Consider the following 116056-nt stretch of genomic DNA (forward strand, 5'->3'; position numbering starts at 1 on the left):
TGATCATCAGACAAGCACCAGCAGCTCCAACTGTTTCATTGACCACCATCGATAGACAAGGGCCGCCATCGTTACACCCCTGTGTCTGTTGGAACCTTTTCAAGGTGCTTGGCTGAAGGACATTTGAGCACCTCAATCCTGCCTTTGCTGTGGAGCGGCACACCGGCCCCTGCTGGTGTGATGGTCTGGGGGGCCATCGCATACAACAGTCGGTCACCCCTAGTGGTGGTACGAGGGACAAAGACCGCTCAGCGATATGTTCAGGACATCCTGCAGCCACATGTGCTCTTCTCATGGTGGCTTCCAGCAGGATAATGCTCGGCCGCACACACATGGGGGTCACAGGAAGCCCCCACAACATTGTCACACTACCGTGGCTTCCGAGTCATCAGATTTATTACCAATAGAACATGTATGGGACCATCTGGGACGCCAACTTCAACAACCTATGGCTTTGCACAATTTAGAGGCTGAGTTATAACAAATGCTGCAGGATACCTTACAGAACCTGTATGCCTCCATGCCCGCCCATATCATATCTTGTATTTAAGCTAGAGCTGATACAACAGGGTACTAGAGCCTCTATGCCCGCCCATATCATATCTTGTATTTAAGCTAGAGCTGATACAACAGGGTACTAGAGCCTCCATGCCCCCCATATCACATCTTGTATCCAAACTAGAAGTGGTAGAATGGGGTACTAGAGCCTCCATGCCCACCTGTATCACATCTTGTATCCGCGCTAAAGGCAGTACAATAGGGTACTAGAGCCTCCATGCCCCCCATATCACATCTTGTACCCAAGCTAGAGGTGGTACAGCAGGATACTAGAGCCTCCATGCCCGCCCCTATCACATCTGGTATCCAAGCTAAAGGTGACCCAACAGAGTCCTAGAGCCTCCCTTCAGTTCAGTTCTCCACAGTAAATGATGCTTTTGCTCTGATACTGTAATCTCTTATATCAACGTTACAATCACACAGTTTCATTCCTCTTATGATGGGTTCACAAAGGACGGATTTGCTGTGGAAATGCAGTGCGGAATTTTGCTGCGGCAAATCCGCTAATCCCGAGGTTAGCCAGCCGTGTGGACGAGATCCGTCAAAAATCTCACCTACACGGGACAGCCAATCCGTTGCGGCAAAGAAGGCATTAGCCGGCGCTGCGGCACGGATTAACCTGCCTATGCGTTTTTTTTTTTTTTTTCTTTTTTCCGTTGTGGCCGTGCTCCTTTATATGGAGGAGCCATCCGCAATGGAAAAGCATGCGGCCAAGCCACTCCAAACCTGCGGCTAAGTGCCGTGGGTTTTGAAGCTGTGCTTTCCCGGTAAAAATCTTGCGGTTTTTGGCTGAGGCAAAACCGCAAAATTTCCGCCACGAATACGTCCTGTGGGACACCAGTCCTAGCGGTGGGATGGTTTTTGACAACGTGTATTGGGATGTAGTGGAACTGAATTTTTGTCATGGATCCTATTAAGATAACCTTAAATATCAGCATGATTAAAGGCCCATTTAGGCACAACGATTATCGCTCAAAAGATAATTGTTGTGTCATTTACAGCGCAAGATGATCGCTCAAACGTTGAGCGATCACCTTGCATTCCTAAGGATGCAGAGAACAAGTGGGGGTCCGCTTGTTCTCTGCAGCCAGCTGTTCCCCCCTGTCATACAGCAGAGCGCTCCCAGCGGAGGATGCAGAAGACAAGCGGGATGTCCCCACTTGCCTTCTGCATCCAGCTGCCCCCAGCTACCAGCGCCCGACTATTATACAGCCGAGTGGTCTGAGTGGAGGATGCAGAAGACAAGCGGGATGTCCTCGCTTGCCTTCTGCATCCAGCTGCCCCCAGCTACCAGCGCCCGACTATTATACAGCCGAGCGCTCCCAGCGAAGGATGCAGAAGACATGCGGGATGTCCTCGCTTGCCTTCTGCATCCAGCTGTTCCCCGCTGGGAGCGCCCGGCTGTTATGCAGCCAAACGCTAAATGACAAATTCAGCCCTGCTACATCACTATACAACTCTCCATTGTATCCACTGTTTTATCCAGTAAGTAAGAAGAGAAGAATGTGATGCAGAGTTATAGACTGCGGGCATGGAAGAGTTAATGACTATGCAGCGGAGAGGAAGCACTTAGACTTGTGAATAAGGAAACTCTATTATGGCGAGATGTGTGGTGCTATGGCTGCGCCGTCGATAATGGCTCCATTAAAGATGCAGAAGACTGATGTCATGTGATGCATTAGTTTTGAAAAGAGAATCAATATTGCGAATATGAAAATCTAGATCCCTGAGTGTTTTACGGAGGCATCGCTTGGCGCGGGTCTTCAGTCTGCGATGAGGAATTGTATATAGAATGATGCATATAGACATCTGACTGATGCTTCCAAGTGAAGTTACTTATGGATCTTCATTTTTCTTATTGTTCATCTTAAGATTCCTGGTTCATAAACAGAATGCAAGAACAACAGTGATGTCTGACACTTACACAAGATGGATAGTAGGGATGACCAAGCAATCCGCTCATATCTCACAGCACAGATAGAGGGCGCTGCCTCAGATAATTAGATCTGTCCTCTATCATGTCAGTGTCATCTGATACTTTGTTGATTGTCAATTTCTGTGATAAACCTTCGATCCCCACCCTTCACATTATGAAGTCCTATACCCGTACAGCTTGTAAGCTCTTGTGCCATATTCTGTTTCTTGTCCTCATATAGTAAAGTTGTAGACTGTAAGCTCCTGTGCCTAGTCTCTGCCACTTCCATATCATATATGAGTAGAGGGAAGCAATCAATGAAGTCCTGTCCATCCATCTCTCTGCACTCCATTGCCTATCCATTACATGAAGGGTTGTGGGCAGCACTGGGAGGTCTCTTGTTTCCCTTGCTGTCCCTTGTTTTCTTGTCCCTCCTGTAACTCTCTCCACTTGTCCTACAGTTCCTTTGCCCTCCTATCCTCATGGCCCCAGTCCTGCTGCTCCGTTGTCATCGGTCCTCCTTTTCTCTTGTTCTTTCCTCTTGTCCTCCATCCTTCTGTTCTCCTGCCTTTTTTCCACCTTTCTGTCCTTCTGGCCTCCTGCATTCCCTTTCCCCTGCCCTTCTGTCCCTGTCCTCCCCTCTCACTGTCCTTCTGTCATCCTTTTTCCCCCTTTCCTCCTGTCTGTCTCACTAGCTGCTTTTTCCCGTCTTCCTGTCCTTTTTCTCCCTTGTCCCCCTACCCTCCTTTTTACATCTCTGTCTCTTTTTTTTGTTGTTTTTCCTTGTTCTTCTGCCCTTCTGTCCCCCTGTCCTCCTATTCACTTCCCTCGACTCTGTGCCTATCCTTCTGTCCTTCTGCCCCCTGCCCTTCTTTTCCTTTTGTCCTCTTATCAACCTTTCCCCTGTCCTTCTGTCCTCAACTTTCCCCTGTCCTTCTGTCCTCAACTTTCCCCTGTCCTCAACTTTCCCCTGTCCTCAACTTTCCCCTGTCCTCAACTTTCCCCTGTCCTCAACTTTCCCCTGTCCTCAACTTTCCCCTGTCCTCCTATTCACCTTTCCCCTGTCCTCCTATTCACCTTTCCCCTGTCCTCCTATTCACCTTTCCCCTGTCCTCCTATTCACCTTTCCCCTGTCCCCCTATTCACCTTTCCCCTGTCCCCCTATTCACCTTTCCCCTGTCCCCCTATTCACCTTTCCCCTGTCCCCCTATTCACCTTTCCCCTGTCCCCCTATTCACCTTTCCCCTGTCCCCCTATTCACCTTTCCCCTGTCCCCCTATTCACCTTTCCCCTGTCCCCCTATTCACCTTTCCCCTGTCCCCCTATTCACCTTTCCCCTGTCCCCCTATTCACCTTTCCCCAACCCTTCTATCCCCCTGTCCTCCTATTCACTTTCCCCCCGCCCTTCTATTCACCTTTCCCCTGTCTTTCTGTCGTCCTATTCCCCTGTCCTCCTATTCACCTTTCCTCTGTACTATCCCTCCCCTGTTCTTCTGCCCCCTCTCATCTTTCCCGTCTTTATATACACCTTTCCTCTGTCTTTCTGTCCTTCTTTCCCCTGTCCTATTCACCTTTCCTCTGTCCTTTTTTGCCCTCTTTTCCCTGTCCTATTCACCTTTCCTCTGTCCTTTTTTGCCCTCTTTTCCCTGTCCTCCTATTCACTTTTTCCCTGCCCTCCTATTCACCTGCCCCTCTGTCCCCTGTGTCCCCTTGTCCTCCTATTCACCTGCCCCTCTGTCCCCTGTGTCCCCTTGTCCTCCTATTCACCTGCCCCTCTGTCCCCTGTGTCCCCTTGTCCTCCTATTCACCTGCCCCTCTGTCCCCTTGTCCTCCTATTTACCTGCCCCTCTGTCCCCTGTGTCCCCTTGTCCTCCTATTTACCTGCCCCTCTGTCCCCTGTGTCCCCTTGTCCTCCTATTCACCTGCCCCTCTGTCCCCTGTGTCCCCTGGTCCTCCTATTCACCTGCCCCTCTGTCCCCTGTGTCCCCTGGTCCTCCTATTCACCTGCCCCTCTGTCCCCTGTGTCCCCTGGTCCTCCTATTCACCTGCCCCTCTGTCCCCTGTGTCCCCTGGTCCTCCTATTCACCTGCCCCTCTGTCCCCTGTGTCCCCTTGTCCTTCTATTCACCTGCCCCTCTTTCCCCTGTGTCCCCTTGTCCTCCTATTTACCTGCCCCTCTGTCCCCTGTGTCCCCTTGTCCTCCTATTCACCTGCCCCTCTGTCCCCTTGTCCTCCACTTTTGCTCCTTGTTTAGCTCTCATTTGACTCCATTCCAAGAACTCATGCAGGGAGTTTTCTGGCGGAGAACACCAATGACAATAAATTTATTTTCCAGCAGGGGGACTGAAATCTGAGCCCTGCAAGAAGTTTCCTTGGGCAATCACACAGAAGTCTCTGCAGGTAACTGAGCTCAGAGCCAGAACAGAAGCCTCTGCTGTCCATCTACTGCACCAAGGGCCACTGGTGGAGAGGAGTCCGTGCAGGACCTCAGGTAAGTCGGCCGGCGTGATATGTTTCTATATGTGACCTCTGAGGTGCCAGCTTGAGCTGCTATTTGTATGTAGAAGGGTGTGTACAGTGCCAGGGCTCTGATGGTAGCAGTGCCGCTTCCCCTTTAAGAGACAGATGGATCAGTACTTCAGAGCATCGCACCATATGAGGGTCTGGACGATTGTTTAGGAAAGTCAGAGGTTCACCCTTACACAGTCATTGTACTTGGGGTTGGAGCAAACTGGTAAAACTGGTGTAGCCGTCACTTTAATAATGTCATTCTCTATACCATATCCAGTATACAGCGAGCCGTGCAGCCTAGCCTGTATATACTGACTCACTGGTATATACCTTTTTGTGCACACCCCCTGATCGTGCGTTGTATGAAGCTCCTGTGTCTTCTGCATATACACTGCACTTCTGTGGTATATACACTAAATACTGCACCTCTCTGGCATGCAATGTACATTCTGCACGCCACTGGTATATACACTATATACTACACCTCTCTGGTATGCAACGTATACACTGCACCTATACTGGTATATACACTATATACTACACCTCGCTGGTATGCAATGTATGCACTGCACCTATACTGGTATACACACTACATTCTACACCTGTCTAGTATATACACTAAATACTGCACCTCTCTGGTATGCAATGTATATATCTACATTCTGCACGTCACTGGCATGCAATGTACATTCTGCATGTCACTGGTATATACACTATATAGTACACCTCTCTGGTATGCAACGTATACACTGCACCTATACTGGTATATACACTATATACTACACCTCTCTGGTATGCACCGTATACACCTGCACCTATACTGGTATATACACTATATACTACACCTCTCTGGTATGCACCGTATACACCTGCACCTATACTGGTATACACACTACATTCTACACCTCTCTGGTATACACACTACATACTATTCCTCTCTGGTATATATGTACATTCTGCACGTCGCAGGTATATACACTATATACTACACCTCTCTGGTATGCAACGTATACACCTGCACCTATACTGGTATACACACTACATTCTACACCTCTCTGGTATACACACTACATACTATTCCTCTCTGGTATATATCTACATTCTGCACGTCGCAGGTATATACACTATATAGTACACCTCTCTGGTATATACCTACATTCTGTACCTCTGGTCTGGAGAAGTTAAGGGTATGATGAGTTTTACAATCTTGGAAGGACAGATCTATAATGTACCCGCTCAGCAATAAAGTCTCCTCGGCCGTACGATGGAAGCTGCAGCTGACCACTGACATTAGACAGAGGATAATCAGGTGAACCCAGCAAATGTCTGCTGAGAAACTGATTGAACAGGTTGGTCATTTTCAGTCAGGAACGTCAATGGGCCAGGACCTCTTGGGGGTGCGCTTACTAGTACGGTCTGAGTGGGACTGACACGCCGACCTCTGCTCATCTACGAGAAAAATAATATTGTTGGAGGTGTCCGGTCTATAACCAGCGGAGGGAACAGAGCAGCCGTCCACGAAGAACCCACGGTAAGATCTACGTATAGCTCCCCCCCCCCCCCCAATAAAGCCTCTGCTTGATAGTTTCTGACACCTATTGTGCAGTCTTTTATTCCTGTTCTCTGTGCGCAGTCTCTCCCTCATGTACAGTCTGTGTGTGCGCGGTCTCTCCCTCGTGTACAGTCTGTGTGTGCGCGCCGTCTCTCCCTCGTGTACAGTCTGTGTGTGCGTGGTCTCTCCCTCGTGTACAGTCTGTGTGTGCGCCGTCTCTCCCTCGTGTACAGTCTGTGTGTGCGCGGTCTCTCCCTCGTGTACAGTCTGTGTGTGCGCGGTCTCTCCCTCGTGTACAGTCTCTGTGTGTGCGCGGTCTCTCCCTCGTGTACAGTCTCTGTGTGTGCGCCGTCTCTCCCTCGTGTACAGTCTCTGTGTGTGCGCCGTCTCTCCCTCGTGTACAGTCTCTGTGTGCGCGGTCTCTCCCTCGTGTACAGTCTGTGTGTGCGCCGTCTCTCCCTCGTGTACAGTCTGTGTGTGCGCCGTCTCTCCCTCGTGTACAGTCTGTGTGTGCGCCGTCTCTCCCTCGTGTACAGTCTGTGTGTGCGCCGTCTCTCCCTCGTGTACAGTCTCTGTGTGTGCGCGGTCTCTCCCTCGTGTACAGTCTCTGTGTGCGCCGTCTCTCCCTCGTGTACAGTCTGTGTGTGCGCCGTCTCTCCCTCGTGTACAGTCTCTGTGTGTGCGCCGTCTCTCCCTCGTGTACAGTCTCTGTGTGTGCGCGCCGTCTCTCCCTCGTGTACAGTCTCTGTGTGTGCGCGCCGTCTCTCCCTCGTGTACAGTCTCTGTGCGCGCCGTCTCTCCCTCGTGTACAGTCTCTGTGTGCGCCGTCTCTCCCTCGTGTACAGTCTCTGTGTGCGCCGTCTCTCCCTCGTGTACAGTCTCTGTGTGCGCCGTCTCTCCCTCGTGTACAGTCTCTGTGTGCGCCGTCTCTCCCTCGTGTACAGTCTGTGTGCGCCGTCTCTCCCTCGTGTACAGTCTCTGTGTGCGCCGTCTCTCCCTCGTGTACAGTCTCTGTGTGCGCCGTCTCTCCCTCGTGTACAGTCTGTGTGTGCGCCGTCTCTCCCTCGTGTACAGTCTCTGTGTGCGCGGTCTCTCCCTCGTGTACAGTCTGTGTGTGCGCCGTCTCTCCCTCGTGTACAGTCTGTGTGTGCGCGGTCTCTCCCTCGTGTACAGTCTCTGTGTGCGCGGTCTCTCCCTCGTGTACAGTCTCTGTGTGCGCGGTCTCTCCCTCGTGTACAGTCTCTGTGTGCGCGGTCTCTCCCTCGTGTACAGTCTGTGTGTGTGCGGTCTCTCCCTCGTGTACAGTCTCTGTGCGCGCGGTCTCTCCCTCGTGTACAGTCTCTGTGCGCGCGGTCTCTTTCCTGCGCAGTCACTGTGGGCAGTGTCTTGCTCCTGTACACTAGCTAGGTGCATTCTCTTGCTCTGGGACAGTTTCTCCCTCATGTACGTTTGATAGCTGCAGTCTTTTTCCTGTGCAGTCTCTGTATGCAGTCTCTTTCTTTTCTAAGCTGATCTTCTGCTTCACACTTTTCCAGCCTTCAGTCTCTGGCACATGAAGTAGCTCTCTGTCTACTATGATCAGCCATGTTCTTTCATGGAGCCTTTTTTTCTGTCTTTCCCTTCCCTCTGTCTGCTCTTCCTGGCAGACTTTAAGGCTGAATGCTGAGAGTGATAGTCCAATTCTTCGCCTACTTGGGTTTCCAACGAACCTTCCGATAAACAGAAGTCTGTGTGTTTGCAAAAACGTAGAACAGCTGCTTCACATCTGCGGTAAGATTCTGTTTCCCAACTCCGGGGAGCAGGAAAGGGGAATCCCCTGGCTGAACGGGTCAGCGACGGACCCCATTGCCATTCCGTTTCCACTCAGCCACTTGGCTTTTTACAGGAAGAAAAAGCGCTGCACGCAGCTCCATTTCTTCCAATATCTTGTGCTGGATCTGCGACACAACTTCCAGCCTGTCCGGGTTTGAATTGCGTTCCCTGCGGCGATATTCCGGCCGTGGGGAACACCGTAAAAGCTCTCCACAGCGTTGCTATGGTGAGCACTCCCCCCCCCCCCCCCCCCCCCCCCCCTTACCGTCCACGAGCGGAGAATGATTGCGAATTTACCGCGATTCTCCACGGTCAGCCCATCTGTCAGATAGGCAGACAGCGGAGATCCGGCTGCGGCTTCTGGGCGGCGGTATCCTGTGGCGGATCCCCATTACGGGATACTGCGACGCCCGTGGACAGACAGCCTAACTGTTGACTTCACAGAATGTTTTGTGACTACAAACCAAATACGTAGTAACAATAATAACATCCATCTCATGTTTACAAAACACCCAGAAATCCTAAATTGTAGCATAAGATGGGTGTATTCAGGGGCACCCCTGTCATGCGGTGACCTGAGACTGCCAACTTTGGCACAGTCTGCAGGACCTCAGAATGGCAACGCTAGAGTTGTCAGCCGGTCATTATTAATTTTTTGCTGATCATATTATTGGGAAGAGGTCAGGGGTCACATACTTAGCAGCCCGGCTGGAGCTGGCAGGGACACTATTACTACTGGGGACATTATGGGGGTGACATATGCTACTGGGGCCACTAATCTGCTGCTGTTACTACTGGGGCCATTATTGAGGTCACTATTATTACTGGGGTAACTATGGGAGTCCCTATTAATACTGGGACCACTACTAGGGGTACTAGTGGGGACACCATTTCTACTGCGGCCACTACGGGAGTCACTATTACTACTGAGGCTACTAGGGGAGTCACTATAAATACAGGGACCACTAACAGGGTGCTATTACTACTGTGGCCACTAACGGGGCACTATTACTATTGGGACTACAATGGGGGTCACTATTCCTACTGGGGCACTTAATATTGAGGCCACTACTGGGGGCACTATTACTACTGGTGCTATTAAGGGGGTCACTGTTACTATTGTAGCTGCTATGGAGGCACTATTACTCAGTCACTTGGTATTGGCATTTTCAATTTCTGGAAAAGTGTTTTTTTAGGGTTTTTTTTGCGGAGGGGGAAGCTCCATTTAAACATTTTGCCTCAGGCAGCATAAAGGCTGGGGGCACCCCTGGGGTGTATTGTAGATGTATTTGTGATGTCTGCAGGTCCCCCCCACAACCCCACATTACCAAACGCGGCAATCAAGGGTCACAACAAAAAGAAAAAGGGACAAGGACTAGACTATACAAAAAAAACAAACTAGAATTTCACACTGAAATTACATTTTTACAAAAATATTTACTTTGTGCTCAATTTTGTGTCAGCTTGTTCCTTTTTGGCCACAACCAGTATTCCACATTTATAGGATATTTTAGTTTCTGTCACATCACGAATTCTGTATCCTCCATGTATTTTGTGGTCTGCTCTATGCTTCCTCTACATCCCGCACAAGATGCCTGAGTCAGACAAGAGTTATCTGGACAATGTAGCTATGTTGTGACATGTGCTACAATGTGACACTTATGTTAAACAGGTGTCTCTACTTTCCCGGTGACGTGTAGCGGTGACTTATAAGAACACCGTACAGGAGAGTTACTGGAGGAGCACGAAGAGAGCAAATAATCTACTCTAAAAATACTTCCCTTCTGAGATGTGGAAGATGTTTGTCTGTCATCACAGTCAGACCTCCTCCTCGGTGTCTTATTCTTAGTCTTCATATTTCACAGCCTGACCCATCATCTAGAGTCGACTCTGATCAAAACATCACAGCGATAAGAGCTGAGCTCACATCAAGAGGAGAAAGAGGAAGGAGAGCATCAGACAAGCATTTCAAGGACTCCGTGGACCAGGACTGACCTCACATGCTGTGGACCAGGACTTAGGTCCCTCAGGACTGAGTTTGCCTACTGTGGACTAGAATTTACACCCCTCAGAACTGAGCTCATCTACTGGGGACCAGGACTTAGGCCCCAGGATTGAGTTGATCCACTGTGGAAAAAGATTTAAGCACCATATAGCCAGCTTCACATACTTTGGACTGGATTCACCCACTGTGGAGGACAACTTAGACCTCACAATTCCAAGCTCGCCTATAGTATACAAGGCTAGTTTCCACATGACTGTAAAACTGGAGGTCTTATAGGACTGGGCTCACCTACTGTAGAATCGAAAGGTCCAATAGGACTTTGCTAATATATTGTATAGGGGTTTGGGTTCCAAAGCTTTGGGCTCACCAACCATACAATAAAATATACTCTTTTTAGAACTGAGCGTACTCCCAAATCTTTGGCTTGCCTGAAGGCATTCTGAATTTAGTTGCTGGGATCATTGGGTGAAGTGTAATATCAAGTGACGTAAGTCTGCCCTGGACATAATCATCTGTGATAAGTGGCCTGTTTGAAGTACCCATGGCGGTCCCTGGAGCAGTAGGTAAGTACACTATATACTAGAATGTGTGTGTATATCATTTTATGACTTTGTATAACCCCGCCCACCCCCCAAAAACATTGCCCCCCCCCCCATGTGGGTGTTATACATGTTGATATTGACTCCTGTATCTGACTGTTTAGCCTTCATGAGTATTTGATACTAATAGCAGCTCAAAAAATGTTTCTGCTTCCTCATTTGCTTCCGGAAACTGATATTTTGACACTTGAATAGTTTCCTGGGTAAGTTGTGTTCCCGTTTGGTAACTCTTCCCCTTCAGATCTGTTGTAAACAGCAAGTCATGGCGTGTAGTAATATTCTGTGGTTTCGTAATTAATATGGGCAGCTGCTTGGGTGACAGAGTGCCTGGGTCACTGCCAACGTCGCCCACTGTGGATCTGAGTATTAGATGTCGTTTATCACGTTCTAATGAAGTAGTTATATGGTGTGAATTCCAAAGTGGCAGCCAATATTTTTTAAGGGGTGGGTCGATGGTCGTTGTCACATGACTAAATGTTTACTTACAAGTATTCGCAGCCACATTCAAACTGCGGTCACCTGACACCAACAGAAGAGGAGAACGGAGGAGATGTCAGAACTTTTATCCAAGACGTTGGGATTTGGTCCCATACCCCCAACCCCCCCCCCCCCCCCCCCCATCCTCCTCCGCAATTACAATCGGGCTTGGGTGTCACGGTATCTCCTACACTAATTATACTGCACATTTAGATTTCAGCACATCGGTATCTATTTCACAAGCACAGCCGACCCATGGAGAGTGCTGACTGTGTACACTGGAGGCAGACATTTTTAAGGGTGTGACCATTATTTATGAGAGGTGTGGTCACTTGTTTAAATGGAACACCTTGGTGATGTCACCAGCTCCCAGTGAACTGGGTGAGTGCTGATCATTGCTGAGGCATCCTTTTGATGTTAATGAGTCGCTCATGGAGACGGCGCTGCGCCGTCTGGATGGGCGGTGCTAAAAATCCATGGAGTTCATGAATTTGCAAAAGCCAAGTTGCCATTGTTTACTTTTTACGTAGTACAGTGAATGGCCAATTTATTGGAGACCCCCATGAAGTAGCACATTGAATCCACTTCATCGTAGCAGTCATGCATATATATCAGAAGATCCAGCGATGCGCCAAGAAAGCCTTCCCCGCACCATTACTCCACAGGAAGGGGTCAGCGATTCATGCTGCTTGCACCAAATTCTGACCTCCCATTGGCACGGGGCAACAGAAATCTTGCTCCATCTGACCAGGGGATGTTTTTCCGCTGCTCAGTGATACAAGTTTTGCGCTCTTTTGCCCCCTGGAGTCTCGTCTTTGTTTTTTTTTTAGACACAATGGTGCTGGAACCAGTCGTCTCCTGATATAGCCATCCATGCCAAGAGCGGCGGGGTGTGCGTTCAACGCCTTAGCCCTGCAGCATTGTACTCTGCTGCTCCTGACTGGGCAAAGCCTGACATCCTCCTCTGACCCCTATCAGGGATGAATTTTGCTGGATGGTTTTACTTGTTCACGCCATTCTCGGTATACCCTCCACACTGTTACATGAGAAAACCCTGGTTTGCAGTGGAATCCTGACCCTGGCTAGTCTAGCACTGATGACCGGACCTCGTTGGAAGTCGCTCCGATCGCTGGATTTTCCCATCTAACGTGGATTCACACTGAAACTGATCCACGGGAAACTTGTCACGTGATTTTATGCTGCACTCCGGGGTCACGAGGAGCATTACCATCCAGGGAAGCGCCAATTTTGAGAGGACTGGGGGCTTCAATAAAGGGGTCAGTCAGTGTTTAACTGCTCACCAATTACTCCAAGAGATGCAGTGTCTCTTTCTCCAAGTTTCCTTTACCACCGAGGTTCCCCAGTGCCATTTATTTCACTTTTTGGCCCATTTTAGGTTTCTCTATCTGCAGTGGATATAAAGTCTACACATCTCTGTAGAAATATCAAGTTTTTGTCATATTAAAAAATCTGGCAAAGATGAATCATTTCACATTTATTTCCCCCTTCGATGTGACCCGTTATCTGCACAAAACCAACTGATATCTTTAGGGCCTGCTGCACACGAACGCTCGCTGTCAGACATGCGCAGTACTGATTCTTTTTTTTTTTTTCAGTTCCTGATTTTCCGCAATGTTTATTACATAAGGACGCATGAGTCGGACGGCTTTGATTGACTTCAATGGAAGCCGTCCGCATGGAATCCACAAAAGAATAGAGCATGCTATGATTGAGTCAGAGAGCAGTGCTCACTGAACCAATCAGAACCATCGCTTCCTAGAGGCGGGATTTATGAACCCCACGACCAGGAAGTGATGTTCTCTTGGTGGCCCAAGAAGTGCAGGACGCACAGCGGAGCTGTGCAACTTCCGAGTCCAGCGGGAGGGACCCAGGCCGTGCCTGCTAGGTAATGTATTCATTTTTTTTATGTAGTCTAGCTAGGGTTTATATTTTAAGCCTCCCTGAAAATAGCCAAAAATCAGGGTAGGGCTTATTTTCGAGTAAACAGTGTATCTACACACTGGGTGCAGAGGATGCTGTCTCTCCTGGTCCCTGGATGCAGAAGTCCTAATACCGCAGCCTTATCACACTTTCACAAGTTGACGTTATGTGATAATATCAGCCAGGAATGTATTTTAAGGATCCATTAAAATGAAAGTCGCCTCATGCCGCTCCCGGCCCTTTAAAGAGCTACAAGAGAAATAATGCAAATTATTGATGACACTAAATAAACATGACCTGATGCAACATCCTGATAGGAGCAGCAGAATACAGGTTACACTCCGATTATACAGGATCAATTACATGTTGTATCAGCTTTCTATTTGCATACATGTACATATCAGATTTCCATATATTACATGGATGCGCTTCATAAGTAAGGATTCCAGGATGAGTCAGCGAATGTGATATAGTAGATATTGTATCTCTATCATGAATGTGCAATTCTACAGGAACAGGACATTATTTATACCATTACACAAAGGTATTTAATGTCAGGGATGGGGGCATTATTATAGTGGTTATATTCTTGTACAGAGGAGGCAGTATTATAGTAGTTATATTCTTGTCCATAGGGGGCAGTATTATAGTAGTTCTATTCTTGTACATAGGGGCAGTATTATAGTAGTTATATTCTTGTACATAGGGGGCAGTATTATAGTAGTTATATTCTTGTACATAGGTAGCAGTATTATAGTAAATATATTCTTGTACATAGAGGGCAGTATTATAGTAGTTATATCCTTGTACATAGAGGGCAGTATTATAGTAAATATATTCTTGTACATAGCGGGCAGTATTATAGTAGCTATATTCTTGTCCATAGGGGGCAGTATTATAGTAGTTATATTCTTGTACATAGGGGACAGTATTATAGTAGTTATAGTCTTGTACATAGGGGGCAGTATTATAGTAGTTATATTCTTGTACATAGGGGGCAGTATTATAGTAGTTATATTCTTGTACATAGGAGGCAGTATTATAGTAGTTATATTCTTGTACATAGGAGGCAGTATTACAGTAGTTATATTCTTGTACATAGGGGGCAGTATTATAATAGTTATATTCTTGTACATAGGGGGCAGTATTATAGCAGTTATATTCTTGTACATAGGAGCAGTATTATAGTAGCTATATTCTTGTCCATAGGGGGCAGTATTATAGTAGTTATATTCTTGTACATAGGGGACAGTATTATAGTAGTTATAGTCTTGTACATAGGGGGCAGTATTATAGTAGTTATATTCTTGTACATAGGGGGCAGTATTATAGTAGTTATATTCTTGTACATAGGAGGCAGTATTATAGTAGTTATATTCTTGTACATAGGAGGCAGTATTACAGTAGTTATATTCTTGTACATAGGGGGCAGTATTATAATAGTTATATTCTTGTACATAGGGGGCAGTATTATAGTAGTTATATTCTTGTACATAGGGGGGCAGTATTATAGTAGTTATATTCTTGTATATAGGAGGCAGTGTTATAGTAGTTATATTCTTGTACATAGGGGGCAGTATTATAGTAGTTATATTCTTGTACATAGGGGGCAGTATTATAGTAGTTATATTCTTGTACATAGGGGCAGTATTATAGTAGTTATATTCTGGTACATAGGAGCAGTATTATAGTAGTTATATTCTTGTATATAGGGGGCAGTATTATAGTAATTATATTCTTGTACATAGGGGGCAGTATTATAGTAGTTATATTCTTGTACATAGTGGGCAGTATTATAGTAGTTATATTCTTGTACATAGGAGCAGTATTATAGTAGTTATATTCTTGTACATAGGGGGCAGTATTATAGCAGTTATATTCTTGTACATAGGGGGCAGTATTATAGCAGTTATATTCTTGTACATAGGGGGCAGTATTATAGCAGTTATATTCTTGTACATAGGGGGCAGTATTATAGTAGTTATATTCTTGTCCATAGGGGGCAGTATTATAGTAGCTATATTCTTGTCCATAGGGGGCAGTATTATAGTAGTTATATTCTTGTCCATAGGGGGCAGTATTATAGTAGCTATATTCTTGTCCATAGGGGGCAGTATTATAGTAGTTATATTCTTGTACATAGGGGGCAGTATTATAGTAGTTATATTCTTGTACATAGGGGGCAGTATTATAGCAGTTATATTCTTGTACATAGGAGGCAGTATTATAGTAGCTATATTCTTGTACATAGGGGGCTGTATTATAGTAGTTATATTCTTGTACATAGTAGTTATATTCTTGTACATAGGGGGGCAGTATTATAGTAGTTATATTCTTGTACGTAGGGGGGCAGTATTATAGTAGTTATATTCTTGGACATAGAGGCAGTATTATAGTAGTTATATTCTTGGACATAGGGGCAGTATTATAGTAGTTATATACTTGTACATAGGAGCAGTATTATAGTAGTTATATTCTTGTACATAGGGGGCAGTATTATAGTAGTTATATTCTTGTACATAGGAGGCAGTATTATAGTAGTTATATTCTTGTACATCGGGGGCAGTATTATAGTAGTCATATTCTTGTACATAGGAGGCAGTATTATAGTAGTTATATTCGTGGACATAGAGGCAGTATTATAGTAGTTATATTCTTGGACATAGAGGCAGTATTATAGCAGTTATATTCTTGTACATAGGGGGCGGTATTATAGCAGTTATACTCTTGTACACAGGGGGCGGTATTATAGCAGTTATACTCTTGTACACGGGGCGGTATTATAGCAGTTATACTCTTGTACACGGGGCGGTATTATAGCAGTTATACTCTTGTACACAGGGGGCGGTATTAAAGCAGTTATACTCTTGTATACAGGGGGCGGTATTATAGCAGTTATAATCTTGTACACAGGGGGCGGTATTATAGCAGTTATACTCTTGTACATAGGGGGCGGTATTATAGCAGCTATACTCTTGGACATAGGGGGCGGTATTATAGCAGCTATACTCTTGGACATAGGGGGCGGTATTATAGCAGCTATACTCTTGGACATAGGGGGCGGTATTATAGCAGCTATACTCTTGGACATAGGGGGCGGTATTATAGCAGCTATACTCTTGGACATAGGGGGCGGTATTATAGCAGCTATACTCTTGGACATAGGGGGCGGTATTATAGCAGCTATACTCTTGTACATAGGGGGTGGTATTATAGCAGCTATACTCTTGTACATAGGGGGTGGTATTATAGCAGCTATACTCTTGTACATAGGGGCGGTATTATAGCAGCTATACTCTTGTACATAGGGGGCGGTATTATAGCAGCTATACTCTTGTACATAGGGGGTGGTATTATAGCAGCTATACTCTTGTACATAGGGGCGGTATTATAGCAGCTATACTCTTGTACATAGGGGGCGGTAGTATAGCAGCTATACTCTTGTACATAGGGGGCGGTAGTATAGCAGCTATACTCTTGTACATAGGGGGCGGTATTATAGCAGCTATACTCTTGGACATAGGGGGCGGTATTATAGCAGCTATACTCTTTCAGTTTCTTACTGGTAGTACAAATGTGATTTCATATAATATATATTTGATCTCGGGTCACATTGATGTTATTTCACTCTTTAGGAGAGATGCCGCGGCACTTCCCTCGCCTGAATATTTCGGAGGTGGATGAACAAGTACGACTTCTTGCTGAGAAGGTTTTCGCCAAAGTTCTTCGAGAAGAGGACAGTAAAGATGCCTTGTCCTTGTTCACCGTACCGGAGGATTGTCCTATTGGACAGAAAGAGGCCAAAGAGCGGGAATTGGAGAAGGAACTCGCAGAGCAGAAATCTGCTGAGACTGTGAAAAGGTTTGTCTGACACATTCTTGAGGTCCATCTAAGTCTTTGTATTCTAGCGTCTTGGGAAAAGGAACCTGAGCTTTCCTTTTTGACTATTTATAAAGGAAGTTCTAAAATGTTTTTTTTTTTCATCTCTAAGCTTCTTCGAAAGCACAATCTTGTTTTGCTGGCTGTAGGTGCCGCAGACTGACATTAGTTTTAGTTGTTACCTTTGATAAGTAGATCCATTTCTACATCTTGGATTCTGCGCTCCGATGCACCTCCACCGCTCTGGTCAGCAGCTCACAGGCGGTGGCTCAGCTCGGACAGCCCTACCGAACGCATATTTGGTATTTTAGCCGCACTTCAGTAGCAGTGAGCGATTCCAGCGACCTGATTGATTGTTGGGTACACACCCCCCTTTGTAGATGTGCACGAGTGCTACTTCACGAGACCAGTGGTGGGTTTGGGTTCGGGGTTTGGGTTCGGGGTTTGGGTTCGGGGTTTGGGTTCGGGGTTTGGGTTAGTTGCCGACCCTCCTACGGCCCTGCTGCTGCTTAACGGGCCGCCCACTCGTGCACATCTTCAAAGGGGGGGGTGTATGCAACAACCAATCAGGTTGCTGGAATCGCTCACCGCTACTGAAGTGCGGCTAAAATTCCAAATATGCCTACTGAACACCTTAGTCACCCTCGAAGGTAGGAAGCTCTGTGCTAAAGAGGTGGAAGGGGGAAACCCCATCATAGAGCAGAGATCTCCATAGCCATGATGGGGAGTAGTTAGATTTTGAGCTCCTTCACACCGGCGGAAGCCGTTTCGGTCCATGAAGTACACATTGTTTTCACAAACTGAAAATCTGCATATCCACTACATTTTTCACATATGGGGGAAAAAAAGCAAAAAAAAGTCCCATAGATTTCTCCCGCCTCTGGGCAAAAACATATGAGCGTTCAGTGAATAAATCGTGCGGGCAAGACTGTGCTGCTGCTATCTTCCTGCCTCTTTTTTCAGTCTCCTGCGTTCCGGCACAGCTATGTAGTTGCCCCTACGGCCAGGTGTGTTTGCCCTTCGTGCATAAATATGCAGTGAATATGCCCGTATCGTGTATCTTCATTGCTTTTTTACTCAATCCTATTCACTCTAATGGGCAATTTTGGTCCATAATACAGACCGGAATAGGACATGCTGCGATTATTTTCACACACGTGAAAAAGGTATACAGTAATAGAGCGCAAACGAACCCATGTGAATGAGCCCCTATAAATGGTCTTTAAAGGCAACCATACTGCTGATGCGGCACAGTGAATATGCGTTTGATGCCCCTATATTAGAGCATGGGGACGGGGGCCTTTACCGCCCCCTTTACCTTTCTCGTCATTAGAAAGAGTGATCTTTAATTCTCAGGGCTCTTACCACTGGCGATAGCTTTACTAGCGATGTGAGAGTGAGTGAAGACTCCTGATTATGAAACCCATCGTTTTGAATGGTTTGACTCTTATTTGTGACGTCTTCACTCAAGCCTCGCTGCGATACAAAAAAGCTGCCATATCGTCCCTTTGGTTTCAATTGGACCGGGTTCAGTGGGTAAGAGCCCTCAATGAAGACAAAGTTCCTTTCTCACGGGACAGACGCAGCCAATAATCTGGATCCGGCCAAGTGTAAGTGCATTTTGATGCAGAATTGCAGGGAGGCTCAGTCTGTTGGTAGCCTGCGGATATTGGTGTGGGATTTACTGCGTCTCGTGGTGCGTTGTGTCAGTTATTCCATCCTCTGTGATAAGTCCCTAAGAATAACAAGATCCGTCTCCAGCATTGCTCCTGCTTGTTGATGGTTTCCAGTTTTTTCCTACATGATACAATGATAGATGAAATGTAACATTTGTTGACTATGTAGCCCATGATAATCGTAGGTGGGTTTCACACTGATGACCTTCGCTGTCAGACTTAGTCTGCCCTAAACACGTCCTTGATTAAGGCAGTTATCTACACCGCGGGCCAAAATTAGAGGTGGCGAAGATGACCGCTCTGGGGGGGGGGTTATGTGAGACGGCCCAGGAAGCGCTTACGATACTGATGTAATATTAGTGCAGTTACTGAGTGTTATTGTAACCAGTTATAGTCGGGCTGCATATACACGGACAATATCAGACTTACAAAACCGCGATATTTACTACATGTGTAAGCGGATTGCAAGGAAAATGCATGTAATAATTACATAAAGTCCTCTATCTCTACATGAAATGCTGTACAGATGGCTCCTCACATCTCTCCTCCACTTATCCATCATAAAATGATGATTAATGTCCTCTTCTCCCCGCCCCCGTTTTGTGTATACAGCTCCTATGCAGAACCTATGTGTCTCTGTGGTTACAAAGTACAACGTTTTTTTGGCTTCCTAGGAAATGTGATGGAATTGCTTGTGACCGCTTTGGTTCTTTTACTTTCACTGTATCCCTCGTAGCACCATCCAGGGTGAGATGCAGGGAGGTTAATCCACAAGGTAAATCTCCTGTAATGGGATTATGTGCGGAGTCAGCCATGTCCGGAGCCGGACCCTCATGCTCCCTCCGCTCGCACCGCACATAAAGGCATGCTAGGTCTCTATACTCTATGTCACCTGTCCAGGACGAGGCAGGAGCACTGGGCCAGGTACCAACTTTTACCTTTACCCCAATCCGCCAGCCAGATGTCTGCTCCCTCCATTATAGCGGCGTAGTTATATGCTGTCCATGTAATAAGTGATAAGAATTCTGATTTTGGGGAAATTCCTGCATAATTATTGCTTCTACCCCGTGTGAGATGGTGAGAGCCGCACAGAGCCGCCCCGATCCATAATGATGCTAATGTTAGTTGGGCTGTAACCATAATAACACTAATAATGATACAATAATAATAGTACTAAACACACGAGTGAATTATTTTACTCCTCTGACTCTTGCTGTCGGCGGTGATGGAATAATATAATAATGCGATGCTACACGTATGTTTATTATGGAGTATAATTTGTAGTTTTTACTATTACTGATATATAGCAGCATGATCTACACTCACCGGCCCCTTTATTAGAGACCCCAAACTTTTATTATATCCCCTGCCCCTTTATTAGATCCCCCAGCCCTTTCACCATTAGAGCTGCCCTATATGGACAATAGAGCCATGACCGCGGAGAGCAACATAAAATCACGACGACTAACACTGGACTATAAAGGGGTTGTACCAAGATTGCAAGTAATCCCCTATTCAAAGGGCGTAGCTATCTGATTGGTGGGGGTCTCACCACTAAGACCCTCGTCGATCTGCAGAATGGGGACTTGCCCCATTCAACCTATCAGTGCAGGGTTGCTTATACCGCCGCAGTGATGAAGGGAGCACTGGCCGAGCATGCACGTCAGGGCTCCATTAATTTCAATGGGGCTTATGGAAATGCCTGAAGGGGTGCTGCTCAGGTATTTCCAGAGTCCCATTGAAGGTTAATGGCGTGCTGGTGCACTTGCATGATCAGCAGGGAACACAGGACCCCTGCTCTGGAGATCGGTGGAGGTCTTACCGCTGACACTCTGCTGATCAGCAAGTTATGCCCTATCCTGTGGATATCGTGTAGATGGGAAATAACTTGTAATCTTGGGACAAACCCTTTAAATATCAGTTTTGGAGATTGAGTATCATGCAGCATTGGGAAGAGTTCCAGACAGTGGGTGCAGCATGAGAGAAAACTTACAGCATGAGAAAAAACTTACAGGTGCTTTGGTATGGAAGACATACACTGACCGACACCTTTTTTAGAACCTTCCACCCCTCTATTAGAGCCCCCGACCCTCTCATGATTGGCGCTTCCCTGTATGGACATTCTCCCCGTGACCCCGGAGTGCAGAATGAAATCACGTGACAAGTTTTCTGTGGATCAGTTTTAGTGTGAATCCACATTAGATGGGGAAAATCCAGCGATCGGAGCGACTTCCAACGAGGCCGGTCATCGGTGCTGGACTAGCCAGGTCGGGATTTCACTGCCAGCTGTGTGGGGTTTCTCATATACCAGTGTGGAGAGGATGCAGAGAATGGCGTGATCAAGGAAAACCTCCAGCGACACAACGAGCTCTTTCTTGGCACCGATGGATCTCATTGTCCTAGTCCATTGTATGCGTGTCTTAAAGTTGGGGATACAATTGATTTTAAAAGAATAAGGACCGGATCTATTCCTCCCGATTGGTCCCGTAGGCTCGGTGGGACCTGGCACGTGCCCAGGTTTGCTGGGTGCTGACCCCGTCCCAGAATAACCCAGTGGTGACAGAAAATGGGTAGAAGGAGACACGAACACCAAAATCCTCTGTCCTGGGTGGTAAAACGGAGCCTCATAATGAGGGGCCCATTCTGAACACCAATATTGTTTTTGTACCCCACTGGGTCGGGTTGGTGCCTGGCCACGGTTTTTGTTACCGTGTATGCAATACAGGCAAAGCAAAGCCAAGGCACCAGCTAGCAGACCAGAACGTTACACGCAGCGACTCGGCTCCATTCACCGCTACAGGCATGTAGACAAAAACCGACGTCCAGCGAGATGTCAGAAGAATAAAAGCTCTGATGCTTTACTTGCAAAAAAAAGTTAAAGACCCCGAACCACAAATCTCACCAAGTGATGACTAGTGACGCGTTTCGGGTGATATGTCCTCAGTCGTAGCCCAATACAATACAGGCAGTCTTCATATTTACATAGTCCGATATGATGGGGGACCGAGTAATTTGCATGACAAGATAACAGTATCCCATTTACATACAGATAATGGTGGCTCTTATAGCTGTATGCAAATCCCAGGAGTGGGAGCTGCCGGACAGATAACGGGAGGGTTAATGGTAAACCCGAGGAATCAACCGGTGACAACAGAAAAATGCAAATTTGCTAACTTGATCTCAATGGAAATATTATTATATACAATTATGTCCTCTTCTATATCGGCCAAGGAGATTCATGTCAGCGAATCCTGACAATCAAGTGGCCATCATGGTGGCAGGGACGGGACTGCGGATCACCAGGAAAAAAATTAAGCTGTTACTTCCTCTTCCGTGCCAAGTGGAACCAGAGGTGAACTCTGTCCAATTCCTCAAACTCTGCTGAGATCATCACAATGACCCCAGATGAGTGTCAGAGTACCATCCCTGTGAGGGTAGCAGGGGGCGCTGGTCATGGTGCCCTCCTCTGTTTATTGTAGCCTTGTCTGCCGCCGTATACAATTGACAGTTAACTCTTAATAATCCGATTTGGAGACTAAATGCCAAGTAGCATTGGGAAGAGAATTCCAGAGAATGGGTGCAGCACGAGAGAAAACGTACAAGTCCTGCGTTAATAGACGCACACTGACTGGCCCCTATATTGGAGCCCCGGGCCTTTATTGCTTGTCACTTCCCTGTATGGTAATGATCCCCGTGACCCCGGAGCATAAAATCACGTGACAAGTTTTCCGTGGATCAGTTTCAGTGTGAATCCACATTAGATGAGAAAATCCAGCGATCGGAGCGACTTCAGACGAGGCCAGTCATCGGGGCTGGACTAGCTAGGGCCGGGATGTCACTGTCAACCGTGTGTGTGGGGGGGCGGGTTACTGTATAACAGTATTATACAGAGAACGGCGTGATTGAAGAAAAACATCCAGCAAAAGGAAATCCTCTGGACGATAACAACTCCTCACCAAAAGGGGTCAAAGGAGGATGTTGGGATTCGTTCTGACCAACAGACTCTACACAGTTTAATACAATGCTGGAGCTCCAGCTAATGTATTTTAATGCAAAACTTGCCGTTCCTTAGCAGAGATGGACTAGACCAGTTCCTGCGCCATTGAGTCTAAGAGAAACAGAAAGACGAGACTCCAGCGGGCAAAAGAGCGCAAAACTTGTATCACTGAGCAGCGGAAAAACCTCCCCTGGTCAGATGGATCCAGATTTCTGTTGCTGATGGGATGTCAGAATTTGGTGCAAGCAGCATGAATCGCTGACCCCTTCCTGTCAGCTGGCCAGAACATGTCAGACCACCGTGTAATCTGCGGCAACTACAAGAAGCTTCCTGTCCGTAGGGGCCGGTATTCCTGCAGAACGATTTCATCACCTGGTGGAATCTACACCACGAACTGCTCCAAAACTACTAGATGGGGCTAATAAAGGGGCGGTCAGTGTATTGCCAGGCACTATTATGCGAAGCTTCAGATCTGTTTGGTACATTGGCATGATCTACCCGGGAACTGTTGTAATTACTTGGCCTTTCTCTGTGCTTCCTCTTTGTGGTCAGCGTCTCATACAGTCTTGGCACTTTCTGAGGACAGTGACAGTGACTGTTTTCTGTCACTCTTGAGGACACATGCCCGGCCGCTGCCATCTGATAGTTCCCATGGTACCTGCAGGCCGCGGGTTGGCACTTGTGAGCTGCACGGGGACAAGCACAGGTTCTGGCAGCTATTAGATTAGATTGTTGGAAAACCTTCCATAACTTGAGTCTTGCAATGAGCCGGGAATGTGAGGCATGCAGTGAATTATTACACAGTCAGCCACACTCTATAATCAGCACATCTAGATGTGACCGGATATTATAGCCTTATTACAAAGCAGATATATGAACCCAGAGCACTGGAAACGTCAACTGCAACATTTACACTGGAATCATGTATGAAAATACAGTTCAATGGAGAGTTATTCCGCAATATTCTACCACTAATGAACCACTAATGGGCCTTCTGTGACCCTACAAACTAATAGTGTCCCGACTTATTAATGGTGCACTCTGTGGCCCACTTACTAACAGTGCCCCCTCTGTGGTCCCACTTATAGTGCCTATTCTATGATCCCACTTATTTATAGTGTTCCCTTCATGACCTAACTCGATTATAGAACCCCCTTTGTGGTGTCACTTAGTTATAGTGTTCCCCTTTGTGGTGTCACTTAGTTAGTGTTCCCCTCTGTGGACCCACTGAGTTATAGTGCCCTCTACATCGCTCTATCTAGTGGCCACACTATGAAATTTCCCAACTCTATGCTCCGAATCAAAACAGTGCCCCCTCCATGCTCAACTTGGTTATAGCGCACCCTCTTTGGCCCCATTGTATAATACTGCGTCCTTCAAGGCCCCACTATATAATAGTTCCCCTATTTATAGTGCCTCCTCTGTGGCCCCACTGAAGAGTGCCCATCCCAGCGCTGATCCCCGTTCTAGTAACTGTTGGACAGCAGCAGTAATCCTCTTCCTCACTCGCAGACCATAACCTCCGCTGACTCCGGACACCCTGTATATAGCAGAACCCTGGGGAGGAGTAACGTTAGGCTCTGTACAGAGCGTGCCGCGTGAGTGGGGAAGATGATTGCTGCTGCCGCCGGAGACTGGAGGGGGGACTGAAGGGAAGGAGACACCTGTTCCTCTTAGGACGATGGGACAACCTCCAAATCTGGAACTGTCCCTTGGAGTATGGAATGATTGGGAGGCATTTAGGGAAGGTGTAGAAGTAAATTTGGCTATATATATAATGATTTGTGCCTCCCCTGCATTATCTACATACAGATCACACTAATGTCTGCTATGCACTAGATCACAATGACCAGTGATCCACCAGTGAGTCATCTGGGATCCCCTGCCTGACAGTGATTCTCTTTTTGGTTTTCATTCAATCCCTGTGTCGTGCAGGTATCAGTTTTGCCAAAAGTCAGTCTATAAAAGACTTGGACATCACAAAAGGGTCTGCCATTAGATTTTGATAAAGGTAGAGCGGATCCAGTATTGCAGAGGAGCCCTGCTTGACTTAATATCAGCGCAGATACGAGTTGTCTTCGGGGACAAATCCACATTTACTTGGGCACTTTGCCAGTGCTTAAACTAAATGAGGATTCAGCGCTGAAGACAACTCGTATGTGTGCTGAGATTGAGTGCAGCGGCCGTGTTCATATCTGGAGACCTCGGGGTGAGCGCCTCAATCCTGCCCTTGCTGTGGAGCGGCACACTGCCCCCTGCTGGTGTGATGGTCTGGTGGGCCATCACATACAACAGTCGGTCCCCCCTAGTGGTGGTACGAGGGACAATGACAGCTCAGCGATATGTTCAGGACATCCTGCAGCCACTTGTGTTCCTCTCATGGCGGCTTCCAGCTGGATAATGCTCGGCCGCACACACAAGGGGGTCACAGGAGCCCCACAACATTGTCACACTTCGTGGCTGCCCGTTCACCAGATTTATCACCAATAGAACATGGATGGGACCATCTGGGATGCCAACTTTAATAGCCTACAAGTTTTCATGATCTAGAGTTACAGCAAATGTGGAACCATATGCGGCAGGATACCATACAGAACCTGTATGCCTCCATGCCCGCCAGTATCACATCTTGTATCTAAGCTACAAGCGGCCCAACAGGGTACTAGAGCCTCCATTCTCCCCACCCCGTATGACATTTTGTATCCAAGCTAGAGTCAGTACATCAGGGTACTAGAGCCTCCATGCCCACCCGTATCAGATCTTGTATCCAAGCTAGAGGCGGTACAACAGAGTACTAGAGCCTCCATGCCCGTCCGTATCACATCTTGTATCCAAGCTAGAGGCGGTACAACAGGGTACTAGAGTCTCCATGCCCACCTGTATCACATCTTGTATCCAAGCTAGAGGCGGTACAACAGGGTACTAGAGCCTCCATGCCTGCCTGTATCAGATCTTGTATCCAAGCTAGAGGCAGTACAACAGGGTACTAGAGCCTCCATGTCCGCCCGTATCACATCTTGTATCCAAGCTAGAGGTGGTACAACAGGGTACTAGTGCCTCTATGCCCGCCCGTATCACATCTTTTATCCAAGCTAGAGGCGGTACAACAGGGTACTAGAGCCTCCCTAGAAGGGATCAGTTCTCCACAATAAATGGTCCTTTTCCTCTGATATTGTAATCTCTTATAACCACGTTACAATCACAGAGAACGTTTCATTCCATTCCGACAACTTCTAGGGGAGGGATGGTTTCTAACAATGAATGGGATACAATATATAGAGTAATACGATTAATATCCCCAAACCCATGTAACCATTACAGGATAACTCAACTATTTGTCAAGATTTGGAAATGTTAAATTATTTTCTCATGCATTGTCATTGATTATACGGAGTCACCACAGAGATCCTGCTTATCACTACTGTAGGGAAGAATCTGATGGGACACATCGTAAGAAACAGATAAATGCTCCTTAATTTTCTTTGATGTAGGAAGAAAAGTTTCAAGATTATTCGATCACAGTCTTTGTCTCTTCAAATGCCTCCTAATGACTGGAAGTCTTCGTCCTCCATAACGCCAGATCCATCTCCCATATCTCCAGCACAACCAGCCCTTCCTATTATACGTGGTCCGACACAGGTGGTTCAAGTACCGTACGATGTCCCTGAATTCCAGAGAGTCACCATAAGTGGAGATTACTGTGCGGGGGTAAGACCATTGCTCATATCTTGTATCTCGTTGCATGTTGGTGACGTTTTTGCTGATTCAAGAGTAAAAGTGGCTAACATAGTTTATCTAGCTGTTGACTGAGCACTAATTTGGTGGCCACTATACCAATATGATCATTGGCTGATCTTGTTGAAATTGTTGGGTTTGGAAGACATTTATGTCATAGGTATCACCGGCTTTAGTTGAAAAGCTGATTGAATAAAGAGCTAGTTGAATGAGAAAGTGGTTGAGAGCTGTTGGATAAAGAACTCATTGGGAGAAGAGTTGGTTTGATGAAGATCTAGTATCGCGAAGGGTTGGTTGGTGGGTTGGTTCATTGGTGGGCTAAAGAATTGGTTGAGTCAAGAGCTGGTTGGTTAGATAAATAGCTGGTTGAATGCAGAATTAGGGTTATTTTACACAGGATGACTGTGGAAGTGGTTTGGTAAAGAACTTAGAGAAGTATTGGTTTGATGAAGAACTCATGTGGGGAAGAGTTGGGTGTTAGATTGGTTGATTGATTACCTAAAAAATTGGTTGAGTGAACATTTGGTTGGTTGGATAAATAACTGTTTGAGTGCAAAGTTAAGGTACCTTTTTACACGGGGATAGTCACCCGAATAATTGCTCAAATGAGCAATTATGGTTGGCTGTTGGCCCGTGTACAGGGCACTGTGCGAGAAGACGATCAGTAGTCACTACTCATTCTGTTTTGGTGAGCTTAACCGGAATGACTACTGAGACTTCTTGCTCAGTGTAAACGGGTGTCCTCAAACTCTGACTACCTGTATATAGTGAATGGAGGTGGGCGGCCGTAAAAGATATCTTACCCGCTCTTCTTCGATTCTCTGACAGACTATACTTGGTTTCTTGATTGGATACAATATAAGTTAGCAAGAGTGAGTTTTACCACATATCCAAAATTTTATTTGTACAACACTTTACCTGGATACAAAATGGCGGCATCTCCACGCCATAAAACTACCTGTACGTGAACTGAAGTAATATTAGAGTAGCTTTCCTTCTAGAGAGTGGTACATCAGTTTCTGTGTATTTTACCATTGAAATTGGAAATTTGTATTCCGTATGTATCAACCTTAATCAGACCTTCCTTAAAACCTTCCCGCCATCCTCAGGTCACGGTGGATGATTATGAACAAGCTGCCATCGGACTTGCCAAAGCTCTCCTAATAAGAGAGAAGTACTGCCGGCTGGCGTATCACCGATTTCCCAAAACCACCGCTCAGTACTTGTGCAGCATGAATGATGAGAATTGGAGAATGGAGGACGAGGTGCTTCCAGGTACAAGGAAATTCCCTTTTTAGCAATATTTTGATCAGTATGTAATTGCCCCATAAACAGACTAACCATGTGAAGAATCACAGCCACAGCAGATCGTCGGCTGTATGTCGATGTTCATCGCAAAATCAAATAATAGTTCACAACTATTTAAACAAAAGTCACAATTAGAGAAGAACAACAGCTCTGTGGATGCAATGGCCAAGGTGGCCAGAAGTATGGAAACCACTGAGCAAGCTGCATTCTGTTGCTTCCATAACCTCTATAGAAGTGAATGGGCGTTAAAGAAATGGTCACACAGAGCGGTAAGCTGTTGTGTAACTTGACTACCAAATGGAGGAGCCAATAACACCTGTGAGGGCACCGATGAGACACCCACTCACACTGCCTCCTGATAATGAGGGGGGTGGATGCTTGGTGTAAACTCCCACACCTACTGGATACAGGGTGCCAGACCATTCTTATATATGTAGTTCACCATGCAGACCAGCAACCTATTAATGACGCCATGATAATTCGGCGGGTTGCCCTGCATTTAGATGTTCGTAGAAAGTATGCCACAGAATGTATCCCATGTCATTAGGGCCAAAGGAGCCGCATTAAGTATTAACAGATGGAAATAAATACTACTTGTGATTCTTGCTCAGGGGTCCAATTACTTTTGTGTATACCAAGAGTCCTTTTTGCTGACCCAAAATGGGGTATGGCTTCCTAAAAACATGAAATATAGGCATAAGTCATCATCTTGGGGGGTGGGGGGGACAAACTTATATGCAACAATACAATGTAATAAAAATTTACAATGTATCTCACAAACATTTGTATTGCAATATATGATCAAACAAGAAATCTTCGTTTTTGATGCAGATCCTACATTTTCTTCCTATTTTACAGTCTTCAACGCACCCCCTGGAGACGAGGATCCTTACAATTTAGAAAACGTTCCCTCAAACCTTAATTATGTCGTAAAGATGAGAGGCGGGATCCCATACATCTACAACAGCAAGGAAATGCTTGAAGCCAATGAGCCAAGAAGTTTACCATATCCCGACCTGGAGACCTACACCCTTGACCTCAGCCACATCTTGGCTCTTATCGCTGATGGACCAATGTAAGTCACCACCCTTATGTCTTGTAGATGTCTATGGTGGGATGTTCCCCATTGCTGATTAATGTATAATCCAACTGATCCATCCGATATTGAGATCCAAACATTGAGGAAAGGGTGGGGGCATAGCAAAGATTAAGATAGGACATCAATGATGGGTCACATCAGCGTAGCATCTACCTAAAGACTGAAGACTCTTCTTTTTGTTTGTGTTGTGGCATTGGAAATGAGGATTGATAAAACATGGGCAGAGCTTCCACAGGATCCCCTGTCCATGGATGTCAGTGGAGCTGATTACTTCCATCTCCACCATGCCCTGGAGCCTCCACCACCTAGCACCCTGAAAGGTCGGTGATCCTATTCAGCCAAGAAGAGGTGGCTACTTCACCCATCTGTAGCTGCAATAAAGGGTCGGGTGGGGTCTGGGTCTCAGAGGTGGGGAGGGTCTCCCAAAAAAACTCTTTGCCTGAAGGCCACCACCAACCTTAATTTTTGCTGACGACATGTGTTGACTGACTGAGCAGCTGACATGATGTGACACCCATATTTACATGCACTTGTATGTCCAGAAAGGGAACATAAAAAAAAGTTTGGAGAAACTTTTCATGTAACTTGGCAGCAACCAAAATTGACAGAAGGAGGGTAGAGTCAGGAGCCTGAGAGTCATCACCTGAATTTATGACACATTGTGTAGCAAGCAACTTTCTTCCCAGATGAAAGGTTTCATGAACAGGTTTGTCTGGTTTTGTCTGGAAATGTTTGGATCTGCCCAGGATTTAGTATAATGGAGAGGTTAGTAAATAGGCGATGACAAGTCCCTGATACATGCCACAAGATGTAAGAAAACAATGGCCAGCATGACAGATTGTCACACATGATACGTCCTCCACTGCGGGCTACAAGGACAATCCAGGGATGTCTATTGTAGGCAAATTAGCTTTGTTACCCATAGGACAAGTGCTAATTGCATAGTAACAATGACAGATGCATAGAACCGGTCCTAAAATGTGGTATACAGTATATACCCTCCAATCCATTTGCCGTGCCAGCCTTAGCTTAGATGGCACCTTGTGTCCTTTATTAGCTCACACACCCCTTCCCCGTGATAAGAAAAAATATATATATTTATTGCACGGATGGGCAGTTAGCTTGTATTTGGCTTGTGGAGAAAGGGGCAATATAGGAGCATGCCCTCACCAGAAGAGCTCAGGAAACAAATATGGAACATGAAACAAACTTATAAATAACAGTACCAGAACCAAATACAGCACCAAAACAAAGCCCATAACATAAATACAGTACCATAGCCAAGCGAATAGCATCAATACAGCATCAACCAACCTTAGTACATAAATGCAATAAGGGAACCAAGCTCATAACCTATACCATAAATACAGCACCAGAACCAAACTCGGTACATAAAGACCGTACCAGGCCAAAACATATAACATAAATACAGAACCAGAACCAATCTCAGTACATAGATATAATACCAAAACTAAGTGCATGGCATAAATACAGCACCAGAACAGCTCATAACATAAATAAAGCACCAAAACCAAGTGCATAACATGAATACAACAAAGGTCGGTGCATAAATTCAGTACCAGAACCAATCCCATGATATAAATACAGCAGCAGCACAAAACTCAAAGCATAAATACAGTACCAGAACAGGTCATAACATAAATAAAGCCTCCAAACCAAGTGCATAACACGAATACAGAACCAGAACGAAGGTCGAGATATAAATTCAGTACCAGAACCAAACTCGTAATATAAATACAGCGGCAGCACCAAACTCAAAGCATAAATACAGCACCAGAACCAAGCTCAGTATATAAATATCACATGACCCAGACCAGTCACTTGTCATTATTGCAGCACACAGTGTTAATTGGCTGCATTTTCATCCCCAGAAGTCAATGTGGTAAGAGCTATAGATGTAGCCTGAGAGCCCAAGTGGATGCAGCTGTGATCTGACCACTTCGTTCTGTCTGTGCGCTGGCGATCCACCAGATCTGCGCTATAAATATAAGAATATTTATCTTTATTTTCTTTATCGATGTTTCCCACAGAAAAACTTACTGTCACCGCCGGCTCAACTTCCTGGGATCCAAGTTCAACCTCCATGAGATGCTGAATGAGATGTCAGAGCTGAAAGAGCTAAAGAGTGTCCCCCACCGCGACTTTTATAACGTCAGGAAGGTATACATATGTAAACGTCTGTGCTGCGTTCTTGCCTTGGCAACCATTAAAACCAGTGGACCCCATATAATGTATGGCCACCAGACACCCTCCAGAATAACGGCTGCCCCCTGCCTTGACTGAAAATCCTCTTGCCTTCCTTTATTACTTCCATGAGCCCTAACTGTCCATGCAGGGGCGTAGCTACAGGCTCATGGGCCCAAGTGCACAAATTTAGCTTGGGGCCCCCCTGAACCCCCCTCAGCTACTTGGTTGGTACCATGGTGGTAAAAAAGCTCCCAATCCCTCTTTTTAGTAATAGAGCCAACTATGTAGAAATAAAGCCCACCTACGCAGTAATAGAGCCCCCCCCCATGCCCCTGTATAGTAATAAAAAAAAAACTGTGCCGTAATAGAGCCCCCTTTGTAGAAATAGAGCCCACCTGTGTAGCAGTAGGGCCGACTACCTGAAGTTGTCATAAAGTAAATAAAAAGGTAGTTTCAGCTCCTCTCACAGATCTCATCCATGAGGGCCGCTGAAACTACTCACCCCCATCCTCCGCGATGGCCCGCGACAATCTGGTCTGTAAAGGAAAAATGGCGATGCTTGCACAGAAGACCAGATCATCGCAGGACATACGAAATCTCCGGGCTCCTGGCTACTGAAGGTAGCCGAAAAGCAGGAGATGTCACCAGAGACCGCGGTAACCAGTCCCCGGGAATGCGAACGCCGCTATCCAATGGATAACGGTGATTATGGAAAATTTTAAAAAGTTAAATAAAGTTAGTTTCACCGTCCCTCATGGATCAGATCTATGAGGGGAGGTGAAAATACTCACATCCGTCCACCATGATGTCCCGGGGCGATCTGGTCCTTCCAGGACCTTACGTCCTCTTCTGCATCGTCTGTGCACAGAAGGGATCGCGCCCCGGGAGATTTAAAATCCCTCTTCTCCCAGCTAGCATGAGTAGCCGGGAGCAGAGAGATATCACCGGGGACCAATGGATGACAGTGATCATATGAAGTAAAAAGTGTACAAGAAGCAAAAAAAGTTTTAAGTTTCATCTCCCCTTATGGATCATATCCTTGAGGGAGGTTGAAATTATGTACTTAAGACCCCTGGATTTATCCACAGACCTTACCCTGGCTTCTGCGCACAATGCTGTTGCCAAAATAGCGGACACATGCGCAAAAGCCACGGATTGCCCAGGTAATTTAAAATCTCCTTGCTCCCAAATGTAGCCGAGATCCTGGAGATTTCACAGGCGGCTGCGGTACGCAGTCCCTGGTCACGTGATCGCCGCTATCCAATGGATAATGGTTATCAAGTAAAAGTTTAAAAAAAGTTGAAGTTTAACCTCCCGTCACGGATCCATGAGGGGAGGTGAAATTACTTACCTAAAGCCTCCGGCAATGTCCCCTGTTGGAATCTTTCCTTTCCCCAACTTCGGCGCATGTGCCCGTTGGCAAAATGGCGAACCCAAGCGCAGAAGCTGGGGAGGGCCCGGGAAATTTAAAATCTCCTTGCTCCTAGCTACTAAAGGTAGCCAAGAGCGTGGAGCAGTGACCGAGGGCCGCGGTGAGCGGTTTCCTGTCACATGATCACCGTTATCCAACGGATAATGGCGATCAGGTAAGTTAAAACAGTTGAACTTCAATGCACCTTTTGGTTTGGGCCCCCTTGTGCATACAGACATAAGATTAGGGCCACAATGGGTATGTTTTTGAACACGGGACAAACAGGAGAATCCATTTTGGGGTGAAAGTCTTCATTTATATGTATGCTGTACAAAACAAACCAGTTTTTAAAATTGGCACAATTGCCAAAAAAATGAAAATTGTAATTTTTTTTCCTTCTGCTGAGCTCAGATTCATACAAAAACTGTGGCGTAAACATATGCACTACACCCCTAGATTAATTGTTAAGAGGTCTAGTTTTCAAAATGGGGTCATTTGTGGGGGTTCTCTATCGTTTTGGCTGCTCAATGGCTCTACAAGTGGGCGATGGGGCCTAAAATGCCTTCAAACAAAATGTCTGTTCTGAAAGCCACCGGCTGCTCCTTTCGGTTTGGGCCCCATTGTACATACAGACATAATATTAGGGCCACAATGGGTATGTTTCTGAACACGGGACAAACAAGAGTATCCATTTTGGGGTGTAAATCCTCATTTTTATGTGCACTATAGAAAAAAAGCAGCTTAAAATGACTTATTTGCAAAAATATGAAATTTGTTTTCTCCTCTAAATTGCATTAACTCCTGAAAAAAAACTGTGGGGTAAAAATACTCCTGCCCCCCCCCCCTCAGTGAATACATTAAGGGGTGTAGTTTTTAAAATGCGGTCGTTTATGGGGGTTTCTATCATTCGGACACCTATGAGCATTTGTCTTCTACCAAGCCAAGATTGCAAAGTGTTCCTCAAAATGTTGATAAGTAATGTTAAATTTGTACGTCATCTAAATGGTTAAAAAAAAACAAAGTTTTTCAAATGTGCTTCCAGAATAAAGTAAACAGATAGAAATATACACCTTAGCAAAAAATGTGTATAGTATGTTTGCACATATTTAAGATATTACAGTTAAACATGTGAAAAATTAACATTTTTTCCAAAAGTTTCCCAATTTTGGCACTTCTAAAAAATATACACAAATTCTATTGGTCTATTTTTACCACCAAAATGAAGTAAAATATGAAATGAAGTAGAATATGTGGTGTAGAAACGATGTCCGGATCACCTAGATAGAATAACTCCGTAAAGGTTTTGCCTATGTTAAAGTGACACATGTCAGATTTCCAAAATTTGGCTCCGTCACGAAGGAGCAAACAGGCAGACCGAAGAGGGGCCACAAGAATTGGCATATATGGGGGACAGCCACATAAAACTAGAGTGCCAGGTAATATTACTCCCCAGTCCCAGGACAAAATACTGGAGTCCCTTTAATATTGTCTCAGACACAGAAGCTACACTTGGGTTTGTACAGACAGTGGGGCTCATTTACAAACCTTTTTACTCCAGTTTCTGCTGTTCAAAAAAGGTCACATTTTTTTGCGCAAGAGGTTATTTGCACAAAAATGAGTGACTTCTCTTCATTCTGCACCAGCCTGCCAACTTTTTTGAAAAGTGGGTGGGGTTTCTCGGGAGCAGACATGGCCCTTACGGCAGGGGTCCCCAACTCCAGTCCTCAGGGACCACCAACAGGTCATGTTTTCAGGATCTCCTATAGAGAAAACACCTTGTAATTATTGTCGGGCATGCGGACAATGCCACATCACCTGTGCAATACTGAGGAAATCCTAAAAACATGACCTGTTGGCGGTCCCTGAGGACTGGAGTTGGGGAACACTACCTTACGGGACCGACAGATATAAATAATGTACACCAGAAACTGGCATGTTATACCAGAAATTCTAGGCAGATCGGATCTGGCGTACAGTTTTGAGAAGGCACACAGAGGTGTTGGGGATGAGTGTAATACATTAGGGGGTGCGCACCTCTTCATGTATTAATTGCACAATGCGCTGAGGAACATTGTACTACACCCAACTTTGGAAATGCCAGTCTTAGTAGACTTCCACCTTTTGTCTTATGTCCAGATGAGGTCGTCATAAGATCCACATCAACACAAGTATCATACACTGACTTGTGTATCACAAGTATTGGGTGGTCTAGTCCTTCTTGATAGGTCTGTGAGCTAGGTTAGGCAGATTGGTCTGGCCCTTCATCTTTATGAGATGACAACATGATCTCTCAAGCAGATTGGGTGGGGAGAACATTCTCAGTTGAGATGACAAAGTAAGAAATCATACATCGGTTAGTATGGACGTTGATGGACCTTCCTACTTTGCATGGCCTGACCACAGACACTCTGGACATTGATTGTGGCACCATCTTCACTTGAGTAATTTGGTTCTGGTGTGATGGACACTCATAGGATAGAGTGGACAACTGACAATAACGCTTTCTGTGTTTTTAGGTGGACACCCATATTCATGCCGCTGCCTGTATGAATCAGAAGCATTTGCTCCGCTTCATTAAACACACTTACCGCACAGAACCCGACAGGGTGGTGGCTGAGAAGAATGGGAAGAAGACGACACTCAAGGAACTATTCGAAAGTCTTTACATGGATCCGTATGACCTCACTGTAGACTCCCTGGATGTCCATGCGGTAATATATAGTCTGGAATGAACTGATGAAGCTCTGTAGTTCTACAACTGGGGCTATAATAACTGGAATGTAAAGTTCTAATAACTCAATGATGGGGGTGAGAAGTAGAGGAATAGGGTTCTTTAATTGGCCAATAGAGGATAACATTTGGATTGTTTCTGCATTGATACATTGTATCAATCATACAGTCTATCAATCATACATTTTAAGTTAATTACAGAAAGGTCTTCTGATCAATCCAAAAGAAACAAAAATCACAAACAGATGACAGATGTGTCCTCTCAGAGCTTTGACATGTGCATCTCTAAGATATGATAGGTCAGAGTTTTGACTTTTCAGAACTGCCCATGGTTCCTGTAGCACATAACTCAGATAAGTCCAAGATCTGTCAGAGCTCTGAGATAATAAGCCCAAGATCAGTCCAAGAAGTGTCAGAACTCTGAGATAAGTCTAGAATTGGTCTTAACACTGAGATAATAGGTCAGATCCTTACAGCTGTATCAACATTTCATATACCAAAGCCATGATTTCATAAGTGTGAGGACTAGCAGACCATCAATCATCTGTTAAGGGTCCATGTCCTAGAGCTCTGAGATAAGACTTAGATCTTCCAGGAATCGGAGAAAATAAGTAAAACTTAAGACTTTTTTGAAGGTTAACTATTGTATCTTAGAGCTCTGAGATAATAAGTCTGAGATCTGTTTGTGCTCAGAACACTTTCGTAGTGGTCCATATCACGAAGTTATTAAACATTAACTATGAGACCGGTCAGAGCTCTGAGATACTAGTTGTGACTTTTGTTGGAAAACTGAGCTTATAAATCTGAGACCCATCTAAGATCTGGGATAATAGCTCTCATATAAAGCTAAGATAATTAGGCTGCCTGTCCACGGCCGAGGCGGAATATCGCTAGCGATATTCCACCGCGGGGGAGCAGGGGGGAGAATAGACAGGTCTCTGCGGTGAGCCTATCTGATAGATGGACTGACAACGGAAAATCGTAGCATGCCGCAATTTGAATCCCGTGAGCGGAGAATCTCTCATTCTCCGCTCTTGTATGTCGGGTTGCGTTTTCCATAGTTAAGTCTATGGAAAGCATTCACTGCGTTTCCCACGGCCGGCTTATCACCGCGGGGAGCGCAGTGAAAATTCGCCCGTGGACAGGAGCCCTTAACCCTTTCCAATCCACTGTCTGACCTGTGAAGACATTATGATTTAAGGCTGTACAACTCCAATGTTGGAAGACATCCGTTAGGGTTCTCTTACTGTATATTGCCAGCCTCTCTGCTGCTGGAGCCTATCCAACGTGTCACCTCATGCAGTACTGGCTTTAGCCAGCAGATAGTGCCATTGTATAATGGCAGAAAAAGAGTAAGCCCCCTAGGAAAACCAGGATATAAATTGGACTTGAAAGGGTTAATGGTCCATATTGCAGAGTTATGAAATTACAAGTGAGAACTATCAGAGCTCTGACATCATAGTTCTGCGTTTTGCTGTAAAGCCGAGATAATGGCTCAGAGCCCTCTGTTAACAATCCATCTCCAAGTTATATTTTCCCACGGAAGCCTCACTCCATAAACAACTTACACTAAAGTCAATCTAATAAAAGCCTGTGGTATTTCAAACTATCCCCCCACTATAATAAGATTATTATTCGAGCACACTGAACTTTTTTAAGGACATCCTGATGTTCTCCGAGCTCGGACAGTTTCTCCAGTAACTTCCTAGTTCATGTTCGGAAAGTTGGCTGATAACCCATATAGACGGCCATTACAGCCCCATAGAGGGGTGGTCAACCAACATTCTGGATGGTAAAGTGATAACTAAGCAGAGTGACTCCAGAAGAGTTGGTTGACAACCCTGTTGGGAGCTATAGCGGCAGCCATATTGGTTGTCACCCAGCTTTAGCAGACACGCGGAGATGCTGTGTAATAATGGATTAATGTCGCACTGCAGGGACGACAAACCTTTCACCGATTCGATAAGTTCAACGCCAAGTATAACCCTGTGGGAGCGAGCGAGCTCCGAGACCTCTACCTGAAGACGGAAAACTACATAGATGGCGAGTACTTTGCCCGGATTATTAAGGTACGAACTCCATGATTACTACCATCTTGGAAGAAACCACCTCGAATGTAACTTAAAAAGCCCAAATTGAAAGGATTCTCTGTTTGTTTTTTGTTTTTTTGTGCCTCTTCAATAATGCGCCCCCTATCTGTCTGTTCAGGAAGTGGCTAGAGAGCTGGAGGACAGCAAGTACCAGTATACAGAGCCTCGCTTATCCATCTACGGCCGCTCCGCCAATGAGTGGGACATTCTGGCCAAGTGGTTCATCAAGCACAAGGTCTACTCCCCCAACATGCGCTGGATGATCCAGGTTCCCCGAATCTTGTAAGTCACTAATAGATCAACACAAAAGCCTTCCTGGTGACTAGTAGGGTCTCATTAATTAAAGGGGAACGCCACCATTCAACAATGTTTTAGAAGATTTTATTTGCACCTTATATTGCAGTTACACCCAGAGCTGCATTTACACTTCTGCACTGCATCTTGGGACTTGATCATGATTCCATGATTCTCCAACTGGCAGACGCTTTACTTAAGCTTTGGCTGTGACTAGAGTCTAATAATACATGATGTAACCCCAGATCAGTACAAGACAATAGTGCTGAGCGAACGGAAATAGTCAAACCCTCCAACGAGTCAAACTTAGCTAAAAGTTCAGTTCGGCACAAACCAGAACCTCTGGAAGGTAGTCACGGCCGAACCTCCTCCGCCTTCTTAATCTTCTTCTAGATATCTTCATTTCCTCTACTTCTTATGAATCTTTCTTTGCTTCTTCTTTTCCTTTCTCCGTCTTCTTCTTGATCTTTCTTTCCTCATCTTCTTCCTCCTGTTTCTCCTCTTAGGGCTCCTTCACACTGGCGAGGGTGATACCGGGCTTGTGATTCACGGCCCAATATTGCACTTGACATCCATGTGAAACCCATGGGTGCGAGGCGTTTTTACGTGGAGACAGCCTCCCATCACTGCGGGGATGAAGGGAATCGTGACGCGGATGTCACAGCTGCAGCAGAGTATCGCAGAGTTCTCCATTGCTTTCAATGGGGCTGATGCTGCTGCCGCCGGCCCCATTGAAAACACTGGGTGATATTGTAGCAAGTCAGGACAGGCTGCAATTTTTTTTTACTTTTTACTTACAAAGCAGTGCCATGCAGGAAAGCATCACTAATGGGAATGAACCCATTCAGAAGACCGGGCTTCATTTTTGTGCGTCTCGCAATGCACAGATCTTGCCCGATTTTCTTGCCAGTGTGAAGGCACCCTCCTTCTTCTGTTACTCCTTCATCCTCCTGCTGTTTGTTTTTCAGTGTTATACACCCGTTTTTGGGGTATTGGTGAAATTCTGGTTCAGTTCAAACTGATTTTAGATCGAACCAAACTTTTTGACCAAATTTGGCGAACCGGCAGAAGCAAACTTTTGAAAAGTTCTCTCATCACTACAATAGAAGTAAAGTTTCTCCTTTGACCTAATTACAGGAAATCGTCTATTCACACTATTTTTCACGCAGTTAGCCATAATTTTTTTTGCGCAGCTATTAGAGTGCAAAAACGGCGCCCATGTGACAAGCCTTTTAGGTTGAGTTCCCCTTCATCCCATAGATTTAAGCAGTGGTTGCTGATCTGGAGTCATTACTTGCACTGCAGCCTTTCCCGTTATGGGCTGGGCTTAATTGCGGAGGAAATACACATTATGCTTCCTGCGGTCGGGAAACGAGATGCAACCTCAATAAAAACAAGTCTCTTTGGGCCATTAACACAGAGATATAAGCAGATGCGGTGCCCATTATCACCGGTGACGCCATGAGACCTCTGCTGCTCATTTATAGCCGTTTTCCTTCTTTTTCTCTTAAAGCAAAGCTTTAGTAATAATGATGATGATGATGATTGTAATGTCTCTACTGCCCACTGCTGGTAGAGATTGTGTACTGCAATTACAGTGCTGATTCGGTAAGAGATTTAACCGCGGCTGTAGTAAAGGGTCATTCAGTGTATATGTGGGCTATATTATATGCAGGGTCTTTGGAAATCTCAATGCAACTCTTCGTGGATGATTAATTTATTATATGGCGGGGGGGGGGGGGGCAGTGTTGTACAGTAATGGTGATGATGGAGAATCAATTACCGCTTCTTTTCTTCCAGCGACATTTTCAAATCCAAGAAGATCCTTCCGGATTTCAGCAAAATGTTAGAAAATATTTTCTTGCCTCTCTTTGAGGCGACAATTAACCCTTCGGATCACAAGGAACTCTATCTCTTCCTGAACTACGTAAGTAATAGACGGAGAGGCCTCCCTGTGACTGTAGATACCGCTCCCTCCCGGTAACATTCGGTGTTGATGTCCTCGATGATCTGAACATTTGTGATTCCAGGTTACAGGATTCGACAGTGTTGACGATGAGTCCAAACACAACGACCACATGTTCTCCAACAAGAGTCCGACCCCCGACAAGTGGCTGCACGAGCAGAACCCCCCGTATAGTTACTACCTGTATTATATGTATGCCAACATCATGCTGCTCAACAACCTGCGCAAGTAAGTGACCCCCACCTCTGGAGTGGTACTTCTATGGGTCCCACCACTACAGGCCGGGTACTGATGTAGTCTTAGGCCACCATCATAAGGATCTAGGATGGGCAGGGAAATGCACATCTCTGATGGTGACAGTTCGGGTCAGTAAACTCCACAGGCGGGTTGGGACACTTTTCCGTATTACGAAGAGAAGACCCCAAAATGTATTCAGACTAGACACTGAAATTAGGACCCTCCAAACTCATCCAGACTTCAGCGTAAACTCCAAAACTAATCCAGATGCCATAAGAACCCTAAACTCAGCCAGACCACAGATGAGGCACCAAAACTCATCCAGAGCCCATATGAGAACCCTAAAGTCATCACAACCCCAAATCAGACTCCTAAAATTGCTCAGATCCCAGAGCAGATTCCTAAAACATTAACCCCTTAATGGATAGTGTTTCGGGCCTAAATTAACAGTTTTTAGTGATTTTATGTCTGATGTGGTTTAATGGCCCTATTTTTTGGACTTCCAAAGTTATTTTTGCTACGTTTTTTCCATAACGTGTGTGTGTGTGTTACATTTTTAGTTTTTTTTACCTATTCTTAGATGTACTCTTTTAACATCTATGCCCCCTCCCCCATGATATCATATAAAACCTACAGGGAATATTCACAATGTCCTTTTTTAAAATTCCACTGGTTTCCACTGTAGCTGCAGCATCCGTATGAGCCCACGTTACAGGGGAGAACGCCTCCATACGGTGACAATAGTCAAGATGGGTCTGGTAAGACCCAGCAGCTCTGCCATACTGGACGGTGCTGGCAATTGTGATTATCTGGTCCAATTTGAAACGGCACTGCTGCTTCCTCTATTCTCTACATGGTGCTCACTTAGCGCTATGTAGGCTGGAAAAGAATCGTCAAAAGTGATTATGAAACGCCTCGGTCTTCTCCTCGGGGTCTCCGGCTGTCTCTGACAGCTGAGGACTCGACCTGTTCCTGCTAGATTGCTGGAGCAGGAGCCTTAATTAAACCCCCTCTGTACATTTACAATGGCACAGAATTAAATTCGAGGTCCAAGCGGCAAACATGTTCTGTACAGCACTTGGTCTGAAGAGACACTGCATTGGTTCATGGTCCTCCAGTTGAGTGGCCCAGCTATATACTATTCTAAAGAGGTACAGTATCACATATGTGGAGCCCCCTGTGTGGATGTAAAGAAATAATACCCCCCAGCGTTACCTCTCGGACCTGCGCCTCCCCCTCTTGCAGTCTGTAGTATATAACAGAGCCTCCTGTGACCACCCAGTACAGGTACCTGCATGCACTCAGCTAGTGGTCCCCATAGTGGTCACCTGGATGGGAAGTCAAGTGTCTCCTAGTCAACCAGAACAATCCCACCCTGCAAAATGTACTAAATGGGGGGCCGCAAGACGAGGCAGCGGCCTTAATAAATCCTGCCTGGTAATAGTGGTTGTAATGTGGTTACAGTCGCTGCAGCGGAGGAGCCCTGGTGCCAGAGGGGTCCATAAGGAGATATCCGGGTCATGAATGGCCTGGAGCTTCAGATCACGCCTCTGAGTTGTAGACTTATTAGCATATTTCTAGAGAATCCCTTTAAATATCATCTGATTGGATCCTGTAGACCGGACCGCCTGCAGCTTCTGAAGTGCAGAAGTATGTGACCCCCTGTAAGCCATGAGCAGGGACCCCCAATGATCTCTCCATTTACTTCATTTCTGGGGCCCTATTGCTTTAGAGCTTAGTGGGGCCCCGGCTGCTGAGGCGCCGCCTGCAGGGCTGCTTGAGGTTGCTGGTTTGGAAGGATGCAATGATTAATGTTTTCGGTTTCTTGTGTTGCAGGGAGCGCGGGATGAGCACCTTCCTGTTCCGGCCCCACTGCGGCGAAGCGGGCTCCATCACTCATCTGGTGTCGGCTTTTATAACTGCGGATAACATTTCTCACGGATTAAATCTCAAGAAGGTAAAAAGCAAAAAACACTTGAGTGGAATGCTGGGAGTTGTAGTGCAGCTGAGGCTTTAAGAGGACTCTTGTCTGACCTGAACAGATACGATACACAGATCTCTTGCCCGCTCACATGGGTGTAATATGCAGTGAATAGAACCCATTGATTCCAGTGGGTTCGTTCACATGTGTATATTTTTTCATGCAATGTTTGATCGCGGCTCGTCCTAGATTGTCGCATCTTACGAGCCGCACTCGGCCATTGCAGTGAACGAACCAGCTTCAGGAACCCTGTGTACCCATTGTGTACCTGCGCAGTAGATGAGTGGGTTTTGCGTCCTTTTTTGTGTCCACAAATACGCGTGTATATGCGCGCACAACAACCCGCCGGCGAGAGATCCAGGCAAGTGCAATCTTGGTCATGTAAATATTCTGCGTGTTTATGCGCCCAAAGCCCGCATACGCCGTGTGAACGAGCCCTAACATTGTATTATGGTATGTCCACAAGTAGTGGAAACTCTGCAGAAAAAACGCCACATCCAGACGCAGCTTTAGGATTTATTCAGGTGACTGAAATCCACGGCAGAAATCCGACATTCAGGCCGCTTTTACACGGGCTGCAAAACGCATCTATGTGAAGCCCGCGGTTGTAAATGGGTTCTTCCACATTAGTGATTTTTTTTGTAGCCTGCGCCATTGCTAGAATACAAAACCGTGGCCTTCTCTCTACAGCCGCGATGTGATTATTTTTTTTCCCTATGGACCTTCCTTTCTGTTGCATCGCATGAAAGCGCAGTTTTTGTGCGGTGTGCGCTGCTACTTTAACAGTAGGAAATCCTACTGTAAAAGCCCTTAAATAAACCCTAGGTGCACAGAAAAAAAAAATAATACATCCCCAAGCGCCAAGAGGCGCTGTCTGCTCCGGTGCGCGCTTCCTCTTCAGCTCCGCCACTTGTCTTCAGTCTTCTGCCAGACCTTCCTGGATTGGAGGTTCCAATTCCCCGCCTCCAGGAAGCGCTGGCTGTGCAATATACAATGGCTGTGATTGGCTGAGCCACAGCGCTCAAGAACCAATCAGAGGCAGAGCTTCCTGGAGGCGGGGATTTTCAAACTCCTGACCAGAACTTAAAACAAATGCTGGGGAGCTTCAGGGAGAATGTGGGGAGCTGACAGCACATCTTAGTAAATAGGTGAAAACGTGAACAAACCTCACCTAAGTGGAATCCCCCTTTAGCTCTGATCCAGGGGTGTAACTATAGGGGGATGCAGTTGCACCAGGAACCTTAGGGGGCCCATAAGGCCTCTCCTCTTCATTTAGGGAGTCCAGTACTATCAGAAGCTTCAAGCTGCGCCTCTGCTCTGATCCTACCCTTATTGCTCACCTCTGGCCCCTGTGTATCTGCACTGCCGCCATCACCCGTATCCTCCTTTCTCCCGCAGAGCCCCGTCCTCCAGTATCTTTACTACTTGGCGCAGATCCCCATCGCCATGTCTCCGCTCAGTAATAACAGCCTGTTCCTGGAGTACTCGAAGAACCCTCTGCGGGAGTTCCTCCACAAGGGCCTGGTGGTGTCCCTGTCCACGGATGACCCCATGCAGTTCCACTACACCAAGGTGGGTGCAAAGAAAGCGGGGGTGCTACCAACACACCCCAATAACTAACCATTCTTCCCTGGTGTCTCTCCCACCTGTAGTCAGTGCTGCCCTGTATATCCAACCACGCCGGTGATACTGTATATGGAGGTCTTCTGCATCATATTAGTGTGACATTCCCCCATGTGAAATCAGCCTAATGAGTTCATTATGTGTTCAATGGCTTAAATACGTTCGCATGAATCTGGCCTTTGTCTCTCGGTTCATGACCTCAAATAAGATCCGCACTCTCCTCTCCTGAAATACTCTGCGCTAATTGCGCCACCTCCTTCCGCCCTCGCACTCCTGCCGCATGACGCATTTCTTTGCTCTCTTCTAGGAAGCCCTCATGGAGGAATACGCCATCGCCGCGCAGGTCTGGAAACTGAGCACGTGTGACCTCTGCGAGATCGCCAGGAACAGCGTCCTGCAGAGCGGCCTCTCCGACAAGGTCAGGACAGAAGGGTTTCATGTGGCGTGTCCCCCAGTCACACAATGGCGGTCGTGTCACAAGAAGGAGAGGCTGGGGCTTCCCTCCTTACTGGGGTCAGGAGTAGGGGGCCAGCTGTCAGGGTGATGGTTTGGGCGTAGTGGGCGGAGCTTAGTTCTCTTGGCGGTATTGTCTTACACCAATTGTCTTCTCTCATCTTCTAGGAGAAGAAGCATTTTCTCGGCTGCAATTACTTGAAGGAAGGTCCGGAAGGAAACGACATCAGCAGAACTAACGTGGCGCAGATCCGGATGGCGTACCGCTACGAAACGCTGTGCAACGAGCTGAGCTTCCTGGCAGACGCCATGAATTCCGCTGCGATTCCCCTGGCTCAGTCGCAATGAGGAGACTGCAGGGGGGCAGATACTTATATGGTGCCTACACGTCATTGTCCATGATGATGGTTGCGTCACGTTTTCCTCCAGGACTTGCTGTTCGGCTTCGCTCTCGTATAACCAGTCACCGTGGGACGTTAATCGCTTTGTTTATGGCGCCACCAGGCGGATTGGTCATGTGACCTTCTCCTATAGGGGTGACGCCACCCAGAGCCCTTCTTATGCCAACCCTGCTTGTATATAAGGAGACATTGAGGGACCTGATGAGTCGCGTTACCCCAAAGTGGCGCCGCCACCGCGTAACGTAAAAAATGCTGAAAAGACTGAAATGTATAACTGTGAATGCGTAAGGAACGGATGATATTGGGGGTCTTGCTCACTGTTATCAGCCATGTTGGGGAGAGGCTGACAGTAGGGCAGGTGAATACACTCTAGTGGTCCCTGTAATCTGCCATTTGGGTCTGTAGGATAGGTACATACTAGCTCTTGCTCTCTGTTGTCAGCTATTTAGACTGAGAGGGGGTGACAGAAAATTTGCATGTGGACCCTCCGCAAGGAAAACATACAATAGCAGCTAAGTGCGTGCCATTATAAAATTCTCGCCAACATGCAGCCACCCTGTCCCATGTACACACAGTCTAAGGGGAGTTCCACGTGAGCGATTGCTGCGAGTGGTAAAATCGCAATCGCCCGTGTGCACCGAGCCTGAGGGTCCGCGCACACGGCAGACGCCACGCGGAATCACCTGGTAAAACCGCCACACAACTCCACCTCTTTTCGTGGTACTATTGGCGTATCGTACCCACGCGGCTGCTGCCAACTGCCAGAAGCTTTAGAGACCGCAGGCAATGCTGCAAGTAGCCGGGAGTCAGTCAGAAACCAGGGCCGTACAGCTGCTGCAGAACCTCTTCCAGAGGAGAGAGGTATTGGCTGAGGAGAGTCATCCGATCATACTCCAATACAGAACACATAAAAGCGTCACTAAGAGGACCAAGAAATCCACAACCGCGGTTCATCGGCGCGGCGCTTCTACCGCAAACCGTTTCCTTCAGCTATTTCTTACCACTATATCTGAATCAGGAAAAGTTGGGCAACAGACAATATGGCTGCTCTGATGATGATGATGTGGGGGGGGGGGGGGGGTACTTTCCTTGGCTCCTGAATGGCATATCAGCCTTGGCTACAGTGCTACATTCATATCATGTGTAACATGGCCACGTTGCCATTCAGGAGTGTAGGAGAGTTGGATTACAGCCCCTGCGGGTGATATAAAGTCACTGCCACCATGTATCCGCTATAAGCTGCACGTACCGTATATCACCACAGCGCCCTCCGGCTGGAGCTTGGCCATTGGATGTTGGACCGCCCTCTCTGCGCTTGACACATGAATGTAACGTAACGCGCGGCCCGGTTTACACGTCTTGTTGTCACTTTCATGTTTTGCGTTCTTTTGACAAGAAAAAAGTTTTTTCTAAGTTTTAAATGGAATAAAATAAAGTTAAATCCTGTAAACTTGTGATTTTCTCACAAAATGTTTAGAAATCGCAGGGGGGGGGGGGGGGGATTACTTCAATAGGAAATGTAAAAAAAAATATCACATTGCACGTAATCGCATCTGCAGGCCGGGTGATGTGGTTTTTAGTGGCTGCCATAGATAAAAATGCGCAATTTCACCAGGATGCAAATTTTTTTTTTCTTATCTGTAAGAGAAAAATCACAGATTGAAAATAATGGGTTGTATTCCGATGCAAAAGACGTGATATCAGCCGTGTGAATACGGCCTCAGGGCGGCCATCGCTCCATGTAAACATGGCCGCCAAGCAATAATTCCCTGACTGGTCGCTAGGCATTCTGTTCTTTCTGTAGTCGCTGGTTGATCGGCCGTCGTCTGCTGTAAAGTCCGCAGCGTTCGGATGGGAATGACTTGCAAACTAATTAGCATGGAGACCCCCAGTGTGACTGTAAAAGAGGGAGACCGGCTGGCGTTCCTCCGCTCAGACCACGCTTGCTCAGTGTGAAGGCCCTCTTGGTTACATCCGGTTCTGGGAACGCTGCGCAATCCATTCTATCGCCTCCCATTCCATCTTCAGGCGTGCCCTGGCATCGACCATTCTCTTCCATGGGGCCGGCGGTAGCATTGCCCCACATGCCCGGTGCACGCGAATGCGATGTGAGGTCTCCCCATAGAAGACACGCCGCGCTCCGACTTCCCTGAAGTGACACGGTGGTTTTGATATAAACCGCCTCACATCCACAGAGAAATGGCCTGTTGGCGAGCGCGATATTGGGCCGTGATTCGCAGATGGATATCGCACTCATCCGTGTGAAGATAGCCAACAGGATGGAAATTAAAATAATCCGCTTAAAGGGAACCGGTCCCCGTCTATGAGCCCCAGAATAATGAACTAAGCGTTCTACCGCTGACAGGGCGCGGGCCGAAGAGCCCGAAAGGGTATATTTTATACTGTCGCACCTACCTGTACTCGCTCCGTCAGTCGGTGCGCAGACCATGTTATCAGGCTGTGTGCGCTCCCACTGATCCCTAGGAGTGCAGAGACGGTCCGCACTGACGGGGCTGACAATGCGGGCACCAGGAGGCGGGCAAGTATAAAAACCACCACCCCACGCAGCAGCCCTGTGAGCGCCATTACTTGGATTATGGTACTCCTAGCCGGTGGCACGGTTCCGTTAAATGAGCTCTTATGGGCTTGTTTTTTCTTTTAGAGAAGTCTAATCACAAAAAAAAAAGTCTAAACCCCCCCCTGGCGGGTTTTGGAGCGGCTTGGCCACATGCTTTTCCGTTGCGGACAGCGCTCCCATAGAGAGCAACGCGGCCACAGAAAAAAATGACAAACTGCGGCCGCAACAGATTGGGCGTCCTGTGTGGACGAGATTTTTGACAAATCCCGTCCACATGGCTGGCTAATCCCGGGATTCCGGACAGAATTTCCGCAGCAAATCTGCCCTGTGTGTACCCGGCCTTAAAGTCCCAAGTGAAAGCAACCCCCTGGTTTCAAGACAGAACTCCAGGCTGGCAGGGGAGCAGACTACTCCGTATCTGCCGGCTGTTCGGTCCACCGGTTCTGGCCCAGTTTTTGTCTGTAAAACAGGCGCTGCAATTTCCTATCTCGCTACTATACGCTGCTCTCCGATTGGCCAGCACTGATAATATGAGCAGCACTGGCCAATCAGAGCGCAGGTATGGTGCATTAGTAGTCTTAACACTATCAATGTACTGTGGGGATTAGGTGGTCTGAACCTAATAGGTAGACGGCCAAAAACAGGACCAGAAGCCGGGCGATCAGACGGACAACAGAGAACAGCCAGAGCAGCGATATCCCACAAGCCCTCGGACAGAAATAGGTCTGAAACTGGAGTGTCTCGAAGGTCTCCAAGCTGGATATTTTTCAAATAATGCATCTATTATAATATTACATACCAACTAAATTTAGAGATGAGCGAGTATACTGGCTAAGGCACATTACTCAAGCCAGTAGTGCCTTAGCCGAGTATTTCCCCGCTCGTCTCTAAAGATTCAGGGGCCGGCGGGGGAGAGCGGGGAGGAACGGAGGGGAGATCGCTCTCTCCCTCTCTCCCCCCGCCGCAACTCACCTGTCACCTGCTCCGGCCCTCGAATCTTTAGACACGAGCGGGGAGGTACTCGGCTGAGGCACTACTCGCTCATCTCTAACTAAATTATATAGAAAAACACACAACCTTAAAAAGGAAAATAAAAATCCACGTAAATCTCTAAAATGAGAATATAAATATATCAAATCTACAAACATTCCGGACAACACATTTGTTTCAAAATAGTTTTTATTACTTTCGGACAATTATAAATCCGCACGGCGTTTCTTTAAATCTCCTAAATCACAAAGTCTTCCTTTATGTAAGTACATTCCCCTCTCCGTGTAGCGAGCTCAGCGCAGCCCTAAGACTCGCACAGATGATCACCGTGAAGCTCATTCGTGTGAATGGCGTGATGATGAGTTAATGTGAAATATAAAAAGACGGCCATTTTGTGGGTGTGGCCAAATTAAAATCACAAGGAAGTGACGTGGATAATGCGCGGTCATATGAACTTTGGATTGGCCCCTCCATTAGGGGCCTCCTCTATACAACAGCTCATCTGGCCACCTTGTGGACATTTCTGCAAGCTAATGGTGACAGTCAGCATGCCCAATAGAATTGACTTCCTACTCAATTTGTACTTTAAAAAAAACAGCCAATCTGAACAAGCAGAGCTGCAATGTAAAGCATGGGGGAGGAAAAGAACAGCAGTCTCAGCATCTGAGGTGACAGAAGGAAAATTTCAGACTATCATAGACAATGCTGAAGACAGCTGTGCCCTTATGGTGCAGACCTAAAAAGGGATCAATATGGATGAGCAGCGCTGAAGTATAAAGCATGGTGGAGGAAAGAAACAGTCTGAGCCGCTGATGAGACAAAACTTAGCTGCATTGTTAATCGTAGTCTGAAAGTAAGCTGGAGTCACTGATTATGGCTGAGCAACAACTTCATGTGCAATCTCGGGCAAGTCTTAAAGGGGCAGCGCTGCTGTCTCTCTCTGCTACACAAGGTGCCTGGGAAGGAGGCACCGCCACGCCAAAATGTGCTAGTAGTCAAACACCCCAAGGAAACGTCTTGTAAACACTGCTGAGCGACACGACGCAATCCCTGCCGCTGCTCTCTATAGTAGTCGACAAGGCTGTATATGTAGCATATAATCTAGCGTGACGGGGAATATTACAGAAGGTTGCAGGAAACAATTAGTGTATTGTACATTATACGCTAAACCTAAAGATCTGCAACCTGGAGCGCTCAGCCTGCTGTGGAACTACAGCTCCCAGCTGCCTACATCCGTGATGGCTTGTTAGGAGTTGTAGTTCACAGCAGCTGGCAGAGTCTCCGGCTGCAGTTCATAAACCTAAACTATACAGAATGCATTGAAGATTGTTATGCAGTATGATATATAAACCCAGAGGGCCGTTGGCGCCATTGTCCGACGGTTCACAACTGCCTCAGAAAGGGGGAGGAGTCACTGATGGAGACACAAGCTGATATACTGTACAGCACACCCTTGTTACTACTGACGTGGTTGAGTAGAGTTATGAGATGTTGGGGGGTTTTCACAATTTTAGGCAGTTACCTGGTCAGCCACTAGGTGGCAATGAGGCTGGCCTTTATGTCGCCATCTAGTGGCTGGAGATAAAACGGTGTCTGATCTCTTCGTGGATTGTGTAAAGACAGCATCTAGATGCTCTGATCCAAGCCTCTAAATCAAAAGTAACCTGGAGGGTCCGGTGATAGGACTTTCCAGCTGAAGAGACCTTCTGAAAAGTCATAAGGCACCATCACCAAGACCCTCTTGGCACTGATGTTCAAAAGGTTCACCTCAGCAGGGACAACCCTACTTGAAATGCAGCTCAAGGTCCCGCTCCTAGCGCCTTAGGGGTAGGCCATGGCCGGCCAGACGTTTCCTACATGGCGAATTGGAACGACACCTAAGGAGAGACTCTGTTCTGGCCGATGAAGGGGGGTCCCTGAGCAGGAGACCCCGTCTAGGTCTTCCCCTGCCTTTAACCTTCAAACGAGTGACTTTCCAGCATGATTTCTGTCCGATTCCAAGATGGACAGCCGTCGCACGGGAAGAGAAGATATTCATTTGAATGGGTTAATTCACTCATGCAATTTTTCACTTGGACTGATAGTTTCAATGAGAACATAAAAAAAAAAACACGGATCGCAATCACATGTCATGCAATTTTTAAGAGGCATGTTACTATGGCAACTACACGGGGGGGGAAAAAAAACACACGGAAACCGGTCACTGACCGAGATCCCACTTAATGTGTGAATAAAGCTTTAAGGCGAACCAGTCACCACCTACAAGCACCATAACTAACTTACGGCGCTCATATAGCAGGTACCGAGGAGTCCGGGGATGTAGTTCTTATACCCGCCACCTGCTGACCAATGGAAATGGACGCACGGACAGTGCAGTGAAGTTATCTCTGCAGGCTGGTCTCTATGGGAGTATGCACAGAGAGGGGTCTGCAGCACTGTCTGTGCGCAGGCGGGAGCTGAGCAAGTATAAGACAATACATCCCCAGACTCCTCGGGACCGATCCTACGAGTGCCATAGCTTCATTTATAGTGCCTACAGGTGGTGACACATTTTCGCTCTCCATGGCCGCCGAGTGGCTGCGCCTAACTGCTGTGATGCTTTTGATGTGTTCAGCTCTGAGCAAATCAGATGTCTCTGTGCTTCTGACTCCATGCTGTGTGTGTCGATGGAGATCAGGGAGAGCCTGCAGATTTAGCACCCCCCCCACTTCCGTTTTTCTATGTAAGATGTCCTGAATGAAGAGCTCCGATTGCTTATAGAAGTATGATGCTAATTGGATTTTGACCACTAGATGGCGATGCAGTCATTCCCAATTGTAAGCCCAGACAGTCTAAGGCTCATCACCAGCAGGCAAAGGTGTGAACAACGTGTTATGGCTAATGCCCTCGGCCCTATGCAAAAGCTCTGCAAGTCTCCCAACAGCATTTTACACATTTTGCAACCATACGCATCCCATAAAGGTGTATAGGGCTCACGCGGCGTGGTATGACGAGAAAGAGAGCATGCTGCCATCTTTTTCTCCTGCGCATTGATACGCAGTGTCTACACACCGGTGTGCATGGATCAATGGCTTTCGTTGTCTCTAATCGCTTACCATGCATCCGTGCAACACACAAGTGATACATAGTGACACTCATCCTCATATCGTGCTCAGGAACGTGCGGTGTCCCGGCGGATGCAAGGTGTTTTTGTGTCAAGAACGCCTCCCATCACTTCTGGAAGGTAGCGATCAATGGGGAAACCTTGCATCGCACTCACGTGCCGTGTGAGGTTTTTTACACCCCCATTAAAAAACAATGGGCAAGGTGTAAGCCCAAACATAGGACATGCCACGATTTTTTTTCTAGCACTGCAATGCAGAGGGGAAAAAAAAAAAACGGTTCATAATTGTACGGCTCGCAACGCACAAATCTCGCTCTATTTTCGCGGCCGTGTGAAAGCAGCCCGAAGAGGTTGTGTCAGGCGCAAAACCTCTGCTTGTATGCTCTATTAAAGCATCTGAATGTCATGAAGTGGGGTACCCCGCCCAGGTCACCCCCTCTACCACCCAGAAGGGAGAGCTGCTCAGTAAGACTGGATCCTGGTTTGGTGGAACTTCTGGCATCCTGTAATGGTTCCTCAGTAGTGGCCATTGCTTCCCTCAGCAAAATCAGCTTCCATTCAGGAACACAGCTGATGGCACATTATATAGAAGCCAATCCTAAGAGTCATGGTGCCTACAGCTCTAATGATGAGTGGGGGTCTCAACCCGAGTCCCCACTAACCCTCATAGGACAAGACTCAATGGCCATGTATATATGTGATTGCTACAGGAAGCTAGAAAACTGATACAGTTACAACAGAAACAACATCATTTCTCTCCACAGCTCCGATGCGGGACAGGTCCGACACTGCAGTGCAGGAGTGCATCTGCACCCCATCGTCAGACACATCGGGTGCAGATACACTCCTGCACTGATCCCCATCAAGAATCCCCGAGGAGAAGGCAGAAAGGGTTTTTAACCCTTTCTGCCTTCTCCTTTACACATTACATAGCGCTCAATTAGCGCTATGTAATGCAGAGAGATTCTGGACGGCGATCAGGTGACCGCCGGTGTTACCTGACCCCCAGCGGTCACATGAACGCCGAGCCGAGAGGCAGAAGGGAGAATGCAGAAGTATTACTTCCGCATTCCCCCCACGGTGTAGTGACCACCGGCACCCTCCTGAACTCTATCAGTTCAGAAGGGTGAAGGGAAAATGTTTTTTTTCTCATCCATTCTCCCCAGCTCCAAATAAATTGGAGCTGGGGAGAATGGATGAGAAAAAAATAAATGGATTGGAAAGGGTTAAAGGGGCAATAACCTTTTAGACAACTTCTGCTCATCGAAGTAGCTTGTGTTAGTCTTATTATTTCTGTAATATACTCACATTACAAATTTTGTTGCTTTACTACTGTAAATCGTGTTTGAAGTGTGTGACATTAGGGGTCTTCTTTCCAGCTTCCACGAAATCCACTCTCTGTTATGTACAAAGACATAGAGGTGTTTCCATAGCAACAAGGGGAGGGGCTTCCCTGCACTCATAGGCTGCAGACTTACATATCTGCAGACACTGTGGTAACAATATCCACAGTCTCTGCCTTCCCTGCTGTCACAATGTATGTCCTTATGAGTATCTGCACACATACTGTATACACACATACACACACACTTTATAGTGGGTTTACTAACCATTTGTCCGTAATGTTTTTGAGTACCTGATCACCCTAGGAAAGCAGAGGGGTGGGCATTCAGATACTGCTTGCCTGTTCATCGAACCAGACAGTAAAATGAAGCATGGGAAGTAAGGCCAAGGAAGTCAGGGCAGGGAACTACTGGCAGAATACTAGGCTTGCTACACACACCCTCGCTGATAGTGGATAGCAAACAACAGAGCAACAGAAAAATGGGGAAGACCAACAGAAAAATCAGAATTTAGACATGAAACAAGGTGCAAACAGCAACAAATGAGGGTAAGGAGAAACCGGGGTATTTAAAAGAAAAAAAAAATGACACAAACTTATTGAAAACTCAGGTACGATTTAGGTAAAACGTTTCTTTTAGAATGTAACAAATAATAAAAGTGCCGTCATCCCCATTATTACAGCATCAGCAATCCCCAGAGATCAGCAGAAGGCGAAGATATTTACAATATTCACAAAGTGCAAAAGAAACATTTCCTTGAGCTATTAAATGCAGATTAGAAAACTCTGGAAGGTACAACACGGAATAACTTAAAACGCGCAACGCTGCGGTCACAGCACATCGTATCTGTACCGACTGTGAACACAACATGGCCAACTAGAATGGCTGGTCAGCAGCGTCTCACCCCTTTACGGCAGGTTCACACGTAGCAGCTCTTCCACCGCAGTAGTTCATGGCCACAACTGGACATCAGATCAGAGGGGGCGAGATTTCTTAAAAACGTATACAACGCAGCCAAAAACCCAGCGGGTCACATCTGGAGCCGCGTTTATAGATTTGCTGTGGTTTTCCACAATTCCCTAGAAGGTCGGCTAAACACGGATGTCTTACGACTGCATCTCTGAGTTTGTACTGCAGACAAGCGTCCCTGACCAACCGCAGGCTTAGTGACCTAAACTCTGAACACGATAGAACCCACAATGAGATTCTGAGTTCCTGAATTCACGTCACTGGACACAAAGGTGGGCCGGGATGTGGAGCCATAGTACACTCATGTGAAACCAGCCTTACAAGGGTTGTCCAGAGTTAGAAAAACCTGGCTGCTTTCATCCAAACACAGCACCACCCTTGTCCATGGCTTGTGTCTGGTATTGCAGTTTAGCTTCAATTCACTTCAATGGAACACAGCTGCAATAACACACAGAACCCCATAGACAAGGATGGCGCTGTTTTTTGTAAAAAGCCACACATGGTTTTTTTAGCCCTGGAAACCTTTTTAATAGAAAACCTACTACCATACAATAAAACCCTAAAAAACTTGCTGTGCCACTACTGCTATGTGTGAACACAACACACGGCACTTCTGATCTCCATTGTACAGTTCATAAACAGAATAAGTCTACATACATGTATCACATTACGGATCCTGCGTTACATCCTGTATTATACTCCAGAGCTGCACTCACTATTCTGCTGGTGGAAAATAGGGGTCACGGAGAGCGCCAACACACTATGTAAATGTACCACAAAGGTGCTCGTGTGGTAACTCACCTGGTGCAAGGCATATCACCCTCAGGTGATTATGCCTGCACCTGACATCCTGGTGTGCTTATAAAGGTTACTTTATCCAGGGTATACCAAAGACAGATAAACAGGAAAATCCAGAATTTCTGGAGAGCTGCGGGTCACAATGTAACTCCGTTCCTCCTAGGAGGTCGGATGAATTCAAAGAAACTACAGAAAAAAGCTGTGGACCTGCGCTGCTTAAAATGCCAAATCAATTGTGCATGTCTCAATAATCAATGTTTCCAAAAGAGACAAACAAAACACTTTTTATTTTATACGAGTAAAAGAAATGAGGTAACAACCTCCTCAGTTTGATATATAAAAAAATATACTTGCGGGATCCTAATACATGCGACGCGTTTCGGCGCAATATACGCCTTTATCAAGCTTGATAAAGGCGTATATTGCGCCGAAACGCGTCGCATGTATTAGGATCCCGCAAGTATATTTTTTTATATATCAAACTGAGGAGGTTGTTACCTCATTTCTTTTACTCGTATAAAATAAAAAGTGTTTTGTTTATTCTGCTGGTGGAGTCACTGTGTACATACATTACTGATCCTGTACTGATCCTGAGTTACATCCTGTATTATACTCCAGAGCTGCACTCACTATTCTGCTGGTGGAGTCACTGTGTACATACATTACTTGCCCTGTACTGATCCTGAGTTACATCCTGTATTATACTCCAGAGCTGCACTCACTATTCTGCTGGTGGAGTCACTGTGTACATACATTACTTATCCTGTATTGATCCTGAGTTACATCCTGTATTATATCCCAGAGCTGCACTCACTATTCTGCTGGTGGAGTCACTGTGTACATACATTACTTATCCTGTACTGCTCCTGAGTTACATCTTGTATTATACTCCAGAGCTGCACTCACTATTCTGCTGCTGGAGTCACTGTGTACATACATTACTTATCCTGTATTGATCCTGAGTTACATCCTGTATTATATCCCAGAGCTGCACTCACTATTCTGCTGGTGGAGTCACTGTGTACATACATTACTTATCCTGTACTGACCCTGAGTTACATCCTGTATTATACTCCAGAGCTGCACTCACTATTCTGCTGCTGGTGGAGTCACTGTATACATACATTACTTATCCTGTATTGATCCTGAGTTACATCCTGTATTATATCCCAGAGCTGCACTCACTATTCTGCTGGTGGAGTCACTGTATACAAACATTACTGATCCTGAGTTACATCCTGTATTTTGTATCTGTTTTCTCTCAGAAAGTAGATGCAACATCAACGGATCTTCCCTGTGTTATTGGGGGGGATAAAAGAATGCAGGCTATCCATAAGCAGAGAGATGGTGAGGGAACACTTAGCTAACTTAAATTAATTCAAGTCTCAAGGTCCAGATGAATTACATCCTAGGATACTAAAGGAAGCAGTGGAGGTAATTGCTGAACCACTTGTCATAGTCTTTAAAAATTCCCAGAGAACAGGAGAAGTCCCAGAAGATTGGAAAAGGGCAAATGTTGTCCCTATCTTCAAAAAAGGGATGAAGGTGGATCCAGGAAACTACAGGCCTGTGAGCCTGACTTCTATACTGGGAAAGATCTTTGAACAAACTATTAAACTGCATGTATGCAAGTACTTGGATAAAAATGGAGTAATTAACCAGAGCCAGCAATGGTTTGTAACAAACAAGTCATGCCAGACGAATCTAATTTCCTTCTATGATAGTATCACTGACTGGGTTAATCAGGGAAATGCGGTGGATATAGTATATCCTGACCTTAGTAAAGCATTTGACAAAGTATCTCATACCATACTTATTGATAAAAATGACCAAATCTGGGATTGACAAGGCAACTGTTAGGTGGATTCACAACTGGCTGAGTGATCGTACTCAAAGAGTGGTCATAAATGGCTGCACATCCAAGTGGAAGAATGTATCAAGTGGGGAACCACAAGGCTCTGTACTAGGCCCAGTGGTGGTCAACATTGTTATAAATGATCTGGAGGAGGAAACTGATCAAATTTGCAGACGACACAAAGCTAGGAGGGATAGCGAACACTACGGAAGAGAGAGAGTATTCAAAAAGATCTAGAAAAGCTTGCACAGTGGTCGGCGACTAACAGAATGGTATTTAACAGGGAGAAATGCAAAGTCCTACATCTGGGCAAGAAAAATGAAGAAAGCACATACAGAATGGGAGGAATAGGGCTAAGCAGCAGCACATGTGAAAAAGACTTGGGTATACTAATAGATCATAGACTGAACATGAGTCAACAGTGTGATGCAGCAGCCAAAAAGGCAAACACAATTCTGGGATGTGTTAAGAGAAGCATAGAGTCTAGATCACAAGAGGTCATTATCCTCCTCTACTCTTCGTTAGTCAGACCTCATCTGGAATACTGGGTCCAGTTCTGGGCACCCCACTTTAAAAAAGATATAGACAAACTGGAGCAAGTTCAGAGAAGAGTTACCAAGATGGTGAGCGGTCTGCAAATCATGTCCTGTGAGGAACGGGTAAAGGATCTGGGAATGTTCAGCTTGCAGAGGAGAAGGCTGAGAGGAGACTTAATAGCTGTCTACAAATATCTGAAGGGCTGTCACAGTGCAGAGGGATCAGCCCTATTCTCATCTGCACAAGGAAAGACTAGAAGCAATGGGATGAAAGTGAAAGGGGGGAGACACAGATTAGATATTAGACAATGAGGGGGATCAATGAGTGGAACAGGTTACCACAGGAGGTGGGGAGTTCTACTTCAATGGAAGTGTTCAAACAAAGGCTGGACAAATATCTGTCTGGGATGATTTAGTGAATCCTGCACTGAGCAGGGGGTTGGACCCGATGACCCTGGAGGTCCCTTCCAACTCTACCTTTCTAGGATTCCTATATTATACTCCAGAGCTGCACTCACTATTCCGCTGGTGGAGTCACTGTGTACATACATTACTTTTTCTATACTGATCGGGAGTTACATTCTGCATTAAGGCCCTTTTACACGTAACAACTGTCAGAGAAACGAAGTCCGACACTCATCCCCATGTCTATTCGCTGCCATGCAGTTACACAGGAGCCAGTATCACTCACAGTGTGGCCAGCAGGGGGCCCGGGCGGCTGGAGGAGAGTTCTTTACCTGCTCTCTCCCCTTTCCCTTCCTCTCCATTCACTGTAAGTAGTGGCCAATCAGTACTGAAGAGCTGCTGTTTACATTGCATGACGGTCGTTCGGATTTTAAGCATGCTTAAAACTGGATGATTCCTGTCCAGTCATTCATTTTCTGCATGCTTTTACTTGGGGCGATTATCCTTCAAAACCCATGGGACGACAATACTCGTCCCGTGTAAAAAGGCCTTTATACTCCAGAGCTGTGCTCGCTATTCTGCTGGTGAACTCATTGTGTACTTACATTACTTATCCTATAATGATCCTGAGTTACATTCCATATTATACTCCAGAGCTGCACTCACTATTCTGCTGGTATAAATACCTAGTGACTCCACCAGCAGAATAGTGAGTACAGCTCTGCAGTATAATACAGGATGTAACTCAGGATCAGTACAGGATAAGTACTGTATGTACACAGTGACTCCAGCAGCAGAATAGTGAGTACAGCTCTGCAGTATAATACAGGATGTAACTCAGGATCAGTACAGGATAAGTAATGTATGTACACAGTGACTCCACCAGCAAAATAGTGAGTGCAGCTCTGCAGTATAATGCAAGATGTAACTCAGGATCAGTACAGGATAAGTAATGTATGTACACAGTGACTCCACCAGCAGAATAGTGAGTGCAGCTCTGGGGTATAATACAGGATGTAACTCAGGGTCAGTACAGGATAAGTAATGTATGTACACAGTGACTCCACCAGCAGAATAGTGAGTGCAGCTCTGGAGTATAATACAGGATGTAACTCAGGAGCAGTACAGGATAAGTCATGTATGTACACAGTGACTCCACCAGCAGAATAGTGAGTGCAGCTCTGGGGTATAATACAGGATGTAACTCAGGATCAGTACAGGATAAGTAATGTATGTACACAGTGACTCCACCAGCAGAATAGTGAGTGCAGCTCTGGAGTATAATACAGAATGTAACTCAGGATCAGTACAGGATAAGTAATGTATGTACACAGTGACTCCACCAGCAGAATAGTGAGTGCAGCTCTGGGGTATAATACAGGATGTAACTCAGGATCAGTATAGGATAAGTAATGTATGTACACAGTGACTCCACCAGCAGAATAGTGAGTGCAGCTCTGGGGTATAATACAGGATGTAACTCAGGATCAGTACAGGATAAGTAATGTATGTACACAGTGACTTCACCAGCAGAATAGTGAGTGCAGCTCTGGGGTATAATACAGGATGTAACTCAGGATCAGTACAGGATAAGTAATGTATGTACACAGTGACTCCACCAGCAGAATAGTGAGTGCAGCTCTGCAGTATAATGCAAGATGTAACTCAGGATCAGTACAGGATAAGTAATGTATGTACACAGTGACTCCACCAGCAGAATAGTGAGTGCAGCTCTGGGGTATAATACAGGATGTAACTCAGGGTCAGTACAGGATAAGTAATGTATGTACACAGTGACTCCACCAGCAGAATAGTGAGTGCAGCTCTGGAGTATAATACAGGATGTAACTCAGGAGCAGTACAGGATAAGTAATGTATGTACACAGTGACTCCACCAGCAGAATAGTGAGTGCAGCTCTGGAGAGTAATACAGGATGTAACTCAGTATCAGTACAGGATAAGTAATGTATGTACACAGTGACTCCACCAGCAGAATAGTGAGTGCAGCTCTGGAGTATAACACAGGATGTAACTCAGGATCAGTAGAGAATAAGTAATATATACACAAGGACTACAGTGTTTATAGATATGTCTCTACATAGAAACCTGTAAATGGTGATCAGAGGTGGAAATACAATCTAGCTGTACAATCATACGCTGGCAGCCATAAAGCACAAAAACAATGTTAAATACATAACAACGAAGACGCAGACAATGTCATCAGTAGTGGGATCAGAAGAAGGCATCGTGGGGCTGTCCAACCTCATCAGCCAAATTCAGTATATAGCTTGCCACATCTTCCTCTGTGGGGGCATCTGAAACCACCCAAGAGTCATTTACGCCCGTCACCTGTAAGCGGCAGATGGGGCAGTTACGGTTCCGGTCGCTCCTGTTAACAGAAAATTTTCCAGTTACACATCTTATGACATATTCAAAGTCTGTGTATGTAGATACAAGGTGTCAATGATGCAAGGAAACGGCCCACTCAACATATGTAAAATGTTACGTTAAAAAAAAGTAAACGGGGCGTTCTCCTTTAAGGCAGCAACTGCTGAAAATACAGAAATCTCCTGTACAGCCATTGTTTACCATCTCAACAACTCTGCTTCCAGGACATGGAAGGTGATAAGGGACATATGACTGCAGGGCGCCAACGGTCACCTCCTCTTACCATTTGTCAATACACTTCTGGCAAAAATTGTGAGCACAGGGCAGGATCAGATCAGCTCGCTCGTCCATACAGATACAGCACTCTTCCTCATCCGTCAGCTGCTTCACCCTAGAAATAGGGAAGCAGAAAAAGCATCAGCGCTGGAGACAAATGATTCATTGCAGCAAAATGCACACACAGCTGAAAGACAAGCCTATAACTACTATAATACTGCTCCCCTATGTACAAAAATATAACTGCAATAATACTGCCGCCTCTGTACAAGAATATAACTACTATAATACTGCCCCCTATGTACAAGAATATAACTACTATAATACTGCCCCCTATGTACAAGAATATAACTACTATAATACTGCCCCCTATGTACAAGAATATAACTACTATAATACTGCCCCCTATGTACAAGAATATAACTACTATAATACTGCCCCCTATGTACAAGAATATAACTACTATAATACGGCCTCCTCTGTACAAGAATATAACTACTATAATACTGCCCCCTATGTACAAGAATATAACTACTATAATACTGCCTCCTATGTACAAAAATATAACTGCTATAATACTGCCCCTATGTATAATAATATAACTACTGTAATACTGCCTCCTATGTACAAGAATATAACTACTATAATACTGCCCCCCCCTATGTGCAAGAATATAACTACTATAACACTGCCCCCTATGTACAAGAATATAACTACTATAATACTACCACTATGTACAATAATATAACTACTATAATACTGCCTCCTATGTACAAGAATATAACTACTATAATACTGCCTCCTATGTACAAGAATATAACTACTATAATACTGCCCCCTATGTACAAGAATATAACTACTACAATACTACCATCTATGTACAAGAATATAACTACTGTAATACTGCCTCCTCTGTACAAGAATATAACTACTATAATACTGCCTCCTATGTACAAGAATATAACTACTGTAATACTGCCTCCTATGTACAAGAATATAACTACTATAATACTGCCCCTATGTACAAGAATATAACTACTATAATACTGCCCCTATGTACAAGAATATAACTACTATAATACTGCCCCCTATGTACAAGAATATAACTACTATAATACTACCCCCTATGTACAATAATATAACTACTGTAATACTGCCTCCTCTGTACAAGAATATAACTACTATAATACGGCCTCCTCTGTATAAGAATATAACTACTATAATACTGCCCCCTATGTACAAGAATATAACTACTATAATACTACCCCTATGTACAATAATATAACTACTGTAATACTGCCTCCTATGTACAAGAATATAACTACTGTAATACTGCTCCCTATGTACAAGAATATAACTACTATAATACTGCCCCCCTATGTACAAGAATATAACTACTATAATACTGCCCCCTATGTACAAGAATATAACTACTATAATACTGCCCCTATATACAAGAATATAACTACTATAATACTGCTCCTATGTACAAGAATATAACTACTATAATACTGCCTCCTATGTACAAGAATATAACTACTATAATACTGCCCCCTATGTACAAGAATATACCTACTATAATATTGCCCCCTATGTACAAGAATATAACTGCTATAATACTTTCCCCTATGTACAAGAATATAACTACTATAATACTGCCCCCTATGTACAAGAATATAACTACTATAATACTGCCCCCTATGTACAAGAATATAACTACTATAATACTGCCCCCTATGTACAAGAATATAACTACTATAATACTGCCCCTATATACAAGAATATAACTACTATAATACTGCTCCTATGTACAAGAATATAACTACTATAATACTGCCCCCTATGTACAAGAATATACCTACTATAAAATTGCCCCCTATGTACAAGAATATAACTACTATAATACTGCCCCCTATGTACAAGAATATAAGTACTATAATACTGCAGCTACGCACAAGAATATAACTACTATAATACTGCCCCCTATGCACAAGAATATAACTACTATAATACTGCCCCCTTATGTACAAGAATATAACTACTATAATACTGCTCCCTTATGTACAAGAATATAACTACTATAATACTGCCCCCTTATGTACAAGAATATAACTACTATAATACTGCCCCCTTATGTACAAGAATATAACTACTATAATACTGCCGCCTATGCACAAGAATATAACTACTATAATACTGCCGCCTATGCACAAGAATATAACTACTATAATACTGCCCCCTATGTACAAGAATATAACTACTATAATACTGCCCTCTATGTACAAGAATATAACTACTATAATACTGCCCCCTATGTACAAGAATATAACTACTATAATACTGCCCCCTATGTACAAGAATATAACTACTATAATACTGCCCCCTATGTACAAGAATATGACTACTATAATACTGCTCCCATGTACAAGAATTATAACTACTATAATACTGCCCCCTATGTACAAGAATATAACTACTATAATACTGCCCTCTATGTACAAGAATATAACTACTATAATACTGCCCCCTATGTACAAGAATATAACTACTATAATACTGCCCCCTATGTACAAGAATATAACTACTATAATACTGCCCCCTATGTACAAGAATATAACTACTATAATACTGCCCCCTATGTACAAGAATATAACTACTATAATACTGCCCCCTATGTACAAGAATATAACTACTATAATACTGCCCCCTATGTACAAGAATATGACTACTATAATACTGCCCCCTATGTACAAGAATATAACTACTATAATACTGCCCCCTATGTACAAGAATTATAACTACTATAATACTGCCCCCTATGTACAAGAATATAAGTACTATAATACTGCAGCTAAGCACAAGAATATAACTACTATAATACTGCCCGCTATGCACAAGAATATAACTACTATAATACTGCCCCCTTATGTACAAGAATATAACTACTATAATACTGCCCCCTTATGTACAAGAATATAACTACTATAATACTGCCGCCTATGCACAAGAATATAACTACTATAATACTGCCCCCTTATGTACAAGAATATAACTACTATAATACTGCCCCCCTATGTACAAGAATAGAACTACTATAATACTGCCCCTTATGTACAAGAATAGAACTACTATAATACTGCCCCCTATGTACAAGAATATAACTACTATAATACTGCCCCCTATGTACAAGAATATAACTACTGTAATACTGCCTCCTATGTACAAGAATATAACTACTATAATACTGCTCCCTATGTACAAGAATATAACTACTATAATACTGCCCACTATATACAAGAATATAACTACTATAATACTGCCTCCTATGTACAAGAATATAACTACTATAATACTGCTCCTATGTACAAAAATATAACTACTATAATACTGCTCCTATGTACAAGAATATAACTACTATAATACTGCCCCCTATGTACAAGAATATAACTACTATAATACTGCCCCCTATGTACAAGAATATAACTACTATAATACTGCCTATGTACAAGAATATAACTACTATAATACTGCCCCTATGTACAAGAATACAACTACTATAATACTGCCCCCTATGTACAAGAATATAACTACTATAATACTGCCCCCTATGTACAAGAATATAACTACTATAATACTGCCCCCTATGTACAAGAATATCACTACTATAATACTGCCCCCTATGTACAAGAATATAACTACTATAATACTGCCCCTATGTACAAGAATATAACTACTATAATACTGCTCCTATGTACAAAAATATAACTACTATAATACTGCTCCTATGTACAAGAATATAACTACTATAATACTGCTCCCATGTACAAGAATATAACTACTATAATACTGCTCCCTATGTACAAGAATATAACTACTATAATACTGCCCACTATATACAAGAATATAACTACTATAATACTGCCCCCTATGTACAAGAATATAACTACTATAATACTGCCTCCTATGTACAAGAATATAACTACTATAATACTGCTCCTATGTACAAAAATATAACTACTATAATACTGCTCCTATGTACAAGAATATAACTACTATAATACTGCCCCCTATGTACAAGAATATAACTACTATAATACTGCCCCCTATGTACAAGAATATAACTACTATAATACTGCCCCCTATGTACAAGAATATAACTACTATAATACTGCCCCTATGTACAAGAATACAACTACTATAATACTGCCCCCTATGTACAAGAATATAACTACTATAACACTGCCCCCTATGTACAAGAATATAACTACTATAATACTGCCCCCTATGTACAAGAATATAACTACTATAATACTGCCCCCTATGTACAAGAATATAACTACTATAATACTGCCCCCTATGTACAAGAATATAACTACTATAATACTGCCCCCTATGTACAAGAATATAACTACTATAATACTGCCCCCTATGTACAAGAATATAACTACTAGAATACTGCCCCCTATGTACAAGAATATAACTACTATAATACTGCCCCCTATGTACAAGAATATAACTACTATAATACTGCCTCCTATGTACAAGAATATAACTACTATAATACTGCCCCTATGTACAAGAATACAACTACTATAATACTGCCCCCTATGTACAAGAATATAACTACTATAATACTGCCCCCTATGTACAAGAATATAACTACTATAATACTGCCCCCTATGTACAAGAATATAACTACTATAATACTGCCCCCCTATGTACAAGAATATAACTACTATAATACTGCCCCCTATGTACAAGAATATAACTACTATAATACTGCCCCCTATGTACAAGAATATAACTACTATAATACTGCCGCCTATGCACAAGAATATAACTACTATAATACTGCCGCCTATGCACAAGAATATAACTACTATAATACTGCCCCCTATGTACAAGAATATAACTACTATAATACTGCCCTCTATGTACAAGAATATAACTACTATAATACTGCCCCCTATGTACAAGAATATAACTACTATAATACTGCCCCCTATGTACAAGAATATAACTACTATAATACTGCCCCCTATGTACAAGAATATGACTACTATAATACTGCTCCCATGTACAAGAATTATAACTACTATAATACTGCCCCCTATGTACAAGAATATAACTACTATAATACTGCCCTCTATGTACAAGAATATAACTACTATAATACTGCCCCCTATGTACAAGAATATAACTACTATAATACTGCCCCCTATGTACAAGAATATAACTACTATAATACTGCCCCCTATGTACAAGAATATAACTACTATAATACTGCCCCCTATGTACAAGAATATAACTACTATAATACTGCCCCCTATGTACAAGAATATAACTACTATAATACTGCCCCCTATGTACAAGAATATGACTACTATAATACTGCCCCCTATGTACAAGAATATAACTACTATAATACTGCCCCCTATGTACAAGAATTATAACTACTATAATACTGCCCCCTATGTACAAGAATATAAGTACTATAATACTGCAGCTAAGCACAAGAATATAACTACTATAATACTGCTCCTATGTACAAAAATATAACTACTATAATACTGCTCCTATGTACAAGAATATAACTACTATAATACTGCCCCCTATGTACAAGAATATAACTACTATAATACTGCCCCCTATGTACAAGAATATAACTACTATAATACTGCCTATGTACAAGAATATAACTACTATAATACTGCCCCCCTATGTACAAGAATATAACTACTATAATACTGCTCCTATGTACAAGAATATAACTACTATAATACTGCCTCTAATGTACAAGAATATAACTACTATAATACTGCCCCCTACGTACAAGAATATAACTACTATAATACTGCCCCCCTATGTACAAGAATATAACTACTATAATACTGGTCCTATGTACAAGAATATAACTACTATAATACTGCCCCCTATGTACAAGTATATAACTACTATAAAACTGCTCCTATGTACAAGTATATAACTACTATAATACTGCTCCTACGTACAAGAATATAACTACTATAATACTGCCCCCTACGTACAAGAATATAACTACTATAATACTGCCCCCTATGTACAAGAATATAACTACTATAATACTGCTCCCTATGTACAAGAATATATCTACTATAATACTGCTTCAATGTACAAGAATATAACTACTATAATACTGCTTCAATGTACAAGAATACATCTACTATAATACTGCCCTCTATGTACAACAATATAAGTACTATAATACTGCTCCCTATGTACAAGAATATAACTACTATAATACTGCCCCCCTATGTACAAGAATATAACTACTACAATACTACCTCCTATGTACAAGAATATAACCACTATAATACTGCCCCTATGTACAAGAATATAACCACTATAATACTGCCCCCTATGTACAAGAATATAACTACTATAATACTGCCCCCTATGTACAAGAATATAACTACTATAATACTGCCCACTATGTACAAGAATATAACTACTATAATACTGCCTCCTATGTACAAGAATATAACTACTATAATACTGCCCTCTATGTACAAGAATATAACTACTATAATACTGCCCCCTATGTACAAGAATATAACTACTATAATACTGCCCCCCTATGTACAAGAATATAACTACTATAATACTGCTCCTATGTACAAGAATATAACTACTATAATACTGCTCCCTATGTACAAGAATATAACTACTATTATACTGCCCCCTATGTACAAGAATATAACTACTATAATACTGCCTCCTATGTACAAGAATATAACTACTATAATACTGCCCCCTATGTACAAGAATATAACTACTATAATACTGCCTCCTATGTACAAGAATATAACTACTATAATACTGCCTCCTATGTACAAGAATAAAACTACTATAACACAGCCCCTATGTACAAGAATATACCTACTATAATACTGCCCCCTATGTACAAGAATATAACTACTATAATACTGCCCCCTATGTACAAGAATATAACTACTATAATACTGCCCACTATGTACAAGAATATAACTACTATAATACTGCCCCCTATGTACAAGAATATAACTACTATAATACTGCCCCCTATGTACAAGAATATAACTACTATAATACTGCCCACTATGTACAAGAATATAACTACTATAATACTGCCCTCTGTGTACAAGAATATAACTGCTATAATACTGCTCCCCTTTGTACAAGAATATAACTACTATAATACTGCTCCCCTATGTACAAGAATATAACTACTATAATACTGCTCCTATGTACAAGAATATAACTACTATAATACTGCCCCCCTATGTACAAGAATATAACTACTATAATACTGCCCCCCTATGTACAAGAATATAACTACTATAATACTGCTCCCCTATGTACAAGAATATAACGACTATAATACTGCCCCCTATGTACAAGAATATAACTACTATAATACTGCCCCCTATGTACAAGAATATAACTACTACAATACTACCTCCTATGTACAAGAATATAACCACTATAATACTGCCCCTATGTACAAGAATATAACCACTATAATACTGCCCACTATGTACAAGAATATAACTACTATAATACTGCCCACTATGTACAAGAATATAACTACTATAATACTGCCTCCTATGTACAAGAATATAACTACTATAATACTGCCCTCTATGTACAAGAATATAACTACTATAATACTGCCCCCTATGTACAAGAATATAACTACTATAATACTGCCCCCCTATGTACAAGAATATAACTACTATAATACTGCTCCTATGTACAAGAATATAACTACTATAATACTGCTCCCTATGTACAAGAATATAACTACTATTATACTGCCCCCTATGTACAAGAATATAACTACTATAATACTGCCTCCTATGTACAAGAATATAACTACTATAACACTGTCCCCTATGTACAAGAATATAACTACTATAATACTGCCCACTATGTACAAGAATATAACTACTATAATACTGCCCTCTGTGTACAAGAATATAACTGCTATAATACTGCTCCCCTTTGTACAAGAATATAACTACTATAATACTGCCCCCTATGTACAAGAATATAACTACTATAATACTGCTCCTATGTACAAGAATATAACTACTATAATACTGCCCCCCTATGTACAAGAATATAACTACTATAATACTGCCCCCCTATGTACAAGAACATAACTACTATAATACTGCCTACTATGTACAAGAATATAACTACTATAATACTGCCCGCTATGTACAAGAATATAACTGCTATAATACTGCCTCCTATGTACAAGAATATAACTGCTATAATACTGCCTCCTATGTACAAGAATATAACTACTATAATACTGCCCCCCTATGTACAAGAATATAACTACTATAATACTGCCCCCTATGTACAAGAATATAGCTACTATAATACTGCCCTCTGTGTACAAGAATATAACTACTATAATACTGCCCCCTATGTACAAGAATATAACTACTATAATACTGCCTCCTATGTACAAGAATATAACTACTATAATACTGCCCCCCTATGTACAAGAATATAACTACTATAATACTGCCTCCTATGTACAAGAATATAACTACTATAATACTGCCCCCTATGTACAAGAATATAACTACTATAATACTGCCCCCTATGTACAAGAATATAACTACTATAATACTGCCCCCTATGTACAAGAATATAACTACTATAATACTGCCCCCTATGTACAAGAATATAACTACTATAATACTGCCCCCTATGTACAAGAATATAACTACTATAATACTGCCTCCTATGTACAAGAATATAACTACTATAATACTGCCCCTATGTACAAGAATACAACTACTATAATACTGCCCCCTATGTACAAGAATATAACTACTATAATACTGCCCCCTATGTACAAGAATACAACTACTATAATACTGCCCCCTATGTACAAGAATATAACTACTATAATACTGCCTCCTATGTACAAGAATATAACTACTATAATACTGCCCCTATGTACAAGAATACAACTACTATAATACTGCCCCCTATGTACAAGAATATAACTACTATAATACTGCCCCCTATGTACAAGAATATAACTACTATAATACTGCCTGCTATGTACAAGAATATAACTACTATAATACTGCCCCCTATGTACAAGAATATAACTACTATAATACTGCCCCCTATGTACAAGAATATAATGGTTACAATCTGGGAAATACTAAAAAGATTTAAAAATAGAGTATAAATGAACAAAAAACAATTCTGCCTGCTGTGTGCAAACATTTATCAATAAAGCTTTGTATGTTTGGAACACAGCTGAAGTCTGTTAGAATGTGAGATCTTTGTGAGCTCATCAGTGATGTCATAATGTAACTCACCTATAAAACAGCTTTGTGAGGTCATCAGTGATGTCATAATGTAACTCACCTATAAAACAGCTTTGTGAGGTCATCAGTGATGTCATAATGTAACTCACCTATAAAACAGCAGGTCACACAGACATTTGCTGGTTTTACCTCTTGGCGTTTACTAGAATCTTGCGATTACTAGAGTTACAGATTTTTCTACAGACATCAGAGCTGCAAATAATAAGTAAGTGGAAAACAATAACAAGTGCAGAACTGCAGGGAGATCCAAGTCCTGCTGGTGCAGAGTGAAGTGTTGGGCATGTATTCTTTTGGGTGGAGGGGAGGGCAGTTTTGGGCATGTTTTAAGATGTCATCAAGCACAATGTGATAACTTTCCTCTTCTCTCCCCATTTTCTCAGCTCTGCAGTGATTTCGATTGGCCATGTTGTTGCCAACATTATCGATCAGATTACTTCTGCTGTTCCTTGTGACATCTGGATCACAGAAGGTAAGTGACTCTCATCTTCCCCGTTGTCTTACAGTAAATACTTACACCAGGTCCCAGATTATGACTATATATAAGAAGACTAGTAGTAATATGCATAGAGTTGTAGTCATCACTTTCTTACAATGCTGTCTCACATTCTTCTTTCAGGTTAATGGAGATGCGCCCCCTGCTGGAGAGCCCTCCATCATATTGGATATTTATATTACCATCAAAGAGTCTATCTTTGGGGTGAGTCAGAGTAGCACATTATACCCTTCCCTCTACAAGCTGTATTCCCCATCAGTCATATCGCTGACTCTAGATGGATATGATGGCCGACTCTCCCTCATTTCTCCTATGTTCTATTGCAGGTTGTTCCACCGGCTCTTCCACCCCCAAAATACATCTATTCTTTTTTCTGGGACTGCTGGAAAGACAAGTTTGGGGTGAGTAATTCTGCTGCTACACATTGACCCCTTATTAACCGGCGCATTTTAGGCCCTAATGAACCAATGTCTCCGTTCCTTTTCACCGTCACATTAGAGCCGACATCGCTGTATGAGGGTCTGTTTTCTGCAGCACAAGGTGTAATTTTTAATGGTACCACTTGGATAGCTATATGACTGTTTGATCGCATTTATATTTCATTTTAAGGGGGACATCAAATATACAAAATTAGCCATTTTCACCAAGTTCAGAGATGTTTTTTACATAATAAAGGGATTTGAGGGTTTTGACTATATTTTTTTTATACTCCTCACCTTCCTGCATGTTTGTCCTATGAGGACCGGCCTCTCGCTAAGTTATAACGACCCCCCTGTACCCCATGATCACATCGTCGGGCTGCAATGTGAGACATACGGAGCTGTTCTCTGTCTGCCTTTTACATGTCCTGCTCGCGGGGTCAGAGATTTTCGACACCAAACCCTCAGAGCTGGAGTCCAGCTGTCATCAGACGGTCGAGCCGCAGCTTCCATCGGCACGGGAGATGTCTGTCGGTATTATGATACAGCGTTGTAAAAAAGGCGCATGCATTGAATTAAGGGTGATTTATGAAAACCATTAAAATAAATGTATGAGCGGTCACTAAGGGGTTAATATAACGAACAGTAATGCTGAGCGACACTCACAATCTTCTCTTACAGATTCCCGTAGAAACATCTGTCCCAGACCAGTCTCCATCACGGGTCATATTTAAATGGCTAGACGAGAACATCTTTGGAGTAAGTGCAAAGTTTGGGATTAATGATTCCTAAACATTATCATTCTCACCTTTTTTTGAATGCTCCATAGGAGTGCACACTGCCCCCCATTATCCAGACCTCCGCACACCATTAATCACATCTCCCCACTGACTTCCAGACATTTAATCTCGCACTATGTTGTTGCAGGTTACTCCACCACCCACAGAGTCGCCGTGTTCATCCTTCATCACCCGGCTGCAGCAAAAGTTACCATGGGTGAGTATGATAATGACTTACTACTGTAACCTGCCAATACTTCCCATAAGGGGGCAGTAGAAGTGGGGACATAGGAGGGGTCGTCATTTCCAACTTCACAAGCTATATCAATGATTTGGTTGCAGGTTACACCAGAAAAGACACCAGAGACACCACAAGTGAGGCTCCAGAGAAGGATGGACAGGTTTCTACAGCAGCTTCATGAGGTGAGTATGAAATGTGCTTTCTGTACTATTATTACTAGTAGAACTAGATATTCACTTGTATTGGACCCTATTAGTTTCTAGTCTGTGTGCATACATATCATTTCTACCATTGCTTTATCCCTGCCATCCCCCAGGTTAAGGTCCCCTCAATCCCTCTAATTCTGTTCCCTCTTATCTCCCCGAGTTCCTATAATCCCCCATATTCCTCTAACAACTGTCTTCTTATTGCAGGGACTAACTCCGTACACCTTTGGAGAACCAATAGAAAGCTTATGGGCCAAGATCATCGCATTTGAGATCTATTCCATCGCCCGATACATAAATGACCTCATTATTACGTCTCTCTGTGGATTCATCTGGAGACTAATATTTACGTCTCTCTGTGGATTCATCTGGCGACTAATATTTAAAAGTAGAAGAAGAAGAAGAAGAGCCCGAAGAAGACGAATGAGGCCATAAAGAAACGCTGCTGTTTGGTGTCTGCAGCCAACACCAAGGAGATATTTATGGACCCAAGAAACACATCACTGAAGGTAAAACGTGGCGGTAATCTACCGGATCCCCTCCTGGGAACATAATGTAGAACATAAGGAGATCTTGTAATAAGAATCTAATCAGAACCATTTTTCTCCCTACAGCTCAGCGTCACGTATAATTTCCACTTCAAAAGGCTTATGACGCTCAAGACGCCTCCTCTACCGCAATGAGCGCAAGTGCTCCTACGCGTTCACTGTGGTTCGGCTGCGGTTCGGCTGCATTGCAGTGCTATGCCGAACTTAAAATACTTGGACTAAAGGTCCAAATCCCAGAAGTTTTAATGAAGGAACCTCACAACAAAGACAAATGTCTCCGTCTGTGGCTCGGCTGAGTCATGGTACGAACCTGGACTTGACATCATTGGACTACAGATCCAAACTCTGGGACTTTTTGTGAAGGACCCTCACACGGAATGCCTGTGGCTCGGCTGAGTCACAGTGCAACCTGGGTTCTTGGGCAACACGGTGGCTCAGTGCTTAGCGCTACTGCCTTGCAGTACTGGTGTCCTGCCAAAGGCAACAACATCTGCCTTGAGTTTGTATGTTCTCCCCGTGTTTGCGTTGGTTTCCTCCGGGTACTCCGGTTTGATCCCACACTTAAAAATATACTAATAGGTGGTCATGAGATCTGCCACAACCTACACTAATAGGTGGTCATGAGATCTGCCACAGCCTACACTAATAGGTGGTCATGAGATCTGCCACAGCCCTCTGGAAGACCTTGCGTGGCTTTGGCGTCCCCACATCCCTTCTAAACCTACAAAAGACACGCATCAGGGCACATCCGCCACAGACCGTATCAACAATTCAACCTCTGCTAGTTTTGAGATCTTGTCTGGTGTTCAACAAGGTTGCGTTTTGGCTCCCACACTCTTCTGCATGGCCATGGACTGGATTCTTCAGCGTATTGTCCAATGTAATGGGGTCACTCTTCCAGAGTACCACTTCACTGACCTGGACTGCGCCGACGATGTTGCACTCTTGGATGTTGCATCTAATAATCTGAGACACTCATTGGAACAGTTTGATTTTGAGGCGTCTTGTCTTGGGCTTCACATCTCCTGGCAATAAACCAAGCTGCAGAATCTAGGAGCCAGCGCAATTCCTCCGGACATAGACCTAAACGGACAGAGAGTCGACGCTGTCAGTGAGTTCGTGTACCTCGGAAGCGTTCAGCACACAGATGGGAGGGCGCCTCCGGACATCCTGCGAAGAATACAACTGGCAGCCTCGGTGATGAGGTCCCTGGATAAACTCCGGCGGAGGCAGAACATAACACTCAGGACTAAGATTCAATTTTACCAGACCTGCGTAATGCCAATATTATTGTACGGCTTGAAGACCTGGACCATGCTGTCGTAAACCACTGAGCGTCTGGAGTCCTTCCACATGCGATGCTGATGCCAGATTCTCCGTGTCCGTTGGTTTGACTTCATCAGAAACAGCGAGATACAGGCTTGCACGGGGGCTTGAGTCAATCACAAAAACAATCAAAAGAAGAGGACTCGCACTTTTTGGTCATGCTTCACGCTTGTCAGAAGTTGTCCCGGACCACGGTGCTCTAACCACAGCAATTGCTAGGAAATCGAGAGACAACCCCCTGCCGGATGGCAGAGGCCTCCTGGTCGTCCACGGCGCTCATGGGTGCAACAGATAGGCAACGGTACCTCCTCCGACATCAACACTGAATGGAACAATGCTCTCGGTCGTGGTCATTCTAGATCGGCGCTACGGACCCTCGTCGTCCAAGCGAGATAACTAACTAAGATCTGCCACGGCCTACATATACTAATAAGTGGTGATGAGACCTGCCACAGCCTACAAGCTGTGGACAAGACTTGCCGAGCATCGATACCCTTCATCACCATCACAGCAACAGAAGAGACTTCAATTACACACCGTCTCCAGATGAAAGGAGAAATCTCAGGACCGGCATGTTCATGGCCGATCGATAAAGTATAAAGTATTGTAATGGTTGTTTCAATAAAACATTAAAAATCAGCTGAGTGTCACGTCTTGTTTGAACTACATTTGTAGATATTAATAAGTGAACCCTTACAAATTCCCTGGATCTCACAATGTGGTCTGATTGTCTAGAATTGTGATTTAGATACAATGTAACAGACAGACAGCGGTACCGCTCGAGTCTGTTAGTGAACACATTGAATCATCATCCAGAGTGCAGGGAGAAGAAGTAACTGTGTGTTAATGCCAAGAGCTACTTGGTTAAAGGTGTTTCAGTAAATGGGTCGTCCATCCTTACACGGTTGATGGTCCGGGTTGGTATTGCAGGCAAAACTCCCACTAAATTCAAGGATGAATGATGGCCCAAAGATAGGCCATCAATAGTGTAAAGATGGACAACCCCTTTAAGAAGAGATTTGAAGTTCAGGTTTCACAGGTGCTATGCCCTTTCAAGGGGTTGTCCCACTTATGGAGTTCTGCTGCAAGAAGCAGACAGCACCATACATTGTGTAGTGGCCCAGGTTGGTACTGCAGGCAAAGTACTATTGCCGTACCAACCCCATAAACTGCATAATGTGCAGTAAGATATCAATATTGGCAAATGATACAAAACTATTAAAAGTAATTAACACAAGAGGACAGAATACAGTTACATATAGATCTGTGTACAGATGCAACTCCACATGCCAGCACACCACATGGATACACTGCCCGCGGGACGCACGGAGAGGAACAGGTACAGCGTAAACAAGAAAAACAAAACTCCGGCACTTCAGTGGATTCCAGAACAAAAACGTTTTATTTCATCTTTATAGATAAGAACAATTGCAGAAGATGTTTTTATTCACAAAGTTTAAATAAAACGCTGCTTTTATTCTGGAATAGAACGAAATGTCGGAGTTTTGGTTCTACAGATCTGTGAACGGTTACAAATGCATCTGGATAAGTTGGAGGTTGGCAGAAAAGTGGCAGATGATGTAAAGCCCTGATAAATGTAAGGTCCTGCACGCGGGCAGGAAATACATCCACCAGTACACACTAAATGGGAAACACTGCGGACACCGACATGGAGAAGGAGTTGGGGGTTTTATAACCATAAGCTTAACTGGAGCAACCAGTGTCAGGCAGCTGCTGCCAAGGCAATTAGGATCATCGGGGGCATCAGAAGAGAGCTATAGGCACATCATAAATATACCAGGGGGCAATACAGAGACCCATCCCATCACATATTTATACCCAGAACTGTAAAAAGAGGGAGCTCTCTACATCTACAGAAAAAAAGTTTCTACAAAACATAGAAGGAGTTCTTTACTGTAAGAGCAGCGAGACTGTGGACCTCTCTGCCGGACGCTGTGGTGAAGGCGAAACCACTATAATACTACAAGAGGGACCAGGATGTTATATCACCGATTCGCGATGCAGGGATTACACACTATGCTACCATGTTTAGAGAATATAAATTGCTAAGGGGAAGAGAAGACTCTAGAAATTACTAGTAGGCCATAGTGGGGCAAATAAACTACTAAGGAGACACACCAGGGCCTCTAATTTCCTAAGAAAAAGTATCCATATAACACAAATGTAAGATAGGGACGAATAGAACTACTATAATACTGCCCCCTATGTACAAGAATATAACTACTATAATACTGCCCCCTATGTACAAGAATATAACTACTATAATACTGCCCCCTATGTACAAGAATATAACTACTATAATACTGCCCCCTATGTACAAGAATATAAATACTATAATACTGCCCCTATGTACAAGAATATGACTACTATAATACTGCCCCCTATGTACAAGAATATAACTACTATAATACTGCCCCCTATGTACAAGAATATAACTACTATAATACTGCCCCCTATGTACAAGAATATAACTACTATAATACTGCTCCTATGTACAAAAATATAATTACTATAATACTGCTCCCTATGTACAAGAATATAACTACTATAATACTGCCCACTATATACAAGAATATAACTACTGTAATACTGCCCCCTATGTACAAGAATATAACTACTATAATACTGCTCCTATGTACAAAAATATAACTACTATAATATTGCTCCTATGTACAAGAATATAACTACTATAATACTGCCCCCTATGTACAAGAATATAACTACTATAATACTGCCCCCTATGTACAAGAATATAACTACTATAATACTGCCTCCTATGTACAAGAATATAACTACTATAATACTGCCCCTATGTACAAGAATACAACTACTATAATACTGCCCCCTATGTACAAGAATACAACTACTATAATACTGCCCCCTATGTACAAGAATATAACTACTATAATACTGCCTCTAATGTACAAGAATATAACTACTATAATACTGCCCCTTATGTACAAGAATATAGCTACTATAATACTGCTCCCTATGTACAAGAATATAACTACTATAATACTGCTCCCTATGTACAAGAATATAACTACTATTATACTGCCCCCTATGTACAAGAATATAACTACTATAATACTGCCTCCTATGTACAAGAATATAACTACTATAACACTGTCCCCTATGTACAAGAATATAACTACTATAATACTGCCCACTATGTACAAGAATATAACTACTATAATACTGCCCTCTGTGTACAAGAATATAACTGCTATAATACTGCTCCCCTTTGTACAAGAATATAACTACTATAATACTGCTCCCCTATGTACAAGAATATAACTACTATAATACTGCTCCTATGTACAAGAATATAACTACTATAATACTGCCCCCCTATGTACAAGAATATAACTACTATAATACTGCCCCCCTATGTACAAGAATATAACTACTATAATACTGCCTCCTATGTACAAGAATATAACTACTATAATACTGCCCCCTATGTACAAGAATATAACTACTATAATACTGCCTCGTATGTACAAGAATAAAACTACTATAACACAGCCCCTATGTACAAGAATATAACTACTCTAATACTGCCTCCTATGTACAAGAATATAACTACTCTAATACTGCCTCCTATGTACAAGAATATAACTACTCTAATACTGCCCCCTATGTACAAGAATATAACTACTATAATACTGCCCCCTACGTACAAGAATATAACTACTATAATACTGCCCCCTACGTACAAGAATATAACTACTATAATACTGCCCCCTACGTACAAGAATATAACTACTATAATACTGCCCCCTATGTACAAGAATATAACTACTATAATACTGCCTCCTATGTACAAGAATATAACTACTATAATACTGCCTCCTATGTACAAGAATATAACTACTATAATACTGCCCCTATGTACAAGAATATAACTACTATAATACTGCCTCCTATGTACAAGAATATAACTACTATAATACTGCCTCCTATGTACAAGAATATAACTACTATAATACTGCCCCCTATGTACAAGAATATAACTACTATAATACTGCCTCCTATGTACAAGAATATAACTACTATAATACTGCCCCTATGTACAAGAATATAACTACTATAATACTGCCCCCTATGTACAAGAATATAACTACTATAATATTGCCCCCTATGTACAAGAATATAACTACTATAACACTGCCCCCTATGTACAAGAATATAACTACTATAACACTGCCCCCTATGTACAAGAATATAACTTACTATAATACTGCCCCCTATGTACAAGAATATAACTACTATAATACTGCCCCCTATGTACAAGAATATAACTACTATAATACTGCCCCCTATGTACAAGAATATAACTACTATAATACTGCCCCCTATGTACAAGAATATAACTACTATAATACTGCCCCCTATGTACAAGAATATAACTACTATAATACTGCCCCCTATGTACAAGAATATAACTACTATAATACTGCCCCCTATGTACAAGAATATAACTACTATAATACTGCCTCCTATGTACAAGAATATAACTACTATAATACTGCCCCTATGTACAAGAATACAACTACTATAATACTGCCCCCTATGTACAAGAATATAACTACTATAATACTGCCCCCTATGTACAAGAATACAACTACTATAATACTGCCCCCTATGTACAAGAATATAACTACTATAATACTGCCTCCTATGTACAAGAATATAACTACTATAATACTGCCCCTATGTACAAGAATACAACTACTATAATACTGCCCCCTATGTACAAGAATATAACTACTATAATACTGCCCCCTATGTACAAGAATATAACTACTATAATACTGCCTGCTATGTACAAGAATATAACTACTATAATACTGCCCCCTATGTACAAGAATATAACTACTATAATACTGCCCCCTATGTACAAGAATATAATGGTTACAATCTGGGAAATACTAAAAAGATTTAAAAATAGAGTATAAATGAACAAAAAACAATTCTGCCTGCTGTGTGCAAACATTTATCAATAAAGCTTTGTATGTTTGGAACACAGCTGAAGTCTGTTAGAATGTGAGATCTTTGTGAGCTCATCAGTGATGTCATAATGTAACTCACCTATAAAACAGCTTTGTGAGGTCATCAGTGATGTCATAATGTAACTCACCTATAAAACAGCTTTGTGAGGTCATCAGTGATGTCATAATGTAACTCACCTATAAAACAGCAGGTCACACAGACATTTGCTGGTTTTACCTCTTGGCGTTTACTAGAATCTTGCGATTACTAGAGTTACAGATTTTTCTACAGACATCAGAGCTGCAAATAATAAGTAAGTGGAAAACAATAACAAGTGCAGAACTGCAGGGAGATCCAAGTCCTGCTGGTGCAGAGTGAAGTGTTGGGCATGTATTCTTTTGGGTGGAGGGGAGGGCAGTTTTGGGCATGTTTTAAGATGTCATCAAGCACAATGTGATAACTTTCCTCTTCTCTCCCCATTTTCTCAGCTCTGCAGTGATTTCGATTGGCCATGTTGTTGCCAACATTATCGATCAGATTACTTCTGCTGTTCCTTGTGACATCTGGATCACAGAAGGTAAGTGACTCTCATCTTCCCCGTTGTCTTACAGTAAATACTTACACCAGGTTCCAGATTATGGAACTATATATAAGAAGACTAGTAGTAATATGCATAGAGTTGTATTCATCACTTTCTTACAATGCTGTCTCACATTCTTCTTTCAGGTTAATGGAGATGCGCCCCCTGCTGGAGAGCCCTCCATCATATTGGATATTTATATTACCATCAAAGAGTCTATCTTTGGGGTGAGTCAGAGTAGCACATTATACCCTTCCCTCTACAAGCTGTATTCCCCATCAGTCATATCGCTGACTCTAGATGGATATGATGGCCGACTCTCCCTCATTTCTCCTATGTTCTATTGCAGGTTGTTCCACCAGCTCTTCCACCCCCAAAATACATCTATTCTTTTTTCTGGGACTGCTGGAAAGACAAGTTTGGGGTGAGTAATTCTGCTGCTACACATTGACCCCTTATTAACCGGCGCATTTTAGGCCCTAATGAACCAATGTCTCCGTTCCTTTTGACCGTCACATTAGAGCCGACCGCTGTATGAGGGTCTGTTTTCTGCAGCACAAGGTGTAATTTTTAATGGTACCACTTGGATAGCTATATGACTGTTTGATCGCATTTATATTTCATTTTAAGGGGGACATCAAATATACAAAATTAGCCATTTTCACCAAGTTCAGAGATGTTTTTTACATAATAAAGGGATTTGAGGGTTTTGACTATATTTTTTTTATACTCCTCACCTTCCTGCATGTTTGTCCTATGAGGACCGGCCTCTCGCTAAGTTATAACGACCCCCCTGTACCTCATGATCACATCGTCGGGCTGCAATGTGAGACATACGGAGCTGTTCTCTGTCTGCCTTTTACATGTCCTGCTCGCGGGGTCAGAGATTTTCGACACCAAACCCTCAGAGCTGGAGTCCAGCTGTCATCAGACGGTCGAGCCGCAGCTTCCATCGGCACGGGAGATGTCTGTCGGTATTATGATACAGCGTTGTAAAAAAGGCGCATGCATTGAATTAAGGGTGATTTATGAAAACCATTAAAATAAATGTATGAGCGGTCACTAAGGGGTTAATATAACGAACAGTAATGCTGAGCGACACTCACAATCTTCTCTTACAGATTCCCGTAGAAACATCTGTCCCAGACCAGTCTCCATCACGGGTCATATTTAAATGGCTAGACGAGAACATCTTTGGAGTAAGTGCAAAGTTTGGGATTAATGATTCCTAAACATTATCATTCTCACCTTTTTTTGAATGCTCCATAGGAGTGCACACTGCCCCCCATTATCCAGACCTCCGCACACCATTAATCACATCTCCCCACTGACTTCCAGACATTTAATCTCGCACTATGTTGTTGCAGGTTACTCCACCACCCACAGAGTCGCCGTGTTCATCCTTCATCACCCGGCTGCAGCAAAAGTTACCATGGGTGAGTATGATAATGACTTACTACTGTAACCTGCCAATACTTCCCATAAGGGGGCAGTAGAAGTGGGGACATAGGAGGGGTCGTCATTTCCAACTTCACAAGCTATATCAATGATTTGGTTGCAGGTTACACCAGAAAAGACACCAGAGACACCACAAGTGAGGCTCCAGAGAAGGATGGACAGGTTTCTACAGCAGCTTCATGAGGTGAGTATGAAATGTGCTTTCTGTACTATTATTACTAGTAGAACTAGATATTCACTTGTATTGGACCCTATTAGTTTCTAGTCTGTGTGCATACATATCATTTCTACCATTGCTTTATCCCTGCCATCCCCCAGGTTAAGGTCCCCTCAATCCCTCTAATTCTGTTCCCTCTTATCTCCCCGAGTTCCTATAATCCCCCATATTCCTCTAACAACTGTCTTCTTATTGCAGGGACTAACTCCGTACACCTTTGGAGAACCAATAGAAAGCTTATGGGCCAAGATCATCGCATTTGAGATCTATTCCATCGCCCAATACATAAACGGCCTCATTATCACGTCTCTCTGTGGATTCATCTGGCGACTAATATTTACGTCTCTCTGTGGATTCATCTGGCGACTAATATTTAAAAGTAGAAGAAGAAGAAGAAGAGCCCGAAGAAGACGAATGAGGCCATAAAGAAACGCTGCTGTTTGGTGTCTGCAGCCAACACCAAGGAGATATTTATGGACCCAAGAAACACATCACTGAAGGTAAAACGTGGCGGTAATCTACCGGATCCCCTCCTGGGAACATAATGTAGAACATAAGGAGATCTTGTAATAAGAATCTAATCAGAACCATTTTTCTCCCTACAGCTCAGCGTCACGTATAATTTCCACTTCAAAAGGCTTATGACGCTCAAGACGCCTCCTCTACCGCAATGAGCGCAAGTGCTCCTACGCGTTCACTGTGGTTCGGCTGCGGTTCGGCTGCATTGCAGTGCTATGCCGAACTTAAAATACTTGGACTAAAGGTCCAAATCCCAGAAGTTTTAATGAAGGAACCTCACAACAAAGACAAATGTCTCCGTCTGTGGCTCGGCTGAGTCATGGTACGAACCTGGACTTGACATCATTGGACTACAGATCCAAACTCTGGGACTTTTTGTGAAGGACCCTCACACGGAATGCCTGTGGCTCGGCTGAGTCACAGTGCAACCTGGGTTCTTGGGCAACACGGTGGCTCAGTGCTTAGCGCTACTGCCTTGCAGTACTGGTGTCCTGCCAAAGGCAACAACATCTGCCTTGAGTTTGTATGTTCTCCCCGTGTTTGCGTTGGTTTCCTCCGGGTACTCCGGTTTGATCCCACACTTAAAAATATACTAATAGGTGGTCATGAGATCTGCCACAACCTACACTAATAGGTGGTCATGAGATCTGCCACAGCCTACACTAATAGGTGGTCATGAGATCTGCCACAGCCCTCTGGAAGACCTTGCGTGGCTTTGGCGTCCCCACATCCCTTCTAAACCTACAAAAGACACGCATCAGGGCACATCCGCCACAGACCGTATCAACAATTCAACCTCTGCTAGTTTTGAGATCTTGTCTGGTGTTCAACAAGGTTGCGTTTTGGCTCCCACACTCTTCTGCATGGTCATGGACTGGATTCTTCAGCGTATTGTCCAATGTAATGGGGTCACTCTTCCAGAGTACCACTTCACTGACCTGGACTGCGCCGACGATGTTGCACTCTTGGATGTTGCATCTAATAATCTGAGACACTCATTGGAACAGTTTGATTTTGAGGCGTCTTGTCTTGGGCTTCACATCTCCTGGCAATAAACCAAGCTGCAGAATCTAGGAGCCAGCGCAATTCCTCCGGACATAGACCTAAACGGACAGAGAGTCGACGCTGTCAGTGAGTTCGTGTACCTCGGAAGCGTTCAGCACACAGATGGGAGGGCGCCTCCGGACATCCTGCGAAGAATACAACTGGCAGCCTCGGTGATGAGGTCCCTGGATAAACTCCGGCGGAGGCAGAACATAACACTCAGGACTAAGATTCAATTTTACCAGACCTGCGTAATGCCAATATTATTGTACGGCTTGAAGACCTGGACCATGCTGTCGTAAACCACTGAGCGTCTGGAGTCCTTCCACATGCGATGCTGATGCCAGATTCTCCGTGTCCGTTGGTTTGACTTCATCAGAAACAGCGAGATACAGGCTTGCACGGGGGCTTGAGTCAATCACAAAAACAATCAAAAGAAGAGGACTCGCACTTTTTGGTCATGCTTCACGCTTGTCAGAAGTTGTCCCGGACCACGGTGCTCTAACCACAGCAATTGCTAGGAAATCGAGAGACAACCCCCTGCCGGATGGCAGAGGCCTCCTGGTCGTCCACGGCGCTCATGGGTGCAACAGATAGGCAACGGTACCTCCTCCGACATCAACACTGAATGGAACAATGCTCTCGGTCGTGGTCATTCTAGATCGGCGCTACGGACCCTCGTCGTCCAAGCGAGATAACTAACTAAGATCTGCCACGGCCTACATATACTAATAAGTGGTGATGAGACCTGCCACAGCCTACAAGCTGTGGACAAGACTTGCCGAGCATCGATACCCTTCATCACCATCACAGCAACAGAAGAGACTTCAATTACACACCGTCTCCAGATGAAAGGAGAAATCTCAGGACCGGCATGTTCATGGCCGATCGATAAAGTATAAAGTATTGTAATGGTTGTTTCAATAAAACATTAAAAATCAGCTGAGTGTCACGTCTTGTTTGAACTACATTTGTAGATATTAATAAGTGAACCCTTACAAATTCCCTGGATCTCACAATGTGGTCTGATTGTCTAGAATTGTGATTTAGATACAATGTAACAGACAGACAGCGGTACCGCTCGAGTCTGTTAGTGAACACATTGAATCATCATCCAGAGTGCAGGGAGAAGAAGTAACTGTGTGTTAATGCCAAGAGCTACTTGGTTAAAGGTGTTTCAGTAAATGGGTCGTCCATCCTTACACGGTTGATGGTCCGGGTTGGTATTGCAGGCAAAACTCCCACTAAATTCAAGGATGAATGATGGCCCAAAGATAGGCCATCAATAGTGTAAAGATGGACAACCCCTTTAAGAAGAGATTTGAAGTTCAGGTTTCACAGGTGCTATGCCCTTTCAAGGGGTTGTCCCACTTATGGAGTTCTGCTGCAAGAAGCAGACAGCACCATACATTGTGTAGTGGCCCAGGTTGGTACTGCAGGCAAAGTACTATTGCCGTACCAACCCCATAAACTGCATAATGTGCAGTAAGATATCAATATTGGCAAATGATACAAAACTATTAAAAGTAATTAACACAAGAGGACAGAATACAGTTACATATAGATCTGTGTACAGATGCAACTCCACATGCCAGCACACCACATGGATACACTGCCCGCGGGACGCACGGAGAGGAACAGGTACAGCGTAAACAAGAAAAACAAAACTCCGGCACTTCAGTGGATTCCAGAACAAAAACGTTTTATTTCATCTTTATAGATAAGAACAATTGCAGAAGATGTTTTTATTCACAAAGTTTAAATAAAACGCTGCTTTTATTCTGGAATAGAACGAAATGTCGGAGTTTTGGTTCTACAGATCTGTGAACGGTTACAAATGCATCTGGATAAGTTGGAGGTTGGCAGAAAAGTGGCAGATGATGTAAAGCCCTGATAAATGTAAGGTCCTGCACGCGGGCAGGAAATACATCCACCAGTACACACTAAATGGGAAACACTGCGGACACCGACATGGAGAAGGAGTTGGGGGTTTTATAACCATAAGCTTAACTGGAGCAACCAGTGTCAGGCAGCTGCTGCCAAGGCAATTAGGATCATCGGGGGCATCAGAAGAGAGCTATAGGCACATCATAAATATACCAGGGGGCAATACAGAGACCCATCCCATCACATATTTATACCCAGAACTGTAAAAAGAGGGAGCTCTCTACATCTACAGAAAAAAAGTTTCTACAAAACATAGAAGGAGTTCTTTACTGTAAGAGCAGCGAGACTGTGGACCTCTCTGCCGGACGCTGTGGTGAAGGCGAAACCACTATAATACTACAAGAGGGACCAGGATGTTATATCACCGATTCGCGATGCAGGGATTACACACTATGCTACCATGTTTAGAGAATATAAATTGCTAAGGGGAAGAGAAGACTCTAGAAATTACTAGTAGGCCATAGTGGGGCAAATAAACTACTAAGGAGACACACCAGGGCCTCTAATTTCCTAAGAAAAAGTATCCATATAACACAAATGTAAGATAGGGACGAATAGAACTACTATAATACTGCCCCCTATGTACAAGAATATAACTACTATAATACTGCCCCCTATGTACAAGAATATAACTACTATAATACTGCCCCCTATGTACAAGAATATAACTACTATAATACTGCCCCCTATGTACAAGAATATAACTACTATAATACTGCCCCCTATGTACAAGAATATAAATACTATAATACTGCCCCTATGTACAAGAATATGACTACTATAATACTGCCCCCTATGTACAAGAATATAACTACTATAATACTGCCCACTATGTACAAGAATATAACTACTATAATACTGCCCCCTATGTACAAGAATATAACTACTATAATACTGCTCCCTATGTACAAGAATATAACTACTATAATACTGCTCCCTATGTACAAGAATATAACTACTATAATACTGCCCACTATATACAAGAATATAACTACTGTAATACTGCCCCCTATGTACAAGAATATAACTACTATAATACTGCTCCTATGTACAAAAATATAACTACTATAATATTGCTCCTATGTACAAGAATATAACTACTATAATACTGCCCCCTATGTACAAGAATATAACTACTATAATACTGCCCCCTATGTACAAGAATATAACTACTATAATACTGCCTCCTATGTACAAGAATATAACTACTATAATACTGCCCCTATGTACAAGAATACAACTACTATAATACTGCCCCCTATGTACAAGAATACAACTACTATAATACTGCCCCCTATGTACAAGAATATAACTACTATAATACTGCCTCTAATGTACAAGAATATAACTACTATAATACTGCCCCTTATGTACAAGAATATAGCTACTATAATACTGCTCCCTATGTACAAGAATATAACTACTATAATACTGCTCCCTATGTACAAGAATATAACTACTATTATACTGCCCCCTATGTACAAGAATATAACTACTATAATACTGCCTCCTATGTACAAGAATATAACTACTATAACACTGTCCCCTATGTACAAGAATATAACTACTATAATACTGCCCACTATGTACAAGAATATAACTACTATAATACTGCCCTCTGTGTACAAGAATATAACTGCTATAATACTGCTCCCCTTTGTACAAGAATATAACTACTATAATACTGCTCCCCTATGTACAAGAATATAACTACTATAATACTGCTCCTATGTACAAGAATATAACTACTATAATACTGCCCCCCTATGTACAAGAATATAACTACTATAATACTGCCCCCCTATGTACAAGAACATAACTACTATAATACTGCCTACTATGTACAAGAATATAACTACTATAATACTGCCCGCTATGTACAAGAATATAACTGCTATAATACTGCCTCCTATGTACAAGAATATAACTACTATAATACTGCCTCCTATGTACAAGAATATAACTACTATAATACTGCCCCCTATGTACAAGAATATAGCTACGATAATACTGCCCTCTGTGTACAAGAATATAACTACTATAATACTGCTCCCTATGTACAAGAATATAACTACTATAATACTGCCCCCCTATGTACAAGAATATAACTACTATAATACTGCCCCCTATGTACAAGAATATAGCTACTATAATACTGCCCTCTGTGTACAAGAATATAACTACTATAATACTGCCCCCTATGTACAAGAATATAACTACTATAATACTGCCTCCTATGTACAAGAATATAACTACTATAATACTGCCCCCCTATGTACAAGAATATAACTACTATAATACTGCCCCCTATGTACAAGAATATAACTACTATAATACTGCCCCCTATGTACAAGAATATAACTACTATAATACTGCCTCGTATGTACAAGAATAAAACTACTATAACACAGCCCCTATGTACAAGAATATAACTACTCTAATACTGCCTCCTATGTACAAGAATATAACTACTCTAATACTGCCTCCTATGTACAAGAATATAACTACTCTAATACTGCCCCCTATGTACAAGAATATAACTACTATAATACTGCCCCCTACGTACAAGAATATAACTACTATAATACTGCCCCCTACGTACAAGAATATAACTACTATAATACTGCCCCTACGTACAAGAATATAACTACTATAATACTGCCCCCTATGTACAAGAATATAACTACTATAATACTGCCTCCTATGTACAAGAATATAACTACTATAATACTGCCTCCTATGTACAAGAATATAACTACTATAATACTGCCCCTATGTACAAGAATATAACTACTATAATACTGCCTCCTATGTACAAGAATATAACTACTATAATACTGCCTCCTATGTACAAGAATATAACTACTATAATACTGCCCCCTATGTACAAGAATATAACTACTATAATACTGCCTCCTATGTACAAGAATATAACTACTATAATACTGCCCCTATGTACAAGAATATAACTACTATAATACTGCCCCCTATGTACAAGAATATAACTACTATAATATTGCCCCCTATGTACAAGAATATAACTACTATAACACTGCCCCCTATGTACAAGAATATAACTACTATAACACTGCCCCCTATGTACAAGAATATAACTTACTATAATACTGCCCCCTATGTACAAGAATATAACTACTATAATACTGCCCCCTATGTACAAGAATATAACTACTATAATACTGCCCCCTATGTACAAGAATATAACTACTATAATACTGCCCCCTATGTACAAGAATATAACTACTATAATACTGCCCCCTATGTACAAGAATATAACTACTATAATACTGCCTCCTATGTACAAGAATATAACTACTATAATACTGCCCCTATGTACAAGAATACAACTACTATAATACTGCCCCCTATGTACAAGAATATAACTACTATAATACTGCCCCCTATGTACAAGAATACAACTACTATAATACTGCCCCCTATGTACAAGAATATAACTACTATAATACTGCCTCCTATGTACAAGAATATAACTACTATAATACTGCCCCTATGTACAAGAATACAACTACTATAATACTGCCCCCTATGTACAAGAATATAACTACTATAATACTGCCCCCTATGTACAAGAATATAACTACTATAATACTGCCCCCTATGTACAAGAATATAACTACTATAATACTGCCCCCTATGTACAAGAATATAACTACTATAATACTGCCCCCTATGTACAAGAATATAATGGTTACAATCTGGGAAATACTAAAAAGATTTAAAAATAGAGTATAAATGAACAAAAAACAATTCTGCCTGCTGTGTGCAAACATTTATCAATAAAGCTTTGTATGTTTGGAACACAGCTGAAGTCTGTTAGAATGTGAGATCTTTGTGAGCTCATCAGTGATGTCATAATGTAACTCACCTATAAAACAGCTTTGTGAGGTCATCAGTGATGTCATAATGTAACTCACCTATAAAACAGCTTTGTGAGGTCATCAGTGATGTCATAATGTAACTCACCTATAAAACAGCAGGTCACACAGACATTTGCTGGTTTTACCTCTTGGCGTTTACTAGAATCTTGCGATTACTAGAGTTACAGATTTTTCTACAGACATCAGAGCTGCAAATAATAAGTAAGTGGAAAACAATAACAAGTGCAGAACTGCAGGGAGATCCAAGTCCTGCTGGTGCAGAGTGAAGTGTTGGGCATGTATTCTTTTGGGTGGAGGGGAGGGCAGTTTTGGGCATGTTTTAAGATGTCATCAAGCACAATGTGATAACTTTCCTCTTCTCTCCCCATTTTCTCAGCTCTGCAGTGATTTCGATTGGCCATGTTGTTGCCAACATTATCGATCAGATTACTTCTGCTGTTCCTTGTGACATCTGGATCACAGAAGGTAAGTGACTCTCATCTTCCCCGTTGTCTTACAGTAAATACTTACACCAGGTCCCAGATTATGACTATATATAAGAAGACTAGTAGTAATATGCATAGAGTTGTAGTCATCACTTTCTTACAATGCTGTCTCACATTCTTCTTTCAGGTTAATGGAGATGCGCCCCCTGCTGGAGAGCCCTCCATCATATTGGATATTTATATTACCATCAAAGAGTCTATCTTTGGGGTGAGTCAGAGTAGCACATTATACCCTTCCCTCTACAAGCTGTATTCCCCATCAGTCATATCGCTGACTCTAGATGGATATGATGGCCGACTCTCCCTCATTTCTCCTATGTTCTATTGCAGGTTGTTCCACCGGCTCTTCCACCCCCAAAATACATCTATTCTTTTTTCTGGGACTGCTGGAAAGACAAGTTTGGGGTGAGTAATTCTGCTGCTACACATTGACCCCTTATTAACCGGCGCATTTTAGGCCCTAATGAACCAATGTCTCCGTTCCTTTTGACCGTCACATTAGAGCCGACCGCTGTATGAGGGTCTGTTTTCTGCAGCACAAGGTGTAATTTTTAATGGTACCACTTGGATAGCTATATGACTGTTTGATCGCATTTATATTTCATTTTAAGGGGGACATCAAATATACAAAATTAGCCATTTTCACCAAGTTCAGAGATGTTTTTTACATAATAAAGGGATTTGAGGGTTTTGACTATATTTTTTTTATACTCCTCACCTTCCTGCATGTTTGTCCTATGAGGACCGGCCTCTCGCTAAGTTATAACGACCCCCCTGTACCCCATGATCACATCGTCGGGCTGCAATGTGAGACATACGGAGCTGTTCTCTGTCTGCCTTTTACATGTCCTGCTCGCGGGGTCAGAGATTTTCGACACCAAACCCTCAGAGCTGGAGTCCAGCTGTCATCAGACGGTCGAGCCGCAGCTTCCATCGGCACGGGAGATGTCTGTCGGTATTATGATACAGCGTTGTAAAAAAGGCGCATGCATTGAATTAAGGGTGATTTATGAAAACCATTAAAATAAATGTATGAGCGGTCACTAAGGGGTTAATATAACGAACAGTAATGCTGAGCGACACTCACAATCTTCTCTTACAGATTCCCGTAGAAACATCTGTCCCAGACCAGTCTCCATCACGGGTCATATTTAAATGGCTAGACGAGAACATCTTTGGAGTAAGTGCAAAGTTTGGGATTAATGATTCCTAAACATTATCATTCTCACCTTTTTTTGAATGCTCCATAGGAGTGCACACTGCCCCCCATTATCCAGACCTCCGCACACCATTAATCACATCTCCCCACTGACTTCCAGACATTTAATCTCGCACTATGTTGTTGCAGGTTACTCCACCACCCACAGAGTCGCCGTGTTCATCCTTCATCACCCGGCTGCAGCAAAAGTTACCATGGGTGAGTATGATAATGACTTACTACTGTAACCTGCCAATACTTCCCATAAGGGGGCAGTAGAAGTGGGGACATAGGAGGGGTCGTCATTTCCAACTTCACAAGCTATATCAATGATTTGGTTGCAGGTTACACCAGAAAAGACACCAGAGACACCACAAGTGAGGCTCCAGAGAAGGATGGACAGGTTTCTACAGCAGCTTCATGAGGTGAGTATGAAATGTGCTTTCTGTACTATTATTACTAGTAGAACTAGATATTCACTTGTATTGGACCCTATTAGTTTCTAGTCTGTGTGCATACATATCATTTCTACCATTGCTTTATCCCTGCCATCCCCCAGGTTAAGGTCCCCTCAATCCCTCTAATTCTGTTCCCTCTTATCTCCCCGAGTTCCTATAATCCCCCATATTCCTCTAACAACTGTCTTCTTATTGCAGGGACTAACTCCGTACACCTTTGGAGAACCAATAGAAAGCTTATGGGCCAAGATCATCGCATTTGAGATCTATTCCATCGCCCAATACATAAACGGCCTCATTATCACGTCTCTCTGTGGATTCATCTGGCGACTAATATTTACGTCTCTCTGTGGATTCATCTGGCGACTAATATTTAAAAGTAGAAGAAGAAGAAGAAGAGCCCGAAGAAGACGAATGAGGCCATAAAGAAACGCTGCTGTTTGGTGTCTGCAGCCAACACCAAGGAGATATTTATGGACCCAAGAAACACATCACTGAAGGTAAAACGTGGCGGTAATCTACCGGATCCCCTCCTGGGAACATAATGTAGAACATAAGGAGATCTTGTAATAAGAATCTAATCAGAACCATTTTTCTCCCTACAGCTCAGCGTCACGTATAATTTCCACTTCAAAAGGCTTATGACGCTCAAGACGCCTCCTCTACCGCAATGAGCGCAAGTGCTCCTACGCGTTCACTGTGGTTCGGCTGCGGTTCGGCTGCATTGCAGTGCTATGCCGAACTTAAAATACTTGGACTAAAGGTCCAAATCCCAGAAGTTTTAATGAAGGAACCTCACAACAAAGACAAATGTCTCCGTCTGTGGCTCGGCTGAGTCATGGTACGAACCTGGACTTGACATCATTGGACTACAGATCCAAACTCTGGGACTTTTTGTGAAGGACCCTCACACGGAATGCCTGTGGCTCGGCTGAGTCACAGTGCAACCTGGGTTCTTGGGCAACACGGTGGCTCAGTGCTTAGCGCTACTGCCTTGCAGTACTGGTGTCCTGCCAAAGGCAACAACATCTGCCTTGAGTTTGTATGTTCTCCCCGTGTTTGCGTTGGTTTCCTCCGGGTACTCCGGTTTGATCCCACACTTAAAAATATACTAATAGGTGGTCATGAGATCTGCCACAACCTACACTAATAGGTGGTCATGAGATCTGCCACAGCCTACACTAATAGGTGGTCATGAGATCTGCCACAGCCCTCTGGAAGACCTTGCGTGGCTTTGGCGTCCCCACATCCCTTCTAAACCTACAAAAGACACGCATCAGGGCACATCCGCCACAGACCGTATCAACAATTCAACCTCTGCTAGTTTTGAGATCTTGTCTGGTGTTCAACAAGGTTGCGTTTTGGCTCCCACACTCTTCTGCATGGCCATGGACTGGATTCTTCAGCGTATTGTCCAATGTAATGGGGTCACTCTTCCAGAGTACCACTTCACTGACCTGGACTGCGCCGACGATGTTGCACTCTTGGATGTTGCATCTAATAATCTGAGACACTCATTGGAACAGTTTGATTTTGAGGCGTCTTGTCTTGGGCTTCACATCTCCTGGCAATAAACCAAGCTGCAGAATCTAGGAGCCAGCGCAATTCCTCCGGACATAGACCTAAACGGACAGAGAGTCGACGCTGTCAGTGAGTTCGTGTACCTCGGAAGCGTTCAGCACACAGATGGGAGGGCGCCTCCGGACATCCTGCGAAGAATACAACTGGCAGCCTCGGTGATGAGGTCCCTGGATAAACTCCGGCGGAGGCAGAACATAACACTCAGGACTAAGATTCAATTTTACCAGACCTGCGTAATGCCAATATTATTGTACGGCTTGAAGACCTGGACCATGCTGTCGTAAACCACTGAGCGTCTGGAGTCCTTCCACATGCGATGCTGATGCCAGATTCTCCGTGTCCGTTGGTTTGACTTCATCAGAAACAGCGAGATACAGGCTTGCACGGGGGCTTGAGTCAATCACAAAAACAATCAAAAGAAGAGGACTCGCACTTTTTGGTCATGCTTCACGCTTGTCAGAAGTTGTCCCGGACCACGGTGCTCTAACCACAGCAATTGCTAGGAAATCGAGAGACAACCCCCTGCCGGATGGCAGAGGCCTCCTGGTCGTCCACGGCGCTCATGGGTGCAACAGATAGGCAACGGTACCTCCTCCGACATCAACACTGAATGGAACAATGCTCTCGGTCGTGGTCATTCTAGATCGGCGCTACGGACCCTCGTCGTCCAAGCGAGATAACTAACTAAGATCTGCCACGGCCTACATATACTAATAAGTGGTGATGAGACCTGCCACAGCCTACAAGCTGTGGACAAGACTTGCCGAGCATCGATACCCTTCATCACCATCACAGCAACAGAAGAGACTTCAATTACACACCGTCTCCAGATGAAAGGAGAAATCTCAGGACCGGCATGTTCATGGCCGATCGATAAAGTATAAAGTATTGTAATGGTTGTTTCAATAAAACATTAAAAATCAGCTGAGTGTCACGTCTTGTTTGAACTACATTTGTAGATATTAATAAGTGAACCCTTACAAATTCCCTGGATCTCACAATGTGGTCTGATTGTCTAGAATTGTGATTTAGATACAATGTAACAGACAGACAGCGGTACCGCTCGAGTCTGTTAGTGAACACATTGAATCATCATCCAGAGTGCAGGGAGAAGAAGTAACTGTGTGTTAATGCCAAGAGCTACTTGGTTAAAGGTGTTTCAGTAAATGGGTCGTCCATCCTTACACGGTTGATGGTCCGGGTTGGTATTGCAGGCAAAACTCCCACTAAATTCAAGGATGAATGATGGCCCAAAGATAGGCCATCAATAGTGTAAAGATGGACAACCCCTTTAAGAAGAGATTTGAAGTTCAGGTTTCACAGGTGCTATGCCCTTTCAAGGGGTTGTCCCACTTATGGAGTTCTGCTGCAAGAAGCAGACAGCACCATACATTGTGTAGTGGCCCAGGTTGGTACTGCAGGCAAAGTACTATTGCCGTACCAACCCCATAAACTGCATAATGTGCAGTAAGATATCAATATTGGCAAATGATACAAAACTATTAAAAGTAATTAACACAAGAGGACAGAATACAGTTACATATAGATCTGTGTACAGATGCAACTCCACATGCCAGCACACCACATGGATACACTGCCCGCGGGACGCACGGAGAGGAACAGGTACAGCGTAAACAAGAAAAACAAAACTCCGGCACTTCAGTGGATTCCAGAACAAAAACGTTTTATTTCATCTTTATAGATAAGAACAATTGCAGAAGATGTTTTTATTCACAAAGTTTAAATAAAACGCTGCTTTTATTCTGGAATAGAAGGAAATGTCGGAGTTTTGGTTCTACAGATCTGTGAACGGTTACAAATGCATCTGGATAAGTTGGAGGTTGGCAGAAAAGTGGCAGATGATGTAAAGCCCTGATAAATGTAAGGTCCTGCACGCGGGCAGGAAATACATCCACCAGTACACACTAAATGGGAAACACTGCGGACACCGACATGGAGAAGGAGTTGGGGGTTTTATAACCATAAGCTTAACTGGAGCAACCAGTGTCAGGCAGCTGCTGCCAAGGCAATTAGGATCATCGGGGGCATCAGAAGAGAGCTATAGGCACATCATAAATATACCAGGGGGCAATACAGAGACCCATCCCATCACATATTTATACCCAGAACTGTAAAAAGAGGGAGCTCTCTACATCTACAGAAAAAAAGTTTCTACAAAACATAGAAGGAGTTCTTTACTGTAAGAGCAGCGAGACTGTGGACCTCTCTGCCGGACGCTGTGGTGAAGGCGAAACCACTATAATACTACAAGAGGGACCAGGATGTTATATCACCGATTCGCGATGCAGGGATTACACACTATGCTACCATGTTTAGAGAATATAAATTGCTAAGGGGAAGAGAAGACTCTAGAAATTACTAGTAGGCCATAGTGGGGCAAATAAACTACTAAGGAGACACACCAGGGCCTCTAATTTCCTAAGAAAAAGTATCCATATAACACAAATGTAAGATAGGGACGAATAGAACTACTATAATACTGCCCCCTATGTACAAGAATATAACTACTATAATACTGCCCCCTATGTACAAGAATATAACTACTATAATACTGCCCCCTATGTACAAGAATATAACTACTATAATACTGCCCCCTATGTACAAGAATATAAATACTATAATACTGCCCCTATGTACAAGAATATGACTACTATAATACTGCCCCCTATGTACAAGAATATAACTACTATAATACTGCCCCCTATGTACAAGAATATAACTACTATAATACTGCCCCCTATGTACAAGAATATAACTACTATAATACTGCTCCTATGTACAAAAATATAACTACTATAATACTGCTCCCTATGTACAAGAATATAACTACTATAATACTGCCCACTATATACAAGAATATAACTACTGTAATACTGCCCCCTATGTACAAGAATATAACTACTATAATACTGCTCCTATGTACAAAAATATAACTACTATAATATTGCTCCTATGTACAAGAATATAACTACTATAATACTGCCCCCTATGTACAAGAATATAACTACTATAATACTGCCCCCTATGTACAAGAATATAACTACTATAATACTGCCTCCTATGTACAAGAATATAACTACTATAATACTGCCCCTATGTACAAGAATACAACTACTATAATACTGCCCCCTATGTACAAGAATACAACTACTATAATACTGCCCCCTATGTACAAGAATATAACTACTATAATACTGCCTCTAATGTACAAGAATATAACTACTATAATACTGCCCCTTATGTACAAGAATATAGCTACTATAATACTGCTCCCTATGTACAAGAATATAACTACTATAATACTGCTCCCTATGTACAAGAATATAACTACTATTATACTGCCCCCTATGTACAAGAATATAACTACTATAATACTGCCTCCTATGTACAAGAATATAACTACTATAACACTGTCCCCTATGTACAAGAATATAACTACTATAATACTGCCCACTATGTACAAGAATATAACTACTATAATACTGCCCTCTGTGTACAAGAATATAACTGCTATAATACTGCTCCCCTTTGTACAAGAATATAACTACTATAATACTGCTCCCCTATGTACAAGAATATAACTACTATAATACTGCTCCTATGTACAAGAATATAACTACTATAATACTGCCCCCCTATGTACAAGAATATAACTACTATAATACTGCCCCCCTATGTACAAGAACATAACTACTATAATACTGCCTACTATGTACAAGAATATAACTACTATAATACTGCCCGCTATGTACAAGAATATAACTGCTATAATACTGCCTCCTATGTACAAGAATATAACTACTATAATACTGCCTCCTATGTACAAGAATATAACTACTATAATACTGCCCCCTATGTACAAGAATATAGCTACGATAATACTGCCCTCTGTGTACAAGAATATAACTACTATAATACTGCTCCCTATGTACAAGAATATAACTACTATAATACTGCCCCCCTATGTACAAGAATATAACTACTATAATACTGCCCCCTATGTACAAGAATATAGCTACTATAATACTGCCCTCTGTGTACAAGAATATAACTACTATAATACTGCCCCCTATGTACAAGAATATAACTACTATAATACTGCCTCCTATGTACAAGAATATAACTACTATAATACTGCCCCCCTATGTACAAGAATATAACTACTATAATACTGCCTCCTATGTACAAGAATATAACTACTATAATACTGCCCCCTATGTACAAGAATATAACTACTATAATACTGCCTCGTATGTACAAGAATAAAACTACTATAACACAGCCCCTATGTACAAGAATATAACTACTCTAATACTGCCTCCTATGTACAAGAATATAACTACTCTAATACTGCCTCCTATGTACAAGAATATAACTACTCTAATACTGCCCCCTATGTACAAGAATATAACTACTATAATACTGCCCCCTACGTACAAGAATATAACTACTATAATACTGCCCCCTACGTACAAGAATATAACTACTATAATACTGCCCCTACGTACAAGAATATAACTACTATAATACTGCCCCCTATGTACAAGAATATAACTACTATAATACTGCCTCCTATGTACAAGAATATAACTACTATAATACTGCCTCCTATGTACAAGAATATAACTACTATAATACTGCCCCTATGTACAAGAATATAACTACTATAATACTGCCTCCTATGTACAAGAATATAACTACTATAATACTGCCTCCTATGTACAAGAATATAACTACTATAATACTGCCCCCTATGTACAAGAATATAACTACTATAATACTGCCTCCTATGTACAAGAATATAACTACTATAATACTGCCCCTATGTACAAGAATATAACTACTATAATACTGCCCCCTATGTACAAGAATATAACTACTATAATATTGCCCCCTATGTACAAGAATATAACTACTATAACACTGCCCCCTATGTACAAGAATATAACTACTATAACACTGCCCCCTATGTACAAGAATATAACTTACTATAATACTGCCCCCTATGTACAAGAATATAACTACTATAATACTGCCCCCTATGTACAAGAATATAACTACTATAATACTGCCCCCTATGTACAAGAATATAACTACTATAATACTGCCCCCTATGTACAAGAATATAACTACTATAATACTGCCCCCTATGTACAAGAATATAACTACTATAATACTGCCCCCTATGTACAAGAATATAACTACTATAATACTGCCTCCTATGTACAAGAATATAACTACTATAATACTGCCCCTATGTACAAGAATACAACTACTATAATACTGCCCCCTATGTACAAGAATATAACTACTATAATACTGCCCCCTATGTACAAGAATACAACTACTATAATACTGCCCCCTATGTACAAGAATATAACTACTATAATACTGCCTGCTATGTACAAGAATATAACTACTATAATACTGCCCCCTATGTACAAGAATATAACTACTATAATACTGCCCCCTATGTACAAGAATATAACTACTATAATACTGCCCCCTATGTACAAGAATATAACTACTATAATACTGCCTCCTATGTACAAGAATATAACTACTATAATACTGCCCCCTATGTACAAGAATATAATGGTTACAATCTGGGAAATACTAAAAAGATTTTAAAATAGAGTATAAATGAACAAAAAACAATTCTGCCTGCTGTGTGCAAACAGTTATCAATAAAGCTTTGTATGTTTGGAACACAGCTGAAGTCTGTTAGAATGTGAGATCTTTGTGAGGTCATCAGTGATGTCATAATGTAACTCACCTATAAAACAGCTTTGTGAGGTCATCAGTGATGTCATAATGTAACTCACCTATAAAACAGCTCTGTGAGGTCATCAGTGATGTCATAATGTAACTCACCTATAAAACAGCAGGTCACACAGACATTTGCTGGTTTTACCTCTTGGCGTTTACTAGAATCTTGCGATTACTAGAGTTACAGATTTTTCTACAGACATCAGAGCTGCAAATAATAAGTAAGTGGAAAACAATAACAAGTGCAGAACTGCAGGGAGATCCAAGTCCTGCTGGTGCAGACTGAAGGGTGGGGCATGTATTCTCCTGGGTGGGGTGGTGGTGGTGGTGGTGGGAAGAGTGCAGTTTTGGACATATATTCTCCTGGATGGCGCAGCGTTGGGCATGCATTTTCCTGGGGGCACAGTGTTGGCCATGCATTCTCCTGGGGGCACAGTATTGGCCATGCATTCTCCTGGGAGCACAGCGTGGGGCATGCATTCTCCTGGGGGCACAGTGTTGGGCATGCATTCTCCTGGGGGCACAGCGTTGGGCATGCATTCTCCTGGGGGCACAGTGTTGGGCATGTTTTATGATGTCATGAAGCACAATGTGATAACTTTTTCTCTTCTCTCCCTATTTGCTCAGCTCTGCAGTGATTTCGATTGGCCATGTTGTTGCCAACATTATCGATCAGATTACTTCTGCTGTTCCTTGTGACATCTGGATCACAGAAGGTAAGTGACTCTCATCTTCCCCGTTGTCTTACAGTAAATACTTACACCAGGTTCCAGATTATGGAACTATATATAAGAAGACTAGTAGTAATATGCATAGAGTTGTAGTCATCACTTTCTTACAATGCTGTCTCACATTCTTCTTTCAGGTTAATGGAGATGCGCCCCCTGCTGGAGAGCCCTCCATCATATTGGATATTTATATTACCATCAAAGAGTCTATCTTTGGGGTGAGTCAGAGTAGCACATTATACCCTTCCCTCTACAAGCTGTATTCCCCATCAGTCATATCGCTGACTAGATGGATATGATGGCCGACTCTCCCTCATTTCTCCTATGTTCTATTGCAGGTTGTTCCACCGGCTCTTCCACCCCCAAAATACATCTATTCTTATTTCTGGGACTGCTGGAAAGACAAGTTTGGGGTGAGTAATTCTGCTGCTACACATTGACCCCTTATTAACCGGCGCATTTTAGGCCCTAATGAACCAATGTCTCCGTTCCTTTTGACCGTCACATCAGAGCCGACCGCTGTATGAGGGTCTGTTTTCTGCAGCACAAGGTGTAATTTTTAATGGTACCACTTGGATAGCTATATGACTGTTTGATCGCATTTATATTTCATTTTAAGGGGGACATCAAATATACAAAATTAGCCATTTTCACCAAGTTCAGAGATGTTTTTTACATAATAAAGGGATTTGAGGGTTTTGACTATATTTTTTTATACTCCTCACCTTCCTGCATGTTTGTCCTATGAGGACCGGCCTCTCGCTAAGTTATAACGACCCCCCTGTACCCCATGATCACATCACCGGGCTGCAATGTGAGACATACGGAGCTGTTCTCTGTCTGCCTTTTACATGTCCTGCTCGCGGGGTCAGAGATTTTCGACACCAAACCCTCAGAGCTGGAGTCCAGCTGTCATCAGACGGTCGAGCCGCAGCTTCCATCGGCACGGGAGACGTCTGTCGGTATTATGATACAGCGTTGTAAAAAAGGCGCATGCATTGAATTAAGGGTGATTTATGAAAACCATTAAAATAAATGTATGAGCGGTCACTAAGGGGTTAATATAACGAACAGTAATGCTGAGCGACACTCACAATCTTCTCTTACAGATTCCCGTAGAAACATCTGTCCCAGACCAGTCTCCATCACGGGTCATATTTAAATGGCTAGACGAGAACATCTTTGGAGTAAGTGCAAAGTTTGGGATTAATGATCCCTAAACATTATCATTCTCACCTTTTTTTGAATGCTCCATAGGAGTGCACACTGCCCCCCATTATCCAGACCTCCGCACACCATTAATCACATCTCCCCACTGACTTCCAGACATTTAATCTCGCACTATGTTGTTGCAGGTTACTCCACCACCCACAGAGTCGCCGTGTTCATCCTTCATCACCCGGCTGCAGCAAAAGTTACCATGGGTGAGTATGATAATGACTTACTACTGTAACCTGCCAATACTTCCCATAAGGGGGCAGTAGAAGTGGGGACATAGGAGGGGTCGTCATTTCCAACTTCACAAGCTATATCAATGATTTGGTTGCAGGTTACACCAGAAAAGACACCAGAGACACCACAAGTGAGGCTCCAGAGAAGGATGGACAGGTTTCTACAGCAGCTTCATGAGGTGAGTATGAAATGTGCTTTCTGTACTATTATTACTAGTAGAACTAGATATTCACTTGTATTGGACCCTATTAGTTTCTAGTCTGTGTGCATACATATCATTTCTACCATTGCTTTATCCCTGCCATCCCCCAGGTTAAGGTCCCCTCAATCCCTCTAATTCTGTTCCCTCTTATCTCCCCGAGTTCCTATAATCCCCCATATTCCTCTAACAACTGTCTTCTTCTTATTGCAGGGACTAACTCCGTACACCTTTGGAGAACCAATAGAAAGCTTATGGGCCAAGATCATCGCATTTGAGATCTATTTCATCGCCCAATACATAAACGGCCTCATTATCACGTCTCTCTGTGGATTCATCTGGCGACTAATATTTAGGTCTCTCTGTGGATTCACCCTCATCACGTCTCTCTGTGGATTCATCTGGCGACTAATATTTACGTCTCTCTGTGGATTCATCTGGCGACTAATATTTAAAAGTAGAAGAAGAAGAGCCCGAAGAAGACGAATGAGGCCATAAAGAAACGCTGCTGTTTGGTGTCTGCAGCCAACACCAAGGAGATATTTATGGACCCAAGAAACACATCACTGAAGGTAAAACGTGGCGGTAATCTACCGGATCCCCTCCTGGGAACATAATGTAGAACATAAGGAGATCTTGTAATAAGAATCTAATCAGAACCATTTTTCTCCCTACAGCTCAGCGTCACGTATAATTTCCACTTCAAAAGGCTTATGACGCTCAAGACGCCTCCTCTACCGCAATGAGCGCAAGTGCTCCTACGCGTTCACTGTGGTTCGGCTGCGGTTCGGCTGCATTGCAGTGCTATGCCGAACTTAAAATACTTGGACTAAAGGTCCAAATCCCAGAAGTTTTAATGAAGGAACCTCACAACAAAGACAAATGTCTCCGTCTGTGGCTCGGCTGAGTCATGGTACGAACCTGGACTTGACATCATTGGACTACAGATCCAAACTCTGGGACTTTTTGTGAAGGACCCTCACACGGAATGCCTGTGGCTCGGCTGAGTCACAGTGCAACCTGGGTTCTTGGGCAACACGGTGGCTCAGTGCTTAGCGCTACTGCCTTGCAGTACTGGTGTCCTGCCAAAGGCAACAACATCTGCCTTGAGTTTGTATGTTCTCCCCGTGTTTGCGTTGGTTTCCTCCGGGTACTCCGGTTTGATCCCACACTTAAAAATATACTAATAGGTGGTCATGAGATCTGCCACAACCTACACTAATAGGTGGTCATGAGATCTGCCACAGCCTACACTAATAGGTGGTCATGAGATCTGCCACAGCCCTCTGGAAGACCTTGCGTGGCTTTGGCGTCCCCACATCCCTTCTAAACCTACAAAAGACACGCATCAGGGCACATCCGCCACAGACCGTATCAACAATTCAACCTCTGCTAGTTTTGAGATCTTGTCTGGTGTTCAACAAGGTTGCGTTTTGGCTCCCACACTCTTCTGCATGGCCATGGACTGGATTCTTCAGCGTATTGTCCAATGTAATGGGGTCACTCTTCCAGAGTACCACTTCACTGACCTGGACTGCGCCGACGATGTTGCACTCTTGGATGTTGCATCTAATAATCTGAGACACTCATTGGAACAGTTTGATTTTGAGGCGTCTTGTCTTGGGCTTCACATCTCCTGGCAATAAACCAAGCTGCAGAATCTAGGAACCAGCGCAATTCCTCCGGACATAGACCTAAACGGACAGAGAGTCGACGCTGTCAGTGAGTTCGTGTACCTCGGAAGCGTTCAGCACACAGATGGGAGGGCGCCTCCGGACATCCTGCGAAGAATACAACTGGCAGCCTCGGTGATGAGGTCCCTGGATAAACTCCGGCGGAGGCAGAACATAACACTCAGGACTAAGATTCAATTTTACCAGACCTGCGTAATGCCAATATTATGGTACGGCTTGAAGACCTGGACCATGCTGTCGTAAACCACTGAGCGTCTGGAGTCCTTCCACATGCGATGCTGATGCCAGATTCTCCGTGTCCGTTGGTTTGACTTCATCAGAAACAGCGAGATACAGGCTTGCACGGGGGCTTGAGTCAATCACAAAAACAATCAAAAGAAGAGGACTCGCACTTTTTGGTCATGCTTCACGCTTGTCAGAAGTTGTCCCGGACCACGGTGCTCTAACCACAGCAATTGCTAGGAAATCGAGAGACAACCCCCTGCCGGATGGCAGAGGCCTCCTGGTCGTCCACGGCGCTCATGGGTGCAACAGATAGGCAACGGTACCTCCTCCGACATCAACACTGAATGGAACAATGCTCTCGGTCGTGGTCATTCTAGATCGGCGCTACGGACCCTCGTCGTCCAAGCGAGATAACTAACTAAGATCTGCCACGGCCTACATATACTAATAAGTGGTCATGAGACCTGCCACAGCCTACAAGCTGTGGACAAGACTTGCCGAGCATCGATACCCTTCATCACCATCACAGCAACAGAAGAGACTTCAATTACACACCGTCTCCAGATGAAAGGAGAAATCTCAGGACCGGCATGTTCATGGCCGATCGATAAAGTATAAAGTATTGTAATGGTTGTTTCAATAAAACATTAAAAATCAGCTGAGTGTCACGTCTTGTTTGAACTACATTTGTAAATATTAATAAGTGAACCCTTACAAATTCCCTGGATCTCACAATGTGGTCTGATTGTCTAGAATTGTGATTTAGATACAATGTAACAGACAGACAGCGGTACCGCTCGAGTCTGTTAGTGAACACATTGAATCATCATCCAGAGTGCAGGGAGAAGAAGTAACTGTGTGTTAATGCCAAGAGCTACTTGGTTAAAGGTGTTTCAGTAAATGGGTCGTCCATCCTTACACGGTTGATGGTCCGGGTTGGTATTGCAGGCAAAACTCCCACTAAATTCAAGGATGAATGATGGCCCAAAGATAGGCCATCAATAGTGTAAAGATGGACAACCCCTTTAAGAAGAGATTTGAAGAAGTTCAGGTTTCACAGGTGCTATGCCCTTTCAAGGGGTTGTCCCACTTATGGAGTTCTGCTGCAAGAAGCAGACAGCACCATACATTGTGTAGTGGCCCAGGTTGGTACTGCAGGCAAAGTACTATTGCCGTACCAACCCCATAAACTGCATAATGTGCAGTAAGATATCAATATTGGCAAATGATACAAAACTATTAAAAGTAATTAACACAAGAGGACAGAATACAGTTACATATAGATCTGTGTACAGATGCAACTCCACATGCCAGCACACCACATGGATACACTGCCCGCGGGACGCACGGAGAGGAACAGGTACAGCGTAAACAAGAAAAACAAAACTCCGGCACTTCAGTGGATTCCAGAACAAAAACGTTTTATTTCATCTTTATAGATAAGAACAATTGCAGAAGATGTTTTTATTCACAAAGTTTAAATAAAACGCTGCTTTTATTCTGGAATAGAACGAAATGTCGGAGTTTTGGTTCTACAGATCTGTGAACGGTTACAAATGCATCTGGATAAGTTGGAGGTTGGCAGAAAAGTGGCAGATGATGTAAAGCCCTGATAAATGTAAGGTCCTGCACGCGGGCAGGAAATACATCCACCAGTACACACTAAATGGGAAACGCTGCGGACACACATGGAGAAGGAGTTGGGGGTTTTATAACCATAAGCTTAACTGGAGCAACCAGTGTCAGGCAGCTGCTGCCAAGGCAATTGGGATCATCTGGGGCATCAGAAGAGAGCTATAGGCACATCATAAATATACCAGGGGGCAATACAGAGACCCATCCCATCACATATTTATACCCAGAACTGTAAAAAGAGGGAGCTCTCTACATCTACAGAAAAAAAGTTTCTACAAAACATAGAAGGAGTTCTTTACTGTAAGAGCAGCGAGACTGTGGACCTCTCTGCCGGACGCTGTGGTGAAGGCGAAACCACTATAATACTACAAGAGGGACCAGGATGTTATATCACCGATTCGCGATGCAGGGATTACACACTATGCTACCATGTTTAGAGAATATAAATTGCTAAGGGGAAGAGAAGACTCTAGAAATTACTAGTAGGCCATAGTGGGGCAAATAAACTACTAAGGAGACACACCAGGGCCTCCAATTTCCTAAGAAAAAGTATCCATATAACACAAATGTAAGATAGGGACGAATAGAACTACTATAATACTGCCCCCTATGTACAAGAATATAACTACTATAATACTGCCCCCTATGTACAAGAATATAACTACTATAATACTGCCCCCTATGTACAAGAATATAACTACTATAATACTGCCCCCTATGTACAAGAATATAAATACTATAATACTGCCCCTATGTACAAGAATATGACTACTATAATACTGCCCCCTATGTACAAGAATATAACTACTATAATACTGCCCCCTATGTACAAGAATATAACTACTATAATACTGCCCCCTATGTACAAGAATATAACTACTATAATACTGCTCCTATGTACAAAAATATAACTACTATAATACTGCTCCTATGTACAAGAATATAACTACTATAATACTGCTCCCTATGTACAAGAATATAACTACTATAATACTGCCCACTATATACAAGAATATAACTACTATAATACTGCCCCCTATGTACAAGAATATAACTACTATAATACTGCTCCTATGTACAAAAATATAACTACTATAATACTGCTCCTATGTACAAGAATATAACTACTATAATACTGCCCCCTATGTACAAGAATATAACTACTATAATACTGCCCCCTATGTACAAGAATATAACTACTATAATACTGCCCCCTATGTACAAGAATATAACTACTATAATACTGCCCCTATGTACAAGAATACAACTACTATAATACTGCCCCCTATGTACAAGAATACAACTACTATAATACTGCCCCCTATGTACAAGAATACAACTACTATAATACTGCCCCCTATGTACAAGAATATAACTACTATAATACTGCCTCTAATGTACAAGAATATAACTACTATAATACTGCCCCTTATGTACAAGAATATAGCTACTATAATACTGCTCCCTATGTACAAGAATATAACTACTATAATACTGCCTCCTATGTACAAGGATATAACTACTATAATACTGCCCCCTATGTACAAGAATATAACTACTATAATACTGCTCCCTATGTACAAGAATATAACTACTATAATACTGCCCCCTATGTACAAGAATATAACTACTATAATACTGCCCCCTATGTACAAGAATATAACTACTATAATACTGCCCCCTATGTACAAGAATATAACTACTATAATACTGCCCCCTATGTACAAGAATATAACTACTATAATACTGCTCCTATGTACAAGAATATAACTACTATAATACTGCCCCCTATGTACAAGAATATAACTACTATAATACTGCCCCCTATGTACAAGAATATAACTACTATAATACTGCCCCCTATGTACAAGAATATAACTACTATAATACTGCTCCCTATGTACAAGAATATAACTACTATAATACTGCTCCCTATGTACAAGAATATAACTACTATAATACTGCCCACTATATACAAGAATATAACTACTATAATACTGCCCCCTATGTACAAGAATATAACTACTATAATACTGCTCCTATGTACAAAAATATAACTACTATAATACTGCTCCTATGTACAAGAATATAACTACTATAATACTGCCCCCTATGTACAAGAATATAACTACTATAATACTGCCCCCTATGTACAAGAATATAACTACTATAATACTGCCTCCTATGTACAAGAATATAACTACTATAATACTGCCCCTATGTACAAGAATACAACTACTATAATACTGCCCCCTATGTACAAGAATACAACTACTATAATACTGCCCCCTATGTACAAGAATATAACTACTATAATACTGCCTCTAATGTACAAGAATATAACTACTATAATACTGCCCCTTATGTACAAGAATATAGCTACTATAATACTGCTCCCTATGTACAAGAATATAACTACTATAATACTGCCTCCTATGTACAAGGATATAACTACTATAATACTGCTCCCTATGTACAAGAATATAACTACTATAATACTGCTCCCTATGTACAAGAATATAACTACTATAATACTGCCCCCTATGTACAAGAATATAACTACTATAATACTGCCCCCTATGTACAAGAATATAACTACTATAATACTGCTCCTATGTACAAAAATGTAACTACTATAATACTGCTCCTATGTACAAGAATATAACTACTATAATACTGCTCCCTATGTACAAGAATATAACTACTATAATACTGCCCACTATATACAAGAATATAACTACTATAATACTGCCCCCTATGTACAAGGACATAACTACTATAATACTGCCCCCTATGTACAAGAATATAACTACTATAATACTGCTCCTATGTACAAGAATATAACTAGAATAAAACTGCCCCCTATGTACAAGAATATAACTACTATAATACTGCCCCCTATGTACAAGAATAGAAATACTATAATACTGCCCTCTATGTACAAGAATATAACTACTATAATACTGCCCCCTATGTACAAGAATATAACTACTATAATACTGCCCCCTATGTACAAGAATATAACTACTATAATACTGCCCCCTATGTACAAGAATATAACTACTATAATACTGCCCCCTATGTACAAGAATATAACTACTATAATACTGCCCCCTATGTACAAGAATATAACTACTATAATACTGCTCCTATGTACAAGAATATAACTACTATAATACTGCTCCCTATGTACAAGAATATAACTACTATAATACTGCTCCCTATGTACAAGAATATAACTACTATAATACTGCCCACTATATACAAGAATATAACTACTATAATACTGCCCCCTATGTACAAGAATATAACTACTATAATACTGCTCCTATGTACAAAAATATAACTACTATAATACTGCTCCTATGTACAAGAATATAACTACTATAATACTGCTCCCTATGTACAAGAATATAACTACTATAATACTGCTCCTATGTACAAAAATGTAACTACTATAATACTGCTCCTATGTACAAGAATATAACTACTATAATACTGCTCCCTATGTACAAGAATATAACTACTATAATACTGCTCCCTATGTACAAGAATATAACTACTATAATACTGCCCACTATATACAAGAATATAACTACTATAATACTGCCCCCTATGTACAAGGACATAACTACTATAATACTGCCCCCTATGTACAAGAATATAACTACTATAATACTGCTCCTATGTACAAGAATATAACTAGAATAAAACTGCCCCCTATGTACAAGAATATAACTACTATAATACTGCCCCCTATGTACAAGAATAGAAATACTATAATACTGCCCTCTAGGTACAAGAATATAACTACTATAATACTGCCCCCTATGTACAAGAATATAACTACTATAATACTGCCCCCTATGTACAAGAATATAACTACTATAATACTGCCCCCTATGTAAAAGAATATAACTACTATAATACTGCCCCCTATGTAAAAGAATATAACTACTATAATACTGCCCCCTATGTAAAAGAATATAACTACTATAATACTGCCCTCTATGTACAAGAATATAACTACTATAATACTGCTCCCCTATGTACAAGAATATAACTACTATAATACTGCTCCCCTATGTACAAGAATATAACTACTATAATACTGCTCCCCTATGTACAAGAATATAACTACTATAATACTGCTCCTATGTACAAGAATATAACTACTATAATACTGCCCCCTATATACAAGGATATAACTACTATAATACTGCCCCCTATGTACAAGAATATAACTACTATAATACTGCCCCCTATGTACACGACTATAACTACTATAATACTGCCCCTATGTAGAAGAATATAACTACTATAATACTGCCCCCTATGTACAAGAATATAACTACTATAATACTGCCTCCTATGGACAAGAATATAACTACTATAATACTGCTCCCTATGTACAAGAATATAACTACTATAATACTGCCTCCTATGGACAAGAATATAACTGCTATAATACTGCCTCCTATGTACAAGAATATAACTACTATAATACTGCCTCCTATGGACAAGAATATAACTACTATAATACTGCCCCTATGTACAAGAATATAACTACTATAATACTGCCCCCTATGTACAAGAATATAACTACTATAATACTGCTCCCTATGTACAAGAATATAACTACTATAATACTGCCTCCTATGGACAAGAATATAACTACTATAATACAGCTCCCTATGTACAAGAATATAACTACTATAATACAGCTCCCTATGTACAAGAATATAACTGCTATAATACTGCCTCCTATGTACAAGAATATAACTACTATAATACTGCTCCCTATGTACAAGAATATAACTACTATAATACTGCCCTCTATGTACAAGAATATAACTACTATAATACTGCCCCCTATATACAAGAATATAACTACTATAACCCCTTCCCGCTCCAGGACGTACCGGTACGTCCCGGGAGCCTGGTACGTCCCGGGGATAGCGCGGGATCACATATGATCCCGCGATATCCCGCAGCGGGAGCCGGCTGTCAGTAACAGCCGGCGTCCCACTCCAACAGCGGGGGGACATCGGAGATGCGCCCGCCGCTGTTAACCCCTTCCCTGACGCGATCTAAGTAGATCGCGGCAGGGAAAGAGTTCACAGAGGGATCGCGATCCCCCTGTGTCTCCGGCTGGCGTCCTTTATTGCCTGTGCCTATAATCGCTGTACAAGCGATAAGGCATGGGAGAGCAGTAGCTCTGCCATGCCTTATGACAGCGATCATAGGCACAGTGATGTAAGTCCCTCAGAGGGACTCAAATAGTATAAAAAAAAGGAAAGAAAAGTGTAAAAAAAAGAAAAATGTAAAAAAAACCCTTTTTTATGCTTTTTCTAATATTAGCATAAAAAAAGGAAATAAAAAAACTAAAACCCCCCATATTGGATATTGACGCGTCCGTAACGACGTGTACAAAAAGTTGAACACGCTTTTTATTTTGTACGACAAAAAGCGTAAAAAAAAAAAACGCTAAAAAACAGAGGCAAAATGCTCATTTTTAGCATTTTGCCTCACAAAAAATGCAATAAAAGTGATCAAAAAAGCCGCACATTTCCCAAAATGGTACCAATAAAAACTACAGGTCGTCTCGCAAAAAATAAGCCCTTAAAGAGCTCCGTACATAGAAAAATAAAAAAGTTACAGGACTTTGAATGCAGCTATAGAGAAAAAAAAAAAGATTTCCAAAAAAAAGGGGGTTTTATTGCAAAAAAGTGTAAAAACCTAAAAAAAATATAAAAATTTTGGTATCGTTGTAACCGTACCGACCCGCAGAAAAAATTGTGTGTGTCATTTATGCTGCATGATTAACGCTGTAAAAAAAAAACTATGGCAAAATTGATGTGTTTTCTCTCCCTTTTATTAAAAAAATAAATAAATAAATTAAATTTTACAATATTGTCTATGTACCCAAAAGTGGCACAGATAAAAACTACAGATCGCCACGCAAAAAACAAGCCCTTATACGGCCGCGTCCACGGAAAAATAAAAAAGTTATGGCTTTTGAAAAATGGAGATGGAAAAATACCAAAAAAAAAAAAATCGCTTGGTCCTCAACGCCAAAATAGGCCGTGTCATTAAGGGGATAATACTGCCCCCTACGTACAAGAATATAACTATTATAATACTGCCCCCTATGTATAAGAATATAACTACTATAATACTGCCCCCCAATGTACAAGAATATAACTACTATAATACTGCCCCTATGTACAAGAATATAACTACTATAATACTGCCCCCTATGTACAAGAATATAACTACTATAATACTGCCCCCTATGTACAAGAATATAACTACTATAATACTGCCCCTATGTACAAGAATATAACTACTATAATACTGCCCCCTATGTACAAGAATATAACTACTATAATACTGCCTCCTATGTACAAGAATATAACTACTATAATACTGCCTCCTATGTACAAGAATATAACTACTATAATACTGCCCCATATGTACAAGATTAGAACTACTATAATACTGTCCCCCTATGTACAAGAATATAACTACTATAATACTGCTCCCTATGTAGAAGAATATAACTACTATAATACTGCCCCCTATGTACAAGAATATAACTACTATAATACTGCTCCCTATGTAGAAGAATATAACTACTATAATACTGCCCCCTATGTACAAGAATATAACTACTATAATACTGCCCCCTATGTACAAGAATATAACTACTATAATACTGCTCCCTATGTAGAAGAATATAACTACTATAATACTGCCCCCTATGTACAAGAATATAACTACTATAATACTGCCTCCTATGTACAAGAATATAACTACTATAATACTGCCCCCTATGCACAAGACTATAACTACTATAATACTGCCCCCTATGTACAAGAATATAACTACTATAATACTGCCCCCTGTGTACAAGAATATAACTACTATAATACTGCCTCCTATGTACAAGAATATAACTACTATAATACTGCCTCCTATGGACAAGAATATAACTACTATAATACTGCCTCCTATGTACAAGAATATAACTACTATAATACTGCCCCCTATGTACAAGAATATAACTACTATAATACTGCCCCCTATGTACAAGAATATAACTACTATAATACTGCTCCCCTATGTACAAGAATATAACTACTATAATACTGCCCCCCTATGTACAAGAATATAACTACTATAATACTGTCCCCTATGTACAAGAATATAACTACTATAATACTGTCCCCTATGTACAAGAATATAACTACTATAATACTGCCCCCCTATGTACAAGAATATACCTAGTATAATACTGCCTCCTATGTACAAGAATATAACTACTATAATACTGCTCCCCTATGTACAAGAATATAACTACTATAATACTGCCCCCTATGTATAAGAATATAACTACTATAATACTGCCCCCTATGTACAAGAATATAACTACTATAATACTGCCCCCCTATGTACAAGAATATAACTACTATAATACTGCCTCCTATGTACAAGAATATAACTACTATAATACTGCCCCCTATGTACAAGAATATAACTACTATAATACTGCCCCCTATGTACAAGAATATAACTACTATAACACTGCCCCTATGTACAAGAATATAACTACTATAATACTGCCCCCTATGTACAAGAATATAACTACTATAATACTGCCCCCTATATACAAGAATATAACTACTATAATACTGCCCCCTATGTACAAGAATATAACTACTATAATAATAAAGTGCAGTTGGATTCGCAGATCTTTTCACATCGGATGATGTTTGGTTAATAGTTTGCACAGAAATCAGATAGACACATAATATACGGGTTGCTATATGCCCCCCTCGCCCATCCCCCGTCCCGCTATCCCAGTGACGTTACAGATTAGTTGTCGGTGACATTTGCTCTCTGGATCCTCTTGTTTGACAACCAGTTCAGGATGGATCCAACATAAACATGTGGGAGCAGGAGGAGCGGGTTTTAGTGTAGCGAGCCAACTAGCAGACAGGAAAGATTCATTGTAAGCAGGCGGTCTGTGCGCTGACGTGTGCGCCCATTATCTACCTTCCCATTAACATGCTGGTCTGGCAGGAGGAGAGGGATGCCAGGCTGTGGGCGCTCTCCTCGGCGGCCGCGCTGCTCTGGGCGTAGACGCCGGTGGCGTGACTGGTGATCTCCTTGTAGAGGTGGATGAACTGGTAGAGGTTCATGATGCGGGACACCTCCACGATGCCGCTCGTCTTATTGATCTACAAGAGAGGGAGCGTGTAAATAGAGACAAAACGAGGCTGTAGAACTACAAGTCACAGCATGCCACGGTTAACATGCTGGGACCTGTAGTTACACAACAACTGCAGACCCGAGTCCTGATCCACTAATAGACATTACTTTACCGAGGACATTAAGGAACTCTGGAGATACTTTACTAACACTTATACTCCAATCACTTCCAAAGCTGCATACACAAATCTGCTCGTTGTCAAATAGAAACCATCAACATTGACTTCGAGAGAGCAAGTAAACTGAACACAAAAACAAAAGCAAAGACATCTATGAATCCTGCTAAGCTGACCGTGAACAGGGACCGAGCAGAATGGTGAGCGCAGCTCCGGATGGGACTAGAGGGTAAAAGGTATGGCATGCTATAAAATCAATCCAATGTAAGTAAAGAAAAAGCAGTGTGCCATAATAAATGCCTCTGAAGCTCTGCTAAGAGCCTATAATGCACCGCAATCTGCTGCACTGCATTCTGGAAGATGTAGTGTATTCTTCTCAGCTACAGTACAGTGCGTTGTCCAACACTGCCGCTCCCACAATGCATTGCAGCTGAGCACGCTGCTCCGTACAGAGTCTGAACCAGTAGAGGGAATGCAAAAATAACTGTAGGTTCAGGGCAGCGGGACCCCGCAGAATAGTGGCTGCAGCTCTGGATGTGACTGGAGGATAAGAGATGATTTAATACAAGCTCAGTGTTGCACAAGTTATAAGGTATCTGCCTACTGGCACTGTGTGATTACAGGACTATGAGGTGTACATATGAAGTCCTCCTGAGGGACCTAAGAGCCCCCCAATAGGTGCCAGTCGGGGGGTGGCATAACCCACCATCTATATACACCCATAAGTGATATACAGGGAGGCCGGAAAGTCTTCAGACTACTTCTCTTTTTTAATATTTTGTTACATTGTGGCCAGTCGATATTTCACCATTTCCCCATCATTCAGCACTCAGTACCCCATAATGATAAAGTAGGGGGGGGGGGGGGTAACAAAAGATCGGCACTGACATAAGTATTCACACCCTTTGGTAGAACACCTGAAATGTAGCTCTTGATCATCTTTGAGATGTCCTTGAATGGACTCGCCTTTAGTAAATTAAGTTAACTGGGCATGACCCCCCTCACCACTCACAATGCATATCAGAGCCAAAACCAGGCCATGATGAAAAAAGATCTGCCCGTAGAGGTCAGAGAGGATTGTGTGGAGGCGGGGGAAGCTACAAAACATTTCTGCAGCCCTGAACGTTCCCAAGAGCCCAGCGGCCTCCATAATACTTACATGGAGGAAGTTTCAAACAACCGGGACTCTTCCTAGAGAGGACCCACCAAACTAAGTGATTGGGAGAGAAGGGCCTCGGTAAGAGAGGTGACCAAGAAGCCAACGGTCACTCTGGCTGAGCTCCATAGATCCTGTGTGTAAATGGGAGGAACTTCCAGAAGGTCGACCATCACTGCAGCCTCCACCAATCTGGGCTTTATGGCGGAGCGGCCAGAAACACGACTCCTCAGTAAGACAGATGGAAGCCGCCTGGAGTTACCAAAAAGCATCTAAAGACTGTGAGAACAAGGCCACAACAGACCAACATGTGAAGAGAATGTAAACGGTCTGAAGACTTGAAGTCCTCCTGGGATGTGGCAGAGCCCCCTCAAGTGGTGGCAGCGGGCATTACACGCCTACAGTGATATACTCAGCCTCTACAACTACAGATGACTGACAGCAGCACAACCCACCTTGGTGCACAAAATACGGACGGCAACTTTCCACAGAGCGGAGGAGTCTGATCCCGGCTGCACTTCAAACAGGAGGTGCTTCTCCTGCCCGGTGGCCAAGCGTGCCGTACTGTAGGGGGAAGCAGGCGGGATCAGAAAAACATACAACACCCTCCACCACCCCACGGCCCACCCCGAGATCAGCGGCACAAACTATGGGCAAACGAGTGAGGTGGTCTGTATGAACACAGTGCATGAGAGACTGCAAAATGATGTGGTCCTGACGCCGAGCCCTCCGCCCGCCAGAGCCGACGCGCCCCCCGCCGCCAAGCCCTCCACCCGTATGGGCGCCCACCGCCGCCGAGCCCACCCACCGTCGAGCCCTCCACCCGTATGGGCGCCGCTAAGCCCTCCACCCGTATGGGCGCCGCCGAGCCCTCCACCCATATGGGCGCCGCTGAGCCCTCCACCCGTATGGGCGCCCCCTCCCCCCGCGCCGAGCCCTCCACCCATATGGGCGCCGCTGAGCCCTCCACCCGTATGGGCGCCCCCTCCCCCCGCGCCGAGCCCTCCACCCCCCGCGCCGAGCCCTCCACCCGTATGGGCGCCCACCGCCGCCGAGCCCTCCACCCGTATGGGCGCCGCCGAGCCCTCCACCCGTATGGGCGCCGCTGAGCCCTCCACCCGTATGGGCGCCCCCTCCCCCCGCGCCGAGCCCTCCACCCGTATGGGCGCCCACCGCCGCCGAGCCCTCCACCCGTATGGGCGCCGCTAAGCCCTCCACCCGTATGGGCGCCGCCAAGCCCTCCACCCGTATGGGCGCCCCCTCCCCCCGCGCCGAGCCCTCCACCCGTATGAACGCCCCCCCGCGCCGAGCCCTCCACCCATATGAATGCCCCCCCCCCGCACCGAGCCCTCCACCCGTATGAACGCCCCCCCACGCCGAGCCCTCCACCCGTATGAACGCCCCCCCCCCCTTCCCCGCGTGCACCGAGCCCTCCACCCGTATGAGCACTCCAGTTGTGGAGCATTATAGCATAACGTTCCTCAGCGCAGTTATGCCACGTGATGGAGAGGGGGGTGTTGGATACAAAGCGTACGTGTTGACTGATATATATATATCCTCTTACACATCGTTAAGCTCTGCGACTCGCCCCAGGAATTCCTCGTACGTCAGGAAGCCGCTCTCGCGCACCAGGGTGGCATGTTTGACCACTTTCTCCGGAAGCTTGTTCATCACGGCCTGGCTGGTGAGCTGCTGCCCCATGGCTGGGGGGCAACCGAATCCCTCCGGCCAGCGAGCCTAGGTCCTGTACAGCAGTCCTGCAGAAGGGGGAACGCAAATCAGCAGCTGCCCCCCAAAACATTCCAGCACCCCTCTGATGACGCCCTCCGCGGCGCCACCGACACACAACGCCATCCGGTACATGGGTACGGCGCAAACAGCGGCCTCCGTATCCGTGTGTCAGCAGAACTGCAGCGACAGCCGCTGTATACACAACACGGAGCGCGGCGCCACCGACCCACAACACAGCTGCAGGCGCGATAATCCTGCGGGGGGGGGGGGGGGGGGGCGTAAACATACCTCTGTGTATATCACAGTGCAAACGTATGTGTGTGTGTGTGTATATATATATATATATATATATATATATATATATATATATATATATACACACACACACACCCCGACTGCCCCTTTATTGCCCCCCTTCCCGGCCCTCTCATGATTGGCGCTTCCCTGTATGGTAATGATCCCCGTGACCCCGGAGCGCAGCGCCAAATCACGTGACAAGTTTCCGTGGATCCACATTAGGCTTTCAAACGCGAGCGAAATTAAAATACGGAATCCGCGATCGTCGCCCTCACGGACAACGTGCGGCGCACCGCAAACATTCAAACAGAGCGCTGCCTGTCGGCTCACAGAGCGCCAGCGACTGCAGTTTCCGTTCGTGAAAAGAAAATCGCAGCATGCTCTATTTTTGCGCAGATTCCACGCGGTCGTGAATTCCGCCTCATCGCCTAGTGACGGCACGGGAAAAGCAGGGATGTAAAAGAAAAAAATCTGCAGTGCGCATATCTGACGGCGAGGGCGGAGCTTACAGGTGTGCGCGGACGCCGGCCGGCGCAGGTCAGATTCCGCTATGTGTATACTGTACATACACGCGTGTGATTGGCCCTCAGTATATACATACCTGTGTCATGCCTGAGCCAGTATACACATACATGTGACTGTCCGCATGTACTCACCTGCCTGGGACTACATACCTGCGTGTGTGCGTCAGTGTAAACAAACCCGTGAGTGTCCGTGCAGACATGCCTGTGGGTGTAGGCTGCCGAGTATGTACCTACCTGCGGGTGTAGCTGACAGGGTGGCCATGTGTATCCAGCAGCGCCCGGTGACAGCGAATACCAAGCTCACCCCAGAAGTAGCCCGTTCGCGCATCGGTTTGACCCATCCACGGCGCCGTACACAGCTGACATGCGCCCCGCCTCCCTCCTGGCATCCCCCAACGTCATCACGCTACTGTTTCTGAAGCGCGGCAGCCATCTTTAATATGGGAAAGCCTTCCAGTCAGGCTCTGGTGGTTGCCTAGTAACAGAGGCCTCTGTGACAGACGTGATTCTAACCTGCTGTGGAGCCCCAGGGTGGTCCCTGCAGCAGAGAGGGGGCTCCAGCACTTCTTCCCCATCTGCTCTAACGTTTTATCTGCCTTTGGTGCATTTCCGGTATCCATTGCAGAATTGTGAATGCAGCTCTCGGTGTAACTGGAGTTGTAAATAGAATGTGAGGTGCTGATAATGTATTGGGGGAATCACTGAATGTAGGGACACCATAGCTG

The 116056-nt window shown here is 43.4% G+C and overlaps 2 protein-coding genes and 4 long non-coding RNA genes across 7 annotated transcripts; 4 read left to right on the plus strand and 2 right to left on the minus strand.

The window, feature by feature from the left end:
* Window positions 1–4807: 4807 nt before the first annotated feature.
* On the plus strand, window positions 4808–45907 carry AMPD3 (adenosine monophosphate deaminase 3). Of its 2 annotated transcripts, XM_066583542.1 has the most exons (16): window positions 4814–4963; window positions 10213–10915; window positions 17005–17230; window positions 26413–26629; window positions 27766–27931; window positions 28823–29039; window positions 31115–31244; window positions 35199–35393; window positions 37350–37481; window positions 37621–37784; window positions 39597–39723; window positions 39827–39990; window positions 41836–41956; window positions 43379–43552; window positions 43911–44021; window positions 44225–45907. In XM_066583542.1, exons 2-16 carry the CDS (start codon window positions 10894–10896, stop codon window positions 44402–44404), a joined length of 2346 nt encoding a protein of 781 aa, XP_066439639.1. In that variant the 5' UTR covers window positions 4814–4963; window positions 10213–10893; the 3' UTR covers window positions 44405–45907. The 2 variants fall into 2 exon arrangements, with proteins under 2 accessions (XP_066439638.1, XP_066439639.1); XM_066583541.1 differs by lacking the exon at window positions 10213–10915 and having other exon boundaries at window positions 4808–4963.
* A 2289-nt stretch (window positions 45908–48196) lies between these two features.
* Window positions 48197–54443, minus strand: LOC136582475 (uncharacterized). The gene is made up of 2 exons (XR_010787186.1): window positions 51230–54443; window positions 48197–51175 (listed from the first exon to the last, which is right to left on the minus strand). It is a non-coding gene; the product is annotated as an uncharacterized lncRNA (long non-coding RNA).
* Window positions 54444–58869: 4426 nt separating this feature from the next.
* Window positions 58870–115688, minus strand: RNF141 (ring finger protein 141). The gene is made up of 6 exons (XM_066582504.1): window positions 115566–115688; window positions 114344–114536; window positions 113235–113343; window positions 111292–111476; window positions 59706–59813; window positions 58870–59423 (listed from the first exon to the last, which is right to left on the minus strand). Exons 2-6 carry the CDS (start codon window positions 114478–114480, stop codon window positions 59267–59269), a joined length of 696 nt encoding a protein of 231 aa, XP_066438601.1. The 5' UTR covers window positions 114481–114536; window positions 115566–115688; the 3' UTR covers window positions 58870–59266.
* Window positions 69285–69775, plus strand: LOC136581940 (uncharacterized). The gene is made up of 3 exons (XR_010787108.1): window positions 69285–69356; window positions 69459–69547; window positions 69695–69775. It is a non-coding gene; the product is annotated as an uncharacterized lncRNA (long non-coding RNA).
* Window positions 78421–78913, plus strand: LOC136581886 (uncharacterized). The gene is made up of 3 exons (XR_010787100.1): window positions 78421–78492; window positions 78595–78683; window positions 78833–78913. It is a non-coding gene; the product is annotated as an uncharacterized lncRNA (long non-coding RNA).
* Window positions 87991–88481, plus strand: LOC136581897 (uncharacterized). Its single transcript, XR_010787103.1, has 3 exons — window positions 87991–88062; window positions 88165–88253; window positions 88401–88481. It is a non-coding gene; the product is annotated as an uncharacterized lncRNA (long non-coding RNA).
* Window positions 115689–116056: the final 368 nt, after the last annotated feature.

The sequence above is a fragment of the Eleutherodactylus coqui genome, chromosome 11, assembly GCF_035609145.1.
Source record: "Eleutherodactylus coqui strain aEleCoq1 chromosome 11, aEleCoq1.hap1, whole genome shotgun sequence".
NCBI classification, from domain to species: domain Eukaryota; kingdom Metazoa; phylum Chordata; class Amphibia; order Anura; family Eleutherodactylidae; genus Eleutherodactylus; species Eleutherodactylus coqui.

Coding starts and splice junctions, on each gene's coding strand:
- AMPD3 (XM_066583542.1), top strand. CDS start 10,894: ATGGCGGTCCCTGGAGCAGTAG. Junction 35,394..37,349: donor ACTCCCTGGATGTCCATGCG/GTAATATATAGT, acceptor GTCGCACTGCAG/GGACGACAAACCTTTCACCG. Junction 44,022..44,224: donor AGAGCGGCCTCTCCGACAAG/GTCAGGACAGAA, acceptor CTCATCTTCTAG/GAGAAGAAGCATTTTCTCGG.
- RNF141 (XM_066582504.1), bottom strand. CDS start 114,480: ATGGGGCAGCAGCTCACCAGCCAGGCCGTGATGAACAAGCTTCCGGAG. Junction 59,814..111,291: donor ACCAGCATGTTAATGGGAAG/GTAGATAATGGG, acceptor CCCTATTTCTAG/GGTGAAGCAGCTGACGGATG. Junction 59,424..59,705: donor CAGAAGTGTATTGACAAATG/GTAAGAGGAGGT, acceptor TTCTGTTAACAG/GAGCGACCGGAACCGTAACT.